The 144,179-nt window shown below is 29.0% G+C and overlaps 4 protein-coding genes across 5 annotated transcripts in view; 2 read left to right on the top strand and 2 right to left on the bottom strand.

Moving 5' to 3' along the window:
• Positions 1-646: 646 nt before the first annotated feature.
• LOC116773564 (TLR4 interactor with leucine rich repeats-like) lies at positions 647-53,120 on the top strand. 2 transcript variants are annotated; one of them, XM_032666042.2, is made up of 12 exons: positions 647-1,067; positions 38,865-39,015; positions 43,660-43,876; positions 44,200-44,318; positions 44,559-44,702; positions 45,399-45,546; positions 45,780-45,908; positions 46,836-47,027; positions 48,034-48,389; positions 48,939-49,141; positions 50,292-50,441; positions 50,595-53,120. In XM_032666042.2, exons 2-12 carry the CDS (start codon positions 38,866-38,868, stop codon positions 51,151-51,153), a joined length of 2,367 nt encoding a protein of 788 aa, XP_032521933.1. In that variant the 5' UTR covers positions 647-1,067; position 38,865; the 3' UTR covers positions 51,154-53,120. The 2 variants fall into 2 exon arrangements, with proteins under 2 accessions (XP_032521933.1, XP_032521934.2); XM_032666043.2 differs by lacking the exon at positions 647-1,067 and adding an exon at positions 38,567-38,684.
• Positions 20,591-34,399, bottom strand: LOC116773565 (lysozyme). Its single transcript, XM_032666044.2, has 4 exons — positions 34,222-34,399; positions 31,970-32,058; positions 21,299-21,362; positions 20,591-21,041 (listed from the first exon to the last, which is right to left on the bottom strand). The coding sequence occupies exons 1-4, from the start codon at positions 34,358-34,360 to the stop codon at positions 20,908-20,910; spliced, it is 426 nt and encodes a 141-aa protein (XP_032521935.1). The 5' UTR covers positions 34,361-34,399; the 3' UTR covers positions 20,591-20,907.
• A 259-nt stretch (positions 53,121-53,379) lies between the features above and the next one.
• LOC133320405 (lysozyme-like) lies at positions 53,380-56,138 on the top strand. Its single transcript, XM_061528744.1, has 5 exons — positions 53,380-53,546; positions 54,090-54,178; positions 55,043-55,103; positions 55,635-55,761; positions 55,991-56,138. Exons 1-5 carry the CDS (start codon positions 53,408-53,410, stop codon positions 56,118-56,120), a joined length of 546 nt encoding a protein of 181 aa, XP_061384728.1. The 5' UTR covers positions 53,380-53,407; the 3' UTR covers positions 56,121-56,138.
• Positions 56,139-117,892: 61,754 nt separating this feature from the next.
• LOC116773662 (uncharacterized) overlaps positions 117,893-144,179 on the bottom strand; it is a 66,980-nt gene continuing 40,693 nt past the window's right edge. The window contains exons 3-8 of the mRNA XM_061528756.1: positions 129,141-129,349; positions 128,562-128,697; positions 124,587-124,720; positions 123,858-123,973; positions 120,300-120,403; positions 117,893-120,005 (exon numbers count right to left, since the gene is read on the bottom strand). Of these exons, the coding sequence (XP_061384740.1) occupies positions 119,905-120,005; positions 120,300-120,403; positions 123,858-123,973; positions 124,587-124,720; positions 128,562-128,697; positions 129,141-129,349 (800 nt within the window). The 3' untranslated portion in view covers positions 117,893-119,904. The remainder of the gene's footprint in view (positions 120,006-120,299; positions 120,404-123,857; positions 123,974-124,586; positions 124,721-128,561; positions 128,698-129,140; positions 129,350-144,179) is intronic.

A 144,179-nucleotide genomic window follows, 5' to 3' on the forward strand; every position in this document is an offset into this window, starting at 1 on the left:
CTTTGTACAATCAAACGTTATGTCAACATTACGTAATACCGCCTCTATGATGTACTATTATATAATAACAGTTTAAACATTACGCATTCTGACAACAGAGCAACACTTAACGATAATTTAACTTACACAGCATTATGCACTTTACAAAATCCCAGACCATTCCAAAAGCTTAAAGTGACATTAGCGCGATCCAACTAATACATTTAATTAGAGCTGCAAGTACTGCGACGATGTCATTATGTATGTATGAAGTGAAGACGTGGCCAGCAAACACACGACCCCTACATACAATGAACCTTCCTTGCCATTTTGACCAACCTAACATGATCCGTAAAGCACATTCTAGTGTTCAAAAATTACTTCGTCCCGAACTCAACCCGAGAGTCATGCGAGTCAGCTTATATCGGTGTTCTACCCTAGCAAATGCAACGGACGACAAAAAGTCGAAACGTGTGGGACTGCAGACGAACCCGTTTCTCCATACATGGCTTTCCTTGGTAAGTCGTTTCCCAACGCACCAGCTCACATAATATTGTTAGCCGCCGATAGCTTTTTATGTTCGATGCATTATTCGATACTCATTTAAAATTCTAACATGATCTTATAAAGAAAGCTCGCCATTTTCAATCGATCCCCTGCTGTCGTCGGTCGTTTCGCTGTTATATCGGGACGAGATTATCTGTGTTTTATTCGTTAAATACATTACGCAAATTCGCTTTGGGAGGTATCACCGGCTGTTAGCGCCCACGCGTTAAAATCGCGGGGGCGACGGCTAGAGGCTTCGCATTCAAACGTGCGCGCGCGGCGGTGAACACACACGCCTATACCAAAAAATAAATAAGAAAAAACTTAGCCCGAGGCAGAAAGCGTTCGGTTATAATCTGTATCCAAGTTCCATAGATAAGTTTTGATTAAAGCCTAGACCTGGATAGTGTTGTCAATGACACGAATTTGTGATCGATATTTATGAATGGAGTTCGATGTGACGTCATGCCTAGTGTTGTGACTGTGTGTGCGTTTAGTTGGTCATTCATTTGTTGACGATGCGTGAACATTAGAATTGAAAGGTGAGTGCTTACTTCATTATTTGCTGAGGCAACACTAAATGACTGTCATTCATTTAAAGTCAAATAGACTGCTGTTTTAAACGAGGCGGTGATTAATGAACTTGTTGCTGGTTGCTTCTTTAAGATGAATAATATTCTTTATCAATAGGTGATTGACATAAAAATTAAATGCATATTGCTAATTAAGGAAACTCTTATTTTTTTTAGTAGAAGCTATTTCGAAAACCAGATTCAAATATATCTTCAGTTTTTTTGAATGTTATATAAACTGCATTAACATGCGAGAATTAGCATTACTAACATTAATTCTAAGTGCTTCAACGTTATTAGTACGTAGAGTAAATTAAGTTGAATGAAATTATATGTGAGTATATAAAAATGTACCGGATATCAAAATGTTTTTGGATTATTGAAATTGGGGACGGTGTTGTCAAACCTTCGTTATGTTGGCAGGTTGTAGCTATAAAATTAAATAGCGTGGGCTACCGATGTCTTAACAAAATTTATTCTATAGAGAGATATGTCGTTCTATTTTGTATGTGTATACATTCACAGAAAATATTTGAATGGAAGCGTAGGTTGCGCATAATGTCGCGATATTTTGAAATAGGCTTTGTGTTGCCGTTACTATGCTTACATCGCCTTTATATGTATGAAAATAGAGTTGATATTTGAATACGATTAAGTAATATTTAATAAATTTTCAAATGATGCCCACAAATTAGTTCTTAAGTGGGTTTAAGTTTGTTATTATAATTATTTATAACACTTTATCGCATACTATGCATATGTTTATAAACTAATGGCAAAATTGTTCTGTGTATTTATAAAAGCTTATTTTATATTGCTATTCTTTTCAATATATGTATTTATGCATTAATTAGAATTCCGTTTGTCCAAAACTACAAATAATGCAATATAATTGTAATAAACACAAACAATTAAAATAGAGATATTTATCATTTAAATTGTTTGTCCCTCTATCATTTAAATAAGTAATAGTTTTTAATTATTATTTTAATTCATCACTTTAATTAGTATTACGCTTGTATTTAGCAAAAATATATCCGTTGCAACCACAATCTCATTCACCCATCAAGTTTTAGACGAAGCCAAAGTTGCTTAACCAACCAAAACGATGCAACCAAAACTACACAGATACATTAACAGTAGTATGAAGTTCAAACGGGAACCAAACTTCGAATAGCTTGCTATATTAATTATGTTTCCACTTTGCGGCTTTCAGTTTGAGTTTCGCTTTTGACATTTTTTTTTTAAATGTCAGCAATTATTTTATTGTGCAAATACCTTGAAATGTCCTGCATGGTTAAGTGTCGATGATATTGCATACATTTTAATAAGCAATGAGTTTATTGGATTTTGATCAATTAGGTGTGAATATATGATTGCGTTATGCGTTATGGAACAATTAATTTCTTGAAAACATTGCTCAATAATACAGTATTTTTGGAATATTTTATTATAAATATATTAGCTTAGCTCCGGTTCCCATTTTTTTACATTTCCGGCTGCCAAACATCTCAATATAGAGTTCTAAATGGAATGAATGAAAAGGTTGAATAATTGCTTGTAAAAAAAAATCTCAATTACATAAGAAAAAAGTATCAGTATCAATTTAGGAAGGAGGTCGTATTGTCGAAATTAAACTTTGAAATTTCATACTGGCATGATTTTATATTAAAACACACAGTAGCGTTATGTACAAGCATTCAACTGCATATCTGATGGAATTCGACTTTCTCAAACTACATAACTACCGTATTTAAAAATTTGCTACAGAAAATAATATTTCTTATGTGTCAAAAAATTATTAGTTTACGGAAAAAAGCTATACTTTTTTCAGACCTTATCAAACGACCAAATCCAAAAATGCCAAATTAAAAAATTGTGTCGACATTCCAAATATTTATTAGGAATTTTTTCAATTCATTGTAATTTTTTTTGTGATTGAAGCAAAAATCCAGCAAGAAACCTCCTTTCAAATATATTTTATTTATTTATTAGACAGATGAAATTAGATAGAAAATATCGCATGCCCCGATACTTAGCAACAAAAATTACGAAACCTCATACTAGATTGAGGTTCAATTTAATATTCAATATGTAGGTGTATGAGTGATTAGCAGCAAATGTGCCAAGAATAACTTATACTATTAGAAAGTATTAAAGATGGATGGATATAAATATATAGACGGACATTTCACAAAAATTTGAAATGATTTTGTTGGTAAACTTTACTAAGCTAGGCCATTAATTACCAGATTAGATGTTGAAGTTAAATTCCTCAAGCACGTCGTCGGTCAAGAGAAGTCGAAAGGAGCAGCTAGTTTTTAATACATCTCAAAGTAATTTAACGAAGCGTGAAACTGTCCCCTGTACCATGTAAGATCCGACTTTCTTATCTGAGTCGCTTTAGTTTGGACGGGCTCCAGGCTAACTTGGGTCGCATTTTCCACTCCGACGACGTGAAGTGACAAGTAAAAAGATGGAGACTTTTGTTTTTAATTTGCTTTCTATGGATGAACAATATAATGTTTACATTACAGAGTCTGATAATAAACCAATTAGTATTGGTCTGCTAGAAATATGTTTACACTTACTCAGAGGCAATTTATAGCGAGTATTGATTTAATTTATCATTCTACATAAATATGGCTTTGATTAATGTAAGTTTAATTAATTATTTAAGATAGTGTTCCATTTATCATGTGTTTAAAACGCAAACGATAAACGAACCGGAATCATAATGAAGTTAAAATTAAACGATATTTAGTCATTTTTTATTTTAATCTATGAATATAAGGCATTATTTTTAATTGTTTAGAATGAAATTGCTTGATATATGTAAAATTTTCGCGTGTACACATCTAAACGAAACTAAGTTTTTCGTATACTATGCTTTTTTTTATATCTATATTTCCATCTAGTCTGTCCGTGATCACTGTTGCTGTAAAGGAACCGAAACGTTGGGATCATGTATAATGGAGATATAAAAAAAAGCATAGTAGAAACCCATTAAACTTAGTTTCATTTAAATGCTTCAAATTAGTTACTAATTTTGAAATAAACGTCTTTTCTATATCTATACTTTGTAAATACCAACTTAAGTATCAAGATGAGAAATTATATTATAACAATATTTAGGTGGGAAAATAAACAAATAATGACAATATATTAAAATATAATATAAAACAAAGAACATTGTTAATGAAAAATTATATAATTAGTTCGAATTCAAACGATTACTATCACCTGACTGTATAGCACGAAAGTTAATGTGATTTGTTTTAAATAAATAATCACCAGTTAATTAAGATGGATGGAGAGTTTTAAAATTTAAAACCATATTAAAGTATCGTCGTTTTAATCAAGAACGCATATGGTATATTAATAAATTTGTATTGTAATTTATAATATATGTATAAACGGTGCATTATAATGCTTTTAATACAAATGAGACGTCGCGATAATATATTGAGCTATGACGTAATAGTACAGTCCGTAATATCATTTTGTGAGTCCGGTAGTCTTAGTAGAATTTTATTAAAGGCCAACGATACAATCATGTCTGAACATGTTTATACATAACTTTATAATTTGGCTGGATTATAAAGGAGCCTACACACGGGGTTAGGCGTAATAATTAACAACTATTATTAAGGTTCATGCCGCTTTTATTATCTCGTAACGGTGTGTTACCTACTCATCCCGTGTTCAGCGGGGAAGTGTTTAAGTTTTTGGACATAACTTTATAAGAAACTTGATGTATGCCGCATGGAAATAAGACACATGAAAACATGTTATTTTCGATATATTACTCTACTATCGTTATATATTTCACAGCCTCATTATCTGTAAATGTTAACAGTTAGGTAAGATGTGTGTGCAGATTATTATTCATAAAACGTATGTTAAATACGAATTACGCGAATGGTTAAAGAGAATGGGTTAATAATATTTTGTTTATGATCGGCGGACATTCTGATTGTCAGTGTCAATGCCAATGTATTTAAATTAATAAAAATAAAACTGTATAATTAAGTAACTAGCTCATAATTCAAAATATATCATTGTTGCCTGTATAAAAAAATATATACAAAAGGTGGAGTGGGTAAGTTACAAAAGATAGTATCACCATTAAACAAATACAGTCTCTATTAACTGTATGGACACTAACTTACCGTTGATCGCACGCATCCAATTAACTCGTCCTCGGACAAAAATGTTTTATACATTAACCTGGTGTCACACTGATATAATAAATTATAATATAATCTTTGTTAAAATAATTTACAGGTATGATCCTGCCTTTAAAAATAAAGCTATCAAGCTTTGTTTCAATTGTTTGTGTGAGATTAAGAGATTTTAATTTTATTATTCCATTTGAAATTGCGTTAAAGTAAAACAAAGCTATTTATAGCATAACATCCTGCTTATATGTACTTTTCGTCTTATGAATTATGTACTTTTCTAGGGAAACATCAATCACACACAATCTTCATACATTTTATGATGTTTAACTTATCGTTTATTGATTACTTTGTAATGCTGAGGTTCAATAATTATCAATGAACAGTTGGGTTAGGTATAAAAATGTAAATAACCGTGATGTCGTTCCGATAAAGTAATTTTATAACAAGTTGCCTTTTTAATGAATAGACCAATAGAAGCAGAAAAAGCAGAATCGACTATTTATTTAAATTATGTAAAATCTTTCTAACAACTTCTAGTCTTACACACAGTCAGTTTGTTTGTCAATCAGATAGTTAGTTACTGAGACAAATTGAGATACTGGTATTTCTTTATGACAAATGATGAACACGTAAATTTTAAAATAATATTATATGTATGGCAGATTCTACTGTAACCAATAAAAATATATCCGCACACACGTTGTTATGGACGTCTTCATTTTTTTTAAATTATATTTTCACATGTCTTTTATTTGTTTCAATAACAATGATAAGAAAGTGATGTTTCTACTTTATATGTTCGAATATAACATTCAGTACCCAAAAAAGGTTTAATACAATCATTACCCTTGCATTAATTATTGACACAAAAGTCACGAAGTTAGGTCCTGGATTCCATAAAAAATTTTCGAAGCTAGATCCATTAAAAGTGAAATGTTTTTTAGACTGAATAGAAGGCTCTTTAGTAATCTTTGTAACAAAAACATTCTGTTTCGTGAAAATGCAAAACATCTCGCGTTTTAACACATCTCACATGCATAATGAGTTAGTCGTATATACCCCGGTCATGTTTATTTACTATGTGTGTAAAATGCTACTGTCACTATGCAAAGTGATTTTAATGCCTACTTTGGGTCGGATTATTTTTAATAACTATTTTATTTTATATATTTTAGTTAAGTATATTTGTCATCTGTTTTATTCGCAATAAAATTACGTAATTATGACTTTCTTCTGCGATCGCTTACTATATTTTCGGTGTTTTCCAAATATTTTTGACTTTTAATTTAAACAGATGATTATATAAGGGATAATTTAAAGACTTTGTTGGTAACAATAACAAAGTAAATTGAAAATCTAATATGGCAGATGTCTCCTGACTGCTATAATTAAGTCATTTAATATTCTTTGGACACTTCAATATTTCCTAAATTAAGTTATATTTGTGAGAATTAAAAACATATCTTTTTAAGTTAGTATATAGTTTACTAACGAGGTAGTCTGCTGGAATTAACTATGGAGTTAGCTTGGTTCACGGTCCCTATTGTCGGTAAAGGTATGGTCGATCGCGTTTTGTTCACGCTCCGTGGACCCTAACGTGTTCTTTTGTATGTAACATATAGAAATCTAATACAAACTATGCTACAATGTATGCATTCTACATTTGTTGTATTTAACAATTAAATTTTTATGTTTAAAATCCTTGTTTTTTATGTCGTATAGCGCTTTGTTTGTGACATTCTCATATAAAATTAAAATAAATTAATAGATCATGTTTACAATTTGATTCTATATAAAAGAAACTCTTTAAGGAATAGCAGGCATAGAATATGATGACATGAATAAACGCTTCCCGGACTCAACAGTACGGAGAATATCAATCTACCTCCAGTTTAGTACTATTCGATAAAGCTAAGTCCTTTATATTTTATCGGTGCGTGGGTAAAGCATTGATGATTCACTCAATAAGTTTCACCTTTTGTGGAAAATTATAAAACACATTGTCCTCTATAAAATTTATTCGATTTTTAAAGCTCACGAGTCTAAAAATAGTTTTTTTTTGAATGAGGAAAAGATATATATATATAACCTCTTTTCTATCGTGTATTCATATTTTTTATGAATTTTTAACATTCAATCTGACTAATTTGTTCATTTGTTCTTAATATATTTTGATGGAATATCTATGCAAATATTTTGCTATAGAAAAATATTATTAAGCTTTATACGCAAAATGGTAGTAGGAATATACACTTATATTAGCATTGTGTTAAGTAACGTATATGTCGCAAAATTAATACCGAAACAAAAATCTGCAAGTCAAAGCAGGTACATTATTAGAAGTAATGAATAGTAACAGAAATAAAATCAATAAATAGTTTGAAGAAAGAGTAATGCCGTAATATGTATAAAATAATAAATTATCTTATACCAAAATGTAATATATTTCAATTGAATAACAGGTTCAGACTCATGAACGCATCAGACACGTCCAATCAGTACTGTTGCATCCCACACAGAAGATTAAAAGATAAACACTCACCTAATGTAAGTGTTGCCTCTACACCTGCTGAGAAAGTGGAGTTCTTTGACATCGAGGGTTCCTCAATAAAATATTCACAATATTTAATAATAGTTTTACTCGTTTTATTGTGTTTTTTAGGCAACGCGAAATGTCTTTTTAAAAAACTATGTATGAGATATTAAGAGGAGACTTTACTAAGTATGACATTTTAAGAGGTCTGTGGAATATGAAATAGACTTATTTCTTTTATATAATATAACTAATGATGTGAATGAATGTTGAAAATATATCGGATATATGTACGATATTAATTAAGATCCATTTTTCGTGGATACAGATCCTCATTATTTTAGCTAATTGCTATCACCTGCCACTGCGTCACAGAACATGTTTGGACCTTTCTTTAATTTCATAGTTTCTATTCGGATCTAATCCAATGTTTAATTATATGTGTTTAGTAATATTCAATGAACTAAAAGATAAAATTTAATGGATCAAAATCCGGATATGTATAAGGATACGGAAAAGGAAACGTCAACGGACATCTGTTACATATACATATATATAATTAATACCTTCAAGGTATATTAAGTAAGAATGCAAATACATATTTTAAAAGTATAAATAAAATAAAAGCGTGCATACTATTGTATATTTTCATTTATATGGTATGTTTTCTGTGATTTTCTACAGCTAGTTCGTGCCTGTGACTTCGTCTTACCACCAGTGACTGACAGAGACAGTTAATAATCATAATACCTTTTGCATAACTCTCAGTAATTAATACAGAAATATTAAAATAGATTTAGTCAAATAAAAATTGACAGACAAACAGCAAATAGATTATTCATTATTATTTTTCACAGTTGTTTTTATATGTATGTACGTGCATTCCTTGTTACAAACCTTCGTCGTATAGTTATATTTTATAAATGCTAACACTTGCTTATCTCCTAACTAAAACATGTTTAATTCTAGAACATAATGTATGGAATTCCATGCATTCTTTCAAGATGCCAGTAAAGCGTAATCGGGAAACAAGATTAGCGTTATAAATGTAAAACGAAATTCGTGTTATATTCAAATATTTGTTTTTATTAACAGTCATAAAATATGATATTTCGAAAATATTGACCTACAAATATTATAGGTTGATAGAGATTAAATATAAGTTGAATCTATAAACACTTAAATGATTTTCAGTATCAGATTTGATGAAATTCAAAAGAAGACTGATTAATAATTTTGTAAAAATCTTCCTGATATTGAATTAAATTTCTATTCATAATCATAATGTTAACGAATTTACATATTATAAAACTTATTATATTAACTAAATAGAAATTAAAACAGTCTTATTACGTGTCCATTATTGACAATGACTGACGATGGACGCCCACGTGTATGTGTAAATTGGTTGCCATCAACAACTGGTATTTGGGTTAAATGTTCTTGAAAACAACTACTTTACATAAAGAAACATAAGTTATTTATGCAATAATTAATATATATATATATATATAGATATATAGATATATACTATATAACGTGATAAATATATGCGATAAACATATAATTAAGTTAACTTATTTACTATAACAATAAATTTAAAGTACTAAATGACATAACCAATTGAATAAAAAAAAACAAACTATTTAAATATTCTTAATTACTTAGTTTGAAAATTTTATAGTTTAAAAACAGTCACATCAAGTTATTCAATGCATATGTTTTTCTACGCGAGTAAATCCTTTCATTTTGAGGTTTTCACTTTTTAATTTTTAGATATAGCTGAATATGTTTTTAAAACTATTCTTCGCAAGTCCCTTTCATTTGATGGCATTGTTAAGTGCATTAAAGTAACGGGCCCGCCGTTTTAAATATGCCGCAATGAGGGATTAAGAATGGCATAAATTATACCATACATTGTCGTCCAAAACTTACTTTCAACCGGCTAAACCTATCTATTTAATAATTAACAACTTACATAAATAGTCACATTCTATGAATATTATCTTATGGATTTTATAAATACGTCTTTGTGAGATTGTTTAAATGGATGTTTGGCGATTTGTTGCTCTTATAAACAAAGACAATTTAAAGGATTTTGATGAAAAATAACACACATAGATAGACACCACTGCTGGTTAATTTTAAATCAATTGTTTTAACACATTTTATGCTTGTCTCTCTGAGTTTTATTTGGAAGTAAACTTGGACGGAAACACGCGACAAAAACTAGGTCACATATAAACATTGCAAATAAGGTAAAATAAAACAAAATCTTCTTTGAAAGTTTATAAAAATAAGTCCCATTCTTCAAGGCGTTTATACATGTATAAAACGTCTCTACTGTCATTTACGTTCGTATTTTCGAAGTTTTTATCAGTTAACGGCTGGTATGTTAGCCCATAATCGTCGATTAGAGCTACGTTTTATGTGTTATTGTTATCTTAGTTAGCATCCTTCATTTCGGCAGCTTCTGTCGTTCAAGTATTAAAACAATGTATTTTAATTAGAAACGTCCAAAAAATATATAAAAGAATTTTCCTTGAAAACTTTTTTTTAGTTTTCAACCTTCATCTTTCTTAATCATGTAGAAGTTAGTACCTGAAAAATTTCTTTAATGTCTCCATTATATGTAAAGCCTTCTAAAATTATAAGAATTTCGTTTTGGTCTTTATGTACATAATTAGAAATGATAAGCGTAGCCTATAACGTGGCACCTATTATCAGAATTTGATAATTTCTCATGCCTTTATATTAAAAAAAAGGATTAACTTATATTCCTGTGTACTAATATGAGTGTGTATGGTTGTTTCTGTTATATATAAAAAAAGATAGATTTATTTTGATGAAACTTTATACAATTTTATTTGGGCCATAAAAGCGTATGGCATAAAGGACGCCAATATACACTTACTAGAAATAAAGTGCCCTTTAAGGGGCTACTCGGAAAAAATATCTTTCAATGAAATACAATAACAGTACTAAGCTGCAAATAAAATTTATATAATTAGTTTCTACCAATATTGATTTAAAGGAATTTGTGTTTATCATATGATTTAACCTTACAATATCTTTAATTTATTTGAGATATTTCAATGTAGCACTGGCTGGGAATAGGATGGAGGCTCGATTTAGTGTATGTCTGTTTTCTACAACACCCTTAATTAGTTTTAAACTGCTTTTTCAGAAAATGTGTACAAATATAGCTTAAACATAAGACATATTTTATTTTATATACATCATATTTGATTTCGCCCTAACAAACATGTTTACTCTCCACATCATGGAAAAAAAGCAGTTTAAAATAGTTTTCTACCATTAGCTTTTCCTCCATAACCCACTTTATGTTATAAAAAAGAAGTAAGAGCCTTAAAAGCCTCCATTGTTGTTCAGAGACCTTATTTTCAAATATGTAAAACAAGATTCTGTTGAAGCGAATAATATTATAGCTAGTTCACTATAGAGGGAGGGACTACTTATTTGTTTTTCATTCAATGTAAACATCCGATAATGAGTAATCCCATTTCCATTGCGGGTTTCAATTAATGTGTATAAAATTCATTGATTATTAATTTGTGAGTGGTTATGTCCTGACCGCGTCCTAATTGGAGTAATAACATTTATATTTATATAATTATTCTGTTATTATAGTATAATATATACATATATATATATATATATATATATATATATATATATATATATATATATATATATATATATATATATATATATATATATATATATATATATATATATATATGTATATATGTATATTATTGCAGCGTATATATAGCAGATATCAAATTAGTTATTGCTGTGAAAAATATTTATTCAAATACATGAAATATTTTTTCACGTTTTAAATGTAAATTCTGAAACATAAAATTCACGCACAAAGCGAAGTATCTGTTTTTGATTTCAAAATAATTAGCGTTTCTCAATTATATGATTATTTACATTTCAAAACAATGAATATTCTACTAATTGTAAGGGGTAATCTTCGGAAAGGCGGAATGGATTTAAAAAAAAAACTTATTTTGACTGTTAGATTACTTTCTGGGATTAAAAGCTCGAAAAATTTAGTAGAAAGCGAAAATTTTTTATCTTAAAAAATATAACAAGTATTTTTATTTATTTGTAACTAATAAACTAAATATTTTAACAGTGTGAACGTGAAAATACTACATAGAATTAAAATAACTCACCATTTTACAGTTTATGCAAACGAAACCATGGTTCAAAAGCTAGTGAATAATACAACTATCATATATATGTATATATATATTTACGCTAACTTTTTGGAACAGAGATAATTTTACGTCTTGCGTCTAAGAAACATTCTTATGAAAGAAATTCACATTTGGATAAACAAGGTCTAATATCTGCTCATTGTGTTCTCACATCAAATATTGCGTCTCTTTGAAAGCTTCGTGTTGGTCTTATTAATTAAAATATTCAAGAAATATTAATGTTAATATAATAAAGCTTGTGTACGTTCATTTTAGTGTCATTATTTATAAGTGATAATAATAATATATTGCTGTAAAATGAGAGATTTCTTTGTATGTTCGTCCTTTACTTTAATGTGATGTTTGGTCGTCGCTTGGGAGTATTCCCTAAGCAAGAAATGTTAGAATCATATTTTCGTTTTTATTTTTTAAGAGCGATAATTCATATTAAGAGAGACATGTAATTGGACGAAACTTTCGCGTTTATTCATATTAAAATAGTTGTTCTGGCTTTAGCTACTGTAAATGAATGCAAAATTCTATATTATGCTAAATAATAAATAATGTTCGGATTCTTTACCTTCTATTAGTTTGTCCATTCATTTTACATCCTTCATATTGCTTACATCTATATAAATATGATAACAGTTTTGAACAAAAACGCCAATTCACTATAAAACAATGGCTTGTTCAGTACAAGCTGTTTGAGTTGAGTTTCGAGGACAACATGAACTATGAATTCCGTGGACTATGTACCGTCATACATATTAATATTTTATAATTTAAACCAATACTTTAATTTGACTTTCTTTTCTTACTTTATACTATCGTCCTAGGATGTATCATTTATATGGATAACAAAATATTTTGTGAAGACTGATTCATTCTGATGCGTATTGTTATAGGATCTAAAATTTAATTTACTTTACATGAATATGTTTAAAAGTCAATAAGATCTGCCTTGATATAATAGCATACTTCAATATAATTTTACTTCATAGCAAGATTTAGGACAGCATCTCTAATCGAGACAACAATTACGTATTAATACATGTTAAAGTTTTTTGAAATCAAATTCCATATTATTTACAACACCAAAATAGTTTTGTGACTAGTCATACAGTTTTAAAAAGAATAAAAACAACAGATTTCGGAATTGCGGCTGTATACGACAAATTCAATCGTTTATGAATAAAATTATTGTAAAAGGATATATTTTTTTGTCTAAAACCATATAAGTGACAAATTACTTGTGTTATTTTGAAAGTAATATTAAAATTAGTAAGTCATAAGTCATAACTCGTGGTGGCCTAGAGATTGAGGGCTCGTATTTCGTGCATGAGGGAGCAGATTCGAAACCTGGCAAGTACTAATGTGATTTTTCCGAGTTATATGTACTTTCTTAGAGTGTTTAGACACCAATGACAGGCGGTGAAAGAAAACATCATGAGGAAACCTGAACTTATAATGTCAAATTATAAGTTTGAAATCGCAAATCCGCCTTGAGCAAGCGTCGTGATTAATGCTCTAACCATCTCCATGTGAGAACGCCTTTGCTTAGCAGTGGGCACTAATAGGTTAATGATGATGATTAAAATTAGATTTATTTGATTTTTGGTATACGAGTACAATCAAACAAATAGGAAAGGGATTCATAGAAATCTCAATCCAAGTTTGTACGAATTGTGACTTAGCACAAATTTGCATTGTCAACTTGGTTAAGAACAGTTTAAATATATTTATTTGACTGATCATTGTCTGTACGTTCATTTGTGAATTTAATTTATAACATCGAATCTGTAATAATTAAACAGCGAAATCTGTCGGCAATGTTTGTCATATCGGCATTCGATTCCATGAAGTAGTTTTTAATTATATAAACTCGCAGACAGAAATGAATATATTTTTATATAAGTTCTTCTGCTATATTTATCGACAGCGACTTATTAAAATAACGACATATTATGTCTCGTATATGTATAAATGAAGATGGAGTATCTATAAACGTAACATCTGGAAAGCTTTGTGTTGAAACCAGTTTGAAACAATATATTTTTACGAATAATAAATACATCTGGCGACTGTCTGAGATGAATTAAAATATTAAAAGGAAACCTGTCGCATATATCATATTTAATCGATATTTATAACTTGTCTCTACAAAAAAAAATAAAATAAAAATAGTGATATTGTCTTTTTTTAGTTGAATTTGTTTCTAATATGCACATATGTATACATATATAGAAAATTAAATTCTGAAATAATAAAAAACCTGCATATTTATGAACCTTTCCTTAAACACGGTTATACTAACTATATGATAGGTCAGATCAAAAATGAAAATAAAATTTAGAAAATATTTCCAAAATTTTTTTTATATTTTTTTCTTTACTTTTTTCGACAGTGTTGGAAAAAAGTACAAGCTTTTATGTTTAGATACTAATTGCTTGTAACCTTCTAACTTTTTGTAACTGAAGTAACAAATTTTAAAAACTTTATTATATAATATTAATGGCTATAATATAATAAAAAAAAGTATCTCCTCCTTCACTATGTTCCAGTTTTGTTCAATGGCAAACAACGTTTCTCGGTTTCCGTTGCCCACGCACCTGTGGGTGTGATAACATAAATACCTTTACACTATCTTCGTATTAATTATTTATATATTTAGTGTCTATTATTGGTTGAATTATTTACGTCCACGTTTCCATTTGCAAGTTGATAGAGTATTGGTTTAACGGAAAATATTTTAGGTTACACAACACGTAGGTGTCAAATTGGTTGCAAAACTTCCATTCAATATAAAATGTCTTTGAAGTTCGTTTAATTTCAGTGCCCTATTTTAGAGAGCTATGTGTTAAAATGTACTTTAATATTCTAGTATTATAAGATAAATTACAATCAGATTTTCAGTACTTTTGCTTGACACAATAACATGGATGCATACAAATCATTTTCATTTATAATATTTGTGGTATTTAACACATTTAGGCCACTGACTTTAATTCTCGAAAGTGGGTAAAAGTGTATTATTATTGACTACAAAACAACTGTATTCGCGTCATTGCTGTTAAAATTATGCAATGTATATTAAACAATACTCTTATGTTTGTTGTACATCGATGGTTTTTAGTTTAATTTCAGGATTTAAGTCAGCGTGTAATAGTTGAGCTACGCGTATATGAAAATAATCTCGCATAATCTCGGTTTGAACCTTGTAGAATGCTGTTTTTATATTTTCAGCTTTTAAAACCGATGTAAATTAATACTATTTGAGGAATATGTTCGGGGAAGCGGAAATATGTTCCATAAAATTAAATATAAATATTTTACGTCTGATCATTTGAATTATTCGTTTGCTGTATACAAAATATATACAATTAATGTGGCATATATTTTGATATTGTAAATTCTCGGTATTTATATAATGAATAAGTAAGGCAATGACACGTATGCTCGTATTTTTTTGTCACATATAGTCATCAGAAACGTATAGATATATGGACAATAGGAAAAATAGAAGTTTTTGACCAACACATTTGATGCTTATCGAACAGGTCTAATAAATAGAGGAATAAAGAACGTTAAAATTTTAAAAATATTTGAAATTTTAAATCGAATAAAACTTAAATGATCTGTATGAACGCGAGTCGCGTTTTTAGATTCTTCATATGGCGTAGACGAGTAAATGGACCTCCAAAATAAGGAATAATTATACCCGAATCATCCAATTTTAAACAGATACGAAGTCAGGGTCTTATTTAGGTTTTTGTCTGCCGTCCTTCAAGGTATTCGATAAACAAAGCCACCTCGTTAGTGTTTCTGGCATCTCGTCTCAGGAATCGATTGCAAAAAATCAGCATCCAATCGATTGGATGTCAACGACCGTACTCTTGTGGGAATCCGGCCGGGGATGACATTACACTGGCATTGTTTCATTTTTATTTAGCAATACCTCAGTCTTGTTATGGAGCATCTGTAATTAATGAAACTATCCGTAGAAGATGGCAACATTTTGTGACTTTGACCGTTTTTACATTGGCCTTGTTATAAACGGCATTGTTGCTTTTATGCTTTCTATTTAATTAAATTTCTAACTTTTACAAAACTGACATTCCTAATCTTAGTATGTTTTAGTAGAAATTATTATAGCTTATAATTTTTTTTTGTTTATTTTCTTTATTCTTTAAAGATTTTATTGACTTGTTTACTTGGATAATTTAATGTTAATTGAAGACATAAACTTCCGCTACTGGCAACTCTTGAATACTTTCTTCTGTATTTGTTTTATGCATTAGTTTGGTCTGTGTAACCGAATGCTTGAACTTTTACTTAAAGATAAGTCGATAGAACTTTCGTCTCTACCGTCACTAACCGTAAAGATATACGGTTCATTTTCCTATGACGTAAAATTTTAAGTATTTTGAAGTGTACAAGTTTAATATTATTTTAATTATAACACGTCAATCATTATTATAAAACATAATCCATAATCAATTGTTATTACAAGTAAAAACTCAAAATTTAATACAATAGATTGTTTTACAAAAATTTTACAATTGGAATTGTATTTGATACGCTCAAAGTGACAAATATCTTCAGAAATACAGTTTTGATAGCGAATATAGTGAAAAACACATTCTTTTTCATCGAACGGTACTCTAGAAGGTGGATTTCGTAATTTAACGATAGTTTCCTATGGGAGAGTGTTTTCATTATCATTTAAACGATTGCATCTATGGCCATTTGCGTAGGTTTCCAAGATTGTCTATTTATTATGTATGACAGTATCAGCTATTGTTTTTTATTTATCGAATTGAATAGCTTCAATATGTATGTAATAGGAATTTCTTCGTAAATATAAGATAAAATTCTTTACTTCTTTGTTTAGTTCTACATTTGCGTCTATAAGTTATAGCAATACTATTGATATTTAGTTTGAACTAAGAACTTAATATATGTTTGTCATATTAAAAGTTTCTTATAATTTACTTAATATCAGCATCCCAGAAATCTATATTATTATATGGTATAGTTTTTCGTCTGAATGATAAAATGTTTTGAATTTTCATTATTTTCGAAATAGTAGAATATTTATACACTGTCATAGCTTTGTTTCTCAGCGTCGCTTATTATATATTTGTTCCCACACTTAGTCACGAATATATACGAGGCAATAAGTTTTTATTCCTTAAAATCCATCGATTAAGTATCGATATAAGACGACTCCGTTTAATCGATTCTGAATAACAGGATGACGGTATAATTAACAGCAATTATTCCAAAATAAAACTGAATCGCTATATAATAAAAGTAATGTCATTCAATTGAACGTTTTAGAATGTCTTTGTACATTTGACTGTGATAATAGTGAGACGATCCTTATTTTTAATTAAAAATAATACACTTTTGATATTCAATAAAAGCTATACATGTTACAAACTTTGTATACTCGTGTACAAACGTTAATGATTGAAAGAAAAAAAGTGTCAAATATCATTGTAATATATGTATTAATTTTAATCGAGATTAACGTTGCTTTATAGAAAAACTTAATCCACTTCTTAGAAAAATATATAAAATATTTATATATATATTTTTTATATATAAAGAAAAAGGAAACTTTTGAAATAAAACTATATAACAACTGACTCACAAATATCCGGCTTCTGATTCAACAATGAAAATAGTTCAATAGATTTCAGCTATTAAAACGACAAGCGAAGGGAATCATTCACTGTATCTAAATTAGAATATTCATTTGATTACAGCTTAAACAGCGTTTTCCATAGCAAAATTATCATTAATGATTTTAATTAAGTATTAATTAGTCCATTGATGCCAGTTAACATGATATTGCTTATATTAATATAATATTGTTATTAAAATGCGCGATGTTAAACATTACAATGATATTCAAATAGGATATATATTTTTGTATCTGAAGTAAAATTCAATCATATTCTTCGTATAAATCACTTACAATCAGAATTCCGTTTGAATCAAGAAAAAGCTCAAATTGGGAACGCAAACATGGTTTGTTTATCGACTGTTCAAGTATTCGAGATTGTGAATAGAATCGAATCCCTGATTCGTTTGCTGATTTCGGAAAAAATTAAAAGTCTACATACGATTTTTACTCGGATGATTCAGAGAGTAAGGATTATACACCGTTACTGATCATTTGTCATGGTTTTGTTGTTCCAAACTGCGGTTTCGGATGTAACTGTCTAATATAATAATGAGTTATCTCACTAATGATATTTACACAACAAGGAAACGCACCTGAGAATCTTAGATAATATGAGTAGACAAAGTAATTACGTTTCAATTTAGTGGACGTTAAGCATTACTCATGTTATTCAATATTACATAATTTAATGATTTTTATGAAAAAAGTTTCAACTTATACTGTATATTTTTTAAAACCTCTCAGTTTAAAATAAAATATCAAAAAATAGATTTGTTTCAGACTATAAAAGTTTGTGACATTTTGAAAGTATGGAAATGTACTAAAGGGGAGAATAATTAAAGATAAAATAGTATTATAATTAAGTTATAAACTTTTAAATTTCTCTGGACACTACGTATTCTTTTGCTGTATAATTAATATATGTAATTGTATGATATTCTGTGTGATGTACATGTGTAATAACTATTTAATTTTTTTTTTTACTAGACTAATTAAATGAGCCCACTAAGCAATAATCCGATTTTGAACTACTTTTTTATAATACGTAAATAAAATCTGTTCAAAGTTTCAGACTTCAATATTTTCTATTTACTACGTTGCTACGGTTTGTTCATTAGTGACTGATTGTATTGTAAAACTGAGATTTTGCGTGTATCACTCATATAGCTGAGAAAGAAATATATCCTGTGGCTTATGTTTGTTAAACTCAAAAACTACCAGCAACAGACAGTTGTCAGCTTTCATTCCTAAATCAAAACATAAAACGTTGGTGCCAACAGGAATGAATGTTGAAGTAGAAATTTTTATTTGAATTGACAAAGGCAATTCGTAAGGATACAAAGAGAGCTCAGTGTTTTCTTCACATAGAAATGTAATGGATAACTAAGCCTACATTAATACGTTATTACCAATTAAAATAAAATTGTTTTTAAAGATATGTTAGTTTTGCTTAGACTATTCTTTTCTTTCCTTAGTTAATTTTAAATCATATGGTTGCCATATATTACAAAAGTTTGACTTTATACTTTGTATAAATCGGTTATTATGTTTGGGTTATTTTATAATGATTAATATTATTTAATTTTTAACATAATCCGATGTTAAATTAAGTAACACATGGCTGGGCTTAATTAAGCTTACAATAATGAACGGGAAATAGGCTTTTTGATACCTAATTATAAAATATGGATGTCATTTTTGTGCATATATTTTAAAATTAATATCGGTAGCTAACGATAACATGCACTGCTTTCATAATTATAGATACTTGATCACAGTGTCAATGAAAAATGAATATTTATATATATGTTTCGTATTATAACCTGTCCTCATAATTTATTATAAAAAAAATATTACGATACAAAAAGTATACATCTTTTGTTAATCTCAACATTACACAAAAGACCATAAATTTTTAGTAACATTAGACGTTCAATAACTGTAACAAATGTTCGGAATTTCTATAAGACAAATGTTACAATACATTTCAGAAGTTCGCTTATAAATTTAAAAGAGTTATTGTTTTCGATATCACGAATAAAGTGACTTTGAAAACATCTTAGTTGACTTGGGCGCCTGCATGTTTTGTAAGAGCAATTTTATTTTTCACATACTTGTGTTTTTAAAAATTTAAGGCACATATTATGTCGCGACATACATTTCTATCAGAACCCATTTATCACAAGTTTAAGTGAACTGTTGAAGAATTATGTTATACTAAATTACTTATTTCTATTAACCATGTAAAAAAGAATATTTATCTTATATATTTATTAAACGTAACATACAAATGTAGAAAATAATAAATTTATAAATCAAAAGTAATATTTATCTTACGACTCTTAAAGTAATAAAGTTATTAACTATAATTAATAATAAAAATTGCAACATCGTATTGTGTGATGCCATCAACGAATTAAATTCAATCACAAATTATAAATATTTCGTATATATAACTTTGATATTTTATATAAAGAACATGTGTGGTAATGATTCAACTGTAATGTAAATTGTGATCACATGAAGTAAACTCCGAATGAAAATGTTTGATCATAATTTTGTTTTCTTTACGCCTTACATACCTAGCAGATATTTAAATAAAATAAACTTCGTCCATGTAATACTTAGAAATTTTTCTTACTATGTTATATTCTTGTTTGAAGCATTAGGAAACCAATATTTTATATAAATTTCAAAATTATCTTTACGTATGATTAATGATTAATTATCAGTTATATATTTTTCTATTACAATTCTATTTCAGTTTTATTTTCTGAATTTGCAATAAGAAAAAAATATATACTTTAAAGGATAAAATCTATTTATAAACTTAATACCTACAAGGGTGTTACTTGCTAGAATTATTTTATCTTTATATTAATTACAGATGACACGAATGATCTTCTGACAAAATGAAATCCTTTTAGGATTTTTTTTTTATACGTGAGCAAATTATAGGCGTACGTATTTAAATCGACAAACAAACATTTCATTAATATTATGTTACAACACAATGTTAACAGCTTCTCATCAAACGTTTAATTTCCTTCTACCTTTGATGACGAAATATACAATTACGTTACAAAACTAAAAGATATTTTTATTATTAACATATTATGTATAATTCTTATTACTGGTAATTAAAATCGGTACGAAATTGCTTTCTTTTTCAACATTTAGATAAATCCGGTAGACTTTTTTCCTTGCAATAAGCGTATGAAGCCGGCCATGCCTTGAATCCGACTCTATCGTAAATACGTTTTGCGCAACGCACGTCGTCCGCTAAATCCTCGTTGAGAAGATCTAAAAAGTTTATAAGTAATGTTATAATTTGTAATATATTTTAATGAAATAACTTAGGGTTGGGATATGAAATTAAAACACAAATAAAAATGAGGAGTTTTTCTTCGTTTTACTTAAAATTACTATGTTATAAAAAAGTTATGCAACTTAATACAAAGTTATTAATTTAATAAGCTGATATATTAAGACTAAGTGAAGGTAAAAGGAGTCTTAGGAGCGTCTCCCGCTTACTTAGATCGCTAATTATATTAACTTACCTTCGCACTTCATGCTACAATGGCCCCCTTTTCTACCTTTCTTGCACCATTCTTTGTTATTTATCTGAAAAAAAAAATGTATTTATATTTAATCACATCACATCATCAAATAAGTCATTTAGCTTAGTATTACTTCATATGTTTCATTTACTTAAGGTACTTATTTGCATACAAACATGAACAATTTACAAAAGGACAGCGAAAACTGTACGCTAATAATTAATTAAGTATCTTTAAAAGATTTTTTTTTCAATCGTTTCTAGTCTTCGAAGCGCTGCTCTTAACGTTTCGAACTTTTATAATAAATTGTCACGTAAGACTGTAAGAAAAAAAGTACGGAAAAAAACTGGCATTAGAAACGCGACAGACCATTCTTGAGTTGCGAAATAAGAAAAAGATTCATAGAAAGATTTGTTCCTCTTGTGTCTTATGAATTATACTTTTTCTTTATTTTTTAAAAAACATATACTTCGTTACAAAGTTCAATTAATGTCTTTAATGTACGTTTGACTGAATGTCATCTTAAGTTTTTTAGTTTTTTTGTATATTTAGTAAGTTCTATGACAAGACTTGACTATATATATTACGAATATTTTCCTGTATATGACTCTTTTTATGGTATAAATTATAATTTTAAATATAGGGTACATAAAATCGTTTTATTACTATTATAACAGAATTGGTCAGTACCAAGTGGAGCATACCATTGCCTCGCTGTGATCAAGTGACGTTTATTCGACGCAAGAACCTTGTTTCCTTCGTCGGATTTGAACTGTCTGCGTCTTACGATCGGAACTGTCATTTCAAAAGACTCCCGCGATTGAATTGAAGAAAATATTTGAAGATACATCACAAATAAATCTACTTATAAATTAATGCTACTCAGTTTATGTGTTCTGTATGTACTTATATTAATATGTAGGTATATACAATGTTATATTATTGTGGTTGTAATCTGCTTACGTGCTTGTTGTATTAACAAAAATGTTACGGTCGTAATCTGTGTCAACAACAATATGGGATAAACCTCCCAATTATTGGCTACGTATTAAGTAATTAGGCCGTGAAAGGATGACAAAGGAATCCATTTACAATGTGAAGTACATCTCCATTATATGTATATATAAACTATAAATATGTGTATTAGATTTATAGTAAAGGATACTTGCCATCCAGCGACATTTTACGTCTTTTGCTGTAAATGGCAAATATGGCTTGTGGTTCGTACACTTGGTTTGGCGTTCTAGTGGGTTTTATATATCTCACTACTTTGACGGATAATAGAAATAATGGGTGTAGCGATACATTTGTGAAAAGATACGGTTGTGAAGTGGTAATTGTCAATAATCGTGTAATTAATAACTATGAGTGCGGAATAACGTAAAAATTTAGTGTTCCGTATAAGATCTTTGAAAATTGGAGTGGGATGATAAAAATGATCATTTTAGTGGATTTGTTTTTTATTATCAATAGTTCGATAGAGAAATCAAAAATCAATCACATAGCAAGTAGATATTACTTACCAATTATCCTCTTAATGTTCTATTCGTCACCGGGAAATTTCAAGTAGCTTAAAGGTCAGATAAGTTCGAGTCGGTAAAAGATCATAGTAACAAGCTGAGTGTGTAATAGTGTATGTCGGTGTCAACTGTCACGTTTCTTGGTTGAAGACACTTATGATCATAACTTTTATGATTGGTGCCACCAAACTGTACTCAAAGAGCATATTGATTGTTATAAATGATGATAAGTTTTTCGGATACTACGAGTTTATTATCATTTTACTAGCAGCTGATTCTCCTCTATCCATGGACTGAAACAACCTATGAATCCAGCTTGTATATACTGAAGTTATGTTGCCAGAAGATTCAGAGTTCTAGGTAGACGTTGCAGACGATTCCCCGTTGGGTGCATGAATTTCTGAGCATGCGTTGTACATACAAGAGTGTAAAGTTATGAGGAGTGGTCTTAACGAGATTCGCTTACTGAGTAGAGCCTGCGGCAAGACTACGAAAGCTACAGCTCTATTAGCCTAAATATATACTAGGCCTTCCCTTTTTTGGCATGAAATCATCGATTTGTGTACGAAAAAAAGGCAATTATCTGTAAGGAAATTAAAATCCTTATCTCCTTAAAGTTATTGAAGACAGAGGTTACGAGGCCAAGTTCATGTCAATTCTTGTACCAAGATTATTAATGTTTTATAAGAATATTGCTGATGACCAGTCGGCACTTGATGTCTCTAGTCTAAACGGTATCTCCCAAGGAGCTTATTCCGAGAGGTCGTATGGTCAATATTCCCAACCTACTGACATTTACCGTCATTTGCTCTACATGGTAAATATGGCGTAGGGTCAATACTCTTGGATAGGCGTTCGGGAAGGCTGCATCTCGGTACTTTTACAAATACTAGATGAGAAAATTTGTGAAGACATACGGTTGACTAGTCAGTTGTCGAGTAGTTATAGTGTGTGTGCAACTTAACTTAAAATTATTTGTACGGTAAATAAACATCAAAAGTGCCAGTTTCAATGGATTTATTTTTAAGTCATTTCTAGACTAAAGTCACAGATTTTTATTATGTTATATATATTTCTAACACCGATTTCATGTATTGCTTAATTACTTTAAAGCATTTTTGAATAAATGGTTTTAAATAAAATATTTATTCTTTCGAGTTAATATTTTTATTATTCCATAGCATAATTCAATTATTTGTGTTTCAAAATCGTCGATCAAATTGTTATAAAACTCTGGTTGAATGTTTTTTGGACGAACATGAGGGTACTTTGACCAAAAAATCATCACTTAAAAACTATACAGAAAGAGTGAGGGATGACATACCTTAAATTTAATTATTACTTTAAATTGATCGATTTCGTGCCGCAGATATAATTATTTTTAATGAATTTTTTTTTGACAGAAACCATTTCTCTCATTAAATCTCATAACCGCGATATTAATCCTTTAACCACAGACTTGCATTATTTCATGTTTGTGACATACAGGCCACAGAACAACGAGTGTGAATATTATCAATAAAAATATATTTATATTTATTTTAATGGATCATTAAAAACTAAACGGGCGTACATTTAAATGTGTGACTTATAAAAACATTTTTGCTTCACACGAACACATGTGAAATAAAAGGCTATATAACTCTGTGAAAATTAAAATTTTCATTCACGTTCACGTATCGCGAAAGCAATTAGCCATAATATTTCATTTTAGGCTCGTGAAGTCCGATACGTATTTCTCCATTAGGGTTGCTATAAAAATGTAAATTTGAGACGACGCATTGCATTCTGTATGTAGTACCAAACACGGTTTTAATTAATATTATTTATCTGAGTATTGACGTCACTGTGGACGTTATAAACCATTAAATTCTGTGTTCTCAATTCATTTATTCGCTGGTCACTGATGTCAATTAAATTGACGATTTTATAAAAGTGTTTTAAATTTGCAATGCGTTTTCGTTCTATGTAAATATATAGCAAATAAAACAAAATCAATACATTTTTGTTTAAGTTATGTATGTACATAGATTTAGAAATATCCAATAATAATGCTAAGTTGGTTTGTAAATAAGACCTAAATCTTAGGATCGGTGATTTCGAAGTATTACATTGAAAGACGTTATTTGCAAAGCGGGAGATTGAATTCGGTCCTAACGTTCTGGACGAAATACATACATATGTATGATCAGGAACAATTTAATTTACTTTACTTTTTGAGTTTAAAGGCTAATAAAATCGCAACTGAAGAGGCTATATAGAATATTAAACACTAAACCAAAATATATTAAAGTTTATGTGATCAATTAAATATAAATGTGAATTGTTTAAAATCCTTCCTTTTATTAAAGTAAGTTTTATTTTTAGTATCGGTATCTGAACGATACTAGAGGAATACTAGGATAAAGTACATATCATTACGAGATAGATGAAGATCTTTGTAAGTAATGTGAGGTATTGAATGTCGGAACACTTGCAGTTACGAATAATTCCAATTGAGAAAAGTTTTTAACGTAATTTATATGTTTTAAAGGCTTTTTGTATAAAATGTGGTCGGATTTCGTATTCATTGTGTGCTGCCAATATGTTAAATGCAGATTATACTTTTTATTTATGTTTAAATGTCATTTTTTTGTAACAGGTGTATTAAGTAGGTGTCATGAAAAATAAATATTCAGACTGATTTTGATATACTGGCATAAAATAAAATTAAAAAAAATGCACGTTATAACTCCAAGTTAAACGAAATTCAATTTGTATCGAATATATTTTGACACTTTCGACAGATGCAGATGAAAAGCCAGTAGTATATTAATAGGAAAAAACCTCAATCCAGTTGTAGATTGTCATGTCGTCCGATACGAATAGATTGCATAGAAGTAAGGGGAACTTATATCTTGGAAACCGCAATTGAGATTTACTTGGTGATTGAAAACCTAAGTACGTGTCTGTATTCTATCGATCGATGCGGGTTTTTCTAGTGATGGGCAATTTATCGATGAATTTGTATCTTGTGTATTTTTATCTTAAGGCTGTTTGGTAATTGTTGTTATATATTGTTAAAAAATTTAAATTTTTACAAAATGTAATATATTATGATTTTAGATTTGAAGATCAGTAAAAAATCGATCTTCTTCGTGGTGTTATCGAAAATTTAAATTTATCTGCCTAAAAAGAAATATATTTTATCGTTGATAATTTTTCGACTCTTCCGTGTAACGAGTGGGTATCGCATCTGCGGAATGGATCACGGTGACAGATAACTGCTATACTTTAATAAAAAAACAACTAATTTTAAGCGTAAAAAGAAATATGTAAAATATTTATTTTAAATTAATTATATAATTTCTTCAATATAATAATAAAATTAATTTAATTTAGAACATGTTTGAAAACCTATCATTTCACTTTTGTATCATGAAGACAAAATCCGTTAATTATATAGGGTTTTACTAAATGTATGGACTTTTGCTATTCATTTTCGTTACACTGTTTGGGCCTGTGGGTTCTCAATTGATGATCAGTTCAAAGAAATAGGTCTTAACGTGACCAAAGAAACCACACTAGGGTCCGTAGTTCAATACGTTGTCCCGATTTTCATTTAAGTGGTCAATTTCATAAAGAGCGTCCGCTCCATTTAGATTTGTTCTAGAATTATCCTTTATATCCTAATCCATTAATGTACATGTATTCAGAATCGATCGTCTTATTGAATTAAGATTACAGAATATAGATACACAAAATAGTATGTTATATATGAAAATTATGACAAAATAATATTTAAAAACTTGGATTAAGACAGTTATTATAAGAAAACATGTTGGTTCAAACATTTTAACATATGTTCATCATAATCTTGTGTGTTTTAAAACTAAGTTGTTTTTAAATTTGACTTTAGGATATAAACACTCTAAGTCCCATACCCATTTATACAGTTGGCTGGGATTACAGTTCTGCGGTCGCATCCTAGGAGATTATTCTAAAATATGTTATTGTCGGATTTACCTAAAATTATCAAAGGGTTTAAGCCACGGTCACATTGTGAGTAAAAGTAAGCAAGCAATGAATATCACAAGCCTATTCTTATTCTGATTTTTTTCTGATTTTCATATAATGATTTTTTATTGGTATTCTTATTCGGTGTTATTATATCGACAGTATCGATATATTTTATATTGATAGACTAACATAGTTATCTTATTAACAATTAGTAATAAATTCTTGGTAATTTGATAATTATATCACAGATATTAATGTGCTTTGACAGGTAATCAAGATCTTGAACCTTAAGTCAGATACATATAAACAAATATATAAGATCTTATGTTTCGTCTCTGGTGGATTTTTTTTATAAATCAGACGACACATTCTAAGCTCAGCGTGAAACCTGATGTATACTCTGTATTAAATGCTGAATGGCCGGTCATGAATCAATACGAACTTGTAATCTAGCCTGAGCGTCATTTGTTTCAGCTATCACATTCAGGGAGAGTGATTAGCGAGCTAAATCATTCAAATATTTCACGGTAAGCTTATACGTGCTGCGTTTAATTGCGTCAAGTAAATTTACCTTGATAGAACTAAACGGAGCATCTTATGTTATGAAGGAAATTGTTTGTGTGTAAGTTGTTATAGTATAACGTTAAATTATTGAACTGTTGTATAGATAATACTAACACAGGCTACTTTTTCTTCTATTAATATCTAGTCTGTAAGATGTCGGCAAACTTTGAACACGAGATCAAAGCCGCGGGTTATGTGTCTTGTATTGTTAAGTTTAAGTAACTGAGAAACTTTGTGCTGCTAAAGTCTTGTCAATAGTTATAGATGAGTATAATATATTGTCTATAACAACAGCGATTCTTCTAATGTTACGTTTATTAAGGAAATTATGTGAGGTCATTAATAAACAAAGTTTTCAGCTGTTACTGTACATATTACTTTGAAGAGAAATATATATAAAATGAAAGATTTTAAAGCAATAGTCTAGATGTGGCAATAAATTAAATTTATAAAATAGGAATAGTCCATCCTATATGTTATTTTGTTATTCTTATCCATGTTTATAAATAAAATAAAATTTCGACGTATACAAATTTAAGTATGCGGCGAATTAAGTATTAAAAGTGACATCTGCTCAGTTTAGATGATTTTTCACATTTTATTACACACATAAAAGTGTCGTGAGTTATTTGAGCAATACCGTAACTTACAAATTCGTTATTAACAAACAAAAGGTCTAATAAATCAAAAAAATATTGTAAGTCCAAGAATAATTTTGATACAATATATGTATTATGCATTGCTACCTATATAGACTTTTTTATTAGACATAAATTGTTTTTAAAGAATCGGTTTAAAAATCTTAAACAAAATATATTATATAAAAGGAAAAATCATTACAGAAATTAATATTTATTATTACATAAATATCTTTATATGTTTTCAATGAAATTCTAGTATCGTATTATTTATGGAAGCAACGTTTCTGAGATGAAACGGTTATTTGCTTGTGATCCTGCGCTTAGTGACGCTAGAATCTATAAATTAAACAAATCAAAGCTTGTATTCAGATATGCTTTGTACAATCTTGTAACTGTATTAGCAAATATAACGTTCTAAATGGGACAATGTTGATATTTGAAACGACGAACCCCGAATTTAATTATGACAATTTTCAGCAAATACTATTGAGATATCTGGAGAATTCCAATTGAATTATTTAAAATTTGATCATCTATACAAATATTGTTTTTTATAACTTAAACGGTGTTTCAAGGGCTCTTTAAATTTATTCTCTGTCACGTTTTGATTTTTTAGAGTCCAGTGCATTTATAACTAGAGCTAATATATGTTTTTTTTTTTAATTAAACAAATTCAACCCTTTTACGTCTTGGAACATATTTTTTTTAACTGTTTTTCTAAAAAAAATTAATTTGAGTGTTGTCCTTAAACCATTTACAGTTTTCATATGTTCCAAAAGTCTTCGTTCTCAGTATCTTCGTGAGAGGAAGGCTTAGTTACATTTTTAACAAATTGTAATGAGCAAGTCGATTGACATATATATTTTATACGGTCGAGTTACACTACCGTCTAAACGGAGCATCACGGGCAATATGTTAATGACATTTTAATACAACTGCGATAGTGTTGTGACGTCACGGTTATTTGTATGATAGATCTCCGTAGCAAATGATCAAAGTTATGACAGGGTGACGTTTTATAAATGAACTAACTTATGCAGATATACTTGTTAATGATATGTCCGTAAATTATAGAATAATATTGTATTATTGATAAGTAATTTAATATATTATATTGTTTCTTGTCTATTAGGGTATTTTATGAATAATTATCAATCCACTTGGACTTTGTAACAAAATTGAATACTAAGGATTGACATTGGTTAGGATTTTCATAAGAAGGCCTAATAAATTAAGAACCGGTCCCTAAATGATGGTGGAATTTACAGTCTACAGAATGCTTATTTGATCAATTTAAATCAGCACAAGATAGCTTCTTTAGTAAAGCAACTGGTATGCGATATTCTTGAGAAGACAAGTTCGGCTTCCCTTGACAATTCTTTTTTCTTCCCCATCTTCTATTTGAATTTTAATTCGATAAATTAACGGTTATTTGACGATTATTTAACGATATATCATATTTATGACAGTGGAAAGCTTAAAACCCTATAGTTTGATAAATTTCTTACTTTCTGTCACTATTGTTTCGTTCATCGAAGCAAGGTTTGACTACACTAGATGTCACTCAGTTCAAATAATCGAAAACTATCAGCGAGCTTCGTCTGTCCCATTTATCGTGGGATTAGGTAAATTTAAATCTCATACAATTCGGATGGGAAAAGAAACGTAGCACATTTGATGATATCATTTTCTGAATATTATTTATTTAAACTCTACCCATATTGCGGTAAATCCTTTTAATAGATTGTCTTATGTAAATATTAACTGTCATATAAGCTAATTTGTTTTAACAATTCAATGTGCATAATGCGTTCATTTGTTTCATAGTTTGCTAATTTAAAGCCACAGTTGTTTGATCGTTTCATAATACGCAATCAGTGACGTCTAAAACGTTAATAATTCGGCCATGCAGATTCATTGTTATTACGTATTGTCTTCTGCCAACTTACGTAACGGAAGTTTTTACTGTAAGAATGAAACTAATATAAAAGTTTAAATATAAAACGTCATGTTCTGGTTTAAATCGATTGCATTTTCGTATATGTTCGGGCTAGAATCATTTCACAGCAGATGAGTTCGAAATGTTGTCCATAACGTTGATTGTATGACGAATGCTTTCTCTTCGATCCCAATTGCAAAAATCTTTTTGGCACATACTATTTATATACTAGTATTATTAAGGACAGTACTTGTTCAAAATAAGGTTGCGTACGTTACGTATTACGTATTACAAATTCATCACCAAAATATATAAAATCTTGATATTAGCAGCAGACAATATTGTTCTTTTTAAATCGATAAATGAAAATTTTAACTTCATAAGTATTTTTATTTTAGAAAAAAAAATTCCCATGTTCATTGTTTATTCATGAAAATTTGACGTTGGGGTGTTCGATTTAGTATTTATCTTGTATATATAACAATGTCGGTCCAAAATTTACAACATGGATTTAATTAAAATGTAGGTTTTATATGTCACTCGTTAAAGGAATTAAATCCGTTGATAAAATTATATGTTTTATAAAAAAATATTATTGTTCTAATATCCTATCTATTACATGAGGAAAGAATGCTTCGTATGTCTTTATTTCTATGTCTACCCATCTCTGTATCTCTATCTATAGATATATCTCTTTAATATACATATATGAAAATGCAATTACATGGAAGAACGTAGTAAAACACGTTTATTCCATAAACTATGCTTGATGAGGGTATTTTCTTGTACGTATGCTTGGTGAAGCCTATGAAAATAGTTTTAGCATTACATAACTTTAGAAGAGAAACTTTAGCTAAGAATTTGTGTGAACATCTTGGTCTCTGTTGATTTATACTAAAATTTGCTTGGACAGATTTATTACTACACATCACAGTATTTCAAGTTACGTCATACGCTATTTAATATTATTTGTATATTTTATTGAGAAATTCCTTGTTACGAATCTCATTTCCAATAGCTATCGTGACAGTCAAATATGAATGTGGGAACAACTATTTGTTTCCATTTAAAATACGAAATAACTCCATATTACAATATATAACATTCCTAACATTCGTCGAACCTTAAACTGAGCATTTTCAGAATTATAATCGATTTTTCAATAAACGCTTACATCGAAATCTAAATGAAATTAGGTTTAGAAACAATTTCCATGTAAGCAATGCTTATTTATTAAAATGTAATTATTTAAGTTATTTAGTCACGCATGACATGCTTTTTGACGTTCACAATTAAATGAAATTTACCACAAGTTAATGAATTTAATTTAAACATATTCTATAAGTTGTACTAAGTGTAACTGCGGCCACGTTTTTGTGGTGTACTTATTTTCTGTGATTTATATTTATAAATAGAAATTTAAAAAATAATATTAAATGTAGCGTAAGTTACTCCTTATTACATTATATACGTGCCACTGAACGTTCTGTATAAATCAGTACCACAAAACTGACAGACAATATTTGGTTTATCCATCGCATATATGTACGTGGGCATTTATTGAAAAATATAAATTTAATATTATAAACAGATACTCTGATTTAAGTAAGTATTATATCAACATTATTTAGTTGAGTTATATTCGTCTGATGTAAGTTATGCCGACACTAAAATTAATTATTTTTACCTCTTCATATCATTGTCTTATTTATTTATAGATTAAAAACGTTTCATAAATAAATAAACATTTTGAAAAGATTATTAAAAAAGGGGAAATGAAGTATCAATTTCCATCTTTTAATAAAAAATAATAATAAAGAATCAAATTTTGTCGAGATTTGATAGAGATTTCCTGAAATATTTTTTTAAAGCTTTTAAACCAGTCCTATATTTTTTATTTCTAGCTCTCACATATGATTTTAATAAAAAAATTGTGGAAATGGTAAAAAAATAGAAAATACATGTAACATAAAAAGCTGGGATTAAGCATGAACATTTACTAACTCACCTGAAATAATCCGAAGCTCGTATAAGAATTATTGTGATTGGTAACTTTGTCTGTTGTCCTCCCACTGGCGTGCTCTATCAGACATACCCCTAGAAAAATCATAATTATATTTATTTTTACTCAATATGACAATAAATGAATATCTTGATATTGATACCCAACTCTTAGAAACTCAAGGATCTCTAAATTTATATATATATATAACTAAAATGCTTTAAATAAATGAAAATTTAACCTTAATTTACACGAATAAAAATAATTTTTGAATAGCTTTATATAAATCTGTTAAAAAGATCCTTGGCTTTGTAGAGACAAATTAAATTTAAGCTACTTTAAAATACCTAATTCTTATAATAAAATTAAGTCAACGGAAACCGAATGAATTGGTGGCGACCTTAATAACCAGCCGCGTCGAACTTAGAGATCTTCAATTTGCATAAAAAGGGGGGCATGATTCAAATGACAAAACATTTGGGCATCTTTCATTTAAGTTAAATTTGTTAGCACGGGTTTAATTGGAGCTGTTAAGGGACTTAATCCGAATAAATTCAAATTGATACAGGCCTAAATCAGAGGTTACGCTTTCCGTTTTATCATATTCCATGATAGCTGTGACAATAGGCCAAATGGATTCTTAATCATTTTATCGTAACTTATATTTATAAACAATAAAACAGATTATAGTTTGTTTATTTTTAAAGATGCTTATATTTAGGTCAAAACTATCACAACACATCGCACAAACAACGATGTCATCCTACCTCCGATATTGTATTTATTACTTTTAGCTCTATAGGTGTATGTTATGTCAAAGTAACACAACAAGAAAATGTGGGACAAAACTAAGTCACGATATACAATAAGATGAGTTCACAGTAAGAAGCATATAGAGGAAGAAATAAGTAAAGCAACAATAATAAAGTGAAACTTAGCTGTACTACGAAGTTATTGGGGGCAAACAACGCATATTACTAATTAATTCTCGTTCGCTAACTCTTCGACTATATAAATGTCTGTATCCGAACCATCTTACAGTACATTTGGTTTCTCTATTGCGTTTCTAGCGTCATTAATTTTGATATATGGAGTAGTGAACACGTCCATAGTCTGCATTGGTTTACAGAAACTTCAAAATATTAACATAATGATATTAATAAAGACATTAACATCAGGTTAAACAAATTAACAAGGTTAGAATAATTTTTGCTTAATTTTATGTCCTTAAAATTCTCAAGGAATACATTTATGTTTGTTCTTATTAGAACTCGTAGCATACGCTTAGAATTATTTTAAATCCCAAGTTACCGGATAAATCCTTGAACTAATTAACTTTATGTACACAAATTCTATTCATTTTACTCTGAATTAAATCTTTGTTTTTTATTCTACCAAATATACTGAAATAAATTTAAAGGAATTAAAATTTTTAAAGAACGTCACATCGATTCGAATATTCAATTCAATCAATTTAAAATGTTCCGTAGTGCCATAAAGCTGTTTATAATAACAGTTGAGAGATTGTCTGTGTTACTAAATGCCAATAAACTTTAATATGACAGCGTACATATGATGTGATACAATTTCAGTATACGTCGTGTACCCCCAGAGATCTGATATAAGACACATTCTACTGATTAACTCTTCGTACTATAATGCATCTATTCCACAGCTTGAGTTGGCATATCTCTGTTATTATAAATTAATCTAAATTTATGTTTAGCGTTCATTTATCTTGTGTAATTTGAATTTGCGATGTTCGTCTTACATTGTTAGCTATAAGATGAAAGTAATTATAATTTGTTGATGAAACCAAAAACGATAGAAATCGCTTAAACAATTACGAAGTTCTAACGGTCTTAGACCAAGAGTTAGTTTGAATATTAATATTTAATTTTAAAGGTTCACAAATTTTAATGAGAGTAAATCCTCTGAAAAATTTAAATTCGGGTCATCCTGCGTTAGGATCAAATTTCATTTCACTTTAACTACTTTATTTTTTTCTGGAACATCTGAAGCCACCCATGGCTTGGTCTGTTGAGGAAAATTGGCAACTTTACCTTAACCTATTTTCCTCATGATTAAATCTGTCTGACTTAAGGAATTTTTCATAGATTCTTCTTGCTAAGGATAATTATGTTCATATAATAAATTGCTGGGACGTTAATTAATATTACGATAGAATTTGTTCATAAAGATTACATATTCTTTCATAGCTCAATAAACTATTCTAATAGTTAACGTAAATTACTCACAATTAGGAATCAAAGTTCTTGGGAAGTTGTACCGCAAAAGTTCCCGGGATAGTTGACACCTGGTGAAAGTTCTTGCGTGACCTTGAGAGTTGCGGATCAGGGATAAAGCTAGCCATAGCAGGGTTAGTTGGAGGCGCATTTTTGATATTTCGAACCCTTCAGTCACAAAGAACTTATTTCTTCGCCTGCTTGATTTTAAATTGAGATAACAAAATTAAATTAAGGTTTGGGTAACTTCTCAAGAAATTTAGTTGAAATGGATAGAGGAAAAATATTCAAATATAATGTACCAAAAACAATATGATACAATAATATTAATAATGGATTATTTGTACGCTTAATTAGTGTTACAAGTATTTCCAATTCTTTTCCCTACAATTAGAACAAAATGTTTCACTTTTTTCAATTACGTTATTAAATTATATAAATGAATACTGACATTCTGAAATTGTGAAATAAAATTCCATTTGGATTATTTCACTTAAAATTGATGTTAGAAATAATCGAGTTACAAGATTTCCAAGTTCCTTTGTAATATCGCAAAATTATTTTATTGTAAGTGGAACATCAAACTCCCAACCGAATTGGGAGTAAGACGATTAGGAAAAATATTTTTGTATCTAAATAATGAAGAGGAATATAATATATATATTTTTTAATTTTTGTACCTTGTATAGGCCGCTGAAGAGATGGAGATGCAACTGGTGCGTTCACAATTGACAGTACGGGGACGTACGCAATTACCAATTACAAATGCACGCAATTTCCCATACGCATTAAGGACAAGCTCTATCTCCTTTAACTTTTGTTGTAATCACGTAAATCCAGTACCCTTTACTTTATTCTTTATCCTCATCATTATTCTTATGTAAATATAAAAGTAAACCAATAGCTAATTATACTTTAACAAAAGTAACAACGAAGTTTATATGTCAAAATATCTCTTACATAAATTAGAATAAATACAAGACCTCAATTTTAAATTGAATACAAAATGGCTGTTAAAGAAAATTCGAGACAGAAAAATACTAGCCGTTCGCTATCACCTAACCCTCTGGACTAGGATCATTTATGGCAGCGATTTGAACGTAAAGACCAGTAGTTTTTTAAACGGCGTTAGGAGACTCGTTTCCTCGTTCCAGTCTATTGTTTCTATGGGAAGATCGGGCAAGATTTATCTTGTTTCACACTCTAATGCTTCCGTGTAGTTAGCTTAAAAAAGTTTGAAAAAATATACTGTGAAATGTAACCGTGTATTTTTAGTTATAAATAATGATTATAAAACTTATAAATTTTGACTTAGCTTTAAATTACTTTGGTTTCTCGAAAGTTTAATTAAAGACTCAGTTAACGAAGGAAAGTTTTAAGTTTTGTCAAGTTGAAAGGTTTGTTTACAGTTACAATGTTATATTTTATAAATAAAACGGGTTATTTCGGCACTATCTGAATTGAAACTGACTAACAAAATACTTGGTTCAGCAACTAAAATAAATGCATTTTATTCCGAATAAGGTTTTTATTGTGAAATCCTAATGTCGTCGACGGTAGACAATGAATGTGGTGCACATGGCACAAAATTGTATCGTTATTCTAGTGGTTTAAAACTAATACGCAGTCCTTCAACAGTGGCTAAGTTTAAAGCCGTATCAGTTTTAGTTATGCCCTCCCATGCAATATTTTAATCAAAATTACAAATATTTACTTAATGTGAACATTATTGAAAGGTTTTATTTATTTTAACTATTAATGAAATAAATAGTTATTGTTAAAAATGTGTCTTTTCTAATTCTATTAAAGCTATTAATCAGACAGCATTGACACCTTAGTGGATCTAGAATTAAGATTTTTGGATTCAAAGTTAATAGTTAATTGAATTCTTCTGTTATCATATTCGTATTTATTTAATAAATGGTGTAAAAAGGTTCGCAATTTGTTTTAAGCTGCCCTTAAAAAAGTTCACCTCTATAAAATATGTATATTTTAAACTATTTGAAATCCAATTGATCAAATGTAATTTTGTTTTAGTTACCAACAAAAATTTTATAGGTATTTGTTTATTTACGTATGCATTGATTGTAAATTTACAAGTTTGTTTGTGTGGAATTTTGAAGTGGAATCACAGACACCTATCGCATCCATTTGTTTGATATTCATGTTGTTAAAGTGCAGGATAAACAAACATACATATTCATACTCAGTTTAACTCCAAAAAATCCTGTTACTCATCAGGAAACTGAAAATCAAGTAAAAAGTAATATTGAGTATTACCTCAAACCTTAGTTTGACAGTAGTTTCATCCTAAACCTTTGAGATCATATATAATTATTATTTATATATTTATGCATCATTATTTATTTTGTGAAACTTCAAAACTATATAACGTGCTCTCGCTACACACTTCTACTTAAGTAGTTGAGTCCATTAAGATAATTTCTCCCCCTTATAATGCAATAGCCTATAAATTGTAAACGCTCCACGCCTTACTATTGTTGAACGGTTTTTATGTATATTTATACATGTACATAAAATACGGATCAGACAAATAGAGTATCCAAATTAAAGATCTTTTTTCTTTTAGGATTTCTAAGGCATTTTTATATCGACTCCGAAATACACTGAAACTATCTCTAAAATCCTAGCAATGGAACATTTTTTTAAAGAAATTTTGACTATTTTTTTTATATTAATCTTAAGTATGTTACATAAGGATTTATTTGATTTACATTTGATCTTGGTTGAGTAAGTTAGTATAGCTGTACCACCTTTGTACCTACAAAAATATATAAGTTGTTTTATTGAAATAATAGCTGATGAGTATTGAAATAAAATCACTACAGATTAAAAATATTATTTTTGTGTTTTAATTCAACGCAAGAACTATTTTGTTATTTTGTGGGTACTAACAATACGTGTCGGTTATCTGTCACAGATATTGTTATTATTCTTGAAAGACTTATTTTTGTCTCTAAATCCTTGTATAGATGTGGTAGTAAGTAGTATTTTATTTTTTTAGTCTCTGATCATTCATATAATTGCGATATAAAAATGAATTTTCTAAATTGTACATAATTTAACAGTAATAACATTGAATAACTTTTTTCGGCTAAAATGAAACTCACGTAAATGAATCAGAGGGCAGTCTAATTATTGCAATTAAGGTAAATGGGATGAAATTTTACCTTATACGTCTATTTGAAATTAGTTATTGGAATTAGCCGGGGCCAATTTCTTTGAAGCATAAAAATTAATTCCCAGTTCAAATTAGAATTAAGAAACTGTCTTCGACGAAATCGTTTTAATAACTTATATTTTATTAGCCAATAAATTTTCTTATAGCTAAAGAAAATGAGAATTTTATATAAGAAATTCTCAATTTATCATTCTTTGATTATCTAATAAGTGGATGAGGATTTTATGCAACATTATATAGTACCTAATGCATATCTCAAAATCGACGTTGTTCAAGGTACTATCAATTGAATCAATCACTTGTGAGATGGAAATCTCAGCACTAGGCCAACGCCCGACCATCATTCTATCACAGTTTAAACTTAAGTCCTCAAGGTGGCTAGATTTAAATAAATTTCATTATGTTACATTAAATGTATGAAGCAATTTATTTATTTTCAATTAGAGAGAAATGTAAACAAAAAGTCATGTAAAAGTTTTAATTTATAAAGTTTATGATATTTCTCGAAAATATTACGATTTCAGGTTAAGATTCGTCTAATTCATTAATTCAAGAATATTTTTCGTAATTTGTGGTATTCCCAAATCCTGAGATTAGTGTGCCTACCCCAAAATTTATTTATGGATTAAGTAGGAAGATTGGTTGATAGTTTTTATAAAAATAAAATATGTGAGGTACTGTGTTGTGCAATTAAATATATTCCTCCGTAAATTAAACACACAGAAATGTAAACGCCTTCGAAATAAAGGGTCTAGTATATTTAACATATGGCAAGTATTAAAAAAATATTGAAAGTATATCATAAAAATATCTTAAGATTCTCATAATTCGCGCTTTTATGAGCCTTTCATAATATATCAAATCACTTCTAAAACTACATATAAAAAAGTTATAAACGTTGTTGTTCGAATTCCGTTTACTTTAGCTGGACGTAAGTTAAATTGAAATCTAATTCAACAAGCTCGTTTTGTTTTCTCTATACGTTTTAAAACTTATAATAAGAAAAATGATAAAATTAATTGGATTAATATTCTGTTAACGATTTATTTGATCAACAATATGTACAGTAGACAAATCGCTTCAGCTTCTAACTTAAAGATGTCATGGCATCCGGTCGTCAGTTAGTGGAAATAGACCATTACGTCACAGCCACACGCACTGCAACGGCAATTCTTACAAGTACTTTACAAATTGCTTTTTGAACATTATAACGTTCAAGATATATTTACTTCAGCGGAAACAAAAGGGACGGTTGTCTTAAAGAAAATTAATGGTAATTTAAGCGATTGTACATATTTGCTCTTATCTTATATGTTATGTTATCATTCACACTGTAATCGCGGGAGTGTTTTGGTAACATCAATGTTTTTATTTGTTGATTGTTCTAATTATGTAAAACTATTTTGCCCGTCATAATTTTTTGTTTGACTGTCACGATTTTCTTTTGTTACAGAATGTGGCTAACAGGGGCGCTGTCAATACTGTGTCTTTCAAGCGTGCTGTCTGATTGGCATTGCCCAGAAATAAGTTCTCGTCCTTTAGCTGAATGCTCCTGCGATTTACCTCATACTTTAAGATGCACTGGCGACCATAATGCTTTACAGGTATTAAATTTGTTTATATTCATAAAGATTATACTAAACAAGTCTAGTCTGCTTCTAATTTGGCTCGAAAACTCTATAGTTTTTCAGGATATATGCAACAAATTTATACTAGTACCTAAAAATAAAAACTTATACACTTAAACATCCCTTATTAACTAAGCCATTGGTGGAAAGTACATGCATAATAATTAGTTTTATAATATTTGAGTTTATAAAACACACATACACAGACGAGACTGAGGACTTTGATTTATAATATATATAGAAAATTGTACATATATATGACTTTCTATAAGTGAGAACACTTGTATCGTACAACTTGCTGGAACAAAGATAGCTAAAGTTTCCAAGTATTCACAGCTTATATACTTCGCAATAAAACCAAACCGTTTCCAATACGACAAACAAAGCGTGAAACTAACGAATACAACCGCAAACATTTTGAGTTCTGTGCTTTAAAATATTCCATGCATGTTTTATAATATATTTGTCTTTGACTCCACAACCTTTGCTATATTTATTACGCTGAAATTTCAATCTTGAAACTTATGTTTGTTTGTGGAAAATGGTTTCGTCAAAATTATTTCAACATCAAATGTTTGAAAATATATTGAGATTAAATGTTTGATGTACAAAATTTAACAAGTTGTTTATTTACTTCTGTCTGCCGCTTTAACTAACCAATGCTGCATTTTCTTTCATTTCATGCAATGTTGCATTTTCATACACTTTTATCAAAATAAAATAAAAATTAAAACAATATATATGTAACAGATATTTAGGATATTTTAATGGATATTCTAAAAAATATATCTTTCGTATAAACCTTTCACCAATGTATGTAAATGAGTTAGAGATGTTTGCCTTCGCACAAAGTATTAAACACTTTTGCATACAAAATTTTGTTAAAATGTTAAAGGAAATGAAATGCTTTGAAGTTTTTCGGCGCTTGAAGATATCAAACATATCAAGCATTACAAGGATAAAGGATTCAAATTGAAATGTTTATTATACAGAGAAAAAAATTAATAATAATGACTAATATTTGAAACGAAACTTTTTGCTGCAATTCTCCTATTATTTGTAAATTCTTTACAATAGTTCCAATGAACTTTTATATTACAGAAGTAAATAAGTGCTCATTTGCAGAAAAAGATTCTCGCGCATCCTTGTTAAAAACTTCAGGTTCTTTACGATCTGTTTGTTCTCAGCAGACCAATACGGGCTAATTGTAGTCGAAAGGTTGGGAGGAAGGGAATAATAGTATGTTTTATTAAAATAAGAATAGTCTAGGGTTCAATTAAATAAGTAAATGCTAAGTTTTAAGTTAAAGTGTTGATGCTAAAAGTTTTACTCTAAAACTTCGAGATGGTTAAGATTTAAAAGATTCCAGGTCTACCGCAGAGCAAAGGCTTTTTTGGAAAGATAATCACTATATGAAGAATTTATTATAAAATTATTCGAAATTCTTCGTTTAAAGTGAAATGATTGTCTTTATATTATTATCTTTTATACCGTTGAACGAATAATATTAATATTTATTTATATAAGAATTTAACCAAGCTCTGATTAAAACTGTATGTTTTATTTGTTGTTTTTATTTGTTTTCTGTGCACAAATAGTATAAATAATACTTGAAAGGCTATGTTTATGCTAAGATGCATTCTTTTCTAGCTATGTTTGGGAATGTAAAATAAAAAAAAAGGTATGGGCTATGCAAAAAACTTATCATGTATGAAATATAAACAAAAAGTCATGAAAGAAAAATATGTAGGGTGATATGTAAATACGAGTAAAGGAACTTAGACTCTAGATTAAATGACTACAAATAAAACTAAGTGATAAAGTATAAGAAGTATGTTTTTAAAATAATGCTGCTTGAAATAATATTTGAAAGATTTCATTCACGGTGCGGGGTAGACTCTGGTAAATCGCTCCAGATCCTGTTACAATAAACGAGTCAGATAAAATTCAGTTCTATGTCGAAGAGTTTTAAGAAATAAGTGGCTCAAAGAACGAAGATCTCTGACATACCAATTAAAACTAAAATGAAATTATTTATAGGAGTACAGTGATTAAAACATTTCTGAAGTTGTTCGATACAAATTAGTTACTTGGTGGTCTTCCATACATTATCTGTTGTCTTCTGTTACCTTCAAAAAACTTACTATGCCATGTTGGAAATGAAAACCTGATTGAAAGGGATCAAGATGATTATTCACAGAAAGGAACAGGAGAATTATTTGTGAATTACATACTCTTGGAAATTAATGGTATATTGAGGTGGGACGAGAGTAGGAACTTAAGGAGAGATTGGGGATATTGGTAAGAGAGTAGGCAGAACAATATAGAAAAGTGCCGGAAGTGAAGAAAATATTTATGATAAACGTAATGAACTATATGAGATGATCTATGATATATGTATAATATATAATATGAGTGACAGTTACCGTTGCAAGCAGTTATTGTGGGTGTTATGTCTTATAGATGTTTTAATAACGGGTGAGATATAAAAAGTGGAGACGAGTATCTTAAAATGTGTAATTTAATTTCAACTATTCAACTTAATATGAGGATCCAGAATATTAATAACGTTAAAATGAGGATTAAGTTTATCAGCATCAAGATGTGATAGCATGATATGTACTTTATTTGCCTATACTTTGGGACTTCAATAATTTTACGCCATGAAATACCTAAGAAAAGTTATTAAATTAGAAGTTGTGTTGTCTAAATTTTCGGAATAAGTCATTACACCTACTTAAAGCTTGCACAGAGTGCAATTGGTAGTTAGACCTCTGTGCGTTCATTTTTAAATCAACGAAATCACTGTCCCGCTTTAACACATCAATATTAAAAAAACATAGCAGAACGATGATAAATTTTTACTTTACGTGACGGCGTCTGATTTGATGCTTCCTAGGAACTTTTTAGATAATTTCCAAATTTAATACTCTCATTAGATAATTTAACATTTAAATTATGTGTACTTTTGACATATTTTTTATGTATTCATGCCGTAAAGATTGCTAAAGAATGTCCTTCCCATAATATATAATACAAAAAGCTAAAATATCCTTACATTCTGTAATAAAAATGTCCCTGTCTCCAAAACACAATTACGTGGCATTTTTTGTAATCTACTTTTCTTTTGACAGATTAATTTTGAAGGGAAAATAGAAAGACTAAATATAACAATGGATTCATCCGGAGTTAGAAACAAAGTATAGATCGGAAATAAAACATTCACTCTACAATGTCGAGGTTTTTAAATTGATATGGAAACACAAATAAAAGATTTGGAATTCTTAAAATATACTATTGATTTTTTTGATAACGGTAGCTTCATAATAAAAACGAACTACAAAATTGTAATCTATTTAAAAAGATAGAAATGTAATTTAAACAGCCGAAGACAAAAGTATAGGAAGGCCAAATAAAACATTATATTGCATATAAATCTTAAGAACCATTATAATCTGTCGTTTCTTGAAAAAATTAAAATAAAATAATTGTCAAATGATTCTGAAATTTTGTATTCAATAATCATTAGACACTATTTAAATTTAGAATTGCACTATTCAAAAAATGTTTGATCATGTCCATTTTAATTTAAATGTTAATACCACAATTTATATTCCATAATTCTTAAACTAGGTTCGAGGTGTTGTTATTTATGTTAAACTTTTCGGCTTAAATTATCTTAACAATGGCAGAACTGACGTGAAAAAGTTCGGTATCCACTGACTTGGTTTTATCAACTTCATAGACACAAGCCTGACCCTCTTCAAAACTAATTTCTTTAATGTTATTTATAAAGTTATTCAATATCATACATCAAAAAATATTTTTTCAAGAAGATTGGAAACCTTGGGCGGTGATTTTGCTTTACAATAATATATACATATCATCGTAAATAATTATATAACTCTAATTGGAAAGCATGTCGCTGCCATGATTACAACATCACAAGTAAGTATCTAATATATAGTGTGCTTAAAGCAAATAGTTATGTGACCACAATAATGTATATAACGTATAACTAATAATTATTTGATGCATTTTCAAAATACATTGCTCCATGCATAATTTTTATTTTATTATATAAATTTTAGACCTTTTTTATAAGAAGAACATTTGAGTGGAGCTATAGTGTAACAAAAAGTTGAATTTACATAGTCATATATTTATTTTGCTGATGGAAGGATTTTCTTGCTTATTTTTCATCAAAGATTCACAATATTTAAAACAAACCTAACTAAAATCGATAACATTGTTTATTTCCGATGATATTTAAAAATATGTACATTTAAAAGAAAAATCTCGTCTGCCCGTGATCACGGTTGCTGAAAAGTAAGCGAACCGTCGGGATTATGTAGTTTTAAAATAATAAAATTCGCGTAGTATATGCTAAATATATCAGTTTTATTTAAATGAATAAAACTCGCGAAATTCTTAGATCTCATCATTTAAAAGAAAAAAACTAAAATAGCCAAATGTGTAAAAAATATTTATATTTTAATTAAAATTGCTAGTATAAACCTTTGTATATTAACTGGCGAAATTTTAAGTTGTTTAACTGCATTTTCGACACAATCGTCACGAAATGAAAAGTAATGTATTTAATAAATTTCTTTGTTCCAGATAATTGGTCGTCACTTAAGAGAGCAGAGAGCTAGGAACAAAAATACAGCTGTATCTTTGCTTGATTGTGCTTTACGAGGCTTGTCTTCTTTGACATCCGCGTCGGTATCTGAACTGGCGGGGGTTGGCTTACACGGCCTGGTTATATCATCTGGAGATATTAAACGAGTGCAGTCTGGAGCTTTCAATAGCATATCATCAACTTTACTAGCCTTGGGTTTGTATTGAAATCTTTTTCCTGGTATTGTTTGAAAAGTGAATGTAGTCTATGTATATATGTAAATACATAATACGTATAAACAGATATTTGGCAATTTTTTAAAAGGTTTAATGGATATTAATGAAAATATACATTTAAGTAAAAAGATGAAAAATATATAATGTATTTTCTTATGTAAAATATAATTAAAAAACCTTAAGAAAAAGTTTTTTTTTTGTCTTATCCTTTAATTAAAATTTACTTTGGATCGATTGTAATTTGATACTAGTAAGAAAATACAGCCATTTCAATGTAAATATTTATTTGTACGTTAAATATAGGTTTACCTAACAATCAATTGCCGTTAGTACCGACAGAGGCAATAGTACGTTTGGTACATCTAGATCGTTTGGATCTTTCAAATAATAAAATTCACACTTTGGATGCGAATTCGTTCAAGGTAATATATGTTTTATTAAATCATATCAATTTATAATTATTTTTGAAGCAAATACCATGCTAAGGTACTCTAAACATCTCTAGTTACTTATGTCCAGAAGCTCATCAACCTGTGAGCCGTATTACCAGTTCGATCCTTTGACCATTTATCAATGCAAATAAAGTTTTTCTCATATATTTTATCTAGTTGTTATTTAATGTTTATTTTAATCAATTAAGGTTTTTAAATTTCCTTTACCAGGGAGTACATAATCTTACTTACCTTGACATAAGTGATAACCAGTTGACAAGCATTGCTGATGGAGCTTTTCAACCTTTGATTAAACTGAATGTGTTGAGGTTAAGGGGTAATCTACTTAAAGTTTCCGCTTTGACAGCTTTAAAGGTATGAAAGGTTTACTTTCCATTGATTTTCTTTTTAAAATCTTTCGTTTTTGTCGCAAACTTAGCTCATTTAGGAGAAAAATATGGTTTTATGAGTAGTGGCAGAGTATTATTTAATATGATTGTTTAATTTATAATTATTGTGAAGTCTCAAAAATAATAGATTTACTTTTTTTTTTTATTAAATATTTAATAACTTCGTCTATTACAAACAAACAACAAAGTTGAGGAATCATAATTGCAGTACGATTCATTGTTAGAACTGATTCTATATGCCATTGTATGATTTAATACTAACTCCAGCAGCACAGTTGCTGATCAAAATAGCGTCTAGAGCTAATCTAACCTGTATGTGACTGAATAATGGATGAGTTCTCTGTGCTACAGTCAAGAACGAAGTCTGTATCTTGTATTATAGTTCCTTTGTAGCTTCTCCTTTGTTTCGTTTTAATGGAGAAAGTGAATGAAATTGAGATCAACATTACACAATACTGATAATGATACAATATATTTTCATAAAGCGTTCACTAGCTTAGAACCGATAAAATATATTTATTATACTTATGATACAAAAGTATATTTTTAATATATATAAAAAAAAAACATACAGATATGTGAATTGCTGCTGGTCGACTCATAAAATATTTATAACGCGTCTTGAATTTTAAGTTTTATATGGTATGTATAATTTTTATAGGAAGCGAACATGTTAAAAGAACTTGATGTATCCAGTAATGCCTTAGAAGGACCTGTAGGTCCGTCGACAGTGCCTTCACTAAGCTATTTGGAGACTCTTCATTTATCAGATAATACTTTTGCGAGTATACGACGTGGGGCTCTTGCAGGTGACTTGTTAACATCGTATTTGAGTAATACCGGTTCTAAGTTTAATGAAACAAGGAAGTTTCTGAATAGAATTAGTTTAAGCCCCTTACTTTGAATATATGGAGTGTAGTAATTATTTAGTTTACTATCTTATTTACATTACATGTGAGTTTGTGTGCATGTGTGTGTGTTCTTAATCCTGGATTGACTTTTTTTGTTCCTACTTTATTTAATAGATATATATTATTTTCAGGTCTTACAAATTTGACTCTATTGAATCTACATAACAACCAAATAGATGTGCTTGAAGATTACGCGTTTAAACATTTAACTAACTTGTCTCATTTGGATTTGTCTCATAATGAAATTGTAGCTGTCTCCGGTAAGTGGGTCTAATTTGTGGGAGACTAATGTTGTATTATAAAAATGGGGTTTATTGAAAAAAGAAATTCGATTTTGGAAGGAGAAAACCCCCCTCTATTATATATAAGATTCTACTATACATAACACAAGTATAAATTTAGATTTTTCATTGATCAAAACCTACTAAATTAATTTTGAAGATACTTTGACATAACAATAGTCTATAACATTACTGTGGAAATCAATAATTATTAATTAATTTTGCATATTTTTTGCAACTATATTATGAAAACAAAAGCGTACAAAATCAAAAAATGACTGTTTGAAATTGTATCGTGATTTGCGTTGTTTTAATCGCGTAGATTGACTTCATTCATTCCCTCCACTAATGATATGACATAGATGAATATATACATTGTTTGAAGATTTTTTTTATATTTTAAAGAATTACACATATGTTAACATCTTAAAAAGAGATTTAAGTATAACAAAAATTTTATCGCTCTAAAATTTATGATGTAGAATTAGACGTCTTAAATTTGATTAGATCCGGCGCTGAATTGCGTCTATTGTGGAAAGTTCTTTGTCGATGGAACTCACTGACGTTTCAATTTCCGTTACAAAAAAAGGTAGAAATTCTGGAAATAAAGGAAAAGATTTCAAACAAGCATATGAATTTATTTGCGGGGCTCTTTTTGTTTACGAACATTCTACGTGAAATGTAAAGTAAATTATATTTTTTTTAATGAAAATAACATGAAATGCAGTGATTGTATGTTATTTTAATTATTTCAAATTGAATTTCGTAATTGGCACAGAGGTAGTTAATTTGTTAATTTTGTTTTTGTACGAGTATTACGCAGATTTATAAAATTATAACTGTACATTTTTATTAAAAATATTAATGAACATAATGCATATAAAATTAATTGTTGAAATTCGACAGGTGCTTCATTAGCTCAACTAGCAAATTTGGCGTATTTGGATTTATCTCACAATTTCCTCCGATCATTGTCAGCTGACCCACTCAAAGCTCTCAATCGTTTAACAAATCTTCTTCTTCATGACAACGACATATCTATGATCGAAGATGGTGCTCTAACACTCCACAAAGACCTGCGAAGATTCACTATCGAAGGTATGGCTATACTCGTAACTTCAATACAAGTGGTATGAATGGCTAGGGACAAACATGTAACTTTCTTCATTAGAACCCAAACCCTTTACACATCATGGATCACAAGAGATATTCTGATCCATAACAATAATATATATCGATGATTGAAGATACAAGGACTCTCCAATGTTGAAGGTAATGGCGATAGGATGACGTGTGGTTTTCTTGTCACACACGAAAATGTAGGATTCCTGTTAAAATAAAATGGAACCCTTGTATATAACACAAAGAGATAATTATTTATTTTACTAAGCATTTAAAATGTGAAAAACTAATATATAATAATTATTGAAATGTACATAATTTTTGAAAGCTAGATGGGCAATCATAATAATTTACTAGAAGTAAGTAGAAATGTTAAAAAAATAACATTAAAATTTGTTATTCGTGCAGACTGTGTGTATAGTTATAGGTATTGTTTAGCTTCAGACGTTTTGTGTGGCGTCGTAGTAAACTCTTTGTTCGGTTGTCGAAATGCCACCCGACGCTTTTGTGCATGACTCTACTGTTCATGGCCGTTCCTTTATGAGACTTTTATGGGAAAATAATTTTATGATGCGCCTTCACTTTCTGAGCAAAATATTTTGATGCCTTATAATTTATGGTCCGCATGTAAGAATATCGATGGCAGTCAACCCTTATAAAATATATTAAATTTTTGCACGTACGATATATTTTAGATGAAAAAATCTAACCTGCAATATTAAAATATTTCCTGACTTTTAATAAAACAGTTTTTTAACTTGTTTTTTACGTTTACGTTTATAAAATTTTGTTTTCATTGTATAATTAATAAAAGAAGTATAAGTACTTAATATTATTAAAATTGACATGAAAACAATGAATAACTGCATCGATTACAAAAGAAATAAAAGTAACAAAGAACAATTGTTTGATTGTCGTTAATTTTAATTCCAACCCATTTATACTCACGAACTCATAAAGATAAATTCGTTCTCTTTTACAGATAATCCACTTAATTGCGATTGCTTAATGGCCGGCTTTGCGAGGTGGTTGCGGGAGGCAAAAAATCTGCCTCAATCTGATAAATCAGCCGCAGTTTGTGCCACGCCACCTCATTTGGAAGGAGCATTAATTTCCCGACTATCTAAAAACAAGCTATGTGACGATGACCACGTTGAGAATCAAAAAGCTATAGATCAAGCTAACTATGATTATAACAAAGTAGATGATAATATTATAGATGAAGATAAAATTGATGATTTATTGTATGGTGAAAAAATTGATGGATTGGATGATGATGCTTATGACGAGGAAATGGAAGTTCCCGGGGAAGAAGATCTGCCGATATCTAAGTCAACGGTATTTTAAGTGATTTCAATTTAAATTATCTATATCTTCATTGTAATAAATAATTATATACATATTATGTTTATGAAATTCAAATTAAACTTATAGAAACGTTACTTGAATACTTAATTAAACTCTTTTTGTCATCCACGCAGAAACGGAAAATGTTAATAAAAATGTCCCCTCTCGCATGATATTCAAATTCAATGACATTATAATATTATGATGAGGTTTTACCTGGCTAGTGGAGGTTCTACTTCACTGCAATAGTTGGAAAACTTTAATAATAGCCTTCATTTTTGTCTTCCTCTTGAATTATTTTATGAACTTAAGGCTATGTCATTGATTTTCTTCACATACATTATGGATTTGTAGGATTTATTTGTTATTGTTATGCATCGAAGTTTTTGTTCATTGGATAGTTTTATTCGAATTGTTTGTGATTTATCTTCTGGTATGTTTTCAATAATTCAATACGTCTAACTTTTTTATAACAAAAATATTTTTGCTTTGAAGAATTTTATTTTATTTTGATTTATATCCGTAGTTATTGTTGTATAGGTGCGTTTGATGGATGCGTGGTATGATGATGAAGAAGTACATTTGTCCTGGACAATAGAACCCCTCTCGACTCTTCGATATCGGTGCACAGGTGTGACAGCTTCCAAGGCTGGTGGTCTTCCCAAGCATATCGCCTGCCATAGAGCACCACCAGCCAATATCGTGTTAAGAGGTTTTAAAATTGATCCCTTAGAAAAGTATACGTAAGTATGAATACAGAAATATAGGATAAAATTTTAATAATATTGTAAAAAACACGTTTATTGATTTATTTTTTATTCTTATCGGTATTATGATATTTAGTGACATTTAATAAATAATTAATCAATGTGTGCAGATTACTTAATAAAGTCTTCCATGTATTTGCACATCAAAGTCCATAACACGATGTTGCTATATATTGTAATATATTTATTAGGAAGTCAGTAATTACAATGATAACCCTTGTGATATATTGGCTCTCTTCACATTACGATACTAATAATATATCTACATAAGCATGTGTAAGTTACATGATATTACAAATATTTTTATATTTGATTTCCATATATTTTGCGGCTGCAAAAATTGTATAAGAAAGTGTAAAATTATATTTGTTGAAATATAATTTTACACTTCTTCTTTTACATCATGACCGTATAAAATGGATTTTAATAATATTTACATATTCAGATGTGTATGTAACATTTAAAATAAAATTAAATATTAGAAAAAAAAAATTGTAATACAAAAAAATCCAAGGTTATAAATTTGGCATTTTAATAAAACTTTTAAAAAATATACAGAGGTTTTTCCGTTTTCGATATGTTAGTGAGTTTTTAGGTCATCTTTTTTTGCCCTCTAGAAGTCATAACTCATTTTTGATTAGATGATTTTACATCATATAACATTATTGTCAATTAGAATTACTTCGCGAGTTTTTATGCTTTATGGTCTATTCAAATCGAAAAAACAGACTTTTTTTTTCTGAAAGTAACATTAACTTTATGAAACAGTTACTTTTAGCCAAATTATAAATCAAAAGTTTTTTTAACGGATGTTTATCGTTAAGCTCTAATCTAAAACGCTTTTCTGAGATAACAGAAAAGCCCTTTTTTACAACTGAATGACTTCGTCTACCGCCTAACAATGTTACAGTAATATTATCAAAGTAACAATTCCAAAAACATCTTGTTTCTTAAAATTTATATAAATAGTTTTTTTATACCTAAAATCTCATATATATCACTTTGCATTTATATGTAATCTTATAGTCATCAAATAATTTAAGATATATATGTATATTGTTTAGTAATAGATAAGTTTAAGTTTTGAGTAAAATAATAAAAAATTGTAATAATTTTATTTAAACAGTTTTTGTGTGGCTCTGGAAGAAATGGATACCAAAGATATGCCCATAGCCTTAGTTTTGGGCTGTGGGACGCCATCTCTGGTTAGACAACGAGTAGAATATGTCACAGTACGCTCTGAACCCATTACTGTGCCCATATTAGAACCTATAAGGTAATATTATTGCTTATTTTAAAGGTATAAAACAAAAAAACCTTTACAGCTGTAATAATTACTAAAACAATAGTATTACATATTTGTAATATATTCATTTAAAACAAAGTAGTTGTACCATTATGGTTTATTATAAAGTTTACTTTGTTACAGAGTCTCCGAAGTGCGATCTAACATCACCAGCGATGGATTGCTAACTGTCCTAATATCCGTTTTGGGAATACCGCCTCCAAAGCAATACGTTTTACCAAGATCCCAAAGAGTGTCAATGCCCGACAGATATCTACACAATTGCTATGTAATTCTAGCAGTTCTGGATAGAGGGTCCTTAGTGGCCCAAAAAGATACGCCGTGTCAGGATACCTTGGAAGTAACAATGGAAGGCTTTGTAAGAGGTCCATATGAAGTATGTGCAACCATTTCCAAGTTAAAAACAGACAGTGTACATAAAATTTGCATTGTCCCACAACTTTTAGAACCAGTTGGATCTTTACAAATGAAGACCGGACTTAAAAATCTAAACACGGCTCTAGTGGGACTTGCTTTAGGACTAATGATTATCGTTATAGCTCTTGTATGGTTTGTTAGAAAGATGTTGAAAAAACCTACAGAATTTCAAACCCATAGATGTTTCAGGCCTGAGCCAGTCGCAGAGGAAAATACAAGAGCTAGTTACGTAATGTTGACAACTACAGCTACATCTAAAGTATGAATGAGGACATTTAAAGTCCTGTAGTTTTTCAGTATCTACTCAAATAATAAGCGTTTTTTATTCAGCCATACATCATAAAAACTGAATTATTCTTATGGTTTTAGATAATTTAATTGTTATAATGACAAAAGGGTTATGAGTAAATTGTTATTGACTGCGTTTTTATTTTGGAATATATTTAAATCTAGTTTAATGTAGTCTGATAAAGTTTTGTTATTTTTATAGTTTACTTAGTTTATCGTAACTAGTCGCTAAAAAATAACAATTTTAAGAATCGTGTCAAACACACTCGAGGCCTCAATTTATTATTAAATCGTCTTATTATTATACTATATACAGAAATTACAAATCTTCTTTTTTTAAAGTTTTGTTTGTATAGTATTTTTTATATTTTGGGTTAAAACAGTCAATAATTAATATTGAAAATTTTAGTCAAAATTTTAAATAGATATTATAATAAAAATATCGTACAAAATGATATATATTTGTAATTATAAATAAATGTACAGATAAGAGTTGTTTTTAAATCGTCTATTAAATTCGGAATATCATTAAAGTCCAGATAGTCTGATAAATTTGTAAATTGACATGTCGTTAGAAGGTTTTTACGATTTTATAAAATGTGGCTTATTTATTAACCAAACTCTAAAAAATTACATGGTTTAAATTAGTTGTCAGTGATACAGCAGTATATCACTAGGTAAAGATCCTGGGTTGTTCCGGAGACAGGCATATTAATGTCAATATTTTAACAGAACAACTATTTCATGTTGAAGATTTCGAAATAATAACAATAGCTCTAAATAAAACCTATCTACGATCCTTATCTTGTTCTTCCTCGCAAATGTCGGAAATAATTTATTTTATCGATTTTATTAATTTGTAGAGATTAAAAGAGATACTTTTCATTTTATACACTTTTCTGCTAAATATCAGATATTTTAATGTGAATTATAGAAGTAAATATGGAAAAATAATAAATTAATCCTTGGTAAATATGAATGAATGTCTCCAACTTAATACTCATTTCTTATTGATCTATTCCGTAAGTTCTAGCAATAATTATCTTATATTTATTATAACATTATTAGACTCGGATGAATTATATGTTTAAAACAAAAAAAAAATATTATCAATTCCAGCTAAAGGTCAATATTAAGAAGGAAACGATAAAGATGCTAATCTTTTGCAAAATGTTTTGGTAACAAATTAGAGATGTAATCTTTATTTTATTATAATAATGTCATTGTCAGTAAAATTAATTTCCTATGTAATATTTTCAATAAGTTTTATATTTATTTACTAATAATAGACACGTTAACTCGAGGCTTGTATAAGATTTTAATGAATATTAATTAAGAAAAATTCAATGACATAAATATATGAGTACAGTTGTTAGCATATCGTTTCGTATAAGTGTTGATATATTGCTTATTTAAATTGAATATTTTGTAAGTATGTGTATTGATAAAATGTATAGTATTTTCATATTCTCAATGTTCCATCCATGTGTACACTCTGTTTTGACAACAAACATGAGATAATAAATAGATCGGTACGTATGTATTTCCATTTATAAATAAATCAGATTTTGTTTCCCAGAAAATATTGACTCTTTGAAAGCTGTCGTCTTTAAATGTATTGTCGTGTGTCAATAGTGAGTTTAATTTGTTATTAAAATTACATAATTAAGGTGAATTATCATTTGGTTAATTTAATAAGCTATGTTTTACAATGAGGCAATGAAATCTAAAACGTTATCTAGGTTAGGATTACTTTAGGAGAGTCATTAATAGATGTATTTACTTTTATTTAAGTGATTAACAACTTGTCTGTTCGTTTGTAATTATTGTAACATTTTTTCGCTACGTTTGTAAATGTATGATGAACTTTGGTTCCGCTTTAATTAGTTTATAAATGTAAATAATAATTTATAAATCGCATTTTTAATAAAACATTAACGAATATATAGTGTTTTGTTTTTGAATTCTCACTATTATTTATGGTTGGTTGTGAATTTGATATTTGTTATTTTACGATTCGGATTTTAGACTTGTGTTCACGGAACTTTGATTAAATTAAGATGTTTTCCAAAATATATTTTAGATAAATCAATGGGCAAAATTTAGTTGCCTCCCTATACGAGAATTTCACATGGAAAAGATTAAATGTTGGTAATTTCCCCGAAATGTCCAATAGTTGCGCCGGCGCATTTAAATGAGAAACAAAATAGCTCAGTCGTTATCAGTGTGTCATGGCGGAACGCCGTGTGTGTGTTGTTACGGTTATATTATTGTTATCAACCTTTGTTAATAGTAAGGTTTTCACACGGTGCCAATTGACGCGGGAGCTATTGAAAAATCATTTCCATCAAAAGACTTTCCTTAGTAACTGTGAGTTGGTTTTTTTTCAAGGTCTCATGAATTTTTATAGACTATTGTATTATAATTACTGTAACGCGTCACTTTGAGTGGTTTTTATTCATATATAAATTATTATGAGCCAGAGATAATATGGTAATTTTATGAATAATAAATCATATAATAGCAACGATTATCAATATTTACAATTTCATTAACGGGTTCACAAACTAAATACCTTTATGATAGTTTATAATCTTATCTCCTCTTAATTATAAAGATATTAATGAATAAATACCTAAACAGTGTAAAAATATTATTCATTTTCCTTCGTTTGCTTTATTTATTATGAAGCCTTCTAAGGTCTAAAAGAAGGTTCACTGTAAGAGTTTGGATGTAATGTTTGTATCAAAACGGAAGTATGTTCTTTAAAAACTCGTCGTTATACTGACCTTTAGGAAATCATGATAAAAGATCAACATTGTAGAAGTACTGTCAACAATGTTGTTTTACATATAAAAAAAAACATACCTAAATGTTGCAATACATTTTTATTTCCTTTTTCATATTTTCCAGGGGTTTGTTTGATAGAGCAAGAAAGTGACAGAAACACATCAGCTCATATTGTCAAAACACCAAGAAAGCAATATTACGGCTTGTTTCAGGTAAGTATTCAAATAAAGTGAAAACATTAATTCAAGAATTCCATTATTAAAGAATAATTAAACATATTTATTAGAGACTTATTTATTTTGTCCAAGTTTCTTGTTAAAATATATATATATATATATATTTTACCTATATATTTTACCAACAAATATATTTTACCAATACATACTTAAGTCACCTCACATTAAAGTTTTTTTTTTAAATCTGGTAAATTGCTTGGCTAATAGTCAAGTCACTAACTCCAAATCGAAGTGCCACAAAACATCTGGTCAAACTATTTCCATACATCTATACGGCTTAGGTAAATTTATGTACAATTTTTGAGTAAAATTGTCTATAGAAAAAAACTAAAAGTAATGTGTTTTGTTAAATGATAAACATGAACGTGCGTGTCTAGTTTAACTAGTTATTAAATCTCGATGTTTGATGGCCTTCATCGATAATTTATTCTATAAAGAAAAAAAAGATAAATAAATATAACTTCAACATAAATACTCCTGAGTTAACAGTCACAAAGTATCAAACTATAACTCAGATGGAAATGCAAGAATGTATTACAAAAAATTATATTAAGAAACATTGTTGTCTCAATTTTATCAGAGTAAATATTAGTTTGAATAAGATCTGGTTAATTAATGCACCGAACCGAGAAACGAACAGTCGAATCATATAATACGTGGGATGACAGACATTAAATAGCATTATTAAGACGTATTAATTGCATATCCTTGAAGTGTACTTTTATATTGTTTTCCATCGACGTTCATAATTTATATAAGATGCAATATTTTTATTTTCATCTTTCTACAAAACTTAAAAATAATAAAGAAATATATTTTTGACGTTTCTTATATTTTCAGATAGGGAGCGAATGGTGTAAGGAGGGTAAAAAAGGTGGCAAATGTGACATCGCTTGCGAATGTTAGTGTCTGATTAATGTATAGTTTGATATATGTACATTTCAAACCTGTTGATGTAAACGATAAGAGACTATATATAATTAATTTATTTCGATGACAATGCTTAAAAACTAACGATACCAAGAAATTATAAAGAGATATATATTCAATTATGAATTACGACATGATGCAGTAACAATAATTTTATGTTATTTTAATAAATACTAACTATTTATCATATTTTTTAACACGGATCATTAGGCTAAAAATGAAAGCATAGAAATCTTGAAGATAAACAAATTTAAAAGAAAATCATTGATGTCTCAAAAATAAATATCGATATGTTTTACAGTTTAACTATATTTTAAACTAAAAAGTCAAAAATTTGTTTCATTATATTTGGACGAGAAATTTTATGTTTATTTATGAATAACGAGATGTAATAAATATATGTATAAATTAGGGAAATTTATGAATAGTATGCGTACATAGCACCAATGTCATCCAAGAAAAAATATATCTACTTAAATCAACTGTAATGATGACTTTACAGCTCTACTAGATGATGATATAAGAGATGACTGCGCGTGCGCATACAAAATATTTGAAAACGAGGGATTCAAGTATTGGACTAAATGGGAAACTCGGTGTAAGGGGGAAAGATTACCAGACATTGAAAAGTAAGTTTCAACATGGACCAAATGGAATATTACAGTATATATATTTATTTATATTGATTTTTAATTTGATAATAATGACAATATTAAAAAAAAAAATGCAAGTAATTCATCTTTAGCCCAACCACAGAATATAATATCATCGAGTTTTACTTTACATGTGTATGAAAATCGTATATAAAATATAGAACCGTGTACTGGAAGCACAATAATCATACATTTCATATTCTAGATGTCCAGATTGGCAACATCCTCCGAGGGCTTCTCCAGAACGAATGAAAAGAACATTAAATAGACAGAGAAGACGAGCGACACTCAAGTTACAAGTTTATAAAAAAAATCTAATTGTTTATAAAAAATAAATAACATTAGTATTTTTACTTTTATTCAAAAAATATCGTCTGCCAAATATTTGTGAATAGCGACTTCCATATTCTTTCACCTCATTATAAAATATTGTGTAACTCTATTTTTATCTGCTAATTCATCGACACAGTTTGGAGTTTTGGTGTAAATTTTAGCGTATGTGTTAGTTTAGAGTCTCAGCTACATTACTGTAATTTTTTTTCAAAATGTATTTAGTATTTTTTGCTTTTAAGACTAAAGCATTGGTACATAGGTCTTCACAAACTTTCGCATTTAAAATTAGAGTAGAATCGATTCTGAGCCACTCACTGACAAAAATAGACATTATATTTACCGTTTTTAATTTGTTAGCAATTCCATATACCTTTTTTCAAACGTTTTGTATTATCACCTATACATAACATAGCCTTAGTACTTATTTCGTGCTTAGATTATGCAGAAAGAAGGCTTTGTTATGGATTATATATAATAAAAGATTTATAAGACGATTCTATTAAAATATTATACCATTAGAAATCAAAAACATTCACTTAGTATTACATCGTAACTACTTAGAAAATGTCCTCATTTATTAAAGGGCAAAGCGAGAAAGATGAAAAAATTATAAAAACGAATAAAGAACAGTAATTTTATAGTATAAGTTTAGACGTTGTTTGAAATCTTTTACATTAAAAGTTACAGGAAGATATTATGAAAGCAGTCCATTATTTGCTCCAGTTTTGGGACTTAACATTTTTATTATAAATGTTTGTTATTCTTTGGAACACATTAATATAAAGAAACATATAACTCTTAACAATTAATTACCTATTAAATTATTAAATAAAACTATAGAAATTTGCTTAATAATATGTAATTTTTTGTAACTGAAAATTGAAAGCAAAGTACGTGAAGAAAAGTGTATAATTCTACAATCTGACAAATTGAGAATGACGTTATGGAACAGGCGAGACACAAAGTTGTAAAAAAACCTCATCTCAAAATGCTTAAAGACTATTTTTTTATTTCGAAGGGAATCTTATCAGTATTACGTAAAGAATAGTTTTATGGGGTGATTAAACTTATAACATCAATAAGGGATGAAGCATACATACTCGTATGCTGATAAGTTTTTTATACTCGTACATATATCTACATTTCTCGCCCTTCCTTCTTACTGATTTTATTTTCATCTTACTTTTACGCACATTATATTTGTGATTACGGTTCCTGAAAAGTAACCGGAACGTCGGGAGCATGTAGACTTTTACAAAAATAAAGCATGCGTAGTATATCGGAAAAATATTAGTTTCATTTAAATGAATAAAACTCGCGAAAGTCTTAGATCTCATAATGCGCTTGAGGGTCCCAAGTTAATGTCTTAATAATTTTCAACATTCAGTCATAAGTTCTAATCACGACAAAAACATTATTCATTTAAGTAAAACACTATATTGAGTTCATATCCAACGTTTATATCCGACAAAGTTGCATTTTTTTTCTTTCTTTACCCCTTTATAGCCCTAAGGCCAGCTCCAAAAGTAAGTGGTTGGATTACTATTTGACTATTTTTCTCTTATGAGGTAATTCTTACATATTTCCCCTCCATCTAAAATGAAAACAGTGACGTAGTGATTATTTGTTTTTGAAGCTAGTCTTCACAATCCAATACATCCCCGTGCTTTGATAACAGAACAGGGACCATCACATTCTTCCTCACTATTTTCATCCGTATAAATAAAATTTATAACAAAAAGCCCTCAAAATGTATTTTAGAAATTCTGAATACATACTTTACAAACTATTTTAATGCAAGCTAGACCCAAGGATAAGTGTGTTCGGTTTGTCTGGCCATTAGATGAAAAGAATTTCGTTAACTTGAATGAGTTTATTGAAACTTTTTCATATAACAGTATAATGGAGGATAAAAAGGTTTTTAGGGGCCAAATATTATAATAATGAAATTAGAATTGGTGTCATTTTTAACATGATATACTTGAGACATATCCATTGTTCAGGATAAAGTAAAATATTTCGACGTGAAACATGACTTTCGGTTATAGTTAAAAATATATTTTTACAGAATTTAAACCTCATTTTCTGATGTATCATGAGGTAATGTTGTTGTGCACAAATGTTTTTTTTTAAGCATTTATTATTAATAATAAACCACTGAGTATTTTACAATTAAAATTAAACAAAAACAATTTCAGTTAAAACAAAGCAATTACAAATTAAATTGTTTTTCTTTAAGTACAATCAAAAAGGTATTTGCATACTTAAATAAAAAATTAAAACGTGCAATCCTCAGCCTCATTTTTGAATAAAAATGCTTGATAACCAGTCTTTTCGAAGATAAATGTTTGGGAAATATAGGTATAGAAAGGTAAACCGTTGTTTATAGAGTGTAATTATTTTATTATTCTTAAGTATTAACATGAAAACTGAAGGACGTAAATTTAAAAATCATCTCAATTTCATTATTCTTGGAAATCACGCTTTACTTGGATTATAATATAGGCTATTAGACATATTAACAAATTTACATGAGTACATAATACTGACAAAATTTTTAATATATACTATTAATGTATTTCATATATACTATTTTGAAATTAATAACAAACGTCATTAGAATTAAAACCTTGTCTTTGACGTTAAAATAAAATTGAGAATTAATGTTAAAAACATTTACACATATGTAACAAAAATATAAAAAATGAAATTTAATGAAATATAAATGACATTGTAATTTACAAGGATATATATGTCAGTATTACATAAAAATATTATGTATCTAAATCGAAATCGAAATGTGCTTAAATAGATTTGAATAAATAAAGGACCAATAAATTCTGTAAAGTTTAAGTAATTTAATTTAGGGGAAGAATGTCTTGATTAAACTCGTAAAATACCGAAAGACCGTTTCCAGTACCTATTGAAATTTGTTTCAAGTAAGGCATATTTCAACCTATAAGAATGTATTAAAAAGACATAATCTTATAGTAACTAACATCTGTATCGTTAATTCCTGGTTATAAATAAATGATTGATCTGCTGGTATGCAACCATCACTGCCACTGGGTAATCGATAGTCTATTATGAACTAATTCTGATAGTATTTGGGATAAAAAGGCAAGAACGGTGAGAAGATAAACTACAAATATCATAACATGTATAAAGAAAATAAAAATTAAAATAATAAATATTATGCAATCACAGTGAAACAGTATCCAGAGACATAAAACGATTTTTAATTCTATATTCAACACAAAATTTTATTTAATTGTAAAAATTTTTGTTTCCCTTAATAAAATAAAATTTAACTTTTTAAAATATTACAGATTATATTTAATTTTCTGGGACGCCATTAGATCTTACAAAATTTAGATGGCGGTAAAATCATGTAAAGTCACGTTCGCGAGTGCGGTTTTTCTAATAAAATGTAAAATTTACAACTACCAGTTCGTCCGATGATGTTAAATGTCTAAAGTTATTATTTACACTATATTAATATTAAACCTAATATTTTAATGTGATAATTAAGTAGTTTTTCGTTATTAATATAGTTAATGTTTTTATATTATGTAAAATATGTTCTATTTTTTTCGTGATATTTAAAGTGAAAAACGTAAATTATAATCTACTTTGGAATATAGGTACGACAAAAAATCGTATCATATAAAAGTTTGAGGTTTTCCTGCTTATTTATTCAGTATCCCTTGCGTGGCTTTTAAGTTAATGCTAAATTTTGAGCTCGTTTATTTGATGCAATAAAAATGTTTGTGCAGTGATGTTTTTTTTTTAATGAAAAATCCTAATATTATCTTGGTACGTCTAACGCATTGTTCGTGATTTTTCCGCCACCGATGTAATCAGACGGCTCTAACGACGGGTTTACGCCTAATCTATATGATCATGAATAAAATCTTTATTAATAAGGTACCACTAGCATAGTATTAGTTGTTTATTCGTCACAAAAATTTAGAAAGAGATTTTGATTGTTTCATAAATAAATAACACGGAGGGAACACACATACGAATATATAACATATAAATGTGATTATTTTCTTTATAATGATTATAAGGAAATCACAAAACTATTATGGACAAAATAATTTAAACAAAATTAATTCCATTGTTATCTTTTTTGATAAAGTGTCTGCAACTGTGCTAAAGTCGTTCTTTTATGCTGAATTTTATACTGTAATGTTTTTGGTGAAATGCAAATATCAAGATATTTTCTTCACTTAAAAGCTAAGATTTTTTGTTAAAAATTATATTTTTTTTTAATTGAAATATGTATTTGTATTGAAATATATAAAAATAGGCAACATAAAGTTTTTCGTCTCCATTTATTTATAATAAATATAACTTGTAAGGGTATGTAATAAGACATCATACATTTAAGGTATTACGAAGTCAAATAAAAAAATAAATTGTAATAAAAAAATCTTACGGATGAATTGAAGCAATCAAAAAACAGCAGGTTGTATTTAATAAAACTAATGTCGCAATTTACGATTTATACAAAGGCAAGTTTAATTATTAATATAAAATTCACTTCATGAATTTTCATTACTTTACCGAAGCCATATGTTTGGTTATCGAGTGGTGGTCCAGTCAAAATATAAAGATGTAAATAAAGTTTAAAGCTTGGCTTGCTGCCGGAATAGGCTGGACGTTGGTGGTCGCAAAATTATGAACCGTTAACCAAATTGATTCAATTTGGTCCGCAGTTGTTAACTTTGTACTATATAGGTTAGGTAAGGCAAAGTTTCGAGAGTTTGTCATAATGATGTACATACATATTTCCTTATAGTGATAAATAGTTAATAAGACTTTAAAATGGAAAGAAGAGAACGATTTTTTGTTTTATTTGGAATATAAATGTAAACCACAAATATTTCAATCGGATTTTTCGACTTAGTACCGATTTAAGTGAAATTTCGTCTTTAAATATTAATTTATTACGTTACTTTAATATAATCACAGTGTTAATTGAACATACACATAAATTATATAAGGGTATAAAAATTTAAAAATATCTTTTGAAAACCAACATTGTATTATATTATTGTAAATATAGATTATTTTGGAACAGAACTATTTTATGAAAAACTTATTGTTACAAGAAAAGATAATAACTATCCAAATGTTACCTGTATTGATACAAATATTTCAATTATCTCTGTACTGTTAATTTGGATGGTGTTGCTCGTTGCGTCTTAAGAGCTTTCTAACAACACGATATCTAAAGCTGATTCTAAAGACTTCTTACAGTTAAAGAGATCTGCAAAGTCTATTCAAATATAACCTTTATTCTCGTATTCATAAAAGCGCTGTAACTTAAATTAAGTTAAAGGTAACATTAATCCACTAATATACCATGATTATCTTACAGTTTTGGATTTATTGTGCTGTGTTGTTTATACACAGTAAACTTTTGAGTTTTCTGCAGAAATAAAATATGTATTATAATCGATTTATACAAATTTAAAATTTTTAAAATATCAGAATAAGATTTTTTTTACACTTTTGTAAAATATAACTATTTTACGTTGTATTCAACAAAGGCATGAAGAAGTGTTTAATAAAACAGAAAACAAGTCAGCCGGGTGAGGTGTTCCAATGCTACATGTAACATGAAAAGGCTCTGATGAGACTCATATTTTCAGCGAGTTATTCAGGTGACATATCCACCAGATCTACATAAATATCCTTTGAAAAGTTGAAAGTCTCTTTCGCCTTGTATATATTTTTTTCAAACAAGATTCCATTTATAGTAAAATTCTTTTTTATTCGTCAAAGTCTTTTCTAGTTTAATGAAAAAATACGTGCTTTTACCTTTTCGGCATGTGAACTATTTATGTTATTTAAAAAATTTGCTTTGAGCTACAATATTTAAAAACGTTAAAAATAAAATAAAATGAAAATGAAATGGGTAGAATACAAAGTGCTTTTGTTATTAACTATATTTATATTATTTATACATAGTGTAAGTATTGTAATTTGTTATTTAGCTAAAAAATCGATTGATATGCCTTATTGAGAACAAAGGTTATGGATACAAGTATAAAATTGATTATCTTTTTATATTAACATACATCTACAAATGAACATATTTTAAATTTCGAATAAAAATAAGATTATCGAGTTACAGATTTCTGAACATAGCCATTTAATGGTGAGTACTGATTACGTTCTTATTTTATTGAAAATTATCATCTTTGATACATTTTCATACACAAATTAATTAATTCATTTAATTTAAGTTTGAATTTTATAGACTATACTAAGATTTTTATAGCATTATAATTGTAATTTATATCTAATAACGTAAATTTGAGAAAATTTTGCTTAGAACATTGATTCTAACGATCAAACAATTTAGAACTGGTAGAATGAATGTCTTTTTCTAATAGTAATAATGAATAATTCCGATGTCGAAAATATTAACATACTAATATTCATTGTAAAGACAATTTTTCATATTCATCTTCGTGAACAGATTTTTTTTCTTTAAATAGTACAAAGACTACAAAATTTTCCGATATGGATCTTATCTACTGACTATGAACAAAAATATCAAAAGTGTTGTACAAAGCCTGTTGGAAAACTTTATCGATTTTAGTAACTTAATAAGCAGTGTATGTCTAAATTATTATAATAAACTATTTATCTCCGATTGTTTCTGAATTGATGGCACTCTAGTATGAAACTTTTTAGGTCATTTTGTTGAAATATGGACTAAAGTTTTTTTGTTGAATTTTAAAACAAAGATGTTCTATATAAGCATATTTATTTTCAGGTTTATTGTTTGGTTATTTAATAATGCTGTCTATTTTTATTTTTGCAAGGCACAAACATGTCCTCGTGTCCCCATTGCAGTCAAAGCTATTCAATTCGTTTAAGCAAATAAAGATCAATACCCTAGTGCTATGTGCAGTGTACTTTAACAAAAACGTGAGTTTTTCATAGCATTTAGTTTTTAACCCTATATAGAATTGCTCGAAAAACGCATCAAAACGTACATAGAACTTACCAAAGAACATTCAGGTATAAAGCTATATACCACCCGAAATTCATGTTCGACAATTCACACGTTCGGCCATGGTCTTTACACGGCACAAATAAAATTCAAATATTTTACCTGACGTATTCACAATCTTTATATGTTGAATACTATAAATAGAGGATTTCCAATTTAGTAGCATATCTTCTAATGCGGAATAAAATTTGCTTCTAAACTAACATTGTACTATGAGAAAATTAATGTTTTGTCCTAATGCTAAATTCGACTCGAACACAAGTCGGTTCTGCGGCTTCCATGATGTCGCTTTTGCAGCCGTTTGGCAAAATACTCGTACATTAATTCGACTTGGTTAATGCAAAAAGAAAATATTCTTTTCTATATATAGTCTTTGTTTTAAATTATTTTATTTTAAAATTGGTTTGTAACTTGATTCGTAATTTGCTGAAGCTAAGAACCTATAATATATATTTTATATTCATATAAAGTTTCAATGTTGCTATAGTAATCCAAAACAAATGAATACAATTAAAGTAATTGTGATATATATTTTTGTAGGCACTTGATGAATACATTAATAAAATTTCAGTCAGTACAAAGAATAAGGCAGGAAGTTGTCATAAATCCGCTGACTAGCGTGGGTCTCTTCTAACTTTAGTGCTGTTTGAATTATTTTAATATATAATTTTTCGTAACAAATACAGGCACTTAACCCAAAAATTGTTATTATATATTTTATCTTGAAATTAAAGTTACAATCTTTAGAATATTAGAATTTAAAACGTCTAATTTACGCTGGAGGTTTTGTAATAAACATGCTGTCACTATATTTATACAGTGTTGTAACTTTTAACCTTGAGTAATTAAATACAGAAAGCATTAAAACAACATTTACAGAATCCGAAAGATGAGGAAAGCAGAGAAAACTTCCATGATAACAAGGGAAATGAGGGCATTTACTTAAACAATTAGTAATTTAAAATTGGAGTAAGTTCGTTTTTATTAGCAACTTTATTAAGAAAATTAAAAAATCAACAGGCTATATTCTTCAGATAACCATATCAGAGAACAAAAATGGTTTGCTTTTTCTCTCTATTCGGGATCATTAACATTTTCAATGTCAGTATATTGAAGTACGGTTCATTAATAACTTGGTCATAACATTTAAGTCAAGGAAAAATAAGGAATAAGAAAGTAATTCATACGAAACTTAATTCTTGTAACGTATTCCCTTTTATTTCACAAAAATTTTGTGAAACATTTAATATGTAAAGGATTTTTAAATTTATGATATATATGTTTGTTTTCTATGGAACATATATAGTTTTATGTAACGTATATGAAATGAAAATGTAGAGTAATTGAAAACATTTTCAATATAGTTTTGTATGTTCTTAATGCATTCAGATCCTTCTCTGAAGAGATTATTCTATGGATACAAAGCAACTAATTTGGTTACTAAAAGGAATATTTAATGTCTCAATATCTTGAGGGCATGGGGATTAACTAGGATCATTACAATCACACTTAAACACTCTATTTAAAAGATTTGGTACTCAGTATTGTAAGTAAATTGACTATTTGTCTCTAAAATATTCAAAATTAACAGAAACTACCTCAATTAGGATCTCAAAATCATTACTCCGACCAAATATAATTCTTGTAATAGGTAAAAACTCGTAAATTATACCAATTCAAAAAAAAATAATGAATCAAATGCTATTATTGCAGGCTCTGGGTGCAAAATCTTAGTCTAAGGAATCAGGGAATCGAGTTTTTTTTTTTAAATATCTGAAGGCTACGAGAAATCTCTGATGTTACGCAATGGAATATTTGGAAGTTGGAACCCAAACTTTTCGAGCATCTAAAAAAATAAACTTCATATAAAGTTGTTAAAAGTAATGAATAATATTTTAGCTTTTTGTTTGGAATATAGCAGAGATTTTTTTTTCTCTTTGTTTATGGTAATGGTATGTATATGGTAATGGTATATTATCTCTCCGTTAATGGTTAAATTCATCTCGAATCTCAAAACCAACGCGTCTGCTTTGACGAGGCTACTAGCCAAAATTGGTGGGACGCAGGCACCTTTCCGGTTACTCTACACCAGCATCGTAAGAATTTTAGCCCTCTATGGTGAGATCTCACCTCCAGCTTGAAGCACTAATTACCTTAATCAGAGGGTATCGCACAGTCGGCTTAGCTGTTGTTGTTACACTCCTGGCTGGGTATACATCTTGGGAGCTCCAGGTCGAGATTCTCGCCGAAGTCTACTGATACCGGGCGGTGGCCCGGGTCGAAGGGATAAGGTCCGAGGTGACTTGGTTTACGGCTCTAGCTTACCGAGCCTTAATTCAAAGGTGGGAAAGGGAGCTGCTTTCCGCTGCTGTGCAGGCACCCGGGCATGGATGTTTCGGTTAGTATTTGTATAAGATAGCTAGAAGGGAGACTAAACCCAGCTACCACCACTGTGATGTGCTAGTGGACACGGCTCGCCACACCTTGGAAAAATGTCCTCAATATGCCAATTAGCTCGCGAAGCTGGCGAACATTGTGGTCGGAAACCTCCCACTTTTGCATATGATAAATATAATATTTAGCAGTGAGAGGTATTAACTCGCTTTGTTCTCTTTTTGCCAGCAGGTGAGTGTTGCAAAAGAGGTCCTGGAGCAGGACAGTGAGTACGCCTATCGCCTTCGCTACCATCTTAAGCTTATGGAAGGGTGACCAAAAGTCCTTCCATCGACTAAAACTTAACTCGTGTGGGCGTTCTCGTTTCCCAGGACTTATATACAACTTTAACAACGTACACTACTTTTGAGTTACCGTCATCACGGGCAAACTATGATGGTTGCGGAAAATTAATCAAAACGTTGGAAGCATGTCGATATAAAAGAATAAAAATTCCAAAAACTTAGTTTGGTTTAAACAAACCTTCTCATTTAGCTTCCCTCACAATGACAAATGTGTCCCACATTTCGAAATAGCTTGCAAATGAAAGTAGGTCTATGAAAGCTATGAAAAAATAAAAGCTTTAGGGTATTTGCTTAAAAAAAATTATTAAATGCTTTTTTATTTCCTTGTTTTAATCGTTTTACGTTCCAGATTATTTTAAAATAATGATAAAATCATCCTTCACCATTGAACTTGTCAGATATGATTAATTAAAAAATGTCTACAACTTTCCGATATTCAAAGAATAAATGGTACACGGTAACATAAAAGTCCAAATATTTAAATGCTATATTTCATGAAATGCAGTGACTTGTCATGTACCGTCGGGCACGTAATTTCATTGACGGATACTGACTTGTGTGTAAATATCCTTTGACAAGCATAACGTGAAAGGTATAGCTGGAATAAGTGCAGAAACTCGTAGCGTGTTCAGAATACTTAGCATTCCCTTTAAGAAACTCGTGCTTTTTAATATGCAGTAAAATTCGAAGTGACTCAAACTGTAGTGAATATATTAAATTGATTGATAATAACGAATAAGTGGATTATGATCCAATGATAGAAAAATATTTAGTTTCTTGTTTTTCTCACCAATGTTTTAAGTGTTGCAAAGGAGATAGAGATGTTTGTTAATGTAACTGAAAATGTTGGGAGGATTATATTAAAATAAACATATATATAAATATTTTGAATATCTATAAAAATATTAGGTATTTCGTTTTATTCAGCCACTAGTGAATAATTTGAGATCAGGGTTCAAAGAAAAATTGCTTGAAGCATGTTTATTATTCTTTTCTAGGAAAAGTTACTATGGTTTGTATTTATACCTGAAATTAGAGACTAAAAGGCAATTAATTTAGTTATAGCGTCAAATATTTAATTAATAACTTTCTGAAAGCATGTGTCTGAAGTTTTTCAATAACGAGCCGAAGGTAAATAGTTCCGAAGGTTATCCAAACAACTTAAATTTCATCTTCTGGAGCTTGCGCACACACTACGTAAAAATTGTAAAGTATTAACGAAATAAGTTTTTAGAATGTTCTTCTGTAAAAGGAAAACATATCATTGTAATATTCCATATTACTTTATAATTGTTAAAGTGTTTATTTAAATAATTTTGGGCTTCCTGATATCTATTTGGTTGCAATCTCCGTAAGAGAACAGCTAGTAATATGCTAATATGCTTATAAAATCATTACAAACATTTTATTTAAGTTCAGGTCTTACGACAATCAGTTAAGCAGTACATAAACACGGAGATGTCTTTCAATACGAAGACATTGTCATTAAAATTACAACAATTGTGTTCTGCTGTCTCTCGTTTGCAGTGACTCTAAATCTTCTGTTCAACAGAAAAGGGGATTCATTTAATTATTTCTGCAAATGTGAAAACTTGGAACGCCTTAACCCTTGTCGATTAGCAAGTAAAGTAACAGATAGCGTGTTCTTAAGCCGTTTTATGCTTTCAAAGTTGCTTAATTTTTGCCTTCCTTTATTCTAAGGTACTATAATTTGTAAAATTAACGAATCGATTAATCAAAAATGTTCTTATAAACGTAACTAATACACAAAATATAATTATTAAGAAAAATTAAAAAAACATAATATTTAAATATTTCAATGGTCTGGAGTTTTCCATTTATAAGATAAAAATAATAGTAATTATACTAATAGTAATAATAGTAATTTTTTATTATTCATTAAGATATATCTTTTAATATTTCATATTTTACAATCATTCGACTATTTAATGTTCAAAATCTCAGTTTTCTAAGTAGATTTTTATAAAAATCTGGCTCATTCGAAGCTTTAATGTTTGTGATAAAATATTAACTACAAACAGCACATTAAAATAGCATAAAACAATAACTGACTAACAATGCATTCAAATTAACAACTGCAATTTAAGCTAACATCGATAACATTTTGGCTTAACACCATTCAAAACATGTGATTATGCAATACATGAACCATCAACCGTCTCTCATATGATGTGCGGCGATTTAGTTACCAAACTAGTATTGTTTCATATTTAACGTGAATGAGAAATTAAGATTGATTCACAGTATAAGAGGTAGCGGGGAAAGTTATAAATAAAATTGTTTATATTAATTCATTTAGAATTTGATTTATTTTAACTAAGGCAATTTGTTCTATAGACTGTATTTGTAGTTATAAGCGTAATGTGTTCACTTGTGACTAACCAGTGATTCCAGACATTTTGATAAATTAAATGCCTTAGAACAGCCAGAGGCGATGCAGTAAGTACAATTAGTTTAGGGGTATATTATGTTACAAGTGTATGGGTGACGAGCTGTTTAATATTTTTGTAGTAATACTACTAAAATATCTTTCTATTTTTCTAAGTAAAATAGCAAAACCATACAACAAAATTCATATTATTCGCCACCTCTTATTACTTAGAACTCATTTTATTGTTATGTACTTGTACTGTTATAATACGCAACATTTGCTATATATAGTTTATAGTAATAATTAGGAAATATATGTTTATATTATATGTTTCACGTTACATCTATCATTATACTGTATAATTAATAATTTATACACCTTTTTAATGTATACATAGTAAGAAAATATTGAATGTTACGGAAATGAAGTTGTGTGGATGAAATACCATATACCAAGTGACGCTGCTGACTCCGCGAAACGAACACCTGAACCAGTAGATTCCTGACGCCATGCGAGAAATGTGATGGCAGTATTATCCTAAAATCGTTATGTACTCTTACGATGCTATGACCGTACTTGCACCTTTTAATAATTCGTTATCGCTAGACACCTCGAGCCTGTAAAAAAAAATGTTGTGTAATATTACCTTACATTTTTTTTTAAATAATATAATATTTCGTTACATACAATTTCGTTTTTTTCTTAGTTATTCCTTTGATTACAAATAGGAGGAACCTGAATGTATATTGAATCTACTATTAATAGTTAAACCGATTTCTTCATGATATACCTCTACTTTACTTTACGCTACTTTATCACGTACGTGTTTATTTTATAGTTATATCTTATAAACAGCAATTCTGTAGATTTTAAATAAAGTTATCACATGAAAACTTTATTCTCGAATATTTTTTTATTGATACAAAACAAAACTGAAACTTGTTACAAGTGGGACTTAACTTGATTGTTTGTTTGTTTTTTTTTTTTTTGTGAATGTGAATATTTTTACATACTATGTGTACACAGAATAAAATTAAAGCAACATTGGAACGCTTATCTACCTTATTTTGCGATGAATAATTTGTTTAAAGTCATTAATTAATCGTATTTCCTGATGTAATTATGATTACAACAATATATTTTACGTTATGAAAAGACTAATGAATTTAACACTTTGCACATACCAGAATATTAATTGCATAATGCACCGTATTGTTATAACAACCACGCATGTGGTATTTAGAAAACCACCGAAAGCTGAGCTATTAATAAACATTCAGTAATTAAAACAAAAGTATATATGGCTTCCATATATACAAAGTGTAATTTTATTAAGCTTTAGTTAGAATTACTGATTTTATTAATTATTTAGTAATGATACAGTATTTCCAATATTGAATTGTTGTATAGGATAGTTACGGTTGAATGCGCTTGTGGATCTGTGTCGCCTCAATGGTGCCGATATGAGTAACAGTTCGATTTTACTTTGAATTTTCTGCTCGAGAGCTCTATAACAGGATCTCTGTAAATTTTCTAAAGCTTCCTAGTATACCTTAAGGTTTTATTATTGTTTGTTAACATTTTAATCCTTATTTATATATGTATATATAATGAAATACTTTCTCAATAATGGTATCTTGATTGGGCGGGCTCGATTTTATTTCATTTTTTCATAAAAATATGCCTCAGTCACTCTTTTATAACTGACACTTTACCAAACCTAAACTGAAATTGTATAATGATCACGTAGTAGGTATTCTGTTGACAAATTGGGAAACTTCTTCAGAAGTTCGTCCATAAATACGGTCATTTTGTTTGTTAAAATATTGCTTAATTGTAAAACTGTCACCTATTAAACATATCCCGACACATCTCTTTAAATTATCAGTGATCAAATGACCAGTACGAGTCTTATAGGCTGTCCTAACTCATCTTTGAAAATACGTGATATGATTGAGGATGTCTGCTAAAGGATGAAGAATCATACCCCGAGATAAAATATTTTACATGCTTTGAATTCTTCCTCCTACTTTTTTTGCTTTTTTCATATAACATGAAGTGAACGGAGAAATCTTTTTCTATCACAGAGAGAGGAGGTTTTATTGTCAAGCATTTGAAGCCTTTAAAAAATATATATTTGGCTCCTTGCGTATTTTATATAATGCAAGCACAGAAATTAGATTTCCTTTATCTCCATATAACGTTTCAATATCATAAAAATTTTACTAAAATAAAAAAAAAACATAATAAACAATACAAAAAAAAATCTAGCTTCTCAGTTCAAAAGTATTTTTGTTTAATTTTGACTATAATAGGTTTTATAACAATAATAAATATGGTATAATTATGGTAATTAATAATGTTCTCAAAAATTTTGAAGCTGATCTCATTATATATTAAAAAAACGAAGAATTAGAAAACTAAATTTAAAGAACTGTTAGTTGTAATAAATAATAAAATATTTAGTTTATTAATATATTTTAATTTGGAATTATAAAATGTGGATGATTTTATTTCTTATGATCTTTCTAAATATGAAATTATCAAAAAAGTCTAAAACAAATCATTTATTATGTAAAAAAAAAACTTGAAACTCAAAATGGGTTTATTTATTTAAATACAATCTTAATTTGACATCCAATTGGTTTGTTGTATGAGAGACAAACATATAGCATTTTTTTTGTCAAACTAGTCATAAAGCAGGCGAACGTATAGTTGTACAGCGTTTGAGGGTAATATTCATGTGGCAGCAAATAGACCGAGACATGAGCTTGTTAACTGAGGCGAACGAAATATGCTTTGAAAATACTGAATACCAAAAACGAGAGGCGTAGTTGCGGCTTATTTTTCCATGTTCAAAATAAGGCCAATATGGAACAACATCCAAAGAATATAATTATAAAAGTTTGCACATTTATGAAAACATTTTACATACGCCTTTAGCGTCGATAAAGAACATTTAGTTTCGTTACTAGAATTTGATTCTCCTACACACTTGTAATATGGACGTTTAGTAATGCACAACCGTGAGAAAAAGGTTTTATGTGTGCGCAATTACATGATATATTCTAATGTAAATGTGGTTTTATAAAAATATGTTTCACTGAATAGAAAAAAAAAACGATATAAAATGAATAGGCAACAAATTGATGAAAAGGATTTATGAAAAATATTTACATTATTTCAATAATTAATTCTAAATTTGAACTATGTATTTTACTTCAAATGGATGATATTTGTAAATTATTGGAATATCTATTATGGATTAATTATAGTATACTTTTGGGAAATAAACTTACATTTTCTTTTGAATTTTAACTGTGATTATAATTTTAACTTTAATCGTATCTCTAAATAGCTGTTGTAAACTAGTTTCATGTACAATCGTTGCCAAAACCGATTCTATAGAAAATGATATGGCGTATATTTTTATTTTCTCTATAAATTTTCTTTTCCTGTTTATTTTATATTAATGCAAGTGTTTCCAAAACCAATGAAAACGCCGAAATAAAGTACTATGGAAATGTATTAACGCCTTACTGTCTGTATAAAACAAAATAACATTTTATGTGTACTGTCTACTGGCGCCAAGCCAGTATCAGAACCCTGTACCAAACCAGATCGCACTTACGAACAGAATCATCTAAGATCCTTAAGTATAAAACAAAAAGCGTGTACTTTTTTTCTATTTTACCACCCTTAAAAGATATATCTATTAAAGTAAAACAAAATATTTTAAAACTCCTAAAATATCTATATAAAAAAAAAAACGCAACGTTACGTAATATTTTTTTTTAGTTTCAATCCTTCTCTTGTCTTTGTGCCTACGACAAAAAGTAAAATGTAAGAAAAAACAAAGTAGAATAAATATATTTTTCAATGTATCTGATTTGAACTGCGACAAGAATACAATAAATCACTTGTATATTGTATTTGGATCCTATGACTTGTTCCGCAAAAAAAACTAACGTGGTCCTAATTTTTAGAGCTCATATATTTAATTGTTTTTTTTTTTTGCATTTTCCCCCTCTTCGGTATGTCCTTTAACAAAGGACTTAGAAATCTTTGTTTATTGGATAAGGTACTCAATGCTCTCGCCTTGCATATTTTTGTCTACATGGGCATAGCTTTTCTTTGAGTTAAATTTGCTTTTATTTTAATGTCTATAAGCACAAATTCAGTACTTTGTTGTGTAAAGATTTTTTTTTTAGTAATAAAAGTTGTTAATACTGGCACAATCAATTGATTGTGCTTCTAATGTCCAACCAAAAAAATTATAATTAATAATTGAAATAATTAATTTACCTAATATAAAATATAATATTAAGATTTATGATACTAAATTTTAACAGTATTCATTTTCCTAATGTTATCTAGAAAGTAATCGGGTTATCTGTAGAAGTAATAAAATTAAAAAGACTTAAAGTTTATAAAAACAAAAAATATATATATTTTTAATTATTTTGTTTTATTTAATCTCAGAGATTTTTTAATAAGCATTGAAATGGGCAATGTTTGTTCTGTGTTCAAATTTAAATGGCGTCTAAACTGTAAAATTTTGGATTTAACTAATTATTATTATATATATTAATTCTATAACCAACGAAGTAACGTCTCCTTTAAATTACTAAACTAATGTACTTGTTAATAGCTATTTATAAATTCTTATAAAAGTATACTTGACAAGGCATTTAAGTCGATTTAAAATTTTTCGAAATACACTATCAGAAGGTCTGTCATTCTCTATTTTTCTGCATTTATAGCTAACAATTGGATAATGATTTACTGAAAAAAAAAAACAATTCAAGGAAATAAATACAGTTAAGAGAAATATTTCAATAGGAAACTCTAAAAAGATTTAAAGATATTGATATTTCCTGTATTGTGAAATATAAATTTCAGTTCTCAAAGAATAAAATGATTGAAACTAACTTCGTCGTTAAGTGTATAGAGAAATCACAATTTTTGCAACATGTTCATATTGAAATGAAGAGTAACTCATTCCAAATATATTTTTTTATTAATCGCACTTATATTATTCACAAATATTTCCAAAATCACATAATAATATAATTTCAAAATTAAGAGATCTCTTTAAATTGGCAGGAACCGTTGTAATAATCAACACATTTTTTAGATTTAATTCTTTAAATATTGAGTAACTATAAGTATATAAAAAAAAAATCACAAAATCAGAAAGAGTCCACTCAGCTTGTATCAACCTTTTATTTATCAATAAAAACTGTGAAGGTCCAAATAAAGTGTTACGATGCAAAACTTTGGGTAAGCATACTGTTGACAATATTATTTAAAAGTAAAGTTTATATAGCGCATACAACAAAATTAACCAAGCACAGAGAATATGGATAAGGTTTCTAAGAATTTAGTTTTTTTAATGAAGAAAATTTTGAAAATTTTGTTTTTTATTTTATACTAACCACAAAATAAGGTAAGAAAGTACCGATCGAGAACTAATTTCAATGTTATAATTTCCATTTTAATCTTCAAAGGAAAATAATTATTTTAATGTTTTTACATTGTATTGTATATACGAGTACATTAAGACAAAATAAGGATACTAGACTTTCTCGTTTGAATCAAAGGGATCTTAAGAATATTCTTTTACTATTAATTAATTTTAGCATTTTCAAAATGCATCTAATAAGATATCGTACTAGGTGAATAGTCGAGACAAGTAAACTGAAGTGAAATCAAGTCCAATTAAACTAACAAGTAACAAACAAACAAGACAAACTCGCAAGTGGGACACAAACAGTATATATTTACGTGATGTGAAAACGGACGTCTTTTTAACGGTCATTTAATATTTGATGAATGAATGAGTTACATTAAACCGAGCTTAATTACTGTCGCAAAATTGATATCGACATTTATTTTGAAGGAAAATTCTTGGTAATGGCTAGTTTACGGACTATTTATTGACATTTTACGGAAGTGAAACGATTTCGACTAGGGAAGGCAGATTTGGAGTTAAATTTTAACACTCCTTTGGAAAATCAGATAAACTGATGCAAATAGACCTATATTTTATTAAATTTTGATGCTAAAGGTTTTAAAGTAAGCCTAATAACTGTAATTTAAAGCAGCAATTGTATCTTAAAACATATTATTGCAAACATACTAAAGAACAGATAAAGAATTCTTATTTATAAGAAACGACATATATTTCAATCTAAAACTTCATTGTTATGGTTAAAAATAAATATAGCTAGGAAAATAAAATGATTGAACACTAATAAAATACACCAATATTTAATGTTTAAGGTCGTTAAATTCCGTTAAAGTGGGTTTACGATCTATTTCTAATCCATATTTTAAAAAGTTAGTGGCACTTTCAAAATCGCATTAACTTTATTACAGACATGTTCAAGGATATTAACAGTTTAAAATATAAAAATTATAACTTTGTGTTTCAGTCGAGTAAAATTTTATCTCATGTAGTATAAATCCGTTATTATTTATCATGATAATATGTTACATTTACAAGTTGCAAGACAAAATTTCATTAATTTGTATTAAATTACTATAACTATAAACACCTACTTAAATTTGTTCGGAATTTTTAGTCTAAATTGTATAGAAATAAGTACTGCTTCATTTTTTATTTGATTTGACGTTAGAGCTAACTAAAAGATTAAATTTAATGCCATTGTGACTTTTTTTGTAAATTAAGATATATAAAATATAAAGATTTAATTGCCAATAAAATTGTAAGCTACTAAATGTAAAAGATAAATCAAGTTTACGTTCAAGTTTATTAATTTGTGGTTATGTTTTTGAAATATTTGTTGTTGTATTTATTTTGGGACATTTGTGGATTTCCATGAGATGTTTATTTTTTTATTATTTCTCTACTCACAATATGCTGGATGTAAAAAAAAGTTACTTAGAAGGAAAGAATCGCTAAAGTATCTAATGGTTGTAAAAAAAAAAGGTATTTGAATTAAGTTACAGATTATAAATGAGGCGATATATCTTGGGTATACTTCAAGTTAGCTTATTTTTATAAAAATAAATATTTGACAATATTTTTAGGATATTACTATTTTATTAAGTTAAATATTACCCCATGGTCCGACTACTTCGCAGAAACCGTGATGGTCATACAAGATAAAAGTGTTTGTCGGTTGGAATAGTACTGTTTTTGTCACTTATCGCTCATCATCATGGTTACAAGGTAAAGGAAAATAATATGCATCTAGAATACGCACAGTTATTTAAGCATTGTTTACCATCTGGCTTCCTTATGAGGACGGATGAATTCTACAAGAAGATGGAGGTGCAATAGGTCCCGTTCCTCTTCCCCCGTTGCTACTGATTTATGAGCCATGTTATGTAAACCATGTGTAAATAAAACCTATTAATATAGGGTAAGTTTAAGGGTAGCCACAGGTCCCAAAATAGTATAAAACTTACTTTGATTTATAATAAAAATCACATAACTACAACTTAAAGCCTCTTCTTAAGATAACATGATCACCTCAATGTCAACATAGCAATGCCATCATAATGCTAATGTATTATTACGGATACACCATTTCGCAAGACCAGGTTTATGTTTCAAGGAGTTAGCAGCGTCGCCCGTCATTAGATTTTTATCCAGGCAACGATGACATTTCGGCCATGTTCTTTCCATTTTCAATATACGTTTAGGGTACGTTACAACTTACACAATATTATTTAAAAATAAAACATCTGTCATTTTTGATCATCATTTATTCCAGAAACAAGCTGCCCGTGCCTCGAAATCATCGCAAGAACCATATGTTGCCAACTACGACTGAGCAAAAACCTTTCTATAAGGGTGTTGTTTGTGGCACATGATATCAAAAAGTGAACGAATTCTAAAAACCAATTGAAAAAAGCAGGTGTATATGAACTTGTTTGTAACTGAAATACTCTATAACTAAAGAAAACTTAAAACCATTTGAGATACCTACACACTGTGGTAGAGGTCACAGTATCTTTGCGAATATGATTAAAGTATGTAACTTTAATAGGACATCAATTTATTTCAATATTATACGAAAAGTATTGTGCTGTAACAAAGAGGGAAATTGATAAATCGCGGTCTGAATCGAGTGATACAATTTATTTGTGGCCACGGATTCAATGCAACTGAACACAGCTGACGTTCCGAGTTCCGACTAACGTATACTAACGTATCTTAGACGTAACACAACTAACGGTAAATTGTTTAAAGTTTTTATGGGACTTTTAAACTCTTATTTCTGTTTAATTAAAAAAAAAAAATAGTATTTTAAAAACTATAGCGATATTACGGTCGAAAGGTTTTAATTATATAAATGTTCTCGAATGGTAAAATCCACATTTATTGCCATTTAAATAATGCAATATTCATAAATAAGTTGAACGAACTCTTGCTTTTACGTGCCATCTGATTAATTTAGAAGTTGTTTGCACAAGTTATATAGCGTTATGAAATACAAATATTGTTTAAACGGTACGAGATTGTATTGTTATATTATTTAATAAAGATTTTGATTGGCATGTCTGAGGCAAGTTCATACGATGTCGTCCACACAATGTAATTTAATCAGTAGAAGTCATTTAAATAAGTGAACCAAATGAAACACTACAAAATATATTATAAAACTGCAGTTGACTCAGTGATAAGTACATATTTAATTTGACATGAAATCCTTACTATCATCAGATAAAATCATTTAAATCGTGGAATTGAATGACATACGAAATAATAATTAAGTTGGATGAATCTTAATTTGTTGACGATGAGAGCATTTCATATGGATCAGTCCTATAAGCTTTATATATATATATATATATATATATATATATATACATATATATATACTCTTAGAAACAAGGTAAGAATTGACTTTTTAAAAAATAACATTCGATACAATTCCACTGCAAATTTATTAAATTTACACAAAAATAAAAACAATTCTAAATGAATAACTTTCAACTATCTTGATTTAAACTAATCGTTAAATGAAATCCGAATATAATACAATCGAAAGATTTAAACACACTTCGAAAATCTACTAACGACTAAACTATCACACCAACGCGCGTTACGAACGAAAAAAGAACCCTGATGTCCTCTGACAACGGCTTATATGTCGTTTGAGTCTCTCCTACCCTCTCATATTCCTACATTGATTCTCTTCTACCCTCTCATATTCCTACACGGCCTTTCCTGACATAAGCACGTCCCCGGGCTCCTTTGTGTTTAACTTTCTTGACGTCCAAAACGTAGTATTAGCACCAAGGGCAGGAAATTCTTTTCATTCGCACTAGAAGTATTCAGTTTTGAATGTCTTGACATTCCAGACGGGCTTGATTGCGGCTCAGTCCCCTCCACAGGCAGGTCAACCTCCGGAGGCAAGTTGGCGTCATGACACAACTCTTCTCCCTCATTGTCTACGTCTGAAATTGAGAAATATAACGGCAGAAATCTTTTCGATTTTTGATTTAACTCAACAGTAACATCATGGTTAACGTCAATGTAAAGTGAGCTAAACAAACATAGCCCACACAAAGTGGTTGTAAAACATCCCAATAACCAACCACTTGGGGCGGGACTTGTCGGAAGATCGCCCCCTCACACCTCGTCAGAGACCCACAAGGAATTGCTTGAGGCATGACTTGGTGTGTGTGTGAAGGTTATTATAAAAACATATTCCAAAACATACCATCTGATACAGGCAATGTTGGCCGACCAACATCCCATAAATAAACTCATGATCTTTTACAACCACAGCTCGATAGACAACTCACTATCAAAGTCAAGCTTCCGAACATACTAAATTAATTCCTAACCAAGAGACCAGAACCTCAGGATAACGTATCCGATGCACTCCAAGATAAACAATTATCCCAGGCCTATGGTCCCTCCTGGGATAACCGAACCCGATGCACTCCAAGGTAAACGGCTATCCCAGGCTCAACGTACCTCTTAGGATAACCGGCCCGATGCACTCCAAGGCAAATGGTTATCCCAACCTAAGCGTCCCCCCCTCCGGGATAACCGGCCCGATGCACTCCAAGGCAATCGGTTATCCCAGACACAACACCACTTCTAGGACAACCGGGCCCGATGCACTCCAAGGCAAACGGTTGTCCCAGGCACAGCGCCACTTCTGGCATAGCCTGTCCGATGCACTCCAAGACAGCTATCCCAGACCCAGAGATCTAACCTCTAATACAGCGTGTCCGATACACTCCAAGACAAACGCTCACATCGTAACAAGAAACTCATGTCTCCTCGCTTTAACCCCAATACATTTAGAGATTTGTGTCAAAACAAAATTAAAATAAATAACACAATGGGATTAAGTTTCAATAAAATCTCAAAAGGAGTTTTAGTCAAAATTTCAGGCAGAATAAGGCAAATACCTCACCATCAAAGAAAGCAGAACACACATCGGGAGTCCATTCTCACTTCCACGGGACCATATATTCCGCAGCTGCTCGAGTCGATTTGCCGTATGAGCCAGCTAACATCTGCAGCTCATATCGGCAGTGTGATAGTGTCTTCATAATCCGGTATGGTCCCCGCATACATGAGTCCAGCTTCCTTGTTGACTGAGCCACCAAACGGGGTTCTCAAGGTACGTATCGCACTTCTGATCTTAGAAACAAGGTAAGAATTGACTTTTTAAAAAATAACATTCGATACAATTCCACTGCAAATTTATTAAATTTACACAAAAATAAAAACAATTCTAAATGAATAACTTTCAACTATCTTGATTTAAACTAATCGTTAAATGAAATCCGAATATAATACAATCGAAAGATTTAAACACACTTCGAAAATCTACTAACGACTAAACTATCACACCAACGCGCGTTACGAACGAAAAAAAGAACCCTGATGTCCTCTGACAACGGCTTATATGTCGTTTGAGTCTCTCCTACCCTCTCATATTCCTACATTGATTCTCTTCTACCCTCTCATATTCCTACAATACTTTAATTATACTTTAACATATTCAAATGAAAAATTTATAGATATAGTTATACATACTAGAATGAGTTGAGGTACTAAAAACGTGCTATTTTACGATAGCTATGAAAATCTGAATATTTTATGACGCGTCGCGTCAAGAGCTGGTAATACATTTATACTAGAAAATATGATATAATAAAAATCTTCCTAACCTGATATGTCTTCGTAGTTTTATATTAATTTTAACATATTAGCATTTGTACTCCACTTGGATATAGAAGCAAAAAAGATATCTCCTTTGCTAAAAGTGAATTTTTGGGACGGTGAAATATTACCTTTGTATTTAAAATTCTGAAGTTTTTATTATATTATATATCAAGTTCAAATAATAGGACAATGCAAGTTTTTTTTTGGATTTTTATTTAATGAGGAGAAGTTTTTTAAATGATTTATATCATACAAAATTTATCGGAAAATAGTTATAGTGTCCTGACTCTATCCAAATTTCACAAAATAAGTACTTTAATAATGCAAAAGTTTTCTGCCTGTCTTTTGAATTTTTGATTCTTAAACTAAATTTTTTAATATATAAAATATTATTTTAACATTAAGTTTAATAGTCGCAAATGAATACCGGTATAAATAAAGCTTTTAGTTGGTCAGTCATTCAAAGCGGGCTCACCCACTGAAAAGCACTGTGCCGGATACATTTAAAATTTTATTTTTTCCGCTGTAATATAATTTGCTTCTATTTTACCATTGAACAAACTGTACTAGAATGAAGTATGATAATATTTTGTCTGTATATTATAAAAATCACAATATCTCCTCCTCACTAATGAATGCAAACAGTTTTTAGAGAGGCAACGTAGATTACATAACATAAGACAATAAAAGAACAAAATAGATTCTTAGTAATAAATAATAAATATATTTTTAAAATTACAATTACGTTTCATTTAAGATAAAAATCGTAGGTTATATGTATTAAATTACTACTAAAATATATTTTACAAAATTCAAGGTATAAATATTATCAAGGAGAATAAAAATCTTTCTCCGTATTATTGACTTTATTTTTAAACACAATAATTTCACTCAATATAATAGTACAGTACAACAACACTCTATTTCAGAACAACCAGACTGATCAACTACTGAAGGTTAACAAATTCTGACAGCTGTTACACCGTCTTAAATACCCAGTTGACAACTACCTCACTCGAGGGTAGGTAAGGTTTTCGGACGATAGGTGAAAAATATCACCCTTAAATATACATATTAGACTAAATAACTTTAGTTTTTGATTAATGTTACAGAAGGTAAATATATATAATACAGAAGGTAAATTTATCACCAGGCTTTTCATGATATGCTTTTGTATTCAATTCCATACAGGCTCCTTCAGTGAAAAGCGTATAAATTTATATATTATATACTTCAAAGCAAATCTATAAAGCTATAAATAGTTATGGAGAATGATTTTTAATGAAAATGTTTTTGATACGGCTTTAGTACTAATAGAGAAGTTAATAAATTACACATAGTAATTATATCAGATGAAAGTTTTAGGTCATTTGTGATAAATGAATTGAATTATTTGATATTAATATGCTTTCTTAACTATAATGTAAAACAAAACAGTCTTGAAGTGTAATCTAATATAATATTTATGTTTATTAAAATTATTTCATTATTGTCTTCGCGTTGCAGGGAAAGGACTTTCATCAGGGTCTGGGACTACGTCCCAGGTATAGGTTTAAGGGGCCCTTATCCAACTCGCTTTATATGCTCACCTTAACCGTTCAAGCTCCTCTCTCTACCTAACCAAATTTGAAACGAACCTACTACGAATGAATTGATGTTAGTTCTGGATAGGCCCAAGTCTTTTAGTAGGTCGTTGAGAGATTTACCTGTTATACCTCTCGCTCCCACCAAATTTACTTATATACTTATTGACCTTGATGATTGGTCTTTGGGGAATCGTAAGCTTTATGAACACAAAGCGCTTTAAAATTTTCGAATAAAGCAATATGTCTGGTTTGGACGCCAAGGCACAATAATTATCCTAAGAAAAAATTTAAAAGGATTTTATATTGTGTCTCAAACGTATCCATCAGTATAGTGCAGTGTGTATATAATAATGTAAGATAATTTCTATTATTTTCGTGATAAGGACTACACAGTAAGTCTAATTATTAGCAAATTTTTATTGATTATTTTGATTTACTTGAACTAAAAGTGTCATTACTTAGCACTTTACAAAAACTAACATACTTGTAAGAAATGAAACGTAATTTTATGTCGATATTTACAGAGTTATTTCCTCAATCGGAATTAGAATATCCTAACAAAGGAATTAATATTATAAATTATTCTTTTGCAATAACAACCACATCATGCTTATTGGTTATCATTTCCATAGTTTCAATTGTTATGTCACTGCGCATTTCATGAAGCTGGATGCTCGGGATAATTCAAATTAATTAATATACAATTATTTTATTACATACATTTAACTTCGATAAGCCTTATCCTACTACTATTCACGATTTCTCTAAGTACTTAGATGAGAAACAATACAATTGTTAGCATCAACATTCATAACATCGATGTTAAAAACAACATTTTAAAATCAATATTTACATATACATATATCATTCCGTTTAATAATTTCACCTAATTTGTTTTCACAGACAGACGGATTAATTTGTTTGCACATGACATATGACAATATGAAAAGAAACTTGCAAAACAATTTTCATTGGGAATTGTATTTAAGAATTGAGATTAATCTGCATTTGCACCGCATTGCAGTAGTAAACAGCTCCGAGATGTATACAATTAAAATCTTTAAAACTCAAGAAGAGCGTTTTATATTGCTTGTCTATATTAAAATACCGAAATATACTTACTGAAAGTTTTAAATAGTAAAACTATTAATATCATTTATTATATAGGCATCATTATAAAATAAAACAAATATGGACATGACATTTTATGGAACATGTTTTTTATCTCATTTCCGTGGGTTATACATGACATGATGTATCGATTTTGTTATGGTCATAGATTTATGTATTTGTGACATGAAAGATGTGCGTCTGTATAATGATTGTAATTATCGTACAGCCAAATGCTAAGCTATACTATTCCACTATTTTCTATTGAAATACGCGTAGTATAATATTTTTTTTATTATAAGAAAGAATACAATAGATGCTTATTTGTGGTTATTATCTTATTATAACAAAATATAGATTTTATTAAAATGATTTGAATTATTTCTTACGTAATCAATAATCTGAATATATAAATCAATGCTCTTAGTCCCTTTAATCGAACTAAAACGTATTCAGTATACTTTAAATAAATGAAACTAAAAGAAATAAAAATATTAAATTAAAATTATATTATTTATTAAAAAATTAATCAATTTAAATATTTTGTGGATTTCAAGTAGATAAAATAAAATAAATTATTTGTGAATCAGCTGCACATTTTGAAAGAATGGTTTCAGCGGGGATAGTATATGAGAGTTTTGGTAATAAAAATGTAATTTGACCAAAAATATCATTACTGTGGGCATTGGAGCGTAAGATGACGTAATAAACGAAGGAAGAATGAATGATCACTAAAATTGTATTTACGTAGGAACACTAATAAATGCGAAGTTTTTTTTTTATTTCCTAATTGTATCTGTGATTTAAAATGAAACTATAAATTTCGGATATGTCTACGTTATTTTATTATTTTAGTTTTTTCATTTAAGCGAAGTTTCGATTACTTCACAGCATCCGTGTCAAATCGTGTAGTTGTGTCCAAAAAAACATACTTTCATTTTAAATGTGTACACATGAAAATTTAAGATATCACTATATATGTGATTGATTAAACTTTTATATATTTTTTTATTTACTTAAATATTCTACTATTAAAAATATATTTCTTTTTCCTATAATAATAATGTTTTAAATAATCTCATGTTAAGAGTAATTCAATATAATTACTAAGTTATTTTTCAATAATTATAATGCATGACATCAAAGCAATTTTCTGTAACTATTAATAAGGAGTTTTTAGTCCTCCAATAAAACTAATGGAACACATAACTGGAGTAGAGAGGAAATAGTTGTAAGTTTTATTTTACAAGTTCCGCTCCACTAAATGGAATAGATAAATCCCTTTCTGGATCGAGTGATACAATTTATGTTGTGGTTACCGAACTAATATAAGTGAGCGCCTCTGACGTTATGAAACATTAACTTAGCCTTAATATTAACACGGTAGATGCAAAGACATTGCACTGATTGTTTAATGTATACATCAGTAAATATTCTTTCAATGAATTGTTTTATATAAATATGTTGTTTGTATAATTATCATACAGTTATCAATAACTTTTTTTATTCTACAAAATCCTGATATTTTCTGTTATTATAATTATTTAGTATTTACTTTATGTGTACATCTTATTTAGAGTTATAAATTGTTAATGAAAGTTTATAAACAATGTAAGAAATTTTCTATGGTGATATTAAATGAAACGTTATAACAAAAATAAATAAATAAGTAAGTAATATGTCTTCTCGTCTCATATAGGACGTAGTTCAATTAATTTTGTGGTATCTCTTTGTATTTTATCGTACATTGAAGTTCTTAACACTATCGTATACAATCAGCTCAAGGCACTTCTATTTAAATTCCATGTATACATTCTAAGACAGGTCAGGTAAAAGGTTACCAGAAGGTTTATTGAAATGATTGGGATGATAAAGAGAACCAAATCGCTGTAATTACGAGTACATTACATTAGCTAGGTATAGAGCCTAAAATTGTTTATGAAATACTTAGTAATAAACAAATGTTTATATTGGTGTATACAATGAAAACTCCTTCATTTGTAACAGGGAAAGATTTAACCGTTCTCGTGGTGTTCATCCGAAAATAGCGAACAAAACTTCTACTACCACTGATGGCTCTAAGGATGCTACCCAATTTGTCAACAAAGGGCAATGCTGTAAGAAATTTATCCGATTTCAGTGATGGTTTGATCGGGTGTTCGCTATGAAGGAATAAAAAGATTATCAAGACACCCGGGCAGGTTAATCAAGATACCATTCGTAAAAAGGTAAGTGAGCCCCCTAACTAAAATTGTCCTTTCAACCACATTTGGTACTGGGTAATATAGCTCCATTCACCCTATCCTGGTTGGAAAAAAAATGAGGACTTCATGTGACTGGAAATCATCTAATTCTGATCTTTTTAGAGTAAGCTTTATTCAAAACGCTCTGGTAATTTGGAATCCAAAAAACATTTCCATAAGCCTGCTAGTGAAATTTTTTTCCGTATAATGAGTATGTGCTGCTATTTATGATAGACCTGAATATTTAATGGATTTGCAGCCAATTAGGACCACTGTGATCAAGCTCAATATAAATATATTGTTATATAAGAAATAAAATTCATTATTTTATATTAATGAATTAAAATAACACGTTGCAATTCCTAGTAATAATTAATACGTACTATTAAAAAAAAAATCTTTGTTAACATATCAACGGCGAGACTAAATACATAAAAGGCGCAGAAATTACGAAAGTACAGAACGAAAGACAACGACTATTATAAATTTCTTAAACGGAAGAATTCAATGTTAAAAAAAATTGTTTTAATAAAATTTTGTTCTTGTTTCAAGATTGATAATAGAACTGGAAAAACTAACAAAATGCGGATTGATAAACTACAAATAAAACATTGTTATCTGAATATCCATGTTAAATCCAATAAATAACTAAACGGCACGTTATTCATACAAACAAACTTTACTAAATTGCAATAGAATAGTGTTCGGTTTAATATATATGTATATTCATATATAGCTCAAATATTTTGTAGTTTGGTGACTTGGTACATTTATGACAAAGTTTGAGGAATAAAAGTTACTAACTTATACTTCTGTAGGATACTAAAGCGTTTTAATCATTGATAAAATGAATAAATTATTAATGACATGATACTTTCCATAATTATATTTTGAATTTCATCGTAATTAGAAAACGTTATATCTATCTGGATAACTTTTAATTGTTAATTTATATATATATATAAACTTTACATATTTATAAAATAGTATACATAGCTATAAAATAATCATAATATCGTTTTATTTCAAAAAGAGGAAACAGAGCAGATGGCCCTTTTAATGTATGTCTTTAAAATACATTATAATTTAGTTCTTTTGTTATTAAACTCATCCCGATGATAAGTAACAAAAACAAGGAGATAGTAAAGAACACAGAGGTGAACATATCGAATAACCTTTTAAAAATACAAGATCGTCTAATTAAATTAATAAATCGATAAAAATTCCATCAACCATATTATGTCTATATTAGTTCTTGTCCACATCTTGTACTTTGTATTATTTACGAACCAATAACATATCAGCACTGAGAAATGCGTTCATTTATGAAAATAATTATAACACAAATTCACTGCCAGCAGGTACTTATTCAAAAGACACGAGAGGATTTGATTTACTTATATCGAAGTCACATCATTGACTCTTGAGATAACGCTTTCCATAAAATATTCATAGAACTCGTAAAAAGATACGACTTTACTACTTTAACTCCCATCTTCGAATATTATAAGACCATATGCTGATGTTACATCAAATCGAATTTAAAGACAAGTTGTTCGAGGATTATAAACCTTTTAAACTCAATAATTTTTAATTCATTTAAGTACTTGCTCATTATCTCTGCATCGATTTATTATTTACCTATATATTTTCTCCAAATGTCTATCAATTTATATATCGGAAAACTTGTTGCAATGTCCTAAGAATATTATCAAGGAAATATTTACTTTATAGCCTTTTTCCTAGAATACAATTCCGCTTGCACACTGTGTTAGTATCCTTCATCAAGAGCTTAGAATCATGAGATAAATAATTCATTTACCGTAGAATTCCTAATTTGATAAAAGCTCAATTTATAAAATTTTGTATATACCTTTAGATAGAAGATTATTTCGCAAGACATTTTCGTATATCTATATTTCCTGTGATATAATTTAATGTGCCAAATAGAAATAGTCATGTTGTCTTATATGTGAACACGATACTTGCAAAGTGAGTACATACTTTGCTAGTATCGACCTTCGATTCGAAACCTTCGACAATAATGTAAACATTAAAACCAATATACACAAGTTTAATATTAAATGAAATGTGTAGTACAAAGGAATATTAATTTAGACTTAATCTTGCTTAATATATAGACGTATCGTATATGCTATGTATGTTTATTTTAGACTTAAAGAAGTTATACATAAATAAATCTCTTTATACATATGACATCGGACTATTGTTGTATATATTGTATGTGCGAATATATTGAAGAGAATAAACCTAAGAGCTCACACTTTGACAATGTAGATTTTTCAAGATCCAAAGGAACTTCAAAGGAACTTCAGATAATAAATATACAAAAATTCTTTCTTAAGATCCATAAAATGGCACCGCACGCGCCAGAAGTTCGTTTTTGTGAAAAAATAAATAAGATAAAACTCCCAAAGTGGTCGTAAACAATTGCTCTGCTCTATAAAACTATGTAACCTATGCAAACAGTGAACTCATAAATTAACCAGATGGCTCATAAACGCTTGAGCTCTTCCACCTTATGTATGAGGAACTTTGTCGCTGCATTATTCAATCGTTGGCTAAAACAAGAGGGTTGTAGCTTCTGATATACAAGGGAAATTAATATTTAAAAGTGATTATTTCAGATGTTCTAAACTGTAGGTTTTGCTCTAAAACCTTCATTACTCTGGACTGTCGTTTATTTCAAAGAATGTTATCTTCAATTCTTAAGCAATTCTAAAGTTATTTAAATATTGAGATATTATACAACACTGGTATTGCTGGGGCGGTTTTATTTTACTTGATTCCAGGTAAGAGAAATCTACATTGAATGAAAATTGGAATTATAACTAACTTTAAATTGAAAATTTAATCTTTAATCGTTTTTAAAAACACATAAATGTTTGCTTAAGCGGTTTTATCGCCAAGGAACATGTTTCCAGGCGTCAGCTGTTTTCAATTACATTAGTGTTGTGACCAGAACATAAATTGTATTACACGATTTAGACCGCGATTTATCTGTTGTATTTATTCTGCGTCGACGAAAATTTAGATTTCTTGAATAAAATTGAAATAAGTTCATGAATTATTCTTCGATACATATTAACGATTTACTATGATAATTTGTTCATAATATAAATTTATACTCAAAATATCAAACGTAGTAATGTTTCAAACCGACTGTAATATATTTTGAACGTAATTGAAGGTAGTTATATAAATTATGTGCGGGGTTAATAATTTGTTAGCTTGAAAACAATACTTTTTTCACAATTACTCTAAATATTTTTATAGAACTTATACTTTCTAGTTCAATAATAGTTATAAAATAACAAATTGGAATTGACCCCAAGTAAATATTTTGGTGACGTGTACCTCAAAATTAGTTATATTTTTCATTCGACGATGTGATTTTGGTCAGTAATATCGTTATGTTCAAAATTTTACTGGAGTTTTTTCTTCATAAAATATTTAAAAACACATATAATACATTGTCACTCAAAACTGCCTATCTAAAATATTACATATGAACTCAGATTATGTACTCGTATATTGTAGAATACACCAAGAAATTATAATTAGAACTCTTTTTATTCACAGTAAATGTAAATAAGTATACAAAATTTCATATTTAAGTAATATTTAAAATAGATTATTTAAATTGTTTTCCTTGGGTTTTCTATATTTTTCTTAGTGAAAATCAAGAATTCCTGAGAAAAATTATATTGCACTCGATATTACGGTAGCATACGAGTATAATAAGGTGTTATACACATATGTTTACTTGACAAAAGTAAATAAAACGTAAATTAATGAAGTGTTTTTTTTAGTATAATGTTGTAAAGTTATAAATTGTGTATATTTTATACTTTCACTAAATCTACAAATGCTAGCAATCTACACATTGATGTAACGATTAAGTCCATTCATAAAAAAAGACGGACGGTCTTCTATAGACATTATTACAACTTTTTCAAAAAGCAGCCTATTTACGTAATCAAAAGTGGTCACAGTATCCAAAAGATAGAGGCAATATACAAGCCATTTATTATATACAAACTATTGTACATACTTTCCCTATCCAAAACTTTTACTTGATGAACTAAATTTTCATTGTTTTGTTATAATATACTAGATCTATTTTACCTTGATGGAAATAGATTATGAAATTATAATTTACGTACAATATTTGACTACGAATGCCAGTAAATTAATATTCTTAATGATAATTTAACCTATTAGTCATTAGTGAAATTTCTATTTGTGAATGTTCAACGAGTTATAACGAAATTGCTTATGTAAACAAGGCAGGTTTAGGATAAGGAGTAAATTTAGTGAAACTATAGTATAAGTTATTTTTATTGCAATTTTTTTATTTAATAAGCTCTTTAAAATACTAAAGTAAATATTGCTATACATAACCGTTAATTTAAAACGTGATTCCACTTCAAGAGTTTATGTTCAGGGATATTTATAGTCTGGATCATAAAACTTTTTAATCTAATACACAACTTTTGTGACTTAAAAATAAAATTAAAATATATTAATTCGTCACACGTACTTGAATGTATAATGACGGTATTTTAAAACAACAATTTCATATACATCGAGGCACTTTATGTTGGTTTAAGAACTAACATATCTTCGTTTCATTTATTATAATTGATTTGGTTTTAAAAAGTCTTTTAAATAAATTAAATAAGAACATGTTTTAACGATAATAAACCAAGTACATAGTACTATACAGTCAGAAACAACCTTATCAAAAATATTAAACTTAGCAATAATTTGCTCATACATCAGCTGAGGTAATACTTGCATATATGAAACTAAGCTTTTCGGATTCTACGTTTTTTTAATAATTTTATACTACAATACTAATATAATCTCGACGATTTGGTTCCATTAAAGCACCTGTGATCACGGCCAGATGAATGAAAGTTACATTATGTAGTATATAAAATAATAAAAAATATCAATCATTACATATTCAATTTTATATTGATAAATAATATAAATTTCTTTTGCGTTTATTTTAATGATAAAGGGGAGAAAACGAGCAGACGGCCTACCTGATGGAGGAAGTACCGCCGCCCATGGACATCCGCAAAATAATTTTGCGAATGCGTTGCCACCCTTATTTGGGGAAGAGAGAGAGGAAAGGTTGGGAAAAGGGAAATGGGAAAGGGTGGGAAAAAGGAAAGGGCAACCGGCTCTCTTACTCATCGGACGAAACGCAGCCATTACAGACTGCTTCACGCCGACCTTCTGTGAGAGGGTGATACTTCCCCGGTTGAGCCAGCCCATGTTCGAGCTGCAACGATTTGACCACAGCTAGGCTCTACCACCTCACAAAAATAAGTACTATAATAATTTGAGTTACTATTATTTTTAATATCACTCTAAGGTAGATCAAATGAAGTAAAATTGAAGATAAAAACTTAACCTAGGACTAAATCGTTCAATAAATAAAATAGCAGAGTGTGCAATAATTTGTATCCATCGACTCATTCAACGACAGTAGTGAGATATTGTCAGTCTGGAGATATTTTGAGAGTGCGTGACAGTCAAGTGTGACCAACTGAATGACTAATGTCACATAATGAGATCTAAGATTTTCGCGAGTATTCATTTAAATGAAACTAGTATTATTCGGATTTACTACGCGGATTTTATTTTTTAAAAACTACATAATCCCGACGTTTCGGTTACTTTGCAGCAACCGTGATCACGGGCAGACGAGGTGTGAATGTCTGTCAGTTGGTCCTTGTTATTTATCATCTATAAAGTAACCGAAACGTCGGGATTATGTAGTTTTTAAATAATAAAATCCGCGTAGTAAATCCGAATAATACTAGTTTCATTTAATGTCACATAAGTTTACGTTGTCCCATAGATAACTGTGTTACAGAAATATATTAAAAACATTCTATGATATTGCATTCCACGCGATGCCATCAATTAACACATTTCCATTCTCTCAGTTTTCTTGTCTAACAGATTGAAGTAAACAAAAGTTTACTATGTAGATATTACAACTCTCTAATGTGATATGTAATACATATTTTTGCTAAATTATTATTTTATTTTACAAAGCGGAAATTACAATATCAAAGAGCTGTATTTATATTGGCTCTAAAATTTTAATCCAATTTGTTACAAACAAGCAGTATTTTTGTTTCTAAGCTTTTATATATATTTTTATTCCTGATGAATAAGTACGCTTAATATTGCGTTGAGTACATATAATATTAATAAGTAATATTTAAAATTTTCTAGTGTAGCACAGTTTAAAGTAACACTGAATAATTCGTTATTAATGTGAATATTTATTACAATTTTAACAATTTAAGCATACGTTTGTACTAATTTATAGAAATTTGTTCACGGGAAGGAAAGTTAAATCCAAATTAAATTTAACTGCAACACTACAAGGTGAAGTGAGTAATTTCTATGTTCTTCACTTAGAGTATACAACTGTTATAATATATATATATACGGTAGATAACAATGGCGTCGATTAACTTAAATAAATATAATAGACTATTCTTTAAATGGAGTTTTTACTTGACGTATAATAATATTTATGCAGTGAAAATTAAAATGCACAGGAAGATAATTTCACATTTTTTTGTTAAAAATTTTTAAATTTTATTAATGTCAATAAAATGATGTCGTATAAATGTTATGGCTTAGTCAAAATTTAAATCTTCTGTAAATTTTTGAGGCAAAATCATTATTCATTGAAGGTATTAAAATAATAGTAATATCTATAACACTTAGAAGTAGATACAAAATTTTAAAAATTAGAAAGTAAAGAATAATAAAAGTAAGTAAGTAAAGACAAACTATTGCAAATAGTAATTTCTGGCAAATAACTTTAATTGAAAAAAAAACAACTTTAGAGAATGGAAGGTAAAAAATTTTAAGAAAGAAAAAAATACTTTACTTGTAGGTAACTATGATGATTATTTAAGCTTTATGCACAACCTGTTAAATGAAGTATTTAATACATTTCCAAGAAAAGGCTATAATTACTACGGTCACATAATTCACAAAGCTGAAGGTTTTAAATAAGACGAAAGAGATTTCCAATCACTGTCTTGAATGATTTAACGGAGAGGTTCAGTGAAATTATCTTATATAAACTGATGACACCGCGATCATTTTTAAAAATATTAATAGACAAAATTTTCTGTGTTTTATTTCTGTTATTTTGGAAATTAAATAAAACATAATAATTTACGTATTTTTTTTTTTGGCATAAATAATTATTATAACAGATTTTATGTTAAAATATTATAGCAGATTTTATGTTACCATTTGGTATAATATTTTAAGTTAAAGATATTTTGTTGAAAGTTTGAAAAAAAAATATTTTTGCAAATAAAGACTTTTTATTCGATAGATTTTTTGGATATTCTCTTTATTATTATGTGGACGATCTTCAAAAATAATTCGTGTAAAGTATGAAAACACGGGTTTTAATAATGTTGATCAAGACTTATAATTTAAAATTGAAATTGTATATAAGTTTTTACTAAATTTTTTTCAAAATCTGGTCGAATATATTTTATCAAAATAAAATATTTAGACTTTATGTCAAACTGAGTAACCTTTGTTAACAGTTGAAATGTTTTTGAAAGACAAACTTTTTTGTTTTTACTTTTCTTGAAAATGTATTGTTTTAATGAAAAGTTAATTTATGCATAAGCACATTGATGTTAGTTTTGTTAAATCATAGATGTTACGATTTTATTTTAGTGATTGCATACAAAATAAACCATTATTAATAATTTTGAAACTTGGAATTACTTTGACTCTATAGGTTTGTGTAAAAATTCCTTGTTTTTAACTATTCAATGATTTTCTTAGAATAAATTTTGCCAAATATTTCAATCTTATCTATCACTTTCGGCCTTATCATATTCAAAAATTATTCCAGATATAAACTGAATAATGAGATCGAAGACTTTCGCGAGTATTCATTTAAATGAAATGAGGCTATTCAAATAAAAAAACATCCCAAGATGGCTGGAAATTATTCAACAACGGGAGTCATCAAAAATATAAAATCTCACACCGCAGGATCTCGTGACACAGGGAGCGCAATCTGCTGGCATCCAGAGCGGTACGCCAGAAAATTAAGAAATCGTTGGCGTTAGATGATAAATAACAAGACCAACTGACGTTCATTCACACCTTGTCTGCCCGTGCTCACGGTTGCTGCAAAGTAACCGACACGTCGAGAATATGTATATTTTTTTAAAATAATGAAATAAGCGTAGGAATCCGAAAATATTAGTTTCATTTAAACTGAATAATTAAAATGAAAAATATTCTTTTTTTTAGGTATTTCTTTTTAATTTTTTAACTGTTTCGTAGAATTAAAATTTGTTATAACTTGTTAACGTTAGTTGAGAGACCATTCTCGAAGTCCAACCAACTGGAACACTACTAAAATCTGACTTCCGTCAGCTAAAATGTACTTTCATAAGAAAATAGACTGATCCAAATCTTGTCTTATATTTTTTATATGTATGACATAATCATAATAAGATTTTGATCAAAATCTGTGTTTTTTTTTTTACCATATTGTAAGTTGTAATGTATTTAAACCAGGTAATTTGTTTTAACATTGAGTAATTAATATAGTTTTGATTGATTTCAATCCAAGATTTTCTGGTATTTTTCTCTTTGAGTAAGAAAATTATTTTGTGCTCGAGTTCTTTAAATATAGTAAGTAAGTCTACGCTAGTCATCGTTCTCACACAAACGATCAATTTATCCCATGGGTGTCGCAATATTTTTTCGGATAAAAAGCCTATGCTATGCTAAACTATAATCCACATTTGGGGCTAATTTTATCTAAAATTGTTCGGCCTTCACGGCGTTATAAAGCAGACCATCCCAAAAATTCGTCAGTATGTTTGAAGTAAGACAAGATTATATTTTCTACATAAGTAGATTATTATGTTTAATATAATTGTATTCAATAGCTATTCAACTTAAAAATAAAAAGTTTGAAGAGCCACGTTTCGTATAAATAATTGGTTATATTTCTCTGAGAGGCACTAGTGATTTTTGCTTTCAAAAAAGATTTTGATTATCAAAAAAATAATAAAAATAACTGGCAAAACGTGTATCAAAGTCACAGTGTTCGAATTTTTCTTTTACGCACAAATTTTATTTAAAATTCACATGTTCTAGAAAATTAATTGTACTCATGTTTTAGAGTATTTTTTTTTTTCAGGTAATAAAGATATCAAAATATTTTTTATATACCCATAAATTAATAAGCACCACTTTAGATTTTATATGATATTTATAGATAGGGAAACTACATAGCAAAAGTAATTATTTGTTTATAAACTTGTTATATATGATTATTTTAACAATTTTGTTCTTTATAATACACATACATATTTAACTTTACAAATCTGCTCTTCAAATCGTATAAGAATTTTATCTTATATGCCTTTCCGAATACTTAAAAAAATTGTTATTGATGTATCAGAACATACAATATAAAGAACAATCGGGCCTTGTTTTATTTTCAAAATTCTGATTGGATAGTGCTAGTAATGGAGTATTCATTCTGGTATTGAAGATACTCAAATTATAATTCTGCCCATGAGATGCGAACATACCTATTAGTAGTCTGATGATGAAAAAGGTATGCATTGATTATGTTCGCACTCTTCGAAGTGTATCCTATAAATTTATGAGGGGCTGGCTACTTTTTACCTGTGCTAATGGCTGACTTGTTTGCTTTTAACTAAAGTGTCGCTTCTCATAAGCCTTTTTCATGTCTCTCTACGGAAGTCTAAAGCAGCAAGGTTACATTTGACAGCGTTTGCCTAAATGTTACAATAGTATTCCACACTATCGGACTACTAATGTATTTTTGAAAGAACGCGGAGTTTCTTTCCAGCTGACTCAGCTGGACTCAATAAATAGCCAAAACTAATGATTAAAAGATACCACATTCGCTATGTAGCTCTCAAATAAAATGGCATGAAGCACTAACTTAAAAAGATACTTGAATTTAAAGAATTGGGTTGTCCAAATTTATATTAAAGTATAGAATATAAACTTATGAATAATTTAATACAAATAAATATTATAATAAATGTAATAGCTTAAGATTTGTCGACACCATTTTATTTACTTTTATACAATTTACTTATCACTATGATGGGCATTGGTTTCAAATATTTATTACCACTGTTATAGTTCGTAAAATAGCTTTTTCTTTATGATCCAAATTTGCACAAACGTTGCAAAAGATCGTGTTATGATTACAACAATATTTACACAATAGTTACGTACGCTCTACATATTATAAAATAAATGAACGTCACCAGGGGGCAACATCGTGGTATGGATAAAATATCATATAACGAGTGACACTGCTGACTCCGCGGAAACTACACCAAGCCGTGTGAACCAGAAGATTCCTGATACCAAACAAGCTATGGAATGGTATTGCTATCCTAACATCGGGGCAATCATGTAGTCTTAGGCGTAGGTTATAAGTTTTAATATGTAAATCTTATTATAATATACATATAAGTAAGTTTCGTAGTTTTCCTGGAACCTCCGGTTGCTACCCTATATAATTCAATCACTCACAATAAACAATAACACAATAAACAATAAAAATCTATCATGTAAGGAGTATGTTATAAGTATGTATATATTCTAGAATGAAGAAGTTGTATGTTATGACATGGTTAATTACATATAAAAATATTATTTGTGAACTTAGAAGTAGAAAAAATGCTTTGTTTTGTCGTTGTTGGTTACCTAGGAGCATTAAAAGCATTATAATAAAAATAATTTGCACAAAATATTGTGGTAAAATAATTATATTCATAATAATTTCTTGCTGAATATCAAAGAGAAGACTGTAAATATATTTTGCAAGCATGAAGCAAAGACATTTCCGTTGTAAGTATTAAATTAATAGAGCTAATGTCATTATTGACGGTACTCTTCTTATCATGAATTTAAAGGACCTCGGAAGCAATTTTACTGCTTCTTGCGGTGCATTTTATTAGAATCCAGCGTAAATTATATTCACTCTCGATAATAAATATAATAAATTAATGAGGTTACTTTCTATTTTATTAAGTCTCGTTGGTTCTAGGGTCTAAATTACTTATTTTAGTATTTGGTTATTTAACGATGAAATAAAAATAAAATAAAAATGAAAGAAAAATTTCTTCGTTCGAGAGATCCTGTCTCAAACCGTCTTTTACATATTTTTAATGTGTTTATACACAGAATTTTATTATAAAAACTGAAGGGTCTCTATACATGTTGAACGAGAACATCTTCATAAATGTTGAACATTTTACGTCATAGGTGATAAGAGCGAATATCACGATGTCGTAAAATCACCTCGTTAAAAATATCAACGTGTTAGAAAAAAAGATGCGAAGATGTTTAATAAAAATAATACATGCTTAAAAATAAAGTCGTTGCTTCTAAGCACTTTGCGAAAAATACGTCGTAGTTGACTAACAACGATATTAATGATAAGAATTCTGTCTAATAAAATTATAATAATAACTATAACACATTCCGAATACAGGGTAAAATTACATATCTAAATAATACCAAACGGTCAATGTGATTAGCGACTCGTCGGATTAATTTGAGACAGTAGTTGCTGAATGCAGACTAGAGGAAGACTGGTACCGTGGTGTCGCTGGATAAAGATGTGAATTGTAATCTATGCACAGTCTTGTTTATGATAAAATTTCAGTCGGAGGACAAACTTTGGCCTATGAAGCACATCCAGCGTGTCCCCGGCTAGCTTAGCGTTACCTTCTAAATTAAATAAGAATTGGTGTAATGGGCGTTTATTAGGAGAGGGAAGGAGTTGGCTTTCGGTACTCACGCTATAAAAAAAAGTACAATATATAGCCGTTGTATTTTCCATTTGTATCAATGAGGTCAGGTCTTGTTACGTAAATAAATTTTCTATTAATTATATTAACTGTTTTATTACTTGCGCCACACGAATAACCACTTTTTTAATATTATAATCATTTAAAAATGCAATATTTGAAATTTATATATTAGTTTTAAATTCGCAATAATACAATACGATATTTAGTTGGTCATTTGTATAATGACTTGACTACTAGAAATATTGCGGAAATGAGATAGGGATAAACAATTGGTATATTTATTACCCATCAGCTGTTACAAGTTTTCAAATAACCTTATGCAAAAGCAATATTAGCTGATTAATATGAAAAATAATAATAGCACACTTCCACCCCACTCACTGAAATGTGTTCACTGATATGTGTTCACTCTATATTGATATGTTTATAATAAATAAATATATTTTTAATTAAATAAACAACCCATAAAATTTAATTGGACATGGTATATTATTTCGTTCGAAATAAAGACACGTTCAGTATAAAATATGATATTCGTTTATGTGTACTTTCGTTACTTTAAATCGTCGTATATAATTTATATTGGAGACTAGCTGTTACCCGTGACTTCGTCTGCGTAAAAAAAACAAATAACAATAAAAAAAAAATTAAGTACATACTATGTACATTTATAGGAACAAACTAAAATGAATCAAATTCCCTAAATGCTAAACTAATAATATGACTTAATAAAACTGACAAAAACTACCTACTACTAAGTGTTTTAAGACGGATAAATAATACTACTTATACAACGTGCGTGTTAAGTTTCGTACACATCATCAAAATAAAATAAATTTATAAGTTAACCTTTTTATACATGGTTACTTTAAAACTAAGAAAAAAATTTGTTATACTAAAGTAATCAGAATATTTATAAATTAATGTTAAACTAAAACAATACAAAAGATGTTACGTACGCATAACATATTAAAAAATAAATGAACATCGCCGGGGCAATATCGTTGTTGGATAAGATATCATATTACGAGTGACGTTGCTGACTTCGCGGATCGAACACCAAGCCGTGTGAACCAGAAGATTCCTGATACCACACAAGCAGTGAAATATTATTGCTATCCTAACATCGGAGCAATCATGTAGTCTTATTATATTTAATATATATGTTAGTCATTCTATTATAAGTTATAATATGTAATTCTTAGTATAATATTCATATATGTAAGTATCGCTGTTTTCCTGGAACCTCTGGTTGCCACCCTGTATAATTAAGACAAAAACATTATTATAAAACATGAAGAAAAGCAAATTTGTCCCAGTGATATATTTTAAAGATCGCCAATGGTGGGTGAACTAAATCTTCTCGTATGTTCAATGGCAGGTTTTTTGTCAGTTGAATGACAATATTATGGCTGTCAAATGTTGTCCTGATGAAAAAACATTTGTAATTCTTGAACAATGGTTTTCTTCACTGTAGGATTTTGAGCACAATGCTTATCAACTTGCGCGTCTGAATTGCCCATAAATATATTTGTTAAAATTAAGATCTGCTACTTGTAGGGGTAACAGCGACCCCAGTGATAAATTTTTCCCTGTATCTGTAATTTTCAAACATTTGTCCAATTTAATATTAATACAAACTCGAATATTTAAAAAAAAATATTCGGCTGTAACACCTTGAAAGTGGGCATGAAATCGTCTTGTATAATTAACTGTTATATTTCTGAATATTGGCCAACAAATGGTTAGAATGATTACCAAACCCAGAAATTAAAGAGTGTAAAGGAGGGTGGTGGGCATTAGTACAACATAATCCAATAGATTCATTCCCTGTATTTTAATGCTTTACAATATTTACAAATTATTGTCATTTCCCCAATTGTTACCGATTTTTCACAACAATAATCTGTTGCTGGATCATAGTGGAATTCAGCTCGTTCCAGAATCACAGGAGCACTGCGTCTGTGGAATCGCTCAATTTTATTGTCGTGTTTGATGTGCACGAATTTGTGCATTCTAAGCCTATCTAGTTCATTGTCACTCAAGAAAGAACGCAGTTCAGCAATACGACTATTTTCTTGATCTGTGTCTCTCTGGTCGTCAGTACGACTAGCAAGTGAGATATCTCTTAAAACATTTGATTGATTGCGACGACCTAAGTCGGTCGCCTTTTCCTCGGCATCGTAAATTATAGTTAATCAATGTGTGAAAGTTTCCGCGCACTTAGCAGTAAAGTGTCTCTATTACAAAGGATGGACATAAAATATTAGTTCATTACTTCAAATTTCATTTTCACAAAGTCCGAAAGTTCTCCCGCTGTATTGATAATTACTAATAAATATATAAAAATGCACTATTTGTCTCTGGTATCGATCTATAATCGACATAGAGGATGGATCGACATATTAGATGGTTGTCGAATGTCAAATATCATGCATGCTTCCAGAAATTTAAAATTTATCAATAGAATAAAATAGTATTATACAGAATTAATAACTATCAACTTATTATACCAACTGTAGCAAGCAAAAATTGGTTCAAGTTATATATATATATATATTAAATTTAAATTAAAAGTATTTTAAATTTAAAGACACTAAATTATAAGCTTGCAATGTGCAAAATAATGTATGTATCTATATAAGATGTATATTGAAGCAATGCTTGTAAGATTCTGTACATCTTTTCTAGTTGTAACATACTAAATCTTGACAAAAGTAATAGTTAATTTCTTAAAATAACTAATATTTTCATTTAATTTCAAAGTAGTTCTTTTATTCGAATTTTAGCCATTACTCTTTCAGTCTAATGTCGGACATTATAATGACAAACACAATGAGCATAAAATATGTGACAATTACAGTACTATAAATTTTTTTATTATTGTAAAGTATCACTACAGCTGAAAAAAATAATTGAATTCAATATACTTCCACGTGGATTTGCTCTTTTCACGTTAAACGTCCTCGGGGTCATAAATTACTTGAAGAACTTGTTTCTCATTTTCTATAGTATCAACGTTGAGTGCATATTATTTAGCACTACAAACTTATTTAATCAGTATGATGTTTGAAACTTTAAATTTTGTGCTACTTTCTATGTTCTATCTATTTATCTTGTCTTCTGACAGGTCAGAAATCCTATAGACAATATTCTATAGAGTAACATAATAAATTATTATTAATAAAATATTGTAATGTAATAACATTTTGTGTAGTCGTTAGTAGTCATCTGTGACAACTGGGACACAGAGTTTATATTAATCGTATTAAAATAATGTACATAATAATATTAAATGAAAATTGATATTTAAGTTTTATATCAGTGCCGATATTTTTAATGACTTGGCTGTTGTTTGTTTGTTTTTGTAATTAGAGTGCATGCACAAATTGATATAAGCAAATTCTTAAGTACAATGATATCGCCTTTGTGACTACAATTACACGCTTTTGTTTTATTACGCTTGTGCCTCTCCAATTTACACCACTTCAGTTTAAACATGATCCCTTCGACATGTCAGTAATTTAATATTGTACGTGATTAAGACTTTCTTTAAATAAGTCATATTATATAAAGTAAGTAATCTAAATAATGGAATAAGTTAATAATGATCTTAGAAACCACGTTATTTAAAGGTAAAGGCGATACGCTGAAACCAGATAAATACTGTCTGATTATGACAGTTGGTACATTTAGAGGGAAACCAGGTTTCAGCTCTGGACTATTTAGGCTGTTATGATGATGTTGAATTCGAGAGAATCTATTTTATGTCTGAAAAAGTGGTATTTTAATTTAAATAATTTTAATTTGGTAAGAAAAATAGAAACGTTGCAAGTGGGAATTGTGTTGAAAGTTGTAAAAAATTCAAAACATGAATGGTCGCTTCTGACCTTTTGTTTGTAGAGATATTATTTTAAAATGAGGTTCATCAACATTATGTATTATGACTTTAAAGTTATTTCAAATAAAAAAATTAAACGAAAGTATACAATACGAGAGAAAACGTGATGTTATTTTCTCTAAGAGCGATAAAAATATAGTAACGTTAACTGAATGCGGGATGTTGTTAGAAGGTTTAAGGTTTAAATGTGTTTGGTGTATCAAATAAAGATTAATATCGAAAAATATCCTTTGAACTCGTCCATGCCGAACCCGACTTGAATTTCGTTACTTATTTGTAACTTTTGGTCTCCTTGAAAGGTATTTGATATAAAATATAAATAAACATAAATTATTTTTATTACAATTTGCCATTTTTTGTATTCAAGGTTATTGACATGTATTTAAAGTTGACGAAACAAGAAGGTAGACATCGATTTTAGAGTTAACTAGTATTAACATTGACATAATTAAATCTTGAAAACATCGTGCTTGACATGTTATTATTATTAATATCACTTCTTAGAATTTTTACTTGTAGTTTTACGTAATAATTTATTAGTATTTTAAAATTGTTAAAGCCTCAAAATATATTTGTACTTCAGCATATATACGATGAAATAAACAATGCCTCGTAATCCGTGAGTTCAAGAGTTCACGAGAGTGTTTTGAAACCCTATATGCGTGAAATAGCGCTAGTAAGACGACGACGACGAATCTTGCAACACACAATTGCTCTACCTAAATAATATAATAGTTAACTTCTCTGGCACTAAAAGTTAATGTTTATTTAGTTTATTTAATGCAAACTCAAAGCTTTCATTCATGTTTGAAATTATAATTATGATTTAAATATGAAAAACAATATATTCCTTGTTTATGTTCCTACAAAACGCATTCGAAGTTCAATTAGTTTTGTTATTTATAATAATCTTGGATTGTGATACAGGATTCCAAAGTACGAGTAGTACGGATAATATGCATTATAGTATACAAAATTCTGCACATTTAAATTTTTTTATTATTTGTAACATTTATTTCAAATTTCTCACTGTAAGCAATGTTGTAGTTAAAAAATGAAATTTTATTTATATTTTAACTAAATGTATAATTTTGCTCATATCTGTGATAATTTATTAAATAAGATAAGAGAATTTAACAGAAAACACTTCTCATAATTTATCTTGAAACGGTGACCGGATTGAAAATTTCATTCCTCCATAAAAAATATTTATTTATAAAATCTACTAACATTTTATAATACAATGCCTTGAATACTCTTGCAATTTATTTATGACAGTTTCCGTTGATTAAAAAGAATTATGAGAATAGAATAAACAAAAAAAAAAAAGAAATACATAATCCTCTCATATACCATAGAAATATGCTATCGTTCGCAAAATACGTAATATTGTTTTAAAATATAATCAAACAGCATAATTAATTCCAAACAGAACAATAACAAAAGTTATTTATACAAACTGCGGGCTACGGCCAGCCGAGGTTACAGGGAAACTACGAAACTGTTTAGATATATTTTACGATAAGAAATACATTTCTAAACCGTGTAACCTTCACTTAAGACTACGCGATTGCTGTGATATTAAGATAGCATACCATTCCATTGCTGGTGAATTATAAGAAATCTTCTGGTTTTAGTTCCACGGATTTTGCGATCGCTTATTTTCTTCATGCTACGGTGTTCCCTTATTTCGCGTATGTTGCAAATGACGGTATATTTATTTAACAGTTAATCCGTTTAAGAATCCGCTTAAGATTCGTTGTTTACCACTTAAAGTCGAGTCAGTGCGATTACATGCCATCATGTCATATTTTTATCAACAACTAATTCAATTAATGTAAAATATAAAATAAATCTTCTTAAATTCAATTTAATTTCAAATACCAAACAGAAGAAAATTATGTTCATTAAAATCTAATTTGAAAGAGATGATGTCTGCTAACGCGAAAGAGATTTCCAATTATCTTCCTGACTGGTAAGTCCTTGAGGTTTAGTTAAATTGAGAAATGGCTGACTTTGCTTAGAGCTCGCTAAGATGTCTGATATAGTTCTGCGCAGGGTAGTTTTATTGTCTAGATTAAATCCTCCATTATTATATGTTTTTCATTATTTAATATTATTTTAGACGTCATAGTTGCTTTATTTCTAATGTGACAAATTATATAACATGTGTTTTGATATAATCTTTATAAATAATAAACTGCTTTTTTTTAACGCACTCAGTAGTAATATGTTATTAGTGCCAGCTATTGATTACATGGTTTTTTAATTTTTGTAAGGTAAACTAAAGTCATGTTAAAACAATAGTTTTTACTTTTCTCTATCTTCTTGGCTAGAGCTGGAAATAGTTTTAGAATAAGACAAATTTTTATTTTGGAAGCATTTGTTTTCCTAAAAATAATATATGTATTATTCGGATTTACTACGCGGATTTTATTATTTAAAAACTACATAATCCCGACGTTTCGGTTACTTTGCAGCAACCGTGATCGCGGGCAGACGAGGTGTGAAATATATGTATATTTTCGTGTTATAAATAATAAGTTACGTCCAGTATAAATACATTTTCTTAGGTGGTAGAGTTTAGCTGTGGTCAAATTACTACAGCTCGAACATGGGCTGGCTCGACCGGGGAAGTAGCACCCTCTCACAGAAGATCGGCGTGAAGTAGCTTTTAGTGGATGCATTTCGTCGGATGAGTGAGAGAGTCGGTTGCCCTTTCCCTGTTCCCACCCTTCCCTGCCATTCCCTTATTCCCACCCCTCCCTTTTCCTCAACAATCAAGGTTGGCAACATAGATTTTGCGGATATCCATGGGCGACGGTCATTTTTGGCCATCAAATAGTCCGTCTTTTCGTTTGCCACCTTTCACATAAAAAAATCATAAAAAAAGTTATACCTGTATATATTCAATGTCTTACATTTTATTTTAATCATAAAAAAGATTAACGTCAGCGAAACAGACAACAAAAACGATTTCGTATATAATATATAGTCATAAGTTTAGTACATTAACATCAACATTAATATTATAGATCATACTATAATGTCTCTTATTGTTAATGCATATTATGTAACGGTGCCTATGATATTTTGGTGAATAAATAGATCAACGAATCAACTCCACATATGCCTCAATCGCAATAACCAGATCAAATATTGGTAGGTGGATTTTACAAAGGTGTTGAACATGTTTGAATACTGATAGAAATTTTGAGATATATCTAAGTATAGAAATAAAATATGATATGTGCTTCAAATGCTTTTGTATATAAAATAACTGTCAAATAATTTAACATAATAACTAAATTTTGTTAGAAAATTTATAAAAAAATATTTTTTGAAGCAAATTATACTAAATCGTTTTATTTTCTGTTCCACGCCGTCGTTTTGACTCGATAAATTAATTAATCTGAGTTTTTGTATGATTGTATGAAAATATTCATGTATATTTTCAATTCACAAAAAGAAAAATAAACTATAAGCATTTTTATTACTTTGATTTTTTATTTTGCACTGGAAAATGTGTTTTTATTTCATCCCTAGTTAACTTAATTGATTGACGTAAATTGTGACGTTTTCCATTACCTGTCAATGTAAATTTTAATTTGCTACTAACACTACATATATGAAAGTAACAAAATATTAATGGTGGTTATTAATTAATTTAATTGGCATGAAACTGAGGGGGTAATAAATCCAAATTAAAATTTCGTATTACTCTAATTGTATTTATTATTAATTGATTCTTACGTTGAAAAATCGTAAAAAAAGTTATAAAGAATTTAAATAATATTACAGCAAGTTATAGATAACCGGGATAGCTCATATCAGCTAAGAAACCGTTTTATTTCCATAATTAATGACTAATTCTGCTGAAGTCGAAATATTGTCAGTTAAGTTCTTAAATTCGATCTTATTAAATATTTTATTTAACGCTTTAATACAATAAATAATTTCACATAAAAAAAATATCATATCGTGAGTCACATCAAGCGTCACATCACATCAGTTACAGTCACACAAAAGCGGTCTCATTGCCAAATAGTAATCTCTTCTAGACAATCTAAAGTTGGGAGAATATAGACTTGGAATATGGTGGTGGTGTTGGTATTATAATTAACACAGACACTAATAACTACACACTACTACATAAACAAAACATAAGTAATGTTTTAAAAATATATATATCTATAGTAAAGTAACTGTATTTTATACGTATATTACTTTTTATATTTATCATAGTTCAAGATCAATGTTTTAACTAATGATTATATTTGGATCACGTATTTCATTTCTTCTTTCTTCGTTAATGTAACTAATAAAAACACTAATAATACATAGTGGCTTAGAAAAATGCATCTTACAATGTTTTAAAAGTTTAAAACACGTACGAAGTTATTTTTCGCAGCAGATACATCAATAAACTTCTCAAACTAGATAAGTGATATTACATTGAAACATCTGAAGTTAAAAAAATGAAATTTTTATTACTATAAGCGTTTTAGAGCTGAGTATTACTATGTATAATAATGTGAATATAGATATCATACAATATTTTATTCATTTTTAAGAGATTATTGCACAAGAGTGTAAGGGTAAACCTTATTTATCAATGTTTTAAAACATTCTTATCGATATTATTTATTTTAAAAAGGTCTTAAAGTTTTAGCAATCAAAAATAAAAAAACAAGTAATATTTTTGTGAAGTAGTGTAATTCAACATCCATTATTGTCATTTATAAAATAGTCACGTTGTCGGTTAAGGTTTAATTTTGTCTAGAGATACTATTGTATCTACAACTATAGTTGAGTAGTTCTTATAAAATACTTTGATAACAAATATACACTCATGCTAAACATAGTAGTGACTCTATAAGGACCTTCATATTTAGGAGCAAGTTTCTTCCTCCGAAGTTTTGATGGTATTAGACTTTCTAATTTAATTAAATGATATATATGTAAATGATTTATATGTTATTTAGCATAGGCCTTCTGTTCTTCTCTTTATTTTTTTCTGATTGGATGATATTATTCGCAGTAAAAGATAGATACAAGTTTCTATCTTCAGTGATAGTTAACTCAGAACGTAAGTTACCATTGGCAGCATCAGTTTCTTTAAGATGGAACAAGAATTGTGTGAAAATGCAGTTTTACTCCCATTAAGTGTATTGTTTAATAGATAGTTTTCTTTTGCCCAGTGCATTTGATTGTTTGGAATTTAACAAATTTTTTTTTAGATCATATTTATTCGTTTACATAGGTAAATACCTCGCTTTAAGAACGTGTTTGATACCTTTTCTTTCGACAAGCGATTATAAAGATAATATATTTCTCGTTTGGATACTGCAAACGAAAATATGGATTTATTGAACTTGTAAATTGTTGATCTTGATTTTGGTATTTTAATCCATTTAAGTGCATACCAAGTTTATTCAAAAACTAATATTTAGAAATATTCTTCATTGTTCCAGACGAAAAGACCTGAATGAACAATGTTAAAGAACTTATTAATTTCTTTAGCAGAATGAAGAAACCTGGAATGAATCGCGTTTACCGTGAGATGATTTGGCGTAGACATGTTCAAGATTAGAACAAGAATTTTTTTACAAAGTAATTTATATCATGAAATTAATATCTAGTCTTATATTTTCTTGAAATTTTCTTCAGAAAAATTACAAACATTGTCATGATAGGTTTTAATAATTTGAAAACGAAAGCGCATTAACTCTACCCATTACCCAACTGTCACTTTCAGCTCTCATTCTGTGTAATTTACAGTTTTATATTTGTGTAACATAGTATTATAAGATTTTTTATTTTATTTTTAAAGATATCCTGAATATCTTAGTTCTCATGTAATTATTACTTCATGGAAGTATTATTCATTGCTTCAGAATTAAGGCTTCGCTCACTTTAATTAAATCATTGAGTACGTCTTATAAGAATAAATAAAAAAAAATGTTTTATTCAGAGTACTTACTATTTTAGTTTTCAATAAATTTATTTTGATAAAAATAACAAAACAAAAAATGTATCGGGATAACAATATTTATTAAGGAAGGTTTAAGGTTCAAAGGTATTTGTTTTTAAAAAGAAAGCACTCCGACATGCTAAATTTGAATCTGACCCAATTTGATTTTGTGTATTATATTTAAAAAATGCTTATTTTCAATAAAATATATTCACGTCCACAAGAAAAAAAAAATTATGATCAAAAAATATAAAAAATTCAACATTTTATTTAGATGAGGTGTTTTAATTTACATTACAAAGTGTCATTAAGAAGAGACTTGTCATTAAAAATACAGACGAGTTGAGAACCTCCTCTTTCGGTAAAAAGTCGGCTAAAAACAAGATAGACCTCATCAGTTAGGTCTTGATATTAACACCGTAATATTTTTTTTTGAAAAAAATTCTTAAAAATTCTTGCTTTTAAAGTTTTTGAAGATATTATTGTTAAAAGAAAATCATACAAAACCGACATTGTTTGTTAACGTAAAATATAATTTAATACAAAATAAATTATATATAGATAGTTAATAAATAATGTTTTTGTTTATTCAATTATATTTATGAACGTCTTTAAAAAAACACAAAAAATAACAGTTAAAGTTAATTCAACCTGTTAAAAATTGATAATTACAAGAAACACAAAAGTAAATAACTGTTTGCACGGCAGAGTTTTCGTATTAATTTCAACATTATTCCCCAACAAAGTGACTGGTCGGGGAAATTAAAATAAACTTCCTCCGGGAAGTTTCGGAGATAGTTGTACAATGAAAACTTGTATAATCAAGTGCTCCTAATTCGGGTAATATTCAAAGTTTTATTTTAATTATCACTTGATCCTACTTATGTACATTATAAATGGGAAAGTTAGTTGAATGCTTGTTAGTCTTTCACGCAAAAACTGTTAAACTGATTTTATGGAACTTTGTATTAATGTAGTTTAAATTCAGAGTAACACAAAGATGATTCCTTATTTACCAACGATAGGTTTTTATGTATTTGTTTACTATTAATCTTTTCTTAAAACTTCCGTTTGGTCCCAGATTTCAGATAAAGATAGTTTAATAGTTTTCCTTTTCATAAACTGCCGTTTTTGCGTCGATAAAATGGTCCTAAACAAGTGTTGATAGAACGTAAGTTATTTATTACATAATCATTACTGTGAAACAGTTGGGACAATAACAATTTAAAATAAGATGCCATTTCAGTTGATCTTTATTAAATTCTATTCTAAGCCAATACTGAAAACTTAAGAACTAAGTTCTTGATAGTAATAGCAACAAAAACTAATTAGCTTTTAGAACTTGAACAAATTGTGGTGTAAGATATAAAAACATAGCGTTTAATCAGTTTAATAAAATAATATACATATTAAATAATTGTTAAAAATATATAATTATGGTAAAAAATCCAGATAAAAAAATATTTTTTTAGAACACATTATTGAAAATTTAACTTGCAATTGATGTAATTGTTTTGGTTTCGATTTATAGACAGTTTTTTTTTCTACAATACATAGTTATAAAATATAAAGTATGATTATGATGTAAAAATGATTGTGAACTTTATTTCATTTTCATATATTTTTTTATTTAATGAAAATCATCGCGTTTGTTTTTATTTTTAACCTTTGTTTGACAAGCTCTGCAATAATGCAATAATCATATTAACAATTTGTGATTTAATCCTTCTGTCCCACATGAAATATAAACTTCTAATGAGCATTTAAATCATAAAATCAGGAAACTTAGAACGTGTTGTAACTTGTATCGTTCAAGTTGGCTTCCGCAATCAGCGATGTGGGTTATAAATGTTGTCAAATAAATTCGATAGATTAGCGGTGAGTATCGCTTATAACAGTTTTAATGGACAAACTCGCTAGTAATATCCATCTAGATTTTGAGATGATTTATATCAAAATTCTTGGATATAAGACCGCAGTTGATAAAGTTAAAGTAAACATGTAAAAATTATATAGCGTTAGAGTTTACAAATACAATGACCATTTTTTTTTATTATTTATTAATAAATAAATATCATCGAATTTATTATAGCAAAATAAAAATTTTCATTGCCGTCTCGGCGCATACTTAAATTAACTTAAAAAAAAATAGTAAAAAAATAAAGTCTAATGACTTGTGTATAAATAGAAATCATAACTCGTAAACTTAAAAAAATGCACATTGTAACTCGATTATTCCTTTTATTTTTATTTATCTTAATTTCTAGATAGTTTTCAGTGAGTTCCTGCTGTTATTGTCATATTTATATACCATACAAATAGCAATGAATACATAAACTTATATCTCCCGAGTTATTTGACACTCGGAAACTATATACTAATGAAGCCTTAATCATGACGAACAGAAATGCGATCCTTACTCACAGCACCGCATACGCTGTAATCTAATAACAAACATGTAATACTATGTGGCGTCTATGGTAACATAAGAAAAATATTTTTATTAATTTTATTCAGGTCCATCGAAAAAACTCATGTATTATATAGTCGATAAAACACACTCAGATTCAACATAAGCGATTTAAATTTTACATCACACTTTGTTGCTAAAAAATATTACACATATATCGTTACCTATTATTAATATAAACACACTATTGAGCAGCTATAACGATATGATTAGGGATTTAAATTATTATCAACTTTGACTTGAACAACTTGTATGGAACAATCGTAAATTGGAAGGCCCTTTAGGTTTGGAAGTTTGAAATCACCGAACTGCATGTTTCTACCATGACGCAGGATAGTGTGCAAACAACAATAAATTCCATTGCAACACCGGATCCCCTATCTCGGTAATGGTAAAGTGTCAGAGTTAGGGAAAATACAACTACAAATTCTGCGGACTTTGTAATTTACGCTGCGTGAGACATTAATATTTAGCGCTAAATTAAAGTACATCAGCTGAATTAGTAATATTAAGCTGAGCTCAGTCTGGCCCGGGGTTGATTATGAGGTTAATTATAGTTTTTTTTTATTACCAACAATATTCAGAAAAACAATTCTGTTTGCAAGATTTTTTTATTTGGAGACAAAATTATGATCATAATTTGAATGTGTTACATTATATACTATGTGAGGAATAAGATTTGTGAATAGTGTTAGATATAACAAAATAAAAACCCAGAAATACGTAAAATGTAACAGAATAGTCTTGTAACGTAATATAATATTTGTTAGATTTAAATTCAGATCAACAAAAAATTCATCCTTCTTTTAAATTAAAAAATTAAAGAAAGATTTTCAAAATCTATTCGAAATTTAAGTTCTAAAAAATCACAAACTTGTTTTTATGCATAAAAAAAAGAAACAATTATATTTAATTTGTAAACTCTAAAAAGGGGTTCAAAATAACCGAACAAAATTAATTTCATTCACACGATAATCCTCAAACGGCGAGAGGCTTAAAAAATCGACACCGGATTTATAGGTTCAACCTTCCAGTTAGCTAGTAAACAATCGATGAATTATTATCAGTCGGTAGCAGGCATCCGATTCACTCAGAAGCTTGAATACAAAAGGAAAATATTCACCTGCTATTATTGCTCACGTGAATTATGAATAATTCAAAACGCGTTTGAGCGTTGTGATTTGTACAGTGTTTTGTTGCTCTCCAGCAAAAAGTGAGTTTTGAATTCAAAATACTAGGACATTGACTGATGGATGTAGGGACAAAAAGGCTTGTCATATAGGTTCTTTATACCCAACTGTAGAGTGCGGGTTGACGTACACAAGTTTATTGCTTGAAATAGAGGTCTCTTGTTCCAAAACATGCGATGTATGATGCCTGAATAGAAAACAAAATTCGATTTATGAGCGCAAAAGCAAATTACTTTTGGGAGAAGGGCCTGTTTTAATCTGAGAAGACTCCAAAATAAATTACATGTTTTCAGTTTTTATTGTTTTAGACCTGTTATTCACAGATTGGCTATTTTATTGTTTTGGTTTTTATATTATTAATAACTGTTCAAGTGTTCATTCTGTAGAAAAGTAATATCTAAAATGTTATCTGTGAACTTGTGCTGCCATCTGTGATGGTTTAGTTAACGTCAAAACTACTTTAAATAAAAACGTTAGTTCTGTTCTGCACTAAATAGCGTTGTTTTATTATAGGTTATGGGCCCAGAAAATTAATGAAAAGTAGTGTTTTAACAAGTATTTCGTCACGGTACGAGTGTTAAAAAGACTGTTTCGACACGCGTTTACACTGTGTTGTGTAGATTGGCTGGACATTCGTGAAATAAAAGTATTTTATTCAGAATTACGATGGCGGCAAACTACTTGGTAAATGTACCCAAATTACGCGGGCGGGAAAATTACAGCGAGTGGAGCTTCGCGGCAGAGAATTTCCTAATCCTTGAAGGCATGAAACATTGTGTAAAGCCAGAAGGAGCTGTAGTAGGAGCTGCAGACGACGAGAAAACTCGAGCAAAATTGATTATGACAATCGACCCGTCTTTGTTTGTACATGTGAAAAGTGTAAGAACAACGAAAGAACTCTGGGATAAACTACAACAGTTATTCGATGACAACGGTTTTTCAAGAAGGATAAATCTGTTACGGAATCTAATTTCGATAAGATTGGAAAACTGCAGTTCAATGACGTCCTACGTGACTCAAATTATTGACACGGCTCAAAAATTAAGTGGCACGGGTTTTGAAATAAATGACCAGTGGACAGGCTCATTGTTATTAGCAGGATTGCCGGATCGATTTTCACCGATGATCATGGCAATTGAGCATTCAGGCATTAGCATAACGGCTGATTCTATCAAATCGAAATTGTTAGACATGGAGTCAACCATAGAGGAACGTGATGAAGTTGGCGGCGCGTTCGCAGCTCGTTCGAATTCTAAGTACAAGAAAAATAAAATGGCGTCAAGAAAAAATGTCAATGTTGGTAGCACTGCCGATACGTCAAAGTCAAACGTGACATGTTACAGATGTAAACAAAAAGGCCATTATAGAAATCAATGTACTAATAACGAAAATAACGCGTCGAACTTCAAGGAAAAACCCCGAATGCAGTCTAATGCGTTTAGTGCTGTGTTCCTAAGCGGGAATTTCAGTAAAAATGCATGGTATATTGACTCTGGAGCCAGTGTACACCTTACGGCAAATGAAAGTTTGGTTATGAATGCGTCGTATGATCAGAAACAGGAAATTATCGTTGCGAACAGTGAAAAGTTGTCAGTTTTGTGTTCTGGCGATGTGAAAATTATAACTACAACTGGTGATATTGATTACGAAATTATGGTTGAAGACGTTTATTGTGTTCCAAGTCTGGCGACTAACTTGCTATCAGTCAGCCAACTCATAAGCAAAGGAAACAAGGTATCTTTTTCTGATAGTAGTTGCTCGGTATATAACAAAAATAATAAGTTAGTAGCAACAGCATTACTAGAAAATGGAGTGTACAAAGTAAACTTACAAAACCAGGAACATTTGGCTGCATCAGTTGTATCAGGTGTTACATGGCATCGCAGATTAGGACACATTAATAAAGACTACCTGAATCAGATGAAGACTGCAGTACAGGGTATGTCTTTTGATGAAAAAGTGGATATTGGTAAATCTTCATGTGATACATGTTGCGAAGGCAAACAGTGTCGGTTACCTTTCAAGAGTATCAATCAGAGAAGCAGTGACCTATTAGATATAGTCCATACAGATATCTGTGGGCCTATGGAAAATATATCCATAGGAGGATCCAAATACTTCTTGTTGTTTGTCGATGATTGTAGTCGAATGGTGTTTGTTTATTTTCTAAAACACAAGAATGAGGCTTTGAGGTGTTTCAAAGAATTCAAAGCCCAGGTGGAAAATCAAACTAAGAAGACAATCAAAGTATTAAGGAGTGATAATGGATTAGAATACTGTAATAAAGAGTTTGACAATTATTTAAAAGGTGCTGGCATAATACACCAAAAAAGTAATCCATACACACCGCAGCAAAATGGATTATGTGAGCGATTCAATCGTACTATTGTTGAAAAGGCAAGATGCTTACTCTTTGATGCCAACCTAGGGAAAGAATTCTGGGGTGAGGCTACTAACACGGCAGTATATCTACAGAATCGAAGCGTGGCTGCAGCATTGGGTAATAAGACACCGTATGAGATATGGACTGGCTGTCAGCCCGACATAAGCCATATCAGAATCTTCGGTAGTACTGCAATGGTCCATGTAGCTAAAGAGAAGCGCAAGAAATGGGACAAGAAGTCAGAAAAATGCATTCTCCTTGGATATCCAGAAAACATAAAGGGATACAGGCTGTATAACCCAGAAACAAAGAAAATATTGACTAGTAGAGATGTGGTTATAATAGAGCAGGAATCAAAATCTGAATGTCAGATGGAAGTTTCCTCTCAGAGTTTTGATTCAGTGGGGGAAGAAGAAGTTAATATAGATGAACCAAACTCGGAATCTGACCACACAGATAGCTCAGAGGACACATTTCTGGATGTGGTTGATGAGACATATAAACCTAGTGATTCTGAAGCTGAAGATATCCCGCAGATTAGACCTCAAAGACCTACACGAGAGAGGAAGCAACCAGACAGGTTCAAATGTTCAAATTTTTGTGCTGGTGAGAGCACATATGATGATGTGACAGGATTGTCTCTTCAGGATGCCTTAGCCGGACCTGAAAAAGAACAGTGGAAAATAGCTATGGCTGAAGAGTTACAAAGTTTCAAAGAGAATGATGCATGGGAGATTAGCAATCCTCCTCAAGATGTTAGAGTTGTAAAGTGCAAGTGGGTGTTACGTAAAAAATATGATTGTGATAATAACATTCGGTTCCGTGCGCGTTTAGTGGCGAAAGGTTTTTCACAAGTTCAAGGTGTGGACTATACTGACACTTTCTCACCTGTAGTGAGGCATACCACATTGCGGCTTTTATTTGCTCTGTCTGTTCAACTTAATCTTGATATAACACATCTTGATGTGACAACTGCTTTCTTGTATGGAATTCTTGAAGAAGACATTTATATACAAATACCTGAAGGTTTTTCTGAGAAAGTAGAGAAAGGTCAAGTTCTTAAATTAAAGAAATCTATGTATGGTTTAAAACAGTCTTCAAGAGTATGGTACAAGAGAGTAGAGGAATGTCTTTTAAAAATTGGCTTTGTTAAATCTAAGATAGAACCTTGTATGTTTTTGAAAACACAGGATAAGTTAAAAACTATTGTTACTCTGTATGTCGACGATTTCTTCATTTTTTCAAATGATATTATAGCTACTAAGCACTTAAAAGATGTTTTATCTGACAATTTTAAAATTAAAGATTTAGGTGAAATCAAGAAATGTCTTGGAGTAAATGTAAAAGTAAATAAATGTGAGAAAACAATATCAATAAGTCAGGAAGATTATATTGATCAGCTGTTACTTAAATTCAAAATGAGTCAATGTAAAACTGTTCAAACTCCAATGGAGACTAAGTTACATGCATCTAAAGATGAGAATAATGTAGATAAGTTATTGTTTCCTTATCAACAAATGATAGGTTCTTTAATGTATTTAGCGGTTCTTACAAGGCCAGACATTGCATTTGCAGTTAGCTTTTTAAGTCAATTTAATAATTCCTATACCAAACAGCATTGTTCATATGTAAAACGCATATTGCGATATTTAAAATTGACCAAACATTATGGTTTAAAATTTTCTGCAGATGGGAACTCTGTCATTGAAGGATTTGTAGATGCTGATTGGGGTGGGAACACTATTGATAGAAGATCCTACACGGGTTTCTGTTTCACTTTGTCAGGTTGTGTAATTTCTTGGGAGACAAAGAAACAGAAGACCGTGGCTTTATCAAGCAGTGAAGCCGAGTACATGGCTTTAACTGAAGCATGTAAGGAATCTCTTTATTTAAGAAATTTACAGTTTGAAATAACTAATAAGAAGTACACTATTGAATTATATAATGATAACCAGAGTGCATTAAAGTTAACTCAAAATCCAATCTTTCATAAGAGAAGCAAACACATTGACATACGTTATCATTTTTCTAGAGAATGTGTAAATAATAATATTGTGAATGTTAAATATTTACCATCAGCTGAGATGCCAGCTGACTTACTTACAAAGAGCTTGTGCTCTAATAAGCATTATTATTTATTGGATAAGTTGGGGGTTCAGCACATATGTTAAAGTTAATAATTGTTCATTATACTGATTTTTATCAATATAACATTGTTAGATATAGTGGGGGTGTAGAAAAGTAATATCTAAAATGTTATCTGTGAACTTGTGCTGCCATCTGTGATGGTTTAGTTAACGTCAAAACTACTTTAAATAAAAACGTTAGTTCTGTTCTGCACTAAATAGCGTTGTTTTATTATACATTCAATATTACTACCACTCAAGTAATATTTAGAGAGTACTCGTAAATATATTTAGCAATAAATTGTGGGAATATTTCGTAGGAAAGTTAACTAATATTATAAAAGCGAGTGCTTTTGTGGAATGTAGTGAGAAAATAAAATTACGGAAATAGTTTATAAAAACCGACCAACCAGTTTTTAAACAAATAAAAATTAGCTCTTTGTCATTTTTAAATGTATAATGTATATATGAAATTTATATTGCTTTGCTTATAAGAAGTTCAACGTTTGTTTCAGAAAATTATTGCTGTGTTTTTTGGGCATAAACTTCTATGCAATATGATTTCACCTTTTACAGTTGTGTGAAAGAAATGTCACACGTAAAGTGTCAGGGTGATATTTAAAAAAATTAAACCGGAGTGTACCATATTCAACTGTAAGCTAAGTAGCGTTATAATGTGGAAAAAAGGAACCATGTATAGCAGTGCGAGGATATTCTTCAGTCCTCTTTTATTTAGTGACTCTCAATTATTAAATCTTGGTGGGAAAATAAAAAAAAAAATCAGTTTGTTGGTAAACACACAAAATTCATTTTTACTAGAATTACAACTAAATTACTGTTCAGTTAATAAAGACACTTTTTCCAAAATGCCTCGAAAACATATAAACTTTCCTTTTATGAATCTTAAATAAAATGGTAGATTATAAAAGGGGAATCAGTAATAAGTAATTAGCTATAATTATATTGAAACCCAAATCACTAAACTTCTTGACGTAAAGGAAAGGGATGAAGCGTCCTCGCAGTGAAACACAACTGAAATTTGCTTCAAACAAAAGTGTTTGAAGGAAATTTCAATTATTTTCTGCTTTAAGTGATAGATATCAACAGATAATACAGGATATTTTAAATATTAATTAATCAGCACGTTAGCAAAGCAAAAATTTTTACATAGAAATTAAAAGAAGCAAATTGATATTACTTTCCACAACTGTAACGGCAAACAAGAAAAAATAAGGACTCCTTCGCACTTACAATCTGCTTTCACCTCTTCTTACACTTTGATGCTTTGGTACCCAGTTTCATTTTTCATGCAGTTTGAAGAATAATACAATAACACAGATTAGTATCGAAACATTCGTTAAAAGGTATATCAGATTTCGGAATGCAGATTGCTTAAAGTAAGTACTACATGATGTCCTCTGTGATACAAAGGAGCTCTCTAACAGCAAAGCAATTGAAATGCGTAAAATTCTTACAATTGAATCTTAATCTGAGAACTTATAGGGCAATACAAGAGAAATAATTAAATAGATCAGTAACTTTTCAAACGCCAGTCCCCAAAATAGGAATCGATAGATACCTTAGAAATGTAGAAACGAGTATTTAGGCTTTATAAATCTATTAATTTTATTAAGTGACAGTGTCAGTTTTTGTTAGTTTTGTGAGTTCAATTTTTTATTCGTGTTAATGTTTTTGATAATATCATATATGTTTTTTTATTAAAAATGAGATATCTTTTTTATATAATTCAATATTTTTTAGATCTTCATTTCAATTGAAAAATAATTTATTTATCCTTTTGATTTCAAAGTTTTACTGTATGGTTATGTAATATTGATAAAAAATCTGTGTGTAATGATTGATATAATTAATTACATAATTTACGGTAGGAACAAAATGGCGAGAACAAATTAATCACCTTAGAATCCGCGGCAAAACAATTTGCGTTGAGAAGTGTCTACTTCTCTCGTTCTGCAACTAACATACCTATGGGAGTTATTAAAATTTGCACTAGGCTTACACTATAAATATAAAAGTGACTTTGTTTGTTCGTAAAAATTTTATAGTTTAGTTACCAAAAAGAATATCTAATGTCACAATATGACTGACTACAAGAATAAAAAGAAAAATGTAGAATTTTTGTTACCAACAAAAGAAACAAACGTAATCGCGGGTACGCGTAAGATCTGATACTATAATATGCAACAGAAGTAATGTATGGCCCTGTTTCTCCACATATTTATACTATGATTAAATAATAAAACAAATCACTGCTTTACCTAATCACCAAGGTGAACATTTATTTATAGTTCGTAAACTTTTTAGAATCCAAATAATTAAAATAAATAAACTAAATAATTTGTACACTCAGAACCAAGAGCAGAGTAACGGTAAACCCATTTGCAAAGTTATATACTTTTCATTCACATATCCTTCAGGAAGGAAATTATATCTGTCCTCCTAATTTTTGCTAATCAAAATCATCAAAACAACTTCTTAATTTATTATGTTTGCAATTTTATAATTATGGCAGTTTTATAAAATCTTATAATTTTAAAATTTTAGCAAATACCGTATATTATAACAATTCTTCCTTTATACCTAATGGCAAAGTATACATTGTACATGCTAACGTTGGAATTGAAATTTAATTTTCAAATTTTCGTCATAATATTTTCGTGTAAATATAAAAAAATTAAAAAAAGGAATTATAATAAAAACACAAAAAAATTACCACAATTTTTATTTTATTTATCTAACATTATCATAATATTATGCAGTGACAATATAACTTATTAACAAAAATATTAAAAAGAACACGTTTTTCAAATTAATTATGAGTTTTCATAGGATTATTATAATATTTATTATCATTCATTTATCGAAGTAAAATATATTAATATTTTGTCGATACTGTTAAAATGTTTAAGTTATTTCTAGATACAATTATTTTACTTTCCCTACTTCATTGAAGCGAATCGAGTTATTAAAGCATAAATAACGATTGATGCGCTACAATTTAACAAGGGTTTTAATTACTTATTTACATTTCTCGGTTCGCTGGAGGTACCGAACTGGAAAAAATGGTTAATCCTTATGTTTTGGGAAGCATTAACTCAGAATCACATTTAGCGCCTCGCAACGAAATATATCACGTTCATTTATCGCTTATAAAACTTTTTTTCTTATAAAAATTAAAATATAACAAAAAAGGAATACGAATGGGAATTAAATTTATATATACCTTTGAATATTACTTGACGATTTCGGTGGAAAGAAATGATTTAACATCTTTTTATATCTTTCTTATCAGCGACGTTAAATAATTTACCTTTAAAAAATATAAAAAAACATTTTACGTGATAAACTCTGATGGAACCAAAAATAATGTCCTGTATTCGTTCCACTATCAGATTGCAATTCTGAAAATACTTCGTTTGGATGAAAAGGAAATTTCTATGAATTCTGTTTCGATATTATAAGAACTCTGACTGATAAGCAGTTAAACCGTTACGCGTCCAAGGAATATTTAAATTATAGATGTTTCGTAGTTTGACTTTTTCAAATGATACAGTTTTTTGTATAATTTTCAGTACAAGTGTAATTTTTTTTAACTATTGGAATCTTTTGCAAATGAATAATAACCCAATTAGCACAAAAAATACGCCATCAATCTTCTTTCTCGTGTAATTTAATATTGCTTTTTTCATATCAATATCGCAATAATTTATCCGTTAAGAATACTTGTACAATGAATAAATTAAGATAAGCGTGTGTCTATTTATAGTGTTGAAAACGATAAAATAAATTTTACTTTGTATTTAAGTTTAAAATTTATTTATTACAATAATATTAATACATATTTGTTTAAACATGAATCTTTATTTGTATATTTCCTTAAACCTATTTCTATGTTTTATCAACAATAAGGAAAACATATTTATAATTAAATTATAATATTTTTTTCCAACACAATATTCAATTTTACTAATAAATAAATATCGCAATTGTCACGAGGCACTTTTGTCCAAATGAAATCAATGTTTCATGCTTATCGGCTACATCTCTTAGTACTATATTTATTATATGTACATGAAAATTATACCATTTAAAATATAAAAAAAAAAAAACATTAACTACAGTTTATACAAATATTGTAATGAAAGTAAAAAAAAAATACAAGCAAAATATTTTTCTTTTAATTATAAAAAAAAAACCTAAAGAACATTAAAAACAGAATGTTTTCTTTATTTATAAGTCAATATCAATCTATGAAATCGACTGATGTTAAGACAAATTTACATAAGATTACGACAAGGGGATACAGACAAACAACGCGGGGAGAAACGATCTAGTTGTAGATATTTTAATTAAAAACACAGCCTCATATTACTTACAAAAACATTGAATGCTCACATTTTATAACTAACGACATTTTGACATGAATTAATATTACGTTTTAACATGCGATGGACGTGTTTATTATATATAACAATGGGGTTATTATTTGAGTATTTTATAATTATTATGACCGAAACATTATAGGTAACTTATTTTAAATACAAGGGAAAATTCTAATCAGTATTTTTGCAACATTTCACGTAGAATGTAATCGTTCGTAGCCCAATAAAAAGAAAACGTTTAAGACCTTTAGGAAAGAATATTTTTACATTATCAAAAGAAAGGATGAATTATAACTGGAGAGTATTTCTGCTTGACCCGATGAAAGAATAAAACCTCTGTTGTGAAGGGCTTCTTAAAGTTTAAGAGCACTGAAGGGTTGCTTAGAAGCCTCGAGTCTTAGCAGCTTTTACAGGTCGAATAGGGTTACTCATTTAAATAGATTTAAATATAGTACCATTATATTTCACGTATATGAATACAAGGTATATACCGAAACATAATGTAACAGGAATCATTATATACATGTAATTTTTTTTTTCCTAAAATTAAATTATATTGCAAGCAATTTCATTTATATAATTGTGACAGATATAGAATACTTACAAGAATTTTATTACAACACTGTTTGTTAACCTTAACGATACATTACAATATATTTAAAAATACAGTTAAAACGCCAGCTAAATTTAATAGGAATATAAAGTTACTTGACACTAACTATTAATTTAACTTTAATTATATATGTACATAGTAAATTAATTTACAATTCATTAATCAGTCTATTTTAATAATCATTATAGTTGCTACATAATCGAATTATAAAATCAGTTAAGCTCTTTTTCTAATCCAATTGAAACAAAGAAAGATTTAAAGGTCACTATTAAATGAATGAGTAAGTTACATATTTAGGCCCAATTATTTCATTTAAGCTTAAAAAATTATATGTTTGTAATATTTTGTATTTAACATATTAATCACTTGTTATATTTAAAACTGTATATGTTACACGATAGGTAGTTCAACAATTTACTTATAAAATGAACTACGGAAACTCAAAAAGTATTGTCCTTAACTTACTAGAACAATAGTTAAAACCCTGCCTCACTACATTTAAAACATATAACATGGTAGTCAAAATTCAGCTATCTTATTGAAGTCTCTGTGAAGTTATTTAATAAGAATTGCAAGATTACTTGAAGCAGTAGAACCAGAATAGTAGGTATACAAGTTTCTGTTGCAGCACCTGTAAAGAAACCTTAATCATAATCTGCTTAGCTTGTGCCGACGAAGTTATGCAACACTGTTATTAATGTTGTTATTTTTTATTGGTAGTTTAAGGTGGTTATTTATATTATTTTCATAATTTCTCTTACATAGATGGAAATACATTTCCATACATATACACATATATACACAACATAAAAGTAGTGAAATTTTCTAGGTTTGGTAAAGACAGAAATAAGCTACTCGCTTCGCTCCGCCAAATTCACCATACTGTGCTAACATACTATACATTAAATGTAAACAATATTTTTACCTGTAAAACTCCTGCCCAAAGCGGAAGCTGGGTTCGCGCTTCGCTCTCGTAAAACTATTGTGTGGCTGGTTGCTTTCCACACGTCGAATATAGATGCTTCACAGCTGTAACAATTACAAACATTGTTTTAAAAGGCACATTTACCACTCGTGTGAAGAACTGTTATGTATTTTCTGTTAAGGTTAATCTCTTAACAAAATATTCAAGCCGTTTCTTTACTGCATATTTGCTAGTATTTATTTTCGGTAAGTTTTAGAGAATTCAAATTTTTGAAATACAATTAATATAGATATATACATAACATTAAAAGAAAAAATGAATGTAAGAGACTTAAACCCTAAATATGTATTTTTTTGACGAAATAATTAAAGTTAAGAACATAAGATTATACAGTACCAAGCTTTTATCTTATATGACTAAAGTTCATGTATTATAATCTGTACAGTTTAAAGTTCTCAGTCATTAATTATTAATGTGTGCATATTGTAAGTATTAACTTAATGTACATTTTGGATTTAGAAAGTTAAAGAAGTAATTTGAACTTAGTATTTAGGAGTTTTTGTGTACCAGTAGCTGCAACTAAATTATTTTTTTAGAAGTTTACGTATTTTATATACAAACTTAAAACTATTTTTGAAATAAAAGACTATGTTATTAATAAATTTATATGTATTTTTACGAAAACAATTCTACCGAACCCACCCCATAAAAGCTTGAATATAATATTATGTATGAGACATATCCTTTTATAGCTCCCTAGTAAGAGATTCAGACGTGAGTAAAATCCCTTTCTATAACAATAGTAGAAGCCTAAAACAAATCCTTTAAAAGGTTTAATGTTATAAGCCTAAAATGTGAACACTATTAGCTACTTAATACATTAGTCTTAATACATCAAACAAATCTTCTTATCTAATCATATAATATTTTTTTTTCAAAATACATTTAAATGAAACTATGATTTCCGAAATACTGTGTAATTTATTATATTATTTTATGTGACTTTCTGCTTACTTAATAGGACTCAGTATCACGGGCAGAGGTGATGAAAGTGTCTGTCAGTTAATCTTGTTATTTGTCATCTACCACTAAAAATGTATTTGTTTTCTTGCGTACTGCTCTGGGTGGACGCAAAATGCGCTAACTTTATTTAATCAGATTTTAATGGTTTTGATAAGGGTATCTCAATTGTTGGAAAATTGCCATCTTCTGTACTGAAATTAGGATGTGTTTAATTTTAAAAGGCTCACGGAATATTTTTGAATATACCTGTCTTTACGAGCAAGGATCTGTGGATTATCAAACCGGATGTAATGGCTAGGCTTGTCCACTGAGTGTTCACACACTGCTGTCTTTGACGCACGCCTACTTTTAATGTCCGAGATATAATATAAAACATATCTGAGTTAAAATATAAAATCCCACGTCTGTGACCACGCTGCTAGATACATTTTTATACTTATGTTATAGTTTATGAAGATATTTGTATGGATGATTGTTGCAAAAACTATTAAGAAGGTTTTGATTAAAATTAATCTTATTGTAGCTAAGACAACAGAAATGACAAGCTATAATTAGTCATGCGATACAGACAATAGATGGCGCTGGATGTTGGTTTAACATATCTATTGTTTTATCACCATTTGTGTATTTTTCTCTACAACATCGATGTTTATGCAGACGAAGTCACAGTCAATAATTAGTTAGTAAAATAAATTGGAATAGTGTATATTGTTTTTTTGTAAAATATTATTAGGGAATTAAAAGTTAACCGCAAAACTTCGCCACTGTCCTAAGAAATTTAAAACATGTGTTATGTTGCAGAACAAGTTGTTCGAAAAAATAATGGGAATAAATTATAAATGACATTAAATAATTTAAGTTAAATGTAACTTATGCAATGTTGAACGAGCGGTACTACGTTTACAAACTTGATAAATATCCGATGTGACAAACAGGAGGTTTGCTTAACACTTGTGACTTGTTTAATATAAATGAGCAGGTCGCATGTTTGGAAAACATATAATTTTACTTTTATTATAAAATGGAATTAACTTAAAGGATTAAAATTAATTAACCAGACGCAAACAAGCAACATTAAACATAAATAATAAACGTATATTTAACAAATTGCTTACAAAAATTTTCTCTCCCTTTTCATTCACAGAGAATTCATTATAAAACAAAAACCGACGATATTTATTCACGATTCCACAATGCTAATTAATGTGACTTCCAAATACAGTTATGTTTAACCAAACTGACAAATTAATACATTTTTTATGTTCATAAAGCAACTAGATTGACATACAAAGTAGTACGTAAATAATATTCAATAAAATGTGTACATTTTATTCATATGTATTAAATTATGCAAAAAAATTGGTGTTACATCATTAAATGTATATATAATGTAATATTTTTTAAATAAATTAACTGTTGATATTTTAAAAGGAACTTGTTTTTTGTAAGTTTAACTTTTGTTAACATTAACTTTAACTTTTGTTTAAGTTTAACTTTTGTTTTTTTGTTTTGTAAACTTTGTTGTTTTTGTTTGAAATTTTTTTCTTTTATTTGATATTATTTGTTTGTATCTTTCTTATTAACTTTGAAATTATGTATATGAGTTTTGATATAAAAGGACAAGGAGTCGGGATCAGATGAGAATTCAAAAAAAACAACATTTTCCCCCAGAATATCTTGGAATAAATAAAGAAAATTGAAAAACAATATAAAAAACATCATTACTGAAATGTTACATGAGTAAAACACGTATTTTAATGTATAACACAACCAAAATTACTAATTCCTGTTCTTGCAATATCTATTGCTGATGACTGACACATTAAGTTAGGTAAAAATTAAATATATAAAGTGTATTGACCACAAATGGGTTTTGTTTATTTCATAAATTCTAATATTACCTTTTTATCTCTTAAAATTTTAAATTATATCGATACATTATACGAAAATCAGGCAGTTGATTTTTGAACTAATTTTTTAAGATAAAATATCTGAATGATTACAGGTATAGTTATTTATTGAGACGAAACTTCCATGGATTTACCGTGCGAGTACCGGGTTCATTGCGTTGTAGGGAGAGGAGCTTTAAAAGTGCCTGGGACTTGTATCCCAGGTGTAGGTTTAAAGGGCTATCTATCTAAAGCGCGTTAAACGCTCACCTCCACCGTCCCAGCTCCTCTCGTTACCTAACCAAATTTGAAAAGAACCTACTAGGGCTGCCTTTGAAGTACTTTCCAAGAATGAATTGATATTAGTTCTGGACAAGCCCAAGTCTTTTAGTAGGGTGTAGAGAGATTTAGCTTTTATGCCTCTAGCTCCCACTTCTACCGCGTACAAATGTACGACGAACTTATTCCTAGTTCCTTATTCCTAATAATTAGAACGAACGCACTTAGGAATACCTAAGTTCGTTACTGTGATCGTAATACTTTTAATTTAATATTAAAACTTAATAAAACTGATAATAAACTTTTAATAAATGTTTTCAAGCACAGAATGCCAATAAAAATCTTCTATTGGACTTAAAAGACTTACCGTATCATAAGTGTAGGCACGGGTGACAGTGCTGCTGCCTCCAATTCCAAAGTGGACAGACTTGATGCATATCCATTGCTAAAATTCAGCACATGGTTTGCCGTAAAACTTGGAACCTGGAATAATTCTATTTATTACCTCATTGCTTATTAATTAAATTTACTTTTGACATAACATGTAGACCGTATAAACATCATAAAGTATAATGAAACAGTTTTAATTGTGAGTCGTACGTTTTAATTGGTTTATATAATATATACGTAAATCAAATTAGAAATTGAAAATTTAATTGAAAATCTCACCCAGAACACATGACCAAAATGTTCATAGTTACGGTATCGGGCAACTGTTCCTGCTTAAACCTAATCTCCCATATATTACTGCGGGGCTAATATGTTTGGCTCTTTCAGATTTCGTTACCAGATAAGACCGAAGTTATTGAACGAAAAGTAAATAAATTTATGTTTAAAGCTTAAATTCCTTTTTCGGTTAGTGATAATGATTTGCGAAATGCTTTGTACTACAAATTTTTATACTTATTACTTTTTATTTACTTTCATTGCCACGTTCTGGGTTGTTTTAATTAAATTCCGTATAATTCAAGATAAATACTTATTAACGAATTCCTATGATAAAACGAGTGACAGTAGTAGTCTAATTTTTTGAAAATTTCAAATAGCACTTGAAGATTAAATGGTTCATGCTACATGTCTACGCCACAGAACTTACCATTTGTTCATTGACGTACCACGTGATATTAGCTGCTGGTAGTGATGGTGGCGAGGTACAGTTTGCTCTTATGTGATCTCCACCGATGTATGTCATTCTATCAGATGTAACATTGGGGCTTAAAAGCGGCGGTTCTGCAAAAAGTGTCGTCTATAGTATAATCTTTATTAAATAATTAAGAATATTAGTTTACCATAAAGGAGTCGTAGAAATAATTGTTTATTTAACTGAACACTAACAGTTTAAAACCAACCATCAAAAATAATATGATCTGTATAAGGTTAGAAAAGGAAATACAATAACAAGTTAAATAATAAATTTTAAGGCAGGCAATTGCATTTTTGGTTCTCAACAGGACTTAAGTCGGCCGACAACTTGTTATTAAGAGTTAAATTGTTATGGTTCATTATAATAAGTTTAATTGCGTTTTAATATAAACTAGAGTGAAAATACACGCTGCTCTTTTTAATTAATTCCACAAAGTTCATCCGATTCACTTTGTATTTAAATTAAATATACATACACGTGTAATGATATTAAAAATCAAATGTAGAGGTTTAACAGACATTTCAATTAAATTAATTTAAAGATACTACGGCGTTAATTTAAATCCTTATTAATGAAAATATTATTTATGTAACGATTATTGAAATTCTCATTACGTATTTTATTACGATAGCCTGTTAACGATGGTATGGAATAATGACGTAGTAATAATGATTTATTTTATGCGTATTTAGGTAATGGGGATGTTTATCAACCTTAACAGCAATATTATGTATCACTTTGTTTTAATGGTATATGTATATGGGAAATAATTTATCATTTCTTATAATAAAATAGCGTTCTTTCAGAGCGAAACGTAATTCTTTTGTTCATTTTAAAATCAGTGACAACGTGTTATAGGGAAAAGAAAAACCAATCTTTAATCGAGCTACATTACAAACAAATATAAAAAAAATTATTTAACCTTTTTGGCTTCAATTTTTTTCTATGGACAAACAAAAGGTGACATTTTTATTTCTCGAAATGAAATGAATTTTCATCCAGTCCAGTGTGAATCAGAGGTAAGTAACCTTAGACCTTTTTCCAAATCGTAAATACACAAACAATATAAGCTAAACATTTTTATATTACTAGAATAAAATTCTGAAATTCCTTTTCCTTTTAAAAGTAATATATGAGTAAAAAAATAAACTAAACATTTTTCTTAATATATTTTTGATATTTAAAATAATAACAAAGAGTACATCTGTGGCTTAGGGATTGGATGAAATTAATATCAGTGTTTCAAAGCATTTAAGAGAGGTATATTTTGATAATATTTTTCATATAAGATTCAGTATTAAAAAGTAAATATAATATATGTATATATAATTATATATATCGGCGCTATCAGCATTAACGATGAATGCAACATAACAATAACGCGAGTCATCAATTATAATAAAATCTTATTGGTATTATTGTCTGAAGTAAAACGAAATTAAAGACTGTTTAAAAGGAGAATAGAACTATGTTTGAAGTTTTGTATAAATACGACCTCTGGAGGCACGACAGGACAGTTCAGTGAGTGCGGACCGTTGAAGAATATAGAAGCTTCAAGAAATACAAGGACATTCATAAGAATTGAAGTTTCATTTTAAAGTAACATGGATCGTGCTGAAAGAAGTGACATTGCAAGTGGCGTCAGTGAGGCTGGCGTGTCTCTTTGCAAAAACAACGAATTTGTAATAAATCAGATATATATATTTCAAAGACGTTTTATTCTACTATTAGAAAATATGTGCAAAAAAGGTCGTCATTATAACTACCGAGAAGTTAAATACTTCTTAATTGAATATAAAATTGAATACTATTATGTCATATTGAGATCGGATTGAATCCGATTTTGAATTGAACTCCAGTTTGTTTTTATCAATTTAATTTACAAAAATCCATTTGCGTTGTGAGTATGCAATATTTCAGAAATCCTAACAAAGGTTCCTTTATAATAGATTTTTTTTGAAAAATAGGTGGTTCAAGTGAAATGATAAAGCTAACGGACAATACACGGGAATAATATATATATATGAGTTTTAATGCATGAGTGCTGTAAAAGACCATGAAAACTGTCGTAATACTATTTACGTAAGGCATTAAAGTGGCAGACTGGTTTCCAGATTCGAGATGCCTGACACGTGTTTGAGTTATACTGTCCAAGAGCACTAAACGATTACTTGTGATAAAAAGTTTAAATAAACCTTTACAAACAAAGTAATACTGCTCCCGATGACATTATTTTGTTGACAAGAATTTTTACATATTTGGTTCAAACAAAGATGGTAAATAGGTGATGACAACATCTAATTTCTGACTGATATCATATGTAGTGAATTACTACATACTTTATACATATTGTAGGCCTTTTCGATAACGAAGAATATAAACACTTTCGTTACACATAAGCATCATTAAGCCAACGGTAAGGATGATAGGGAAACAACAAAATAAGGTTGCAATGTCTCATTTTATTTCTCGTCATGCTTTTGCAATTTTTTACCTAACTAGGACATCACAGTATAACCGTTGTAGCCAAGTATGGCTTAATAAGAAAAACAGTTTGGATTTTATTTATATTCTGGTATGGGTCAATAAACAGTAACTGTTTAACCGACTTTAAAAAAGGAGGAGGTTATCAATTCGTCTGTATTTTTTTTATCAGTTCTAGATGGTAATTATAAGGCGCTTCTAAATATTAAATAAATTTTATATAAGCCTAGATTTGTTGAAGATTTTAATAACATTTCTAATAGAAATAAATGACAAATATATAATAAATAACAAAAAAAAAAACTCTATAAAGCACTCAATGATTGTAAATTTATTAATGTTTGTAATATCGTTATATATTAAGACGCATTTATTTGCAAATGTTTTAATCTAATCTGTCTCAGAATCTAAATCACGAATGGGGCATTAGTTGGAATAGAAATAGATTTCATATAGAGCTGCAGTAATTTAATCCTGGTGGAGCTTATTGAATTGCTTGCATCCGTTCTAGATTCTATTAATTTAAACATTTTCCGCTGGTTTACAAAATTGTACTTGGTAACATATAACAATACTAGTTTATACCCGTGACTCCATTTGTGTGGATGTCAGCAATTGGCTCAGAATGAAATACCTAGTGCGTTAAAACAATGGATGTGGTAACCCACCGGCAGGGACATCTATATAATGTGTGTTGCGTGAGTTCTGGCAAAATACAATTGCTATACCGTGTACTCGCGGCAATAACGTGGAATTATGAGATACATTATTGTGAAGTGCAATCGAAATCTGTTAAGTAGTTTCAGAGTGAAAGTGAAACAAGCAACCATTCATACGAACCATTGATGTTTATAATATAAGTAGGATTTAATGTTAACTAAGAAGTGCCATCATCATCATCAGCCTGTCGAAGCCCACTGCTGAGCAAAGGTCTCTTCTCACATGGAGAAGGTTAGAGCATTAATCGCCACGCTTGCTCAAGACGGGTTGGCGATTTCAATCTAATAATTAGAAATTATAAGACCAGGTTTCCTCACGATGTTTTCCTTCACCGTTTGTCAGTGGTGTCTAAATACTCTTAGAAAGTACATATGATTCGGAAAAGATCACATTGGTACTTGTCAGGTTTCGAACCCGCGCCCTCACGTGTGAAAGGCGGGCCATTTAACCTCCAGGCCACCACGACTTTAGAGTGCCAATCATACATAAAATTTCAATATAGATTTGTATTTATTCAAATTCGTTATGACCATTTCTCACTTACATATATTTAAAATTCTATAACTAATTAATCAAATCCAAGGCGTGTCAGTGTGTGTGTAAAATAATCTAAAAGCATGTTTAAAAAAGGATTTTTTGTGAGTTTAAAACATCTCAAAAATATTGCACCAATAAAGCTCAGGTTTAGTGATTACAATACAGTACGGTTAATAATATTCTTACCAACTACAACCATTTTAGCTGACTTTATGTCTGTATGAAACAAGGGTGCATCAGCTGATACTTCACATTGGTATTCTCCTGTCAACGTTCTGTCTACTTCTGTAAGTACAACACGATTTTGATCTGACGCTGCTACCTATGGAAAGAAAGAATAAATATTTAATTTCACGACATATATATGATTGCGTAATAATTATAAATTGATTGGATTCAATAAGATAAATTTTATAGATCTCTATGGACACGATAAAGTTTTTGTATAATAAATTGCCATATCGATGACTTTAGACCTGTGTGTAAATTATAAAAAAATTTCAAAGATTCTTTGTAACCAATGAAAAACCGTTACCCCGCTGTGTTGGGATAAACTCTGAATCGGTTTTATGTCTCACAAAATGCTTTTGTTCTTCCATGCTATTAACATCACTTACCATTTTTAGCAGATATGTTAAAAAGAAATCATCTTAAGTATATGTAACTATTTATAAAGTATGAAACCAACATTATGTTTTTTCCGTTTCGAACCCAATTGGTCTTAATATCATTTCAAATAAATTGAACTACGTTCAATATACTTACGTCGACTTTAATCTCTGCCACTGGAAAAACCTTGGTAGCGGGCGACTCCTTTGGTACATATCGGTAGAACTCAATCATATTTCTATACCAGCGTATCGAATATAGCTGGGCTCCTTCCAATTCGTATGTACACATTAGTTCCGCGTCTAGACCTGTGAGAACGGCTTTGGGGACGTGGATTTGAAGAGATTTGAGTGTATTCACGATACCTGTAAACAAGTACTCAAACTATTAATAACGTCGTATGTAACAGTCCCCTTGTGGGTTAGTTTATTTGCAGAGAAACTCATTTATTGGTTTGCTATTGAAATTGAGCTCTGTGCTGTAATACAAATAACAGTATTTGAAGTTATTTCATGGTTCAAAGTAAAAATAAAATACAAGGAAATGAAAATTATGATTGGTAACTATTGAAATACTTAAAGCATTATTTTATAATGTAACAATTTATTACGACCTAATTTTTAAATCTGTGATAAAATTTAAGCCTTTAAATATCAACATATAATTTTATGTCGTATTTCGTTTTATGTAGTTAAAAACCATTATAAACCCCTTTTAGAAATAAAGTTAAATTAAAGCACATTTCTGTCACTTCTCTATTTTAATCTCTCGTTAAAATTACTAAACGAATTTTGTTGCATTTTACGGTTGAGGAAACTTGGAGATTAGTATCTATATAAGCAGGTTCTACATTTTTTTATGTTGTCTCCTACTGACTGTGTGGTTATATTTAAAATTGTAAGGATTATCAACAAACTCTGTCTGATGAAATCGTTAAAAACAAATAATATTATTACAACAAAAAAAAAAACATCCCCAAATTATTTCTGAGAAAGATTGAATGAAATATATTATTTTACTTATTCTTCTACGTCCAGTTTTAAAAATAAAGTGAAAAAATAAAACATTTAAATAATTCATGACCTAATCATGTTACTCTCAAGTATTCTGTTTTATATTTAACTCCCCAAGGTTTTCCGGTAATAAAAAAATGAGAGGAAAAAAGAAATATAGTGAACATGCAGGTAAAAAACAAAGACATCATTTGCGCAATCCACAACTTATAATACAAAATAGGACATACCAAAATCCACTTTATTGTGTATAGCTAAACATCAAATTTCTATAACGAGTCTGTAGCTTGTTACCGCTGTAAAGTTCTTGTGTCATAAGATTTTACGATAGCCACAGTATATTTCTACCTTTCTCTAAGGTGAAGAAAGTAAATATCCAGTTTACGGCAGCTCGTTAGAAGTTCGGCCATAACGTTAAACGACAGGCGCTGTTATCGCTGCTCTTTGCTCAAATCTCGAAAATGCTTTGACAGATTTATGATTGCCTAGTACAATAGAAAACCTGGTTGAAGCCTTAAAAACTAATCTGTATAATATCACTATCCCCTATTTTTGTTATAAAAATATCAGATCGCTTCTATACATTCAATAATTTTACTTCTTTAATTTCCATAACAGTCTGTATCTTAAATTAAGACTGTTCTTGTGTCTGGTCATTTAGATAAAATTGAAACCAAAATGTTTATAAAAGTTGTAATGTATTGAAAGGACTCACTTTATTGGTTGTGATATTAATTAAAAAGAATTGCTTTCAGAATTTCATGCTCAAATCATACAGTACAGGCCTACTCTGGAGATATCTTTTGAGATTTTAACAATTGCTTCCTCTAAAATCTTCGAAAATACACACGCATCATTGAACCCGCTAGATATAGCTTTGTTTCACGATCAGTGATACGAACTGCACAATGCTGAAACTATTCTCGAAAACTTGCAGCGCTGGGACTTTATTTTCTTCTTTATTTTAAGTTAAAATCATTCCTTTTTTGGCTTAAAAATTTAAAATCTTCAAATAATATCAAAATAATTCTTTGGTCTTAAAGTTTAAAACACAGTATTAATCTAATTCTAATATTTAAATCTAATTATTTTAAAAAGAAGGGAGTAAAATTATTATAAAATACGGTGTCATGCCTGAGCTAAGATTTTTAAATTATACGATGTGGAAAAGACTAGAAATGAGAAAGAAAAAAAAAATCTCTACTGATAAATCTAAATTAACTTCAGTCAGGAACAGTCCTTTTTCTAACTCAGGTTGTGAGTTAAAATATAACCCATTTTATCTTTTTAAAACGTTCCCGTTGGCATATTAATTATTCTCGGAGAATTAGGGTTTACGTGATAAAATGTATGCTTGCGGAAAGATCTGAAAATCGAGATAGAATATAAAACTTAAAATATTCAATTTATCATTTTCAAGAATTATTTCATTCCGTAATATAAATTTTATCAAATTACGTAATTTAATTCCAAAAAGTCGCTGTTTGTTATTTGGTACTGTAATTTTTATAATTGTATAAGCCTAATTGCTATAATTGCTTCATATTAATAAGTAAAATGACGACACTAATGTCAACCTAACAATTTTTTACAAACAATGTAAATGTTTAAATTCATATCGATCTGTAATTTTCGCATTTATTCAGCTGTATTGCGCCAGACAACGGCAAACAAAGAGATAAAAGCTTTTTAAATCTCCAAATTTATGGTTTGTTTGTTCAAACGGAATACTATTTGGAATATCCTAGAGTTTGCGGCCCGATATTATTTAATACGGCCGAGTGAAGCATGTTTTATGCAAACTCACGCGCGTGATTGCCGACCGAAAGTTGAATAAAAGTCTATGTACATAGTTTCTATGTCAATTTTCATATTACAAATAAACTCGACTTAATGAAAGCATGTTATTATCAAAACTTTGCTTATAAAGTTTACAATTTGTAAACGTCCCTTGCATAATGTTTGAAGTTTCTATATCTTGTGATGACAGATTTTAAAGAATATGTTGCGCACTTGTCGTTTTGAATGTGACGGGACAATTATAGTTCTAGGATGTTGCTTATAATGAATACGTATTGGAACCCACACATTGAATTAAAAAACAAATAGAAAACATATATACAAATTCATCAACATGAGTGGGATTCGAATCTGCAACCTCCGTAATATCGCGTTGTATTTGCTTAGAATTTAATATATAGTGTCCTGACTCGAGTTAAAGAAATAACTATGCCATTTATTTTTTAACCAAATTATTGAGACGTAATTTGAATATTAATATCTTATGAAAATCTGAATAAATCTTTTCTAACTTTGAAGCATAGAAGAAACATTGTAAAAATGTCACCAACGATATAAATATTGAGCGATATTACGAAGGTTACTGGTTTTATGAATTTCGATTAAGTTTTAAATCATTGCTTTAATGTTAAAAGAAAACATGATTGTAGAAACATTTTAGAATATAGTTGCTTCTTATAAGAAAGGTTTCAATATTTCACCTCAGATCGCCTTTATCGGGTGTCACTTTGAAAAAGTATTCTGTTTTGGCAAACGAACTATTCAACATCAGTCCGTTGAACACGTTCCAGGTTTTAGTGATAGTTGTATATCACGATTTTTTGATACCGTTGTTGCCAAAACAATGTTTTTATTTACAGAATTTATTTTTATTTAAATAGTTGTATGATTTTATTCATTTCCGACATTTTTTTAATCTCTATTTAAAAGTTGACCTTTGTATACAGTTATACGAGTGATGAAAATAAATAAAATCAACTATAATATTTATATCCGGGTATAAAAAACAAAACGGTTAAACAAAATAATTATGTAAATATTTTTTAAATACACCTTAAAATTAAATAAAACTCAATGTACTATTTAGTTGGAGGCACACCTTTAGCTATGTTATGTTATACTATTGGAACAAATGTTAATACTCACAAATATACTACTTACTTATTAGTAGGTATTTTAAGATTCATTTGGACGTAATGCATACAAATTTTGTACGACAAATTATTTACAATGTGATTTAAATAAAAACATGTTCTGGTTTTTTAAATATCATACATTAAACAAATGGACGGCTTTTGCATTTAACAGAATTATCCCTTCATATAGTCACACATTAATCTAAAATTATAGTTTTCGATAACAACATAATATATAAAATTATAAATAAAATTTATTAAAAAGATTGTTATTTCCAAGTCGTGTTGTCATTTCGCATTTTACCGAACGCACATGGTCCAACGATCGCCCAGTAAAGTATAGTCGATTTATTTCTGCCCGCGAATTAACACATTGGTCATGCGCCGATGGACTGATTGAGTGTTGATTGGCTTTCATTTTAAAAATTCATATTTAAAATGCGAGTGTCATTTCATGCGGGCATTATCTCCGTTATTTCACGTTTCACAAACAATATTTTAAAGCTGAATTTCTTCTTTTTTTTCCCCCATGATTGTAGAGTGTTTTTGAAAAAACTCTCCGATTTGCTAAGTCAGGGCTTCAGCTTCCGTACTAAATTTTATCTAAATCCTTTAAGCTCAAATATACGCGTTCGTATGAATTTACACATTTTTTCACAATGTTGCCGTTCGTTTTTATATGTATCCAGGTAATTTTAAATCAAATGTATTTTTTCAACTTAAATCATCACAGTTTCCGCGAATATTTTAACATTAATTATTATTAACTGTTTGTTTCGAAAATACAAAATTACATACAATTATCTTGAGGTGAAGGTGAGGAGGAAATTTTGGATAAAGTTTCAACAATAACAAAATGGCTATTTCATTAAACATGCAAGTGCAGATATAATAATTATAATCATTTAATTAATTAAATTATTATGAAACAGCTCATGTGTTTTGCTTTATACGGAGTTAATGCTCCACTGAGTCGCTCGTATTGAACGCTACTATAAAAGTCAGTTCAGACAAGGTTAAGAAACAATTCTTGTTTATATATTTTCATTATGATAATAAACAAATTCAGTACAAATTTTAAGCCCACTCCGTATATTCTGATAGTCATTTATTCTAATATTATAAGTTAAACTACTTCACATATCATTACTTAATGCAAATAAGAATGAAACAATCTTAAGTATCATAATTATGTTATTTTTTGCAAGCTTATAAGGAAATATGAAACTCATATATAAGTTAGAGAAAGTGAAAATGTAGTAGATAATAATAAATTAATTCACTAAATTAGAAATTTTTAAGCAATATCTTAAAGTAAAGTAATGCAGTGTAAAGGTTAAAATTTAAATTACATCTTGATTAAATAAGTTAGAATATAGCATTATTCTATTACGTATTTATTAAAAATCATTGGTGTTTTAAAAGATTAACCTCTTAAAATAAACATAATGGAAAGTGTAGTTATCGGAATTAAATTTTTTCCAATTAAGTTACCAATCAATTATCCTTACACCATTATCTCTTAGCAATAAGTAAAATTTAATAAAATTAAGTTAAAGTAAGCAAGATTCTATTATTTTTTTCAATTATAGATTTTAAAATACTTTATAAAAAAAATAGATTTGTTATTCGTGTTAGTTTTTGTATAACGCAAATCTGGACCATTCAAATAAGTTGTTAGTTTTTCAAGCTCGTTGCAAAACGAGGTTTGTGACTTGAAATTTTTCAATTTAAATATTCAACGGATATTTTATTTCGATGACGTTTGATTGAATTTTTTAAACTTTCATTATTTTTAAATTCTTCTCAAAGTTTATTTCTGTAATGCTTGTATACTTTCCAATATATAAATACTTACATATTTAATATTTTTTTATCTGTAATATATACATATTCAAATTGTACACATATTAAATTAACCACTTTTATGTAAAAGACTAAATTACTAATTTTGTGTTATAAAAGTACACCATGTATTTAAATACTTCTTGTGAAAGAAAACTTAACCGGTTTTGTAATCAATTTAATAAAACAAAGTAAAATTATCGTCTAAATAATCTTTATCCTTTTATGTTTCTTAATTTAACACACCAAAGTGTAAATCTGGCCTAAATATTTTGATAATGATAACCAGCAATTTAACTTTAACAAAATATGCTAAGTCCCGAACATAATCCACTCTGACTCATAATAACATTTTAACGTAAATAAATTGTAATAACTTGAAACAAGGACATTTCAGCGAATTCTAAAGAGCATTAAAAACTGATCCCCGAGAGCGGCGAAAGTTCGGGGAGCCCATTAATCATTGCGGACTGACATAGTCTTCATAAAACAAATTGCTATATCTGTTACTATGTACATCTTTTAAATAATAGTATTATTTAAAGCATTGATACAAATTAGAACATGTCCCTTAGTGTGATTTTCATAAAGAAGCAGTCAATGACATTTAAAATGGAACGACCGAAATTATCTTTGCTTCACATAGCGATGGAAAATTGTATTAGGTATGGACGATTATTTAAATATAGAAAACAATTATTAAATTCAATTTCAAATTAAAAACTTCAGTGTTACGAAATAAATACTGAAAATATACAGTTCTGTAACATACTTTAAGCAAAAAATTAAGCTAGCAGCAAAATAAAATGATGTCTGTTTTGAAATTTAAAACAACTGTTTTACTTTACACAAATGAATAATGCAAGGGTTGTGGATCTCAAAAATGTTAATATATTAAGCTATGCTTGAGAACACTTTACTTAAGATATAATATTTCACTTAATGAATAGTTATCACGCTAAGTCACTTAGAAGACTAATTGTTAAAATGATCACGTTAAAATGCAATGAAATAAAAATAAATTTATAAAATGATGAATTATATATATATATATATATATATATATATTTTAATCTATTATTTATTATTCTTGTATCACATAATAAGTATATTTATTTATGACAAGCCATTATTTCAATATACATATATATTTATAAATTTAAAGAAATACAAACGATTAAAATTATAAGTGAAAAACATAAGCTGATTGAGTGTAGTTTTACCTATCGGAATATTGCTTAGTAACGAAACCTTTTATAATTTGTTAGACGTTTTAAACAATACATAAATTTTAACTCGAAATATGTATATTCATACATTAAAAATATATTTTTCACCATGAGATTTAAGTAGAATTAAGGGAAAAATTATTTTAATATTTAAAATTTGGTGCTTTTTGTAGGTTTTTGCCCGTATTTATATTTGATCGTATGGTACAACCATATTTTTCTTTCGTAAGACGTTTGTGAGTCTGTTTTATGGTTTCCAAAACCTATCAAACTGTGTTTAAGATGTTGCTAAACTCAACGAGTGCTTTTACCCTATATCTATAATAATAGGATTTTAACAAAAGATTTTCTTTTAAAAAATAATAAGATCGTTTTTTTTATTTACTTCCTGTAGAGAAAACCCAAATGTAAATGCGGTAAATTAGGCCAGAATGTATTATCAAATGCTAGTAGTTCAGTTTAAAAACAAACCATTTCAGTTAGAATTCCTATCAGATACATCATGTTTCATTTATGTCGAGAGTCCTTGTATTCTAATATGTACAATTTGAACATTTAAATGGTGAATATTATAAAATATCCCAATGCGAAACATATAGTGAAAATTGTAAATGGAGCAGAGAATAAAAACGTTTTAAAGTTACAATATCAGTAACAAAAAATATATACCAAAAATTACCACTAAATAAACTTTTCTATTGTTACAATTGGCTAAAAAAACAAATATAAAACCCAGTTTTTGGAGCTTGTTACGTACAAATGTACCCATTATTTATAGTGATCCTACATAAGCGGTGTCATAGGGGAAAGCCGTAATAAACTACACCAAAGGAAGTTACTGATTAGCAGGGAAAAGAATTTTGCCTTGTTTTGCGTAAGTTATTTTGCTCGAGTTTGTAACGCCACCCACTCCAACCCACCATTAACATTAGCAATAATTTTCAAGGTAAAATATTTGAAATATTTTAATTACAGGTAACTGAGTTGTTAAAACCATGACCTATTTAAATTTTAAATAAAGACCAGTTTTAAAAGCTCTCTCGGGGTATAATAAGCAGGTATTATGATATAAAAATAATAAATAATGATACATAACACAATAACAGTAAATATACATAAATTTGACAAAGCTATGTGATCTTTGAATTTAATAGGAAATCAAATTTATCTACCTTCCACTCTGGTAACTCTAACTCAACAAATGATCCGAACCATTAACTTTCAAGTAAAACGACATTCGAAAATTTCGAGGTCTAATCATTTGTTTACGATACAAATTCAAATATGCATTTAGTGTAATATATCCAATAGTAAGAACAAGTGAAGCATATCCATAAATTTTCATATATCAGCAGTCTTAGTCTTTTAAATCATATTACTATATTATTCGAAGGATTGAAGGATTCGAATAATATAGTAATATGATTACTATATTATTCGAATATTCGATATTATTCGAAGGATTTAAAATTGACAGCAGATGTTCCACAACAAAATAAGATAAGTAGGTTTATTGCATACAATTTTAACGTGGTTTGGAGCCTCAAATATAAAATCACATTAACCTCCTCAAATGAACGGATCACTAAACTTTTGTTCTATTGTGCTTCAAACTGTCACCCAGAACAATAGTTAATCACTTAAGTTTCTGATACAGTACAAGTTCCTATAGAAACTCCAAAATCTTAGCACCTGTATTTCAATACTTGTGCTCGAAAATAAAAGACTTTATTACGCTGGTATCTAAATCTTACACCTGTTATCTCTCTTTATATGGGAAGTATGTTAAACAAAAAAAAAAAACAGAAGTAAAAAATAAATATCAATTGTTTCAATCTCGTAACATTTTCTGAAAATTAAATTTCCGAAATAAAAAAGTAACCAACAAAGGAACATGTAAGTTTGCGAATTTTCGCTCGAGGCAATGGTTTTTATTATTCAAAAGCTTTGCTCGTGACGTTTTGATGAATGTTGTAAAGAAGTTCAAATTTTATTTCTCTCTAAAGCGAATGGAAGTTATAAAATTTACGACTTCACCGTAGGGCTACTAAATTTCATAATACAGCCGGCTTTCGTTTGTACTGTGATTATTGATGTAATTACATTCAAATCTTTCATTTTTATGTCAGTCTAATTGAGATAACTGTATTTTACTTTGTATGAAAATTCTTAAACAAATCAGTCATGTTTTATTTTTATTATAAATACATTATAGAATATATTGCTACTGTTAAAATGTATTGAATACTCAATAACGTTTTTGGTGTGTATTTTACAAATATTGAAAGTCGCTTACAACACAAATAAATTTAAATACAAGTACCTTAGAATTAACGGACACATTGTCTCTCACCATCCCAGGCATTAGAGGTTTTACTCGTACCCTTTGTTCCCTTAATTGCTACTGTTAAGGACCTCATTAACGCCGCATGAACCTTGAATAGACTTTCTGGCTTTAGTCTACACTTTATTTTGATGGTGTCATTATATCGGTAAAGTGATTATTTTTTTAATAATGTATATTGTCACATTAATATTATAAATATATTTAGACATACTCTGATTAATCTAAATGTCTCTTTTATGCACAATCTGATTAAAGAAGTATCCTAACGTTTTCAGGTTAATTTGTATTACTTATCGTTCCCTTAGGTTCGATTGTAAGAGATTGTTTTCCTGGAGAGAATTTAAATTAGGCACGAAGATTCATATCAAGAATGTTCATTAACTTTCAGTCTGTCTAGTAACAGGGATTTATAGTTTACAGTGTCTGTTTGCCAGAAAAACATATGTTACATTTCAAATAATTTATTTCTTCATATATATCTAAATTGAAGTTAAAATTGACCGTTAGAATTTATTTGAAATAACTTTATATGTACATAATTATCTTTCAAAATCATCAACGTGTTTAAAAGGTGCAAAAATTTTTGATAATTTAATATTTTATTATCTTTAAAATCCAGAGGTACTCAAGTTTTAAGAAATAACAGTGAAATTATTGTTGTGAATGACACAATGAATTCAGTATATAATATTTCAGTATAACTAATTGGATGAAAATCATTTATATTTTATTCGTTTATTTTTTTCTCTGAATCCAAATTATTCTAATTACAATATTAACATTAATTGCGTTAAAAGAGTCGATAAAAATAATAATCTCAAGATGTATCATCACTTTCCGTAAGGAAAATTTGTTGTTTTTATTTTAGTTTATAAAAATCAATCAAAACCCTCTGTTTAATTTTTTTTATTTCAAATGCAAGAACTTACTAAGGGTACTCGAAAACTAAATAGGAATGACAAAATAATCATCATGTCTTAATTGAAGTTAATAACCTCCTTAGTCGACAAAAAAGTATCTAACTCGATAATAAAAAAACAATCCAACTTTATCATACTATCGTATGCATCATGCTACAATTTAACAGAAGTTAATAGCATCAGTATCCGACGATTGTGTTGATAAATAAAATCCTTAGATTTGTAATATAAATCGACTGCAATTCCTTTTAATTAAATAAATTCAGATGTTATAAAAGGAATTTTCGCGTTAAACGTGTCGAATTCAAATCAGCCAATTCAGCTGAGGTGGTACAGTTGTCCACAAAAGTGAATTTGAGCTACGGGCCCATTTAAATAGTGATGAATATGCAAAGTGACATTCTGTACAGGCTATCTGGTTAACAGATGCAAAAAAATGTTGCAGCTCTTTAGACAATCAACAAAACAAATATATTGAACTTTTATGCAGATTAATAACTTTTCTTTCTCTATTTACTAGTACTACTTTACCTCATCTCAATTCCGATCACATTATTCGTATATCCTATGCACATATATTACAAATTTCGTGTAGAGATACTATTTTCCAACAACAGCGATCTTTGGCGTATGGTTTCTGCAAATAAAATAAATTGCTTTTCCTCTCTTGTCTGCAAGTATTTTTTTTTGCAATCGTAATGTAATGAAATATTTACTTTAACTTCGTTTATTTTTTTTCATTGACAATTAATTTCATTTAACATTTTCTATAAAAAAATAATTCTCAATGCATTAATTATTAGAACCATGGCTAGCGCTCAAGATATTTAAGATTTATAAAACGAAAATATAATGTTCGATATTCTACGACCTCGTCTATAAAATTTTAATTGAAATAAGAACTATATACTTCACAAAAACAGTATAAATCTCTCCAAACAAGATACGGCTTAAAATTCTTTTGCTAATTCTCTTTCTTTCCTCAACGATACTAAAGGAATCTTGTAACTGTATGGAGTTTTATATAAAAGGCCCCAGTAAACAGTCTGTTCAACTTCACGTGTAAGCTTTCACTAAAGTAGGTTAAAAGCGTTGCATAGAGGTGATACGATATAGTTAATGCCTTTAGATCTCGGGTTTTGTAAACAGAATTTGTTATGTTTACAAAATAATGTTCAATTTATATATAACAGATAATACATCTCTCTGTGTGGGTGATTAATCAATTGGTAATGATAGGGACAAGTCAAAAGGGTTAATATGCCCGAATCAATATATATTCCCAAACAAAGACTTAATAACTGACCTGTCATTGGGTAGTCTAAATATTTATATACGAAAAGGGTCAACCATTTGTAAAAATAAATTGAAAGCAACATAAAATGGGATTGTATTCAAATATATTGCCATTGTAAATACAATAAAGTTAATGCAATAAAATAATAAATTGGGTCTTACACTGGTAAACATGAAATACGTGAAAATCCCACATGTCTATTCATTACGAAAATTTCACTAAACAAAAGTAAGTGCGAAATGATGCCGTTATTGTTTATCCAGGATTACGGGACCCATAAAATACGCTAAACCTCTGTCAAGACTCCATAAACAACGCTCATTCTTAGGGTATTACGAGTACTTGAATTTAAGTAAATTCAGCCCAAATACCGTTCTAGGTAATATCCCCAAGAACATTTTTACAACATTACAACATAAAAAAACAAAGGACAAGAAACTATTATGCTAACTAGATGAGAAGACCAAAACATCATAACAGTCCCAAAATGTATCTTTCATTTTTGTGGCAAATATCTAGTTGTACGAAAAATTGTGAATGTTTTAGCTTAGGGTGGTTTGATCTTTGTGCATCAGGTAAATATTTCAATAAAGAAATATATTATAAATAACACATGGATATTCTTTAATACTAATGTAAAATATGATAATATTTGAATAATGCATTTCGCATAATGTGCCTCGAATGCTTATCTCGAATTATCTGCTTAAAACACTATGCATTAGGATGTGTTTTAAGTATAAAGTGTAAACCTAAAATGTAAATTACTACTTACGTATGCTACCTTTATAAATATTATGTATTTAGAATACGAATAAAACTTATTTTATTTACAGCATTTTTAAAGGCTTACTTTATTATAAGTTAAGTAATATGAGGTAACATAAATCTGAACATTCAAAAAGATGACGTGTAATAACAATAAAAGCACAGTAATAAAAGCTACAGATAAAAAACTGCTGAAGTAAATTGTAATACAGAATTATATCTTGAGATTTATGAAAAAATTCTCTCGTTATTTTAAGAGTTTTTATCACTGGAGTCAAAATTTTATTATAGGTTTAGTTTTATAAACATGCATATGTACATAAATTTTACATAGTAAATACGTAACTTTTTGAAGATCTATATTATTATAATCATATTTCTTAAAATTAACTCTTATGGAATGAGTTATTATTTTTAATGACTTCCTCGTCTTTTTTTAAGTATCATTTTACAAGTACTTGAGGCTGAATCACTCACTCCTTTGTTTTCTACTTTATTCTTTCCCATTTTTTTTTACCACAAGAAAAGGACATTTCATTATATGTTTCCTAATTCCATTAAAATGTTTAAGTAAAATTTATTTAAAAATTAAGATATGAAAAATGTGTATTTCATTTAGTCACTTAAAAACGTACGATAGCCAAATTGCCAGAACCGTTGACAGTCATGATGTTTATTTAATATGATTATTTGACTTTAACTCTGAAGTATTTAATAACAGTATGCAAAAGTGATTAAAGCAATACATTTGTGGCAAAACTGATTTGAATGATATATGATATTGTTAGCGTACAATTTATATAAAAAATATTAGTTGTGAAAAACTTTATAACTATGTTATTATTCCCCAAACATACGCTACTATCACATGAGTTAATGTCCTTTAGTAAATTGCAAGAGTTTGCTAAAGTGTGCCAATTCGTGGCCAAGGCTGAGCAAACTTCCCTCATATTTAATTTGGCAGGAGCATGCCCGCTGGGATTATTGTTATATATTTACCTATTGTTCTGATTTTCTTATCTATCAGATAAAAGTAATATATTACATTTATTATGATTAACTATGGTTGAATATTTTCATGTACTTCTTTATCCTATCGTAATGTTAACATAGTTAATACATAAATCATAGAAGGTTTCTCATTTTGTTTTTAAAGATAAATTTTTGACATTGAATTACTACAGAAAACATATTTTTTTGTCTTAATTGTCTATTGCTGAATAACGTATAAAACTTCTGAAATAATTCTATACACATACATGAGCGGAAACGTAGATTAATAGCATTTTTACGAGACATGAACATTATACAAGCTATATTTGGCTGAGTTTCAAGTGGGTAGTTTAAAGTTTTTTTTTCTTCAATTTGCTGCCATGAATTTGATCCCAGTGGTATCTTGCGAGCAATCTGTACTAATAGGCGAAGTTAGTACGTAGTTACTTCAAACAAGATTTCCTGGCTTAAAGAGGATTGGTTAGATGCTGGCTTCCTAGAGAGGAGGGTGTCAAACTTTTTTGTTAATAGGCCAACAGATTAATAATCTTACTACATGGAATGTAATTTTTTAGGTACTCGAGTAATTGATATTTTTTAAAATATAAAATGATTAAATTTTTATAACAAAATGAATCAATTTATACGGTTCATGCTATATTAAACGTTATATGTAAATTTCTACGACTTTTTTAAGTTCAAAAACTCAATAAAATTAATAGATGAATTTGAACCCACATTAGAAAAACAATACAAAATCCCAGAGGATATTAATTGTGCGTCTGCTTTCAGACCAGATATATTTATGTATTCGCGAATTTTAAAGCAGGTTGTTATAAAAGAGCTAACGGTTCCTTGGGAAACCAACATTCCCAAAGACCATGGTCAATAAATATTACGAACTCACATCAAGGTCAATAAATATTACGAACTCACAAACGAACTCACTCGAAATAGGTTCGTCGTGGATTTGTATGCGGTAGAAATGGGAGCGAGAGGTATAACGGCAAAATCTCTCTACAACCTACTAAAAGACTTGGGCCTGTCCAAAACTAATATCAATTCATTCTTGGAACGTACTTCGAAGGCAGCCCTAGTAGGTTCGTTTTAAATTTGGTTTGGTAGCGAGAGGAGATTGGACGGTGGAGGTGAGCGTTTAATGCACCTCAGATAGGGGCCCCTTAAATTTACACCTGGTTCGCAGGTCCCAGACACTGTCGAAGCTTCTCTCCCTGTAACGCAATGGACCCGGCACCCGCACGGTGAATCCATTGAATGCTAAGAGGTTTCGTCTCATATTTACCTGAGTTATTTATCCTTAATTTTAATTTAATCGTAATATAATCCTCTTCATATTTATTTAGTTTTCTCCTCGTAACAACAATTAATTGAAATGAGCTATCTAATTAAATTCTAAGGTTAAACTAAACGTTTATTGTTTTTAACCTAGGTTTAATGGTAATATTGATGTTATTTATGTCCTATGAGTATCTTAGATCAATAACATATTCCACCCTTAATGATACTTAAGACTTTCACTAGCATTCATTTAAATAAAACTAATATTATCGGTCATTGAAATGACATTTTCATCTCTTTTGCCCGTGATCATGGTTGCTGTAAAGTAGCAAAATACAAAATTATTTTTCTATTTATTATATAAACACACAGAGTTCAATGTGACATTTAACTCAGGACATTTTTGCTATTTATTCTATTAACATATGCCCATAATAACAATATAAGTTCTGACTGGTCTAGTTTTTAAATACAATGTTTTCACAAATTATGAGGATAATTTTTCATTATTCTATATAGGTTGAATTCATTTTTTTTAAGGTAAGCAA

The sequence above is a fragment of the Danaus plexippus genome (genome assembly GCF_018135715.1).
Source record: "Danaus plexippus chromosome 22 unlocalized genomic scaffold, MEX_DaPlex mxdp_27, whole genome shotgun sequence".
NCBI classification, from domain to species: domain Eukaryota; kingdom Metazoa; phylum Arthropoda; class Insecta; order Lepidoptera; family Nymphalidae; genus Danaus; species Danaus plexippus.

Coding starts and splice junctions, on each gene's coding strand:
- LOC116773565 (XM_032666044.2), bottom strand. CDS start 34,360: ATGCGCCTCCAACTAACCCTGCTATGGCTAGCTTTATCCCTGATCCGC. Junction 32,059..34,221: donor AAGAACTTTGATTCCTAATT/GTGAGTAATTTA, acceptor TGATTTTTCTAG/GGGTATGTCTGATAGAGCAC. Junction 21,042..21,298: donor TTGTAGCATGAAGTGCGAAG/GTAAGTTAATAT, acceptor TAAACTTTTTAG/ATCTTCTCAACGAGGATTTA.
- LOC116773564 (XM_032666042.2), top strand. CDS start 38,866: ATGTGGCTAACAGGGGCGCTGTCAATACTGTGTCTTTCAAGCGTGCTG. Junction 39,016..43,659: donor GCGACCATAATGCTTTACAG/GTATTAAATTTG, acceptor TCTTTGTTCCAG/ATAATTGGTCGTCACTTAAG. Junction 45,547..45,779: donor ACGACGTGGGGCTCTTGCAG/GTGACTTGTTAA, acceptor TATTATTTTCAG/GTCTTACAAATTTGACTCTA.
- LOC133320405 (XM_061528744.1), top strand. CDS start 53,408: ATGGCGGAACGCCGTGTGTGTGTTGTTACGGTTATATTATTGTTATCA. Junction 53,547..54,089: donor AAAGACTTTCCTTAGTAACT/GTGAGTTGGTTT, acceptor CATATTTTCCAG/GGGTTTGTTTGATAGAGCAA. Junction 55,762..55,990: donor AGATTACCAGACATTGAAAA/GTAAGTTTCAAC, acceptor TTCATATTCTAG/ATGTCCAGATTGGCAACATC.